The following is a 144179-nucleotide window of genomic DNA, read 5'->3' as shown; positions in this document are numbered from 1 at the left end:
AGGGCTATATTCCTGCATGAGAAAAACTACAGATTAACCAGGTGTTTGAATCTCAGATGTCTGCCTCCTTAACTCACCAGGGCAGTAATTTGTTTTTCCAATGATGATAGGGGAAGTTGTCTATAGATACATTAGACCGAGGTGACCTTATTTTTACTTTCTCTTGCCTCCTTGATGCACATTATAGGTTCAGTTTCTCTGCAGGCTCAGCCCTCTTTTAAAAATCACACGCGGCAAGCCCGCCAAAGGTAGATGGAGCCATGTGAGCGTGACTGATGGGAGGATAACCGGCCATAAGGGGCACACTCCGGCAAAAAACAAATTCCCCTATTCCACTATCATCTTATAGGAAAAACAATATAGAGGGCAGGGAAAATGTTAGTACTGACTCGCTCCAGTTGTCTCTGGTGAGGGAATGAGCGCAGTTTGCAGTGCTGAACCTCAGAGGAGCTGTCTCTGACCTGGGGCTCCACACAATGTGTTCATACTGTATAAGTGTCCGCGGCTCAGTTGTGTATGCAGTGTGTGGTAATGAGAACTCACAGGCGACACCAGTGAGGTTTGTGGGAGGCACAGAGTAAATGATAAACTGCAGAGAGCGGAACAGTACGGATAGAGGCAGATCAGAGGAAATGTATTTTAGCAGCGCAGGGCACCTTTTTTTTAAAAAAAAAAAAAAATTATTTTCAAAGTTCTGACATGCTCTTTCATGGTCTCGCTTTTTTGAGAGACACTCAAGACAAGTTGAGAAAAACATGAAGAAGACTGAAAACTACTGAAAGCTCACAATACGGAGAGAATCCTACATCTGTTATGAGGACATCTGTGCCCTCTCCCTCTGCCTGTCCACGTCCTAGTCGCTGCCTGAATGCAAATAACCAGACTTCTCCTCCCCCTGCAGACTGGCTGACTTAAGTGACTATAGACAACTTTTTTGTTTTAACTTATCTTTATGAAGTAAATGTTGACTGCACAATGTAATGACTATAGAATAATGACAGCATCATGGTTTAGATTAGTTCCCTGTAAACCCTGCTTTCACTATGCAATTCTGGCTGCCACCCAGTTTGAATTGTCGCACTAAGGTTCGATTTACAGTGGGAAGGAAATGCGCCTGCCGCTGCCACTACCCAGCAAAAGAAAAAGAGCCTCATAGACAGTGGAAGCAAAGAATGCTAACAGGGAGAGTGATAGAAGCCATAGTAAAACAAGAGTGAACCAGAGACAGGCATTACCCCATAGAGAAAGCCATGGTTGCACCTGGACAGAAATTTTGCCCTGGACTTACCCTCGTCTCTATTTTCACTGCGACTATGGCAAACAAACAAACAAACAGATGATTCACTGTCCAATTGACAATTTAAACAAATAACACGTTTGCAGGTGGTGACCTTTCCAAAATGAGCAGTGGTGAAACCTGCTGTTCTTCTTTGTGAAAATGGCACCAACATTAATACCACTTGGAAATGCTGCTGGGGTTGCCACCTTAAAGTGCATGTTTCCATTAGTATTTAATTGCAAAAACACCACAAAAGACAACTATACCCAAGATATAATTTGGGCCAATAATTTCCACAATATAGGATTTGTTTATTGTAATCTGCAGGGTCAGTCAGGCAAGAAAACAATCTGACCATCTTTTTATGGGTGTGAAGCTCCTCCGCTGAGGGTTTACTGTCACTATAGCATTAACAGCACTGTCAATTGTTAGCTATTTAAATTAATGGGAAATTTTACTGTGTACATCAAACATCATACTGTCACATAAATAAGACGATTGTACCCAGATCTATCTGCTCCTGCTACTGGGCGTTTTGCTTAAATTGACTATTTGGTTGGAAAATACATGAAATTACACTGTAAAGATTGGAGTTATGAATATATCCCAACTCACAATGCAGTTTATATCCTTGAAGCTCAATGCCCTTGCAGATGTAACGTGATTGCTTTTAACATGTTGAAGTACATGTGACTGAACTGAAGATTCGGTCAACATACACACATTTAGATTCCACCATCTGCCTGCTGCTGCTCATCACATCATAAGTAGCTCTATCAAGTATTTTTGCCACTTTATCTGCCTGCCTATGCGATGATTATACCCTGTCTCTGGAGTGCAAGTAGAACTGTGATTGAGTGAAACATAAGGAGCGATGCATACATCCAGGTTTAAAGTACAGATGCTGTATACTGTACCATCTCTACAGGCAGCTCTTTACAGTTTATTTCAACAAGTAATTTTGCTGGTTTATTATTTGATGAGAATCTCCAGACTAGATCCTATATGGAGGAAAAGCATTGTTCTATAATGACCAGAAGCACAAACTCAATCCTGGTACAAACTGGGGTTAGAAAAGGTTACAGGTAAACTTATGCCAGGAGAAAAGTGTTGTCTCCCACAAAGTACAGAATCTCCAGGAACAAACATGCATTACATAGCATGCCTCTGTATGTGTGTGTACATGTGCATATTCTATTTAAAGAAACAGCTATGCAATATTGATCCCCTGATACTGTAGTTTACCCTTATTCCATAAAGAGGTGAAAGGGGAAAACCATTGAAGGACGAAAGAAGCCATTATTACAAAGCAAAGGTTTAAATGAATGAGTATAAAAAGATCATGGGTCAAGGTTAATCGACCTTGTTACCATGTGCATCCTCTGGGATCAGCAGCTCAAGGCTAGAAGAAAAACACAACCTGCTGGCCCAAGGCTTGATTTTGTATGTGCACCTGAGCCAGAGGGAAGATAGATCATCAGGAGTGAGGGGAGGGGCCAAGGACAAAGCTGTTAAACGTTGATTCTTCTCCCAACATTTCTTCATAGTTGGGTTTTATAGTACATCAGGTTGTTATTGAGTGGTTCTAAATTGACTTGGTAATATTCTGAGAAACACGGGATGCCAGCAAAGAATTATAATAAAGGAAAGATAGAAGCGTGCTACAAAGACAAACAGGGGAGTACAGAAAAAGGGAAGGAAGGACAGGATATGTAATTAATTTGAATAGTTTGAAGCTGGGTGTGTGCAAAACTAATCTGAGATGCAGCATCTACAATAATCTCCTCTTTAATCCCCTCTTTTGTTTGAAGTTAGATTCATTTTGGTCAAAATGCTAAAACGATGACAAACTAATGAATGCAGGATTCAGCTAAATGGTATCAAACCAACAGATTTAACAGCACTGAGATGCTTACAGGTTTATTCATAACCTAAAAAAAAAATGTAGATCTGTTTTAAACAGTTTCAAGTTTACACACCTGTAGAAGAGCTGTTTATCCCTGTATGTGGCAAAGACAGAAGGCATTGTCATGCTTAAGTCATAACATGGGGAATATTCTCTATTCATTCCATGGCCATGGACAACTTTCAGGTCTAATTGGCCAGAGGGTGTATATCCTATTCAGATAACCACAGGGTTCTGTCATAGAGGTCTCATCACCATTCTATTAATATTTCATGTTTCTTTCATTTTACTTGACTGTTTATGAATATGTTGGCTATTGTGAGACCTGCAGCTGATTTTAGGGGACCGTCTCTTTAAAAATAAAAATGTCATTTTATCACATTCATGGAATTAAATGCGGTAGTAGTCTCCCAGAGGCTGCCTTTGATAAAATATTTACATTTTTTACTCCCTAGTAATTTCTTTCCTTGACTAAACCTTAGACCCCTTCTTACTTGCTTTTTTTTTTTTTTTTTTTTTTTTTTTTTTAATATGTTGATTGGCTGTGGATCACGGGCAAGTACAGATTATATTTGCACACTTAAAGAAAAATTATCCATGTCCAGCACAGATCACATTTCAGTCCATCAGCTGTATACAACACGACATAACCTCGAAGAAATTTATGTAACAAGGTCCCTTTTGAAATGCTAATGTACAACCAAGGGAAGTACAGAATTTTAATTAGATTGTCTTTGCATTGTAAGAGTTGCTTTTGTTGCTGCTACCAAGCACTGATAATTCATTAATTGCCCTTTTGGCTATAGCTGTGGCATTTAATTAGAAGTTATGTGGGAATGAAAAGACTTTATCAATTAATTCTCAGTTTGTTAAGTGGATACAAACATTAGCAGATGCTGATGAGGCTGACTCTTCATTCAAAATTCAAGAGGAAGGTTAAAGATACAGTAACAGCTGGTGATAAGACACTGCAATTGGTGTGAGTAAATGTTGGCAGCATATATGCACTTTTAAAGGTTTGTCTAGTTACTTTCTCTTATTTCTAGCACAACACACACACACACACACACAAAGAAATCCTCACTGGTAGGTTTCAGTGCAGTCAGTTCCAGTTTTTCTCGCTAAGATTTTAACATAGTCATTCTTCAGTTAATGGAGCAGAATGGGGTTTTATTTGTGATTCTCAAAGCATTGCAGGATCATATTGAAAAAGTCAAAAGCAACAGAGAAAATCAGGATGTTTCATAGAACTTGGTGTCAACACTCTTTTCTACTGAGTGTAAAAACTGTGAAAATTCTCCACAGTGAGTTTCTGTGGGCAAAGAGAAAGTGTACTGTGTATTTATTATTTGCATTTTCTACCCTCTAACTTAGATGCTGACCCAGGCAAAACATATTTTATTTACATCTCAAGCACTGAAATGTTTCATATCTATTGATGGCGCATAAATATTTATTTATTTTTCTTCGTGTGCATTTCTAGACTTTAATAGAGGTTTAACCTTTCCACCTGCCTGGCCATTTGTTAGACACCTAAGTATCCCTTACTGTTCTATGTGTGTGTGTGTGTGTGTGTGTGTGTGTGTGTGTGTGTGTCCAGCTGTGTGTGAATGTGAGTGTGTGGTCCTACCTATTGTAGCTGTCTGCACCAAGGAACCAGCTGTCACATCTGATCAGGAAGCATATCACTCATGTTTCCCAGATTTAATTAGCAAAGCCTGGGCAAAGCTGCCCTTGGGAAGCCAGTTTTCCTTTTTCTTAATTGGTGCATTAATTAGATCAGAAAAGCACATTGTGTTTGCCCACTTGAAAGCTTGACACTGTTGAAGCAACTTATGAATGTAGGTGTGTCTCTGCATGTAATAAGAAGGATAAGAGGAAAATAATTATAGCTTCAAGAGGGCGGGGGAGAGACAGGTTAGAGGGTGAAACCAAGGTCTAATCAACAGGTTCCAGACAAGCTACAGGTGACAGGTACAAATTATTGCACATGTCCTGCTCTGAGTCAGTTTCCTTTTATCTGCTGCGTGTCACCAAGCCATTACAAAGTCAAACCTGCCACACGTTATGGGTCTGTTGCCACTCAGTTGTTCAGCATTCACACATCTGCACGTTTGCCATATCTAATCATGCTCCAAAAACCCAAACAGAATATTGGAAAAGGGATTACACTCTGTGAACCCACAGAGATAACAGCTCATACTTTGCAGGGCCCCATCACATCCAGATGACAAAAGCTCACAAAGGTGCCAGGTGAAGCCCAGCTGGCTACACATGCACACGCTCACCTTGCACACACATATGCATTTGCCGGTGCCGTAAGATTTTTTTTCTTTAATACAACCAGATTATTTTTGTCCTCACTGTTGCAGGTTTTACCACGCAGGCTTGGGATTTTCCTTTCACCATGATGCAATTATAACCCTAAATGTGAATTAATGATATTGTAACAACAGTCATTCTCTCAGTTGACTCCAGTGCTGCATTTTCCATGTCATGGTTGTGCTTACTATGACTTTTTTTTTTCTGATTTTGTTTTTTAGTCTGACTTTCACTGTCTTTTAATCCTGCAGCAGATTGTTATTCCAGGGAATGCTCGTGTCCAGAAGAGTAGATGCTGCATCCTCAAGTGATAGAGGAGCTCTGACACAGCTTCAAGGTGGTGATGGCCACTGTGCTTGCATCTAGAAACATCACTGCCCTTGCTCTACTTGTTGAGAAGAAATAATCCTTTAATAGGAAATTATACTGTGTGTGTATATGTGTTTATATACACTAATAGGTCAAAAGTTTTAGAATATCCCCATTTTCCCAGTTTTTATTGAAATGTATGGAGTTCAAGTAAAAAACCTTAAATGGTACAAAGGTAAGTAGTAAACTACCTGAGGTAAAAGAACAACAAGAACAAAGTTTAGGTCATTAAACCTGAAAAATTATGTAAATTTTGATGATCAAGAAACAGGTCAACAAAGTAAATTAAGCCTTGAAAGTTGGCTTCACATGATGGAAGACCAGTGCGGTCTCCAGACTTAAACCCCACTGAGCTGATTTGGGATGAACTGGAGAAGGTGAAAGCAAAGTGGCCTTCAAGAGCAACACATTTGTAAGAACTTCTGCAACAGTGTTGAGATGAAATTTCCAAAACAATGTTCCATTTCCATTCTAGAAAGAATGTAATCAGTATTTTTGGCTGCTTTGGATGAGCCAATAAATTGATGATGAGTTTTAGGATTTAAGAGTCCATGACTCCCTTTTAAAAAATCTATTATTTATTTGTTGTGTGCTTTGATTTCAGAGTAACAACTAACAACAACTAAAACCTTTTAGCTGGTACTGTGTATGTATAGGTGCTTCAACACAACATCGTAGGAAGGTGTGAAAAGGATTTTTACTAATGTGCTCATATTTGTCATCTCTTTACTGTCTGTCCACTTTTGTTCAACTGACTTTATTCTAACGCCTCTTCCCTCCTTTTTCACCTCCCCAGTATTAAATATGAGTAAAATGGAGGCTTAAGACATGCCTCAGTGCTCTCACAGCCTTATCACTCATCCTGGAGCAAATTAAGCTCATTATAATCCATTAGTGAGCGTCTTATGGTTCCCTGTGGGCTGACAGAAAGCATCTCTCATCTCAAACCTCAGTGAGAGGCTGGTAGCCTTCAGAAATATCATAAAGTCTAATATTTTCTGATTTCAGCTGGGAGCAGCGTCATCAGACTGCACAAAGCATCTTCTATGGAATAGTTGGCTTAGATGGATGAGGAGTGTTACAAGCATATGGTTAAGTCTACTGTGTGGACATGCCACTCTGAGAAGCGAGAACTGGTAAGTTCAAAATTTGCCACCCAGTCAGTGTTTCAGCGTACATACATGCAGTGGATAAAACAATCCCCTCTCTGATGTGTTGTGGACCTACATGTAAAACATGAGCATTCAGCTGTCCTTCACACAGACTCTTATAATTGACTCAATTAGCAGTCCTCACTGTCCCAATTCTCAAGCCTGGGGACTGGAGGGAAATATGTTCAAGTTATTCCATCTAAACCTTTGCCCGCCTACAAAGGCAGACTGCCTGAAAACTGCCAAGAAATTAGTCCCAGTGCTGCGATCAAACTACAGCTCAGCTGGAGAGAATAAGTGGAGATCCAACAGTCTTGTCATGTTCTATTTTATACACCCCTACCCTCCCCTTCTCTCACTTCGATTTAAAGTGCACCATGCCTGTAGCTGTCTAATGCAATGCCTCATTATCAAGTGCACCCCCTTTTCTCCTTCACCACTGTCAGTGTATTCATCACACAGCAGGCCCTATCCCCCTGTTAACAGGCATGTACAACTGGAGAATTGAGGCTCAAACACCAAATTCCTGTTAAATAGCCTTGCACATATTATTGGAAAGCAGTGCTTTCAATGAGAAGGTAGACAAAACCTCAATACTAGTCACAAAAGGAAGCAGGTTGAATAGAAAAACTTCCATATAATAATAGTGTAAAATTCCAAGTCAAACCAAATATTTGAGAGGCACAATTACTGAGAGAAATTTAATTATCTATGATATTTGCACAGAGCACTTTAAACACACAGCAGGTATTTTTTTACTTTAGCTTAAAGGCAAGACAGTTAAACCTGCCTTGAAAAGTTATACTGAATAAAAAAAGAATGGAGGACTTTTGTCATATAATTCTCCAGCCTGAAAAATACTGAGTCTGCAGCAGTAAATACTGCTTTGAGTAAATCAAACCTCCCACTAACCTTCTTTATCTACATTAGTTGCCTGTTGTCAATGCATCAAGACATTTAGCTTTTAGAAATTACCTAAGTACCCATACCAGTTGCAATAAATGTCACCCATGGTAACAAATGTCAGTAAGTCAGCTTACAAAGTATAAAGTAGTAAACATATAATAAAGTTTGAATAAGGTTTAGTTGAGCTGTAGGACTGAGTATGTTTCATCACTCTTTCTATTCATTAAAAAAATCTACATGTTACATTAATGCCATTTAAATGTACACTGTTCCTCAGTGAGTCACTGTCTCTATTAATCATATAAGCATGTAGTTTCAAAAGCGTGGACCACGTTCTCTGGTGAACATATACATGGAGGAATAATAGTGTTAATTCAGCACCATGGATAGAGATACAAAGGAAGTCTGAGTTTGACTGTCTCAGCACCATGGAGAGAGACAGCGAGGGTTAATGTTTCAGCAGCACACACAAAGCTGAATAAGCAGAGTAGTCGCACAAAATGGAGTCGCTTAATACTTACAGTTGAAGTGGTCACAAAGTTACACAAGTTGCTGTGAATTTGATCTGATTCCTGACCAAATAGGATCAGGTGTATATGCCTATATGCCTTGAGTTCATGGAGAGGAGGACACAGCAGGAATGTTGTTTTTTCTCTGGAAAGGTTGTTCTATTTTTACACTGATGTAAAATTTACATTGTAAATAAAACACTTAATGCTGAATTGGCTTCAGTTTAACAATAGAGAATACTGTTCACTTATATATATATTCAAGATGTTCATCATTTATAGCCAATGTTGGAGTGCCCTGGACTCTCCTCCTTACATTCTGAGTTGCCACTCCTCTTCACTGAATTATACATTATACAACATGAACGTCACCACATCAACACATGAAAGATCAGATCTTAGCCATTAATTTCCTGCATCCTGCCATGCATTTTCATCATGTTTACAATAATAACTACTTGCTTAAAGTTAGCCCCATGTTAAAGTCTGACATTTTGTTTACAGCAGTGTCGCCTGATGTCCTCTTTTGCTTTCTGAGGACAAGAGTTGTAATTCCTACAGCCTCTAGAGAGCTTTGTCACTTGATACACATTGCTGAAATGACTGATTTTTTTTTAAATCACAGTGCTAGGTTTTGAAAAATCTAAATGATAGAACTCGATTTCTACTGAATTTGAATGCTTCTCTTTGTGTCTGATTTGTATTCAACTAAGCAATAATGTTTGTGTGGATTTAAAATGTCGAGAAAGATGCCAATCATGCCCGTTGATGCTTCAACAGGTGCTTTCTAATGACAGTGTTCATACACACAGAGCATTGTGAATCTGGTTATATAATGCAGTGTAAAAGTTGTAATAGAGGACTCATTAGCAGTTTACTTGTTTGAACAGGGAGTCGGGACTCAGTGTTGCAAAGAGGTCGTTTGTTCACAGATCAGTAGCGAAGGCTAAGCAGGAGGCAAAGGCAACCAGGCGCTCCTCCTTTCAATTTGTAAATGATGGGCTGTTGACTCAGTGAGGGAGTGAGTCAGTTAGTTAGTGGGGGTGTAATCTGTAGCTCCAGGCTAACCTTCAGAGCTCACTAAAACGTCAACTGTGACTTCTGATCATGTTTTTAAAAGGCTTAAACTACAACCAAATAAGCAGTCATATATGAGTAATTCTGCTCAAAGGCTTCAGCCTTTGCGTTCATTCACCTCAGTAAAAGACTTTTTGCTTATTCCACAGACTTTGTTCCATATTACCAAATTAATTGATTTAGTTGGTTTGACCTCACCTAAATGTCTCTGCATCCTAATCATTGTGAAAATTAATTGTAACCAGTCACTTTCAATCCACAGTGCCAGCAACACAAAAAGAAAAACACATTCAGCAAGTTACAGTTTATCTGAGGACTTTAACCTGGGTGTTATTGCTGACAGCAATGTAAGTTTTAATGCTAGATGTAGAAATGTAGCCGGGATAAGATCTTTTCACTTGAGAGAGTATCAAGATTTTAATCCTGTACTTTATGGCTTTCAAATATTATCATTTACTTTGATGAACTATGCAATGATTTTCACCGTGAACTGTTTGTTTATTTATTTGGATCCTGACAAGACGCTTTTCATAAACACTTCGCAGAGTGCTTTTTTATGATCATCTATAAACCATGAGATGCTTTTGTGGATGTGGAGCCCTACCAACAATAAGACAGAGCCGCAGTTTTATCTTCTTTACATTCAGTAAAATGTTCAAACTAAGGGTCATACAGAACACAGGAAACCTGATTCCACACATTGCTCTGTAAATCCTCTTTTGGTGAGTTGTATTATACATAAGCATATGTAAGAAAAACTATGCATCATCAAGCAGATTTGTGAGAGACACATTTAAGACAATGGTAGAGGAAAATGACAAAAACATATCGTGCTTCATTCATCTTTTTATGAATGGCATATTAAGCCTCTTTTTATGATCTTTTAATGTTGCTCCTTTCCAGAAATCAATAGTCCTTTTATGATTCATGTCTAGTCATATCAAAGAGCTGTATGGTCTGCACAGAAAGTCAATGTGTCTTGCATGGCTGGATTTGTAGCAATGCTCCTGAATGTGAATATGCTCAAATCAAAGGTTATAAACATGCATCACCACATGGCTCCTTATCTCTCAACAGGGAATAGCTTAAGCCTCAGATGAAACATTGCTCTTATGCATCAGGATCTGGGAGCAACATGATGTAAGTCCACAGTCACAGTCCTTTCGGAGTGTATGTCACTCATCTTGTTTTTATGGATGAATTTGGTAGTTTAAAGAACTTGGTTTATTTCTTATTCAGCCGTCTCAGTAATATGCCACTGGCAATGTTTTCAAAAAGTAATAAAGTCCCATATCACATTTTTGTACCAGTCTATGTGTAACTCATATTTAGTCGCTAGAATCACCCTGTCTTACCTACTTGTTTTTACTTTGAATAATAACTGCATTTATTATAGTGTGGTTTCAGACTTATATCCAGAATTAGTGCGTATAATTGAGTTAGCCTTTCTGGTTTTTTTTTTGGTTTTTTTTCTGGTGTGTCACATTCGACATCATTAAATGCTGGAAAAAAGGGTTGGTAACCAGCAACATGGAGTCCAGTGACTATGTTAGAGTGGTCATCTTTTACTGCAGTCAAACTCAGCAGCAACTGAACAATGTTCGAGTCCAGAGACGTGCCAACACCCATCGTAGTATCATACCAGACAAGGGGCAAAAATTAGTGAGTCCACCCTGGTGTCATGTTCCTATCAATGCCAACTGAAGCTGGAGCTGATAAATACCTGTGACTACTGCCAAGTCATTTAACCTGGGAATGAACGCACACTGTACCCTTTCCCTCTGATGACAAAAGCCAGATGTTAGTGGGTTTTTTGTCAAGTGTGAAAGGGGCTTTAGAGTTGCAATGTAAATCATGATCAAGAGATAGAGACACACAAAGGAGTGAGTGAGGGTGCACAAGCTGCCTCTATAATGATTATTATACTGTACACAATGACCCAGTAGTACTTTATGGCTCAGTTGCAAAGTTGATAACCAGCTGTGATTGATAGAGGTTCATTAAAAATGGAAACTTTGACACTCAAAGGAAAAATATTAGGGGTGGATGCACGTTCCACTATTGAGCTACATAATAGAGAGTACAGAATCCAGTGAATCCAATTGTCACAGTTTTATAAGGCTGCACCCCCATTTCTTTGCCTCCTGCAGGCCCCACCTCCAGCCGGGGTGCATAGCAAGCCCCCGTGACCTTAGCTGTGCATATGGGACACACAGACGCTTTATGGCCTGGCTGCTGGCAATAGAAACAAACAAGGTCCTTACCAGATGGTCGTTGGCCTGGTGCAGTGTTGGGAATACCTGGAAGGCCCTGGTTGCTCTCCTTTCTCATTGGCCTAGCCTGTGGTATCTGGAGTGATGAACAATGGTTTGCGCCAGTGGATCTGGTAGCTGGTCCTCCTCTACGAGCATTGAGGTATTGTAGAGGCAGCTTGGCAGCTGCAAGTCCATCAGCTGGCTCATGCTCCTTCACCCAGGTCCTCACCTCACTGGGAAGCACTCGCAGTAACTGCTCCAGGATAAACACCTCACCGATCTCCTCCTTGTTGTGCTACTCTGGTTGAATCCAGCGTCGGTAGAGGCCCTTAAGGCAGTGGTAGGTCTCAGTGGGCGTCTCACCAGGCGAGACAGTAGGTGCCCTCAACTGCTGCCGGTATGTCTCAGGGGAGATGTCGAACTTGGCCAGCAGTGCTGCTTTGAGATCTGTAAAGCAGTGGGCTCTCTCCTCATCTATTGCAGTGTAGGCCTCCAGTGCCTTCCCTGACAAGGGAACAAGTCTGCATGCCCACTCACTCTCCGGCCACTTCCATGTTTTTGCAATACGTTCAAAGCGCATTAAATAGTTCTCAACATCCTCACCCATTTGATATGGAGGGATTTTTGGTTCTGACATCATGGGCCTCAGGGGTCCTAGATTGGGCCTCTGTACTAGTCCTGACTGCTCAGGTGTGTCTGTGTCAGAGTCTACTGAATTAAGTAATGATGACTGTGGCACATTGATTTGGCAGGTCCAGTCTGGGACTACTTGCAGTCATTGTACTGGGAGTTGTAGCTGCAGCTGCTTGAGTTACCTGTGGTAGCTGGGCTGCTGGCTGGAGAGACACCCTCAGACTGCGAAGCTCCGCCAGGAGGCCCTCCTCCCTCCTCTGTTGCCCCGTCAAAAAGTCTCTCATCGGGGTTAGTAGCTCTCCCCCTGTTGCACCTGAAGGTGAGGGGCCAGGCCTAGGATCCTCTTCCTCCTCCGTTGATGAAAGTAAACTTTCCCACGCTGGGAACGGAGCCCTGTCCGCCTAGGGAGGCAAGTTATCTTCTTGCGACTAGCCATCCCACTTCTGACACCATCTGTCACAGGGTTTTTTCTTAAACCTCCAAAAAATCCAAAAATGGTGGAGGTAAGAGGAAAAATCCCAGGAAAAACGCACAGGCGTAGTCAGAAGATAATCTGGTGCGCTGATTTCTTTATTTGCTGGCCTCCCAAAGTGCAAACAGTGATAACTTTTTACAGTGCGAAAATTAGTGGAAACCAAACAAACAAACAATGCAAAAACTACAAGAAAAATTCAAGCTCAATAGAGTTGTTCAGTAACTCAGTAAACATGTGCCAGTAGTCGTTACCTCCTCTGCAACAAAACCAGGACTGCCTTCCCTGGGCCACAGCAGCCCCTTATAAAACCATAGCCCCTCCTTCCAGGCTCAAGAATTAATAGAAAAAATAAATTTCCTCACTAACAACGCCTCTAAAGGCTCCACAACACAAATATAAATTAAACAAAAATTAACTGTATTTTTATAAGTACATCCATAATGCATTGTCATAGATAAAATAAACGAAGACCAAAAATATATATTTCAAATTGGTCACATGACCCCGAAACCCCGCGAGAACATGGCATATAATAGCGGCAAATGCTATGCCCCCGTTTTGCCGCATCATGCTCCGCAACCGGAACGACTGATATGCGACCGGTGAGTAACATGTTTAAATGTATGCTTAAAGAGACATAGAACTACCAGGTGTGCACCCCTGGTCGCTCTACTTCAACAGGAATGGGAACATGACTGAATGATTGGAAAGTTTGTTAACTGGGGGAAACGGGATGGATCGGAAGTTTATGTGGGTGCGTGTATGTGTGTATGTATGCCAGTACGTGTGTGCGCTCCCCCCCCCGTCAGTGACAGAGCCGCTCCGTTACACCAATGTTTTTGGCCCATACTAGGTCAGGATATCTTGATCTCTCTTACTTTTTATGTTGACTTCTTTTCTTGATCTGTGTCTCACAAATACCCCAACTTTATGTTGTTGTTAATGCTAAATCGCTGGTGTGTCCTTTCACATACCCCTCCTCCAAGAAAAAGGATTTATTTCTGATGAATGACCTTAAGAAATAAACTGACATTTTATTTAAATTTGTCATCAGGGAGTCGCAATAGTAGGTCTTACTTATTGTGCACAGTTAAACTAGCTGTCAGCATGTTTTCTCATTTCCATCACAATTGTAAAACCATTTAAATGTTGCAACAAAATAAAACCCTTGGGAACATCTATTCCCATCCTGCTGTTATCTCTCCTTTTTGTTCATCTGCCAATGATTTAAAGGTCTTGATAATGACAGGTATGAACACCATTGCGGGGAGCAAAAACAATGGGGGCAGTTGACTGCGGGTTTTTAATTAGATTCCATTAGCTAAGTAATTGCATCAGGAATGCTCATAATGAACTCTAATTACTTGTGGAGGTCTAAATGAGAAAATCAGTGGCGGGCAGCGGTGGGTAGGGGAGAGTTCAGGCATGCCGCAGGTGACTCTCCTTGGGGAAATTCGCGTGACAAATGACTCAATGTTCATGTTCACTTATCCATACTCTAACAGGAGATGGTTCTGCAACCACTGTCTGACACCGTGCATTACTCTGCTGTTTTACTTGTTTACATTACCTTTCTTTTCTGCTGTTAGATGTCATTTGTTTGGAATAGTAATTCGCAGCATTCTACTGTTTGCTCCTTTCATATTTTGCCAATCATTTTATTCCTGCACTCTATTCCTATGTTTCTCTGTCTCTTTGCCTATATCCTGAGGCTAAATGCCCTACAGTGCTCCCTGGTCGGCCAGCTCCTTCCATCTCCTCAGGCTCAGTGTCTTTGTGTACTTTCAGTCTTGTTATGCTGTCAGAGCAGGAGATTAGTCATTCAATCAGGCTGAAGAGGAGTCGTTCTGCAGATAAGGTCCATGCTGAAGGAGCTCCTTCTCCACGCTGCTCCATATGTCGCCTGAGATTGGCTCCCTGCTTATCGACACAGGATATTTGCATCTTTCCCACCTATTTCTCCCCCTTTCTCTCTATCTTTTTTGCACTCTCCCTCAAACCCGCCCTATCTCTGAGTCTCTCTGTGAACTATCAGAATTACATACTTATTTTCTCCCCCTCTCCAACTGCTTCTCATTCTGCTCTCATCCAGCTATCTTGAACAAATGCCCCGTCAAACTCTGCTTTTATCTAGCATTAGAGGCTGGAGATATAAATGAATGTTCTCTTCTTTATTTGCTGCCAGTACAGTCAATTATATCTGTTTTATATTCACACATTCAAAAGACATAAGAGTAAAATTGTTGAGCCTGAAGCCATGTTTGGCCCCCCTCTGTGTATTATAGGCAGTCATTTTTGCCTAAGTGACTGCTCAGCATGCCTCAGTTATGCATGAGAGAATCGAGTGACAGATGCAAGTGACAGAAAATACATGTGCAGCTTGCAGGGAAACAAACATTTTTAATAGCTGAAAAGAGAAGGTTATCCTTTAAAGGTTTTGCTACAAAGACAGTTTTCGGCTTATTTTCTTCTCAAGTAAGGTCTGTCTGTCTATACACCTACTCAGGTGTTTGTGTGTGTGTCAGTATGCATGTCCTGTCAGCTTATTTGCACCAGAGTAAGCGGGCTAACTCTGCACTAACTGATTGAAGTTTACCCATAAAGTAACATCTGCTGACATGCCACCATCAGAGGGCCCTGATTGAGGTCGGAGCTTTCGAGCGATCTGTTTTAGATTTTTGCCATCATCCACACGCAGAATGACAGTTTTCATCAGCGTGGATGAGGCGACTAGCTCATATTGTTTGCTAATGAAAATAAAATTGGTGGATCTAGTAAGAGGAACATAAATTAGATGGTTTTATTGGTGATCATAAATAGCAGGTGATAGCAGACGTGCCTCTATCATCCCACACCGAATGAAGCCATCTTGCAAATGAAAGGCAGTGCAAGCCACAGCCAACAGTTATGTCTGTTCACATCTAATACTCACCCACTCAAGGACATTTATTAAGCTTATATTTTGAGAAAGCAAACATCACCTATAAATATAAAACAACAAATATAGGCTTTCCAGGGATTATATTTATTCTTCCAGCCATCCACAATGGACTACCTTAATATGTGTATCAAGAACCTGTGGGATGTACATGGCAAGTGGCCGAACTTCCTGGATTAGGATTGGTGTCAGGGCAAGCAAATGGCCCCCAAAGCGAGGCGCCTGCTGCCACTCTACACTTGGCTTTAGCCCTAAAATTCTCACTCCAGGGGCACAAGTGATCAGCATCACATGTGTGATCCTCATTCCTCCCTTTTCTTCTCTTCCACCTCCTGTTTCTTCTCCTTCTCATATTCCTCATAGACCTACTCCTTACGTTTTAGCCCTCCCCTCCTCCTTCCTGGGCTGTGTGGCATGAAATATGATCCGGTGTGCAGAGAAAGGCCCAAACAGCGCAATTTATCAGAGTTACAGGGGTAAGGCACAGAGAGTACAGCCTAAAGAGCCTCCTGAATAGACCTGACTCCTGTAGGTAATCAGTGGTAGCACCACATAATTTCTGTTTGTTATACTGCATCTCAAAATGACCCCTCCATTAGAGAGATGTGCAGGTGTATATATACATAAAAAAAAACTACAGTCACACAGGTACATTAATCCAAGCTCTGCCCATCTCTCTTTGTATTTACCATTCACTCCTGTCTTTGCCTGCCTCTTTTGCTCGCACACTCACTTCTTCTTCCTCTCCTCATCTCCCTGTGTTTCTTTGTTTACCTTCCCTGCCCTGCCTGGTCTATCTCCAGAACCCTCTCTGTTTTCCCTTCTGAGTCTCTATCCTCCTAATCTTTATTTTCCTGGCATCTGCTATCTGTGGCGAAAGTGCAAAAAACACAGAGACACCAGTGTGTCTAAATAAAACACAGGTATCCTAAAGACCAAGTGATTTACTGTAGACCCAGTGTGCTTTATTGCTTGTGTGCAAAATGTGCCCATATTCCCCCCACTCTCACCAAAATAAACCCCTGGAACTTAACACAGTGAGACCAAAGTGGCCTTGTTAACTCTTTTTCAGCTCCTTAGCATACCCTCTCTGTGCCTTGTATTAACATATTTGGATATTTGGATGCAGAGAAGCTGATAGTATTTGAATGGCTGAAGGACAAAGGTGTGAATACTGGAGAAAAAGAAAAAAATCCAACAAGACTAGCAATTTGAAGCCATGCTAGTGGATATGTGAGGCATTGGCATGTTAACATGCGCAAATGTTAACATGCTGATGATTAGCAGCATGTTAGCATTATGTTTACCAAGTTCATTGTCTTAATTTAATGTTAGCATGTTAGCATCACAGGGGTTATTAGAATGTATCCTGGGAAGATATAGGTACATGTCCCAAATTCAATCAATCCATCCAACAGCTATCAAGACCGCTCACACAAAACCATAAATCAACCAAATCAGCTTCATGGTGCCCCTTGAGTAGAACTCGGGGGATCACCAAAGTCTGTGTGCTTCATCTTCTGGGTACCATAGATATCTGTACAAAATTTCATGGAAATCCATCCAGTAGTTATTAAGTTATATACCACAATGGTGGACTATTGGCATTCTCAGAGTCATGCTGCTCATGAGGCTAATAGCAGACTTTGGAAAAAAAGGGCATTTTGTAATTAAATTGAGTTAAATATTAATATTAATAACTTGTTCTTTCCTTAAATAAAAATAAGTAATATTTCATAATGAGCTGTTTAAATCATTTAAAACTGGATTGTTTACAGTGTATATAAACTGTTTATATGTTTTATATTCATTAATATGATTAATTCATCTTGTTTTATAATTATAATTAATCTTTGCACAGGTGGTATTTAATACATGGATACTCAAGCAGAATGGCTCTGAATATATACTAATCTCCACTTCAGCATGTTTTAGTTGATGTTCAGACTGGCAGCCAACCATATCACATCCAGACAGAAAAAATCACTTTTAGTTTACATTATACAAATGTGTCCCAGCCTGGAGTCAGATTCTAACACTGTTGTCACATCTAGTATGTAGTTATCTGTGACAGCAGCATGAAACATGGCTGCATGTCTTGCTGATGTCGTCCGGTGCAATGAATATTTCTACAGGAAAAAAAGGCACCAAAGGCCACATCATGCATACATGTGCCTATGGTGTTACCACAGCAACAAATGCAGATGACATGGACATTGCCTTGACACACATTTCAGCTTGACTGCTTGCAAATTACAGTGTGGACAGTCAGTCCTAAAGGTCAAATTTGACAAACAAATTGGATTTGCCAGGAGCAAGTGGACGTAGTAATTTGTCTAATAGTCATGCCACCATGTAAGAGGAAAAGGGTGACAAGTGAGGTACTGTTAACTGTTATAAATATGCTATAAATGCTATAAATACTGTACCAGTTAGCATGTGTTTTTCAAGTGTTACAGCAAGTCTTTACCCCATAGAATCAACTTCCAGATACATATTTCCACATAGCCACACCACTTTGATGATATGACAATGTGTTATTTGTGCTATATCTGCACCAAGTTGTAATCCACATCAAGTATATATGCAGCGTGGCTGTAATGAAAACAAATTAGCTGGCAAAAGGAGTAGGTGATCTTGCATATCATTACCCATTTAACTTATTGGTACCTCTCTGTTAATTGTGTTGTATTTACCACAATGTGCCACTTATGTCTGACTAATCCTGTGGGCGCTCTCATCACAATCAGTGCTGACAATATTATATTCAAGAAAGTGAACATCAACTGGCTGTGCATTGCTTCAAACAGGTCAGCGAGAAACATTTCACATGTGAATCCTATCTTAACATATTCATCCATCAAAGTCATTTGGGAAAGGTGTGTGTGTGTGGCGGGGGGCAGAGGGGGGGCAATCACCAAAAGGGAACTTCTGTATGGATTTTGTGCTGTTGTGGAAGGAAACTGGCTAATGAATCTCAATGACTTGCAATTACAGCTGCTGTAGTTACATGCCAGAATCTGCCGAGCATGTCGGTGAGAGAAGCAGGCTGCTGTTACTGCAGAGGGACTCCTTCCCCAGGTGCTGTGCTGTGTTGAGAGGCTGTTATTGATTCCAGTGGAAACAGCTTCTTTATTAAAACCCACATCTCAGCCATCTGGTATAAGGATCCTAGAGGTGTCCATACAAACTATGTGAAAATTTAATCAGCAGTGTCTGTCTAAAGTGACTGCACTTACCCTCTGAATGTAGCGTGTATTATTTATTCATGCATACTCCACCACAGCCGTCCCGTTGACCTTTGAATTACTCGCCCTTTGATCACTTCATGTGAATATGTTCAGCGGACACAGGAAATATGATTCGGCATCACACAATACTGTTGACCTTATATAGCACTCAGTATACTGAGGTTGTTTACCAAAGCCATTCACTGCCTGAAGAAACAAATCTGACATCTTGCTTTCATTCAGTCAGTGCCTTTTTTTTGTTTCAGCACAGACATGCCTATATGGAATATATCATGGTCCAACAGAACTGTGATTTAAAGATCCTTGACCGTGTACACATTTTCATCTGATGACTCAGACGTACACTGTCCATCAGATGGGGGATAAATAAGGTTTGGAATTGTCATAACTGCAGTGAAGAGCACCTGGACTAACTACTTGGTGTGTCAGTGCTACAGCCAGCACATGCTCATACATCAAAACATGTCATCCTGTACTGATTTTCTGCTCATTTATGTCCACCATGTGTAAAGCCAAACCCGGCCAGTATCAGTAATGAGCCCAGAAACTGTCATTTGACCAACACTGTGGGTGATCCGACGTCACAAAATCACAAAAACCGCATTCAATCTTTAAGATGTATGTACTTATGATATGGTAGACACATTAACTACTCTGTTGCCATGGATACAAGTGAAGCTAAACTGTCTTTGCTTATAAAATAGCTGCAAGCTAAGCTGGGGGCCAAGCAAGAATGCTTCAACAATATCACAGCTAAATGAGGGTTCTGAATGCTTTAATGATTTTAATGTACTTAACTGATTGCATGATGAGCTTCATTAATTTAATTTAATTTCAGCTGGCATTGTTTAATTTCTCTTTGTCTTATTGTTTGGCTTTGTGGGGGTTTTTTCATCATTTTCTTTCCATACCACAATGAACAAGTGAGTTGATTCAAAACATCTGTTTAATTAAATTAAAGAATATCTTCCATATTTTCCATTAAATAATATAATTTATGAAAGCTGTTGAAATGAACGCAGGTAGAAAAAAGAAACAACAGATGTATCTATGCTTCTCATTTTTAAAAGAAAAAGACATTACTTTATCAGCAGTGGACTGTCTGGAAGAGACTGTACAGTTCAATCTTGACTGGGCATTGTGGGTAATGAAGTTTCATTATCACAGTACAACACTTGTTCAAGAGTCATTTGTTGGTAGATGGTGTTAAATGGCATTTAAAGGGAACAAATTAAGGTGTCTTTTTGAAATCTTGGTAATCAGAGGTTGTAGTGTTAGTTTACTCACCACAGCTGAAATATTGTGTGCATCAAGCACCAGTAGTAACATATACAGTATATACTTTCCAGAAAAAAACACACTTCAAATTAAGAATCTCCCTCTTATGGAAAAGTAAATCTATTGCTAAATCACAACATTAGTTTCTCTGACTAAAATATGTTTCCTGCCATGTACACTTGAAACAGCCGACATTCACACTTGGGATCAAGAATAAATTATCAACATTAGGTTTCAGAATACCAGAATAAAAATCAAACCAGTTAGAAAAAAACCTCTGAAAATTAGTTTGAACTTCATCTTGCCCCTATTTTCTAATGTATTTAAATAGTGACATTTATAGATGCAATCATGGTGCACAACATTAGACTCAAAATAGCAAATGTGAATGTGTAAAGTGGAATAAGTGACCATGACTTTTCTGTCATTGCCAGTTTGAACTACCCAGCTTAGAGGCAGAGAAGAACGGAGGGGTTTAGTGAAATGGAAATACAGAGAGAGTTAGTGAAATGACTGAAAAAGGTCAGAAGGAGAAGCAGAGGGAATGAGAACAAGAGTGAACGAGAGAGGGAAAAAAAAGAGCAAAGAAAAAAGATTCACCAGGATCTGCGCTGGCCCAGCAGCAGCTGTCACTAGACTTGCACCACTCCCCACAGTGCCACAACTGAGCCCAATGAGGAATAATGAGCTTTAGAAATCCACAAAGGTCACTCACTGCAAAGAGCTCCCCCCTTAGTCCAGCCCAATCAGAAATGCCACCACTAGAGCTCAAAAAGAAAATTCTATAGTTAGGAGATGGGGGTGAAAAAAAACTAAAGACGAAGAAAAGCAGAGCCAAGCACTCTAAAGAAGATCTTCACCTTTATCTGACAACCTGAGAGCAGAAGACCAGCAGGGGGCGGGGGTGGTGGTGGCGGGGGGTTACAGCGGGAGATGTGAGAATTGAAGAGGTAAGAAAGAAGGAAGGAGAGGAAATGGAAAGGAGGGAAGGAAAACATTAAGGATGGTATGACAAGATTGTGTGCTAAAAGGAAGGCAGAAATTGTTGAACTTAGACAGTATAAGGCTTTTGATAGTGGGGGAGAGAGGGAGATATGAGGATTGGAATCATTAGAGGGAGAGCGGGACAAGAGTGAAAATATGCTATAAAGCCTAACTGTGTGAAAGAGAGCAATATCAGCGAGGATACACAGAGCTTCTTTAATCCTGGGTAAGTGTCCTGTCCTTCCACTCCTCTACCTCCTCATAATAAGTGAGGATAGGGAGAATAAAAAAAGAGCGAGGAATGAATATATTATCTTTATCCTGCAATACATCATTCAGGAACATATGGCACTTAATTGTCTCACTTGAACTTTACAACAGTTGAACTATTCAACACTAATAATGCACTACATTTTGAGGCCCCAGTATGCAATTAATGTACATAGCTGTTTCTGCCCAACTGTGTGTCCACGTGTCCTGCATTCCAATTGCAGCTAATGTAGTAGAGTATACCAGGTCTGCATTTAAATACAGAATACCTGGGAGAATGCAGAATGTGTGGAAAACTGCACCCGTTCTCACATTTTGCATGTTAAGGCAAATTTTAAGATTTAAAGAGCTAGCTGCTACCAGAAATCCACATGGGAATCATTTTCAAAAATGAATAAAAAATTCAGGATAAAAGTCAAATTGCAAAAGATGTTCACATAACACGGCAGAAACTATCAATTCAGTTTGAAGAAGTAGTTTGACATGTTGAGAAATATGTTTATTTGCTTTCTTGCTGAGAGTTAGATAAATGATACTGTGTGCTAAATACTGTAGGAATCTAGAGCTATTGAGTGTTATATATATATATATATATATATATATATATATAAAACGCAATACTTTCCAAAGCTTTATAAGAATTATTGAAATTTGCTACTGGATACGTCAACTAAAGTATTATTGCTTAGGAGAAATCTGACGTGTTAATGTAAATTGGAAACTCGAAGCAAAGACCAGTGACAGCCCAGTGAGTAGCTGAAGCGTTTGTCCAGCAAAATATAGGAAGGGTTCATGTTGATGACTGAGTGAAGAAGAGGAATGTCAATTATCTATTGTACCGCGCACTTGAGATGTTTGTCTCAAGGTAAGTCATCCATGGCGCTGCCAAAGCACAGTGAGGGAAGCAAATATTGTGGATGGCTTTCCTCTATGCTCAGAGTCAGCAGCACTCCATACCAGCAGTTCCTTATACTTCTGATATAACTCATGTAGATTTGGAAGTTTTATATACAGTGTTATATACATATATATATGAACCAGATGAAATATAGACATGGTAGATGTAATCAAATGTATGCATGTAGTTTACACATGAAGACCTCCAAAGAAGGACTCTAAACAAACACAACAACTCCGAGGACCAATTGCTCATACAACTGCTCTGTATGTAAAATAGAAATAGTTATAGAATGGAAGGGTGAAGAAGAAATGTGCTATGTCTTCACATTTGACGTCAAGTATGACATCAGTATTGAATAAGTGTAAATTTCTCATCCTGTTTGCTGTGGATCTTTGACCTCCTGTGCTGAATAAATCTGCTTTACTCTCAAACTCTGATTCAACTTGATTCAAGTGCCTTTGCTCCTCTGCCTCCTCCCTGAGAGCACTGTACCTGGTTATCAGTTGACTCACTGTGTACGTAGTTAGGGTGAGAAGCAGCTTGGACTGTGCAGTGTACATTTTTTTCTTTCTTTCTTTCTTTTTTTATTATTGATCTGCTATACTAATAACTAAATAAATACATAAAACAGCTGTTATGCAGCATGTGCTGTATAGGTCCCTCGGTCAAAAGTGTCTGCACAAACTGTAAACAATGATGATTTGTTAAGCATTTTTCATTTGGCTGCTTAATGAGACACCTGTCTGGATTTGCACTTTTAAATTAATTAGCACACTTACCAGGAGGCCAAATTAAGTCTGCAAATTGTACTGTAACCAATAAAAGCTGACAAGATATTTAATGGATGTTTAGATCAGTACTGTTTAAATAATTCCTCACCCCTAAAACACAGTGGTGTCCCAGTACAAAACTTCAGTCTGTCTGTCAGATCTGTCTCAGCAGACATTTCAATGCCAAAGCAAACAATCCACAGACAGCATGGTATCAGGAGGGAGCTAACAGCATTCTAAGCATTTACAAGAGATATTCAGCATCTATATTCTTCTTTACTTGCTAATAAGCAGCAAATGGCTGGGTGCTCATACTAAAGATTCAGTATACATGTGCAGGGTAGAAACACTCTTGCCTCTCCCAAGTGAGGAGGACAGGATTGTTATCCTGATTTTTCCATATTGTAATTTTGACATTTTGGTCTACTCTATAAACACGTCATCTACTGTATTGCATACCTGTCTGTCCTGGAAGAGGGATGTCTCCTCTATTGCCTTTCATGAGATTTCTTCCCTTTTTCCCCCATTAAGGCTTTTTTTTTTTTCTTAAGGTTTTCCTGATCTGAATTGAGGGTGTAATGATAACTGAACAGATGCTGTGCAGTCACGATTGTGAAACCCCTTGAGGCTTCATTATACTATAAATAAAACTGACTTGATTTGCTTTGAGGACAGAGAATGAAAGGAACTCATGTCCAGTGAAGACATGGGAGTCACTGATGAACATAATGTCCACAACTTGTAACAGCAGCAGTGGTGGGTGAGGATGTTATTGCTGAAGAGTGCAAAAGTGTCTGACAAGCAACAGGCCCACCATTTATTTATATGGTACAATGCCAGGGGGAACCCCAATAGTTCCCTGTCTAACGCCTCCTAGTGTGGGCCCTGAATGCATTTTCCATCTCAGCATTTTGGAATCAAAGACTCCCAGTTGCATATATTTTATGATCTGAGAATGCAGTTGCTGGCACAAACATCTGTGACTTAGCTTTTTGATTAAACTGATTGACATTTACTTTAATCCCTTGCGCACTGAAAATATAATCAGTCAATCTCAGTTTTGCCAGGGTAACGCAGAGAATGTGTTTACCACAGCAATACTCAGATGGGTATAATACACACACACACACACACAAAAAAAGACATAATTTACATAAGAGGTTAAGGCCTGAATGAAAGAAAAGGTGAGGGTAAACAAGCTGATTAGTTAGAAAGGTGATGATGAAGTGAGAGGATGGAGAATACAGAGGGGTGGAATAATAATGAATTAGATGGCCGAGTATGTGGATGCACGCTGATATATGCTGAGGCATGTACTGTCCTCCAGTTGGGCTCAGGATGACTTTTTCCTATGGTACACTGCAGCATCCCTAATGATTCAAACTACAGAAGTGCTGAGATCATCACAAGTGTGCTTTTACACAACACACTCGTCCAAAGTTTTACACCAGTTAAAAACACCCACAACACCCACGACACCCACACACTACATGAGTCGACACAACACTGGACATACAGGTTTAAAAACAGATCCCCTTTGAGCTGGGCCGTGAAATGTCAGTATGAGAAATGAATAATCTTACAGCAAAAACCTAAAATGTTGTCTTTATTTTTAACTTGTACATCCTAAATAACTATACCTGTACCTCAGGTCTCTCCAAAGGCAGAAACAAGACAGTGACTCAAGCCTGTGAAGTTGCACCTGGCATTTCTATCTTCCTGGTAAAGCAGAGAAGTGCCAGGCTTTAATATTCTAACCTAACTTGCATGTCTTTGGACTGTGGAGAACCCACGCAGGAGAACATGCAAATTCAGAAAACACAGAAAACTCGAACATGGAACAATCTTGCCACACAATCTGCCACCCTTAACTGCCACTTATGCTCATTAAATTTAGATTTTTAAAATGTATTCAAATGGATTTTGTGTCTGTTGATAGTCATTTTTGAAACCTCAAACCTCATAGATGGATTCCATAATACTACAATGTACTCTTTTTGCTGACTGGTGTCCATACCTCACCTGAAACATGTTCCCTTTTGCCCCACAATAAATAAGGCTATTTATCTGTGAGTAGGTGTGTTTTGTTTGTTTGTTCAGACTGTGCACTAGATAGGCTGTTCTAAATTTGGAGTTGTGCAGACTGCTACTCTACTAGAATTTTTTACCTGCAAACAAGATGTTTATGACGAGTAGGCCTGCAGTGTAAAGTCATAAAAGATGGTACAATCAGCATAAACATTAACATTACTTTGCCATAAACAAACAAATACATAAATAAATATATAATAGTATAGGCCCCAATATTGATCCTTGAAGGACACCTCAACATTCTAGGGGACTTTTTTTTTTTTATGAAACTGCAAGAGATCTATATGGATGTTATGAGTCAGTTTTGGATCAAATCATTCTGCTCATTAAAATGTGTGAATATTTCTTTGTAAGAGTTGATAGTTGTGATAGTTTTTTCCCCAGTTTTTTTGTTGTTTTTTTTAGTGTATCTAACACAAACTACAGTTATGAGGTCAGAGGTAGATTAAAATGAAATCTGCTATTTTAGATGTAAATTTAGCAACATGTTTCATATTTGGTCCGACTGGATTAAAAATCAGCTGAGATAGATTTATTTCTTTTCAAACTGAGCTCCACAAGCTTGTCTGAGATGCTCGAGAAACCAGTTGAATTAAAGGTCACCCATAATAGTCAGCTCAGAGATTCATACATTTACCATAAAGTCCTAATCTCCTCCAGAGAATCATTAATTGCACAGTTGGAGAAGGGGTTAATACCAGTAGAAATGACATGCGCATTCCCCTCAGCACATACGTCCACAGCATATAGCCACATTCATTAGGCACTGAAGAAGAGTTAAGTAGACATGCAATAAAGCAGTTCTTTACATAAATCAATACCCTCCCTCTTTTACCTTTCCAGTCACATATAAACGAGATACATACAACAATAGTGGGCAGTGAACCAGATTTCTTGGAGGATTAACACATGCATCACAGAGTGCAGGGTGAAGCCACGTGCAGACATGTAACTGCATACAGTGCAAACTGAATAATAGAACTGGAATAACATTTTCTGCCAAGTGTTCACAGGGTCAAACTAAAACACAGAGAATGAATCAATTTTTGCTATGATTGTGTCATTTTTTCCACTGTGCCCTCAAAACTACTGTAAGAGTGACGCAATGAATTGTAAACTTTACATGTAGAGGCTTTATAGTGCTTGTTTCTGTCAGTTAATATGGGATAAAGACTGTGTTTGAGCAAGAGGATACATGGAAAGGTGGAAATATATGCAAATATATTCAAGTAAATGTTGAGAGCTGTTGCAGTAAGGACTGGTCAGAGAATTTTTTTTTTTTTTAATTTATTTTCAGTTAAATGCAAAGTGTGCCAGTTATTGCAAACACACAGTTACACATCTTGTACACACATGCACATTCCCTTTAACACACACATTAGTTCAACTGCAAAAGACAGGGCAGACACGTGTAGTGTGATTACACCGGCTTGCAGGAACATCTACATGAATTATCACCTTGAAGCTATTCATCACAGCCAGAGTACTTCCAAAATACACGGTATTTGTAGCACAACACACAGACATAGACACACTTGCATACTTACTGTAAATACACGTGCATACTCTTTCACTGAGCAGGGAGGGAAGGGAGAGGAGATTGGAGATGAGCCCAGACCAAACCCTGTCAGGTCAACCATGTAGCACAAAATTTCTACATTTGAGAAAAATGGGACAGTTATGTGAGGGAAAAGAGGAAAATTAGCGGGTGTACACCATAGCGCTTAGCCTCCGGAGTGATCACAGCCACCACACTGAGATAAGCCCCGGAGAGGTCAATAAGGAAAACCATTAGCTGAGAAATGGCCACCAGTGTAATGCCATTATAAACTAGGCCTATAGGAATCAGAGGGTGCATATCAACACATGAAAAGAAATAACAACAGCCTAGACATTAAAACTAATGCTTCCCAGTTATAATCCTGCACTTCTTACTTTGAAATGATCATTAAGTTGCACTACTCAGATGTAAATGGGACATTTCGGTCATTTCACCACTTTCATTTATGATTCTAAGCTCTAATCCTCTATACTTTTCAGGCTCAGAGCTCAGGCAGTCTCACTTATGGAAAGGTTGGCCATTTGGATAAGGCTGGTATCAGGCTAAAATAATTTTCTCCTCTTACTTTCTGTGTCTTTTCATCTCTGGCTTGTGTCATAATAACAGCAGGTGAGACACAGTGAAAAACAACACTGCCACAATATTCAGGGCACCTCTGTGGCCTTGTTTTCACATACACATTCACCCCCTCCAGTGATAGCCCTGATGTAGGATTAATGTTGTCATTTGCACCATTGTTCACACTCCCCTTGCTTCTTCTCCATCCGTATGTCCTGTCCCCTTGTGCTGCACTTTTCTTTGTAGCCTGTAGCCTTCCACTATCCCCACCTCCTCCTAGCCTCCTTCCTTTCCTCCCTCCACTGACTTTTAAATGAGCAGAGCACCCAATGGATATATCACTAACTCCATTAAGCAGACACTGTTAGCCTTAAGGTGCAGCCTGGTGTGTGCACACTGTATTTGTCTTTGCGTGTGTGTTTGTGTGCACACATGTGCGTGCATGCATGCCTGTGTATATGGATATACTGTATGTGCATATAGTGAGGGAAGGGGTGCAAAGGAGGAAAAAGGGCAAAGAGTTGCGTTAAGGAGTGTTCAATGGCGTGTGCGTGTATTAACTGCATGTGTGGGCAGGCTGCGGTCACGTACCATTGAGGTCAAATTTGCAAAGATTGAACATAAACACCCACGCTCCTCTTTTCCATTCATCTAAGGTGGAATAGCCATTAAATCAGTGATCTGTTCTACCTGCCTGCATGTGTGGTTGAACTTGTGTGTGGATATGTAGGAGCACAAACAAGAACCTCAAATAATGTAAATGATTACATGAAAGATGAGCACAACAAAAGAGGACCAGACAGAGGTAAGCTCACTTAAAAAAATGTGCAACACATGATTTATAGAACACCTCAAAACAGCCCAAGGGCCAACTGTGAGGCATGAATGAATCATGTTTATCTGTCATGATAGACGTACCTCATTAGTTATGGTTGTGTTACTGTATGATCATCAGTTTCATGTGTTTTTGCTTTTTCTCCTGGGAATTCCTGGTACACATTGTTAATATAAGCTTTACCAGTATGGATCTGCAGCAAAAATGTGAAAACTCCCACCAATCCCCCCTCTATTTCTCCATGCATCACAAATCAATTTTCCAGGTGTATCATGATGACTGACTCAGTTGCTTCCTTCCTCTGCGTGATGAAATTTACAGCTCTGAGTATATTTCATTCATTTACACCAACTGTGCTTGCAGTTGCCCCTCAACTCCCTGTGTCATCACACAGTACACTGTCAAGCCTCACATAACTACCTACCCTGACTCCCGACAGCACATTTTTTAAAATGTTGTGGCTAGTAGCAGCCAGGCAGAAATCAAGCGTGTGTCCATGTGTCTTAAAGTTTGCACTCATGACTCAGAGGAGAATTAGATGTAGACATAATTTTAAGAATTTTTAATGAGATAATTGAACTTTTTTGTGGAAAAATCATATGAGACGCAAATTATCATACCAAGCAGAGTATTTGTATATGACATACATAATGTCTGGAGGGGTTCTTTAAATTATGGAATAGCAAATAAATTACCCTATCTTCCACTTTTCCCCTTACCCCATCCTCTCCTCTGCTCCACTCTTCCCTTTTATCCCCTCCATGGTAGGCAACTTCCTAGGAAAGTAGTGCAGTGATAGTGAGGAAGGGGAGGAAATAATGATTATGGAAAATGAGCTTTGGGATGATGCATAAAAGTTATTTGTCTCCTTCTTCGCTTCCAAACCTGTGGGGCCCCACAGTCACTCACACAAAGGGGAGGGCAGAACATTGCTTCCACTTACAAACTAAGTCAAGCACAAAGCAGCTACGTCCAATTATGGGAGGCACAAATTAAAAGTGCAAATTGCAGTGTAAAAATCTCAGAGTCAAATTTAAATGTAAAACTTGAAGCCAGGGTACGTGAAGCATTCTAATGAAGCCATTGAAGGGGATTAATATGCTGGGTAATTGCCGGATCTCTTCTTTCTCTCTAAAGCCCTTTTTTAATCAACAGTCCACTAATTACTAAACCTAGGGATGTTATGAATAAAAAGCTGTTCGTTTCAAGAAGATGGGCGGACACAGAGATAAGAAAATATGGTCTTCCCTGCTATCAATTCTAAAAATGTGTGCTTTTGATATTACAATAACAGAAGGAATCGCTGGAGGATGTAGGAACAGGGGGAAGGCTGCAAATTCTAGGCCTCTGACAACAGCTTAACAACAGCTCAGACACAATAAATATCTACAATCCCTGGTTTGTTACAGGGCCTCTGTCCAGCTCTAGGCCCCCTAAATCTTTGAAAAGATTTCTCCCCCTAATGGCACCCCTGTGCAGGAGTGTCATATTACCATGTTTGCGGGTCTCATGAAACTTTGAAACAGTTTTGGAGAACAGTCTCTAAATTCGATCTGTTTATTCTGTTCAGTGTTCCCAATGCTGGAATGTCAAATTCATTTCACATCAGTGAGTTATACTGTGCAGCTACAGAGGCCTTGGCATTATTTCCCACTGACAATGCACTTCCAACTTTTCAATGGCCACAAAATGCTCCTGGTAAATCATTAGTGCAATTTGTTGTAGTGTTGAAAAAAGTCATGTTTACTGAAAAAAGTCAAAGGTGCAAAACTGTGAATCAAAACTTTAGAATTGAAATATGAGTCCCAGTGAGCACTGTTGTAAGAAACACAAAATTAGCAAGCTTAAAATTCTGCCCACTGCTCCATTAATTCCAAGGTTTACAGTCAGAGGTTTAAGCTTTATAGAGTTCAATAAATACGCTCAGCTGTAGATAAGCTCTGTTTGAGTCAGAAAGGAAGGTAAATATATAGGACCAGTGTACTTAAAATAAAAAATTAATCATATAGCCATTTTAACCTGTGCTTCAGGGTTTCTAGCAAGACGTTCCAACATTAATTTTCCAGTTTCATCTCAGTGCATTACACATGCATTACAAACTTGTCCTTTCCTTTCAGAACCTACTTCTCTCACCTGCCAATAAAATGTCTCAGGTGTATTTCCCACTCAGTCGCCTGTCTACATACCTGCTCCCCCATTAGGCAAGTTACTTGAAAAAATGTAAATAATACATAAGTAAATGGCTACTTTTGGGCAGCACGGTGGTGTAGTGGTTAGCTCTGTAGCCCCACAGCATGTTCTCCCTGTGCCTGCGTAGGTTCTCTCTGGGTAATCCAGCTTCATCCCACCATCCAAAAACATGCACATTAGGTTGACTGGTGACTCTAAATTGCCCGTCGGTGTGGATGTGAGTGTGATTGGTTATTTGTCTCTATGTGTTGGCCCTGTGATGGACTGGCGATCCATACAGGGTGTACCCCAACTCTCACCCAATGACAGCTGGGATAGGCTCCAGCCACCCCATGACCCTTAACGGATAAGTGGTATAGATAATGAATAAATGTCTGCTTTTAACAATGCCACATTACCTACACCTCACTAGAGGTGGAAATGACAAGTCACTTTGCTCACTTGAATTGTTTCATTTAGTTCAAAGAGTCAGTCACAACAAGCTTGTGCTCTTTTTCTATGTGATTATATCACCTGTCAATTGCCCCTCATTGCATGTATCAATAAGTGAACACATCACTGTTTTGTTGATTTTTACTGTCCTCAGTTCATTGGCACACTCACAGTTGTTGATTCACATCCTATTCAGTACAAAACTCGCCCTCACAAGGTCTGTTTGTCAGGTTAATAACAGTAGGCAACAGTAATCATGAAAGTTTCTCTGTCTTTTATGGTTTTTTAAATATGCTTTCAACAGCATTAAAAGTAGTGTATTGTGTGTCACAGCAGAGCTTAGGGTTAGGGCACCTGTGGTTTCAGTCACCAGTGATGGGAGCTCCACTACTAAGAGTTAGAGATTCAGTCACTGGTGATTCAGTGTAATCAGTTCAGTGTAAAGATCTGGTGTTAAAGATTTGTTTGTAAGTGTACTGACCATGCCTGTATGTCACAGATTCTGTATTATTTAATATCTATTGCGCCACCTACATAAGCTCTCTAGAGATGTCATAGTAAAGCTTCAGGATCAACACATCCTCTAACTCACAAAACCAGATGATTCTTGAGGGGTAACATTGGCAAACCAGCTAAGAATACAGAACATAGAAGGAGTTAAATGGAGTTCTTCTCTTTTGGCAGAAGTTAGCTGTCTTCCCACACCTCCAGCTCCTGCGTCAAGCTAACGCAGAGGGACTGAGCTGATATCAACCATTTATCATACTCCTGTTACGACAATGAAGAAGCAGACCCCTAAATTGTTTGTGTAATGGAACATCACTGCGATTATTACCTGTAATGTGGGTTATTTTCTAAATCTCAATTTGTAAGCCTCAATATACTGTATTTACTATACACTCCCTGGAGCAGGTTAACCCTTTTGTGGAACAGTCTCTGTTGCCTTGTTGCTTTACTTATCCTTGTTTTGTTATACTTGCATTGTGCTTGTGGCTCTTGCTGTATTTTTTGTACTCATGTGTTTGCCATAGTGTAGTGGTTTTGTGTGCCTGATCCAGCTGCCTGCACTTTACTAACTGTTGGTTTGATCTTTGACCAAGTAAAGAATGTTTTACTCTTCTACCTCTGTCATATGAATCAAATTTCCTGAGCTCTGACACCATGTCTTTTTCTGGTTTGTGTTAAAATGGCGATGTGAAATTTTGTAACTTCAATTGCTACAGAGCTTTTACTGCCACCACCACCGTTAACTGATCCCAGAGCTGCTCATCCCTGCACACCCAGAGGATCACCACCATCTTCACCAGTCAAATTCGAAAAGGAAATAAAACAAGTCATTTCAACACTGTAACATTCACACTGCTGCTACATTTCCTTAAATAGTGGTGACAGAAATGTCATCAAGTTACTGTTATTATGGTTCATTTTTAGCATTTTATAGCATTGCCCACACTTGTTTACTTGGCTTGCAGCTGGTCCTCTTTCACATTCACATCATATGGGAAGAAGCGGAGACTTCTCATTGCGACAGCTTGAAAGCGTTTCTGTGTTTCACTCATTTGAACACCCACATTAAAAATCATTTTTATGTATGAATTTTATGTATTAAAATCAAATCTAAATAAAGTAGACATCTTTTGATTATTTGGCTGAGAGTGAACATGACAGATGATTTTGGCTTTGCTCTGACTGCCAACATTTTTTTGATTCCCTGTTCTCCTGGTAACAGACATCCATTATTCTTGATGCCAAACAACATTATTCTCACAAGTAATATCCATTTGCCCGTTAGCTATAGCTTTAGTTACTAACTTAAGTTGTGTTTTTATGTGTACAGGCAGTGCAGTGTATTGAAGTTGTGGCTTAATGGATAATCAGCAAGTTAGATGCAATGGGACTCTAGACTCTCTCTTTAGCTCATTAAAGTATCACATTTTCTCATAGTAGTACACCCATGGCCATCATGAGTTTAGCGTATAAATATTTCATAACATTTTATTTAATTCAACATTTACTCCAGTGACTTACTGTTGCACTTGATAAAGTTGGGTGGCTCATTAGAGACATTAGATTTAAGAAAGGATGATCACATTCAATGCGACAGAGGCTGGAATATCCTGACTTCAAGGGTGAATCAAGTTTCCAAAATGTTGGATCCTACAATTCCCAAAAATTTCTTTCTATTCTCTCTCTGCCTGGTAAAGGCCTGCATCATTCAAAATCTATGCAGCAAGTTGGTTTTTTCACTTTTTTCACTTTCACTTTGCATTCCTGTATTAATTATGAAAAAAGACAGCTAACTACATCCAATTAATTCACTCTAATACATACAGGGTTTGCTGCCTGAAGTTGAATCTAGAGGAAAATCCAGTGATAAATTCAACTGACAATTGGCAGGATTTTTTGGTCAAGTAAGACATGTTAATTAACTTGAACACACACTAGATAAAAATTAAACATAAAAAGTCTGTATTTCATATTCTAATAAAATGTGTTGTAAAACTAAAAATAACAATCTTTTTTCATAGTTTACCCTGTGTTCAGTAGGAACATTTTAAACATCACACGGTATAAACAGGGTTGTTACACATGAATGTAATACAGTTTTGTCAGGCTAGAGAGGACTTTCACAAAGGAATGTGATGGCAGGAAATTTTTGTGACGACGTGGCGGTTGTGCAGCGCTCATTAGTTTGTCAGATAACGCGTTCCCTATGGGGATATGGCAGCCGCTTCCTGCATTGCTAAGTGAAGCGCTGACAGCTGTGACATCAAATCACTGTTTGAAAGCGTAACTCATCCCTACGACATTGTGTCATCATAAAAAGGAGGCCATACCTGCTAGTGCTCGGTGCAACAAGCTTCACATCATGACAGCCAGCTGCACCAATCTGCTGCATGAAAGAGGTAAGTGGCAGGGTGGGGGCTAAAGGATCTGTGGCGTTGAGAGAGAGAGGGGGGGAGACGGGAATGACAGGTAAGACACACAGGGAATAGGAGTAGGGAATGTGGGAGGGCAGAGTGGAGTTTGAAGTATTACATGGAACTGGGGGAGCAAGACATGAGGGGGAAGCAAAGAAAAACAAAGAAAGACAGAAAAGAGCAGTGGCAGAAACAGGGGGGGTTAAAGCAGAGAATACAGATGGATGAGAAGAAATCTCGTCTGGAGTTTGAACAGCCTGACGGTAATCTTGTTTAAACAAACTCCATTTGAAATAAATATTCTGTCCATATTCACTTTCAGGTGCTAACACTCTGTCCGATCACAGGATTAGGCAGGGATTCAAAAGGAGCTGGTTGGGCTCTAGTGAACGCAGATCACAGCCAAATCTCACCCAAACCAGCCAGATGGCTGCCAATGCATTTTGTTTCCTTAGATTCTTAAATCAGAGATGTATCAGAGACGTTGTGCTGGCTACCTTTTTGGTACCGAGACGGAGGTAACTGAGTGTTTTCTGAAGCAAAACTACAAATTCCTAGCTGATACAACTGTAACACTGATTCAGAAAAAGTGCAACCAAATGTGTATGAGGTGTACTTCTCTGCAGTTATTTCCTACAGCTTATATTTGACGTGATTTTCTAAAGAAGTAGTTTGTATGAAGTTAGCGAGTGATTTTGGCAAGCTGAGTCTCACGGCCTGAGTGTGTGGTCTATCTTTGCTCCCCACATCTCAGGAAAGCGTGTGGTTGACTCGTCTGAATGGTTACAAAACAGCAGGGGGTCCCAGGCAATAGTATGCCTTTGGGTGCTTTGCAGACTCTCCCCCTAGTTTCAGTAGGTTCCATGCTGAGCTCATTCAGTCAGTTCAAATACTGGCCACAGTTGTGAAGAGCTGTGAAGTCAGGAATTGCACTTCCTCTCCGTCTTGTCAGATGTGTCACAAGTAAAGTCAAAAACATTATTCTGAATTTGCAGCATTATCCTCATTCGAAGAAAATGGGGAAAGTGGAACAGCAAGTCTCTGCTGTATAAATATTTTCCCACATCTCCCCTCCCTTAAAATGTTACCTGAGTCAGTGCATCCAGTGCTTTATTTGCATATTGTTTGAACACATTGTTGTCCCATGCAACAGTTGTGTTCTCACACCCTAAACATGGCATACAGGTGGTGTAATAATGAACCTGCTTGATGAATAAAAGTCTGTTTGCAGAGGCATTAGATTCCTCATAATAATGGCTGATCCACATCCAGCCGAACAGATTTGAAGCCAGGCCTGCTCTCATCCAAAGCCAGCAGAGGATTTCACTGCAAATTGATGTGGTCCCTTTTACAATGTCCCTGCCTGAGTACTGATAGAGCCCCAATAAATCAACACAATCACAAGGAGATATGGGAAAGACTTTGCAGTAAATCCCACTGGGAACATAAATGTACAGCATCTAAATGTGTCTGTCTACACTACCTGTCTCTGAATGTTTCATGCTGTCTGTCTTATGATTGCTTTTTGTTGTTGTTGTTGTTGTTCTTTCATATCTTCTTGTTGATTTCCAGCACTCCCATGTCAACATTGATCCTATCATTATTTTAATTGCACCAGTGCTGAGTTGTGCTGTCACTTTAAATGTTCTCTAGCTTTCTGGATGATCGTGCCAAAATTGTAATGGAATTCAGCAACAATAGAATGAAAGTCTTTCATAGAAAAGGGATTAGAGTCCACAGTATTACACATCATTGGTTGTGGCTCTCCACAGCCACCTGTTGCACTTTTCAGTTGGTGTGGTGCACAGACTTATAGAGGAAACACACTAATGGCCAATCTGACTTCACTGCAGAGTATCATTATTTTTAAACTTACACAAGAAAATGATTTTGAACAAAACTGTGCCCAACAACTGATTAGTTAGACAGACCAGGAGCCAATCATCAATGTGGAGACAAACAATACAGCCATGGTTTGCACTGTATTTCTCAACAAAGCTACAAAATGTAATTGTGGAGGCTTGCACTGGTGCTCAGGAGTGCATCAGCTGGCACAAAAGACATGCAACGGCCTCAGACTCAGGCTTCTCGGGGCGGCCAACTAATATGTACTCTGGTGTATGCCAGAGAGTAGTGAATATTCTGTACTCTAAATCAAGCCTGCTACTGTTAATGGTCACAGTAATCAAAAGTATAGTGGAAGATATGTTCTTCATCCACCTTGTATTTATAGAATAGATTGCACACCCTCTATCACATTATATGATCTTTATTTCAGGTTTATGATGCAGCAGTATGGTGTGCATAGTCTTAATTAGATTAGAATCAGAGGTGAGACAATTAGTCAACCAATCAATCATCAGAAAACCAGTCCCCAGCTCTTAATTGTCATTGTCACTTTCAAAAGCAAAGATGTCAAAACATTCTCTGACTCCGGCCCCTATACATTTTTAGTAAACCATACTGTCTAATTAGTTACCATCTGTGCTGTATATATAATTTTAACAGGGAAAGATCATCTTTTCTGCTGCTTTGAAGTTTATATCAATGACTATGTTGACTTACAATTACTTGTCATAGATATGCCACCTTGAATTTATCGCTGAGTGAAATCAAACACTGAAGGATGGGTTACACAGGGACCCCAAGCAGTCAGTAAGAATTACAGGGACACAGACTATTCATGACGGCTAAGCCTAGAGCAGATCTAGCTGAAATAGCAGTGCAGTTCTTTCACTCCTCTATTTTTATAAATAAATTGTCCCCTTTAGGTCAAGGAACTCCCGCGGGCAACATCCCTTTATGGAGATGACCTGTGCCTGCTGAAATATTCCAGACAGTTTTAGCACCTCTAGTCTTCACTGTGAATCACCACAGTCAGCATTTACCAGAATGTCCTGCTGTGGGGGCCAACTGCCAAATGCATTTATCACCATATCGATGATATTCTGTGTTTCTATAAGTGGTGGATGAAGGTGCTTTGGTACCCACTACCTCAGTGCCCAGAGGTGTAACTACCTCACCACTGCATTATTTAAAGATGTTATGGAATGTGTTTTTCCCATCAAATGAGATTATTTTACCCAAGTCTGCTTTACATCTAAAGCTAATGGAGGTGCGGTGCTTGTGTTGACCAGCAGGTGGAGAAGTTTTAGGGACTTCCAGCCCACACCCCCGTCCCTCCTCTGTCTGTCTCATGCTACCCCTGATGAGAGGAGTTCCTGCACAAACTTCATTCCACTCCACATAGTGAGAACATATGTTGGAGACTTAACAGAGGCAGAACAGAGTGAGGGGAGAAATAAAGCTCTCAGACTGGACTTATTTTCTTTTGTTGGATTACTTCTCTCAAGTCAGGGTCTTCATGTGTTCGCATCTCCTTATCAAAGTCTGTGAGAGTGAGAGTTTCTGTGTGAAGTGTAAATGTGATTGTAACTGCTTGTAGAAATGGAGACATCCTTTGCTGTGAGCTCTCTTCTCCCGGCCCTTCTACTCTGTCTTCATCTACACTGCCACCTCCTTGTTTGGGCCGCAATGGACTCCTGCTATGATGATGAGGGTGTCCCCAGCCGTTGCATGCCCAAGTTTGAAAACATCGCCTTCAATCGCACTGTGGAGGTATCAAACGTGTGTGGCTCTCCACCAGAGGATTACTGCATGCAGACCGGCTCAACGCGCTCCTGCCACATCTGTAAAGCGTCAGACCCGGACCTGAGCCACAATGCAAGCCTCCTGACAGATTTTCCACAGGAATGAGGAGCCCACGTGGTGGCAGAGCCAGTCTATGTACTATGGTATCCAGCACCCCAATTCTGTCAACATCACCCTCCACCTGGGTAAGAGCGCAGCAGAATATCCTTAGTTTAGTCTGACCCCAGAATTCTTCAGTTTGACCCTCCTCAACTTGCAGTGTAGTTTGTAGTCAGTGATTTCAGTCAATATGTGTGTGCTCAGGGTTTAGTTATGGTTTCTGTTCTTATAATGTTGCATATAATGTCAGAGGAACACATGTTAATTTTTCACACCATTTGAATTTGAATTTGAAAGTATCACCAGTTCATCACTTTTTTCTTTTTTCTGTTTTGTGTACTGCAAGACCTTTGATGGGGGAAACCTTTAATACAAAACAGATGTCTTTAACAACACATGATTTGCGTTATTCAGTCTCAGCTCTGAGCTCTCTTCATAAAAAAATATTTGGCCCAGACATGCCTTATATGTGAGTGCATAGCCACAAGGGTATGTCTGAGAATTTCGATGGATTTAAAGTTGATGAGGGAGCATCTAACATGCCCAGATAGCAACTGAGTGATGGCGCACGTTTGTCTTCATTCAGCCCACATACCACTGCAGAGCATGTTGGTGACGAACCCATCCAAATCTGGCTGCCATAATACAGTCACAACTCAAGCTGATGAGGCTTTTTTAAGGTATGATTTGGGCCAGAGCTTGACTAGAATGCAGTCACGACATGCAGCCTTCATAGAAACCTGTCTCCAGCATGATTGGTGCCAGGCCATGGCCACAAATCAACCTTTATGTAACCATTTTAGCTTAAAATCAACATTTAACATTATTATATCACATTACAAATTCAGCATTGATCTTTGGCTTCAAGCAATCTTTGCTCTCATGTCAACAATCATAAGGTTTTACTACTGCAAATATACTGTACAACTGACTGTAAATGAAACAGAAGCCACTAAATATTTTTAGAGAAATTCCAGGTAGTAAGCAGCTGACAACCTGCAGAGAGGTCCCAACTTTGACAGGAATAAGTTGATGATGAGGAAAGGAGGTCCAACTGAATTTAGTTTGACATTTACATAAAACGCATTTGGAATTCAAAAGATACACTTACTTTTCAGGGTGGTAAATTTCATTAACCCCCTCAGCCAGAGTCATTTTTGCATAGCCAGGAACTTGGTCAGCAGGTCTACTGTCACTTAAAATTCTGTTCATTTTCCCTTCACTTCGGTGAAAGTTTTCATAGAACTTTTAGAGAGAAATCCCTCAGAAATGCACCTCAAACTAAAATTAGCTTTTGGAGTTTTTGAAATGTAGTCAGACACCTGTAGTTATTACACTTACTGTCAAAGTCAATTGAAACCAAAGAAATACAGCTACATTTTCTGAAAGAACAGAAATAACACTTGAAAAGCTTGGCTAGGTATCACTTTTATGCAGGTAAAACATTTGTTTCTGCTATCCCATATTAATAGTGAAGATAGGTTTAGGTTTGATTTGTGCTGGGAATTGAACCGGAGTCCCCTCAGTTCAAAGCAAACATGTAACCATACACCACCTATACCACAACTCTGGTAAAACAATTTTTACGGATTTCCTCCTTGACACACTCTTTTCCTTTGAGAAAATGCATTCGACTCACTTTTTGTGCTCTGCACCCATATTTGCATTTGAAGACATTCCTCATTTTACAAAATTTTATGAGACCAGCTTGAGCCATTAGCATCATTATCCCATTACCATGCTGTGGAAAACTGCTGAAATAAGTAACAGAGCACATTTGTCACTTTAACTGAATTAAATTGTGGCGATTAATGTTACAAAAAATTAATACAAATCTTTCTATGAAATTACCTTTCCCACTTCCATTTATTTGCTGAGCTGTGTTTTGGTGTGTATGTTCTGATGTGTCTCTCTGTGTGTGTTTCTAACAGGCATAAACTAAATTTAATTAATATTTTTTTGTAAAGGGTGCATTTAATGAATTGAATGCATTCTCTGTTTGAACACAGAGGCTGAAAACAGCTACTCCCTTGCTGTTTATTCTGTCTTTTACTTTTATCCACAGTACTCTTCTCTGGCTCTGCAAATGACAAATAGCATAATGTCTAAATACTGAACACAACACCAAATCAAGACAAGTCGGCAGTGACTTTTCTGTATTCTGTATTGTACCAGAGGCAAATTGCTACCAATCCAGCAAGCCCACAACAAATTAACCCTCACAGCCCACAATTACTGCTCTGTCTAATCTTAAAGAAATTTTAAGAGATATGCTTATAGGCTTTCTTGACAACATTCAAATGAGATGATCTTTGTGGATGATAAATTGACCTCTGTCTGTTTTGAAAATGAATATGTATCCAGTGATTGAGAGACTCACAGTATGAAAGTCAGCTTCCATAGAGTTGACACTTTCTAGAGTAGAGGTAATCCATCATAGTGAGCATTATTAATTCCTTCATTTTCTCAAAGATATGTTACTGTGTGGTGATATAGTTGAAAGTTGGTCGATATATAAATTGCTGAAGTGGTCTGTTCATTTGATGGTGGAAAATGAAATAGCGAAACAAACAGCACAGGATATTTTTGACTGACGAGTCAAATTTGCCCATAGGTTTTAATGTGAAGGAAAGTCTGCTAGCCTGAGGTAGTATGGTGATTGGTCAGGTCCAACCCTCCCCTGCTTTGTACAGGATAGGTGGATTAAAAATGGTTTGATACACTGATAACTCGGTAGAAACCTCGGAGCGACATTTGGGCTTAAATGGTAGAATTCCAAAGGGTTTTAAAATTGGTGTTAGGGATTACCTTGCACCGGCAATAACTATTTTTGGCCACTTGGGGACAGCGGTAAACCCAACACTGACGTATTACCGCCTTGTAAAAAACATGTAGTAAACTGGTTAGCTAGCAGTTGCGTATTTACCATAGACTGTAGTCTATGTATTTACACTTAAAGCAGACAGACATGAAACAACATCACCGTTCATTTGGAGTGAAGTTTGTGGCCACCTGGAGGATGTAAGTCCATCTCTGTTTGTCCCCACCAGCTCCTGAGGAAAATATTCGACCGTTAGCCGGCTAAATGCTAATGCTGTGGAGATGGTGAACCAAAACGGTAAAACTGAAAGGTGAAAACGAAAACAATGAGCATAAAGATTATATAAAGCTGAGTGGGGCAGAGGGAAACTTCAGGTCAGGCTGGTAATTAGTTGTGGGTTTTTCACTATAAGTAATTTGAGCCAGTGTTACCATGAAATTATTGAATATAGCCATTTGAACTGGCGTAGAATCACAGTAATGTTGGGACGATAACAAAAATAATGCTCGAAGTAATAGTTATTACCCTCACACAAAGTGCAGTAGAAAGAAAAAAATAATCATACAGGTATTATCATCAAATTTAAAATAAACTTTTGAAACAGCACCAAGTCTCCAGGTGCACCTGTGCAGATTTTCAGGTTACTTGGCAGGTAACACCAGCCACAGTCCCTCTGTCAGTCTGTGCTCTTTAAGTGTCTTTAGTCTCTTCATGTAATCCTAGACTGCCTCCATAATGTTGAGATCAGGGCTCTGTGTGGGCCAGACCACCTGTTGCAGGACTCCTTGTTCTTCTTGTCACTGAAGATAGCTCTTTATGACTCTAGCTGTATGTTTGGGATCATTGTCATGCTGCAGAATGAATCTCGTATCGCTACCATATCGATATCTAAAGTGCCTCAAACCTTTGCTCACTGTTGTATGTGTGTATATATACACACATACAACAATATGTCATGTATATGTGTGTTTTTACTCCCAGCAACCAGTCAGGGAAGGCAGTCCCTGCTCAAGACCAGAAATATTCTTGACAGGTCAGATCTCCTTCCTCCTCCTTTGTAGGGGTAGAGTGGGTGCTCCCTATCAAAAAGCCCAGCTTCAAAGGAACAAGAGGCAGGGACAAAATGATGACAGAAGTTGAAAATGTCAGTGCTCTGACCGTAGACGAAGTGTTGTATCACGTGCTCTGAAAGCAGGAAGTGTCTCTGTTAAATGTAGAACATTGATTTTCGATAGCAAGCAGATGTCTGGCTGTGTTTGGAGGCTTTGTTGTTTATAATCTCCGGCTAGTTCTTTTCCTGGAGAAAGGTGCCAATACTGCTGCCGCTGCAGAGGTATGTTTTGTGTTGTCTGGAAGGTTTGTTATTCTTCAAACAAACCCACACACTGACAAGTCTGTCTCATTCAGGCGAAACTGACCTTTGCTCCTTTTCTGCATTACTCCCAAACATGTGTTTTTCTATACCTGGTGCCTTTGGATTATTCTACTCCGTATTTTTAAAGGAAGGATGATTGTGTTTTCATAACACACAGTTTTATGAAACTGAATACCCTTTAATCTTGTATGTGTGGCATCCTTATGGTCCATATGAAAGCTCTGTGATCCATCTGTGTTGCTGGTGGGGGGTGCCATCGACATTACTGTTTTCTTTTGCCTCTCCAAACAAAGCAAGCTCTCTCTGAAGGGAATACAGGCAAATACTGGGATGATAAACACAGCAGTAGGACGCAGGGACACATATTGCAGCCAGGTCAGAGTGGGTCTGTGGAAGACTAGAAAGAAGAGGGGGGGAGTCGGGCTGCTTCAAGGGGAGTAAACAAAACATAATGAGGAAGAAAGGGGGTGGGTGGTTTGCTGGTGAGGAATTGGGGTCAGGTTTTTCCCACAAAGACTTGAGTGAGAAACACGCACTCACGCACACACAAATTCAAACAGCACTCACTGATGTCTACAGCTGGTTCTCATTCCGTGCAGTCAAAGAAAAGCAACATCCTGTCTCCGATGTAAAACAATGATAAAAGTCTGCCGCAGTTGGCATGACGCTCTCGCAGTCAGATTATTGGTCTGCGTATGAGACACAGTTCTCTGTGTGAGACAATTCTCTGTAAGAGACTGAGAATTCATTTTTAAACTTTGAGACCTAGGAAGATTAGAGGCGATAAATCCACTCATCTGTGTATTTGCTGATCACAAAAATCTCAGCTTGAAGTAAACAGCTTGTAAATATTGAGTCTACACCACTTGTGGTGAGTTTGGTCTAAGCCCGTCTCAGTCTGAGCAGACAAAAGCAGCTGCGTTAAAGTTGACATGGAATCAGAGCAGGTCGTGTACAGCTCCCAGCCCTTACTTTTGAAGCAGCCTATGTCCAAACAGTCCTTTTTATTGCTGTGTCTGCTTTACTGGGTTTCCAAACTCATCTTAATTTTCAGTGCTCAAAGAACTGATGCTTTGTGAAGAAAGAGAGACTTCTGCTTCAAACCGAGATGTCCAAAAACTGTGAAAATAAATGTGTGAATTCTATCTCAGGGCGAGTTTCCCTTTTAGGGTAGTTTTGTCATATGTTACTGTGCTTTGTTAAAAATCTAATAGCTAAAACCCCCTTCTGCTGCGCCCATATAAACGATGCACTCCTGAAAGAGAATGAATCACGAATCATTAAACATTATGCATGAAAACATACAAATATCCTTTGCAATTAGTCTGCAGTTCATCACAGGGGATATCCAACAAATGTTTCATCTTCTGCCTCTTTTATGTTTTTTGCCTCCGTCTCAGCAGGGCTGAGCTCACCTCACGCAGGGAGTAAATGAAAGCTAAATGATCTTAGGGCTCCTAAAGTAAGGATACCATTAGAGTTTTCTGCAGAGACAAGAGACAGAAATGCCTGTTTCTGACTTGGCAGAGGAAAGCAACAGATGTCATTATGGCTGTACCAGAGGATGGCATCCCTCTATGAATGTGCGAGTGGCTGAGGCTTAGTATCTAATGATGTAGAAAAAAATCCCCAAGAGTGCAAAGAAGAAGCCTGTTAAGAGAGTTTCTACATGTTACTTCTGATTCTGGTCTTAATATGACTTCAGTTTGTGTCTGCTCAGTTAATCCCTCTTCAAATCGCACAGCATTTGGCTGATTCTGATTCTGTGCGTTCACACTCAGGGACTATGACTCCACAAGTGTCTCTGATATGGCTCCATGATTATTGTTTGAAATGTCCACAGTGAGTAAACAATGGGATGAGATGACACCACTCAATCATAAAGATGCATTGAGTCTCTATTTGCCTTGAGATTAAGGAAGAAGATGTCCACTCTCCTACAAAACCAAATAAGGACCCTCTGGTTTTCAACACAGGATGTGTGAAGAAAAATCACCCCCTAATTCACGCCATCTGAGTGTACAGTTTGCAAAAAAAGTGTGCAGTACATTTCCTCTTATTAAGTTAATCATTTTCCCTGGGCAATAATGTTTCCAACTAAACTGCAACAACTATGTTTTGTATGAAATGTAATTGTGACGGGATTACGTTTTCTATTACCATAATGAGGATATATTCTTTGACATTCTATGACATATTTGGCTGTTAATAAACGTAATGCTTCATTCATTCAAAAAAATGTTGTTTTTGAACATAATCCAACCAGTGATTATGTTTCCTGCAAAATGTATTTTCAGTTGCAGTTTAGTTTTATAGAAACCTAAATTCTAGGAGACAGGGTCGACCTGGGAGACTCATGCCTCAGCTTATTATGCACCTTCAGAAAGTACTTTACAGACATTTCTTCTGTTACAGTGCAACACCAATTACAGTGCAACTTATTCTGATCTGCTAAATCCCCCAACACCAGCCCAAATGGAAATCCGGGTATATCTCCTCATTTGCTCCGGATCCTCCAGATGCACAGATTGTACACCCATTTTCCTTTTTCACAGATTGAAGTCAAATCACTGTTTTAGGGGGAAAACAAATCTGTGCAAAGTCTCCTCTTCCTCTCGCTTTCTCCCTGTGGCCCCAAAATGGCTGATGTACCACTAAAACCTCACCTTAGATAGAGAGTATCCTTCTGCCAAGGACATGTTTAATTCTATACCATGCTCAGCCCCCTCTTGGTACTCATTAGTGTTTTGCATGTTCGATTGATCTTTTTTCTGTTCGATCAGGTTGGCTGCATTCTTATCACACCTCAAATGTTGCATCAGACTGTGTTTTAACCAGTGATTAGACAATACAGGAACTTTTCCCTTCTGTGATTTTGCACTCATTGCCCTATTTTATCCTAGAGTCAATAGTCCCTTTGACCTATGTTTCACTTCTGAGGTCCATTATGATCTGGATAATAAGAAAATAATCCCTTGTATTCTTCTTCTCCTGCAGGAATGACATTCATTTACCCTGCATAGAGGCACAGGAAATTAAGCCTGTCCCCCATTGTTTTCCTTATTTCTATAATGCAATTATGTCAGTTTTTTTTCCCTTTGCTCCTGGGTCCTAAACTCTCACCCCACAGTATTTGTCTCTTACATAAGCAGCCCTGATCTAACTGTAGACTACAATAGATGTAGTTCCAACAGTAATTCTTTCTTTCAGTGATTCCATTCAAAGCTAATCATGTCTGTATTCCACAGGGAAAGCCTTTGAGATAACCTATGTGAGATTGAAATTCTACACCAGTCGGCCCGAGAGCTTTGCCGTCTACAAGCGCACAGAGGAAGACGGGCCCTGGCTGCCTTACCAATATTACAGCGCGTCATGTAGGAAGACCTATGGGAAGGATGCTAAGGGCTACCTTCGGCCTGGAGACGATGAGAGGACTGCCTTGTGTACGGATGAGTTCAGTGACATCTCCCCCCTCAGTGGAGGAAATGTAGCTTTCTCCACCCTGGAGGGACGGCCCAGTGCATACAACTTTGACCAAAGCCTAGTGTTACAGGTGAGACCACATTTTGCTTCGTATTTTATATAAGTATAAATCTGTATAATATAAAATCCCCACATATCTTGGTTAATGTGGGTGTTATTTACTCCACTTTCACCAATGATTCAGTGATTTTGTATAAAAAACAAATTAAAAAGCTGTTGCACACTCTGCTAATACGTTGAAATTGACAAACAAAAATGACAAAACCAATTAAGAAATATTAAATGAAAAATTGTTTCATGTATGCTAAATATGAAAACATTCAACTGTTTGCTTCTTTTTAATGTGTTACATTTCAAACTCTTGATGATAATCCACAAAGGATGTTGGATCTTCTAAGTGTTAGCAGGATATAATATTTTTTTTTCCCAACAACTTGTGGAAAATTAATGTGTGTCAGTTTAACAATGTGCACAACTTCCAAATAAGTATTTTTTTTTTTAACCTGTAGACACAAGGGCTGATCTAATCACATACATAGCACATTGTAATTAAGTTTAGAACTGCTTGAGGTGTTGCTCCCAGTCAACACCTCAAGCGTGGATCATCAAACCACCTCCACTCCCCAGCCTTTTTACACAAACAAACATACTGTAGCGATAAAGATATATATGCATGCCTTAAAGCCTTTTTCAAAGCAGCTGAAGGGAATCTAATGTTATGTTTAGCTCTGATTAACTTTGATGAAGCCTTGAGAAGGCTGTGCTGAATTAATGGCAGCCTCTTGAGGGCGAATCTTGGAGTGGGATGGGCAGAGTAAAGCATGGCTAAAAATGAGTAAATAAGGCACTTAATACAGCCACTCCTTTTCCTTTGACAGGGCTGTAAGTATGCATGCGTGCATCTGTCCATGCATGTGCTCTGCATTGCTATTCAAGTTGAAAAACTTTTAGAGACTTCTCTCATTATTATTTACCGGGCATCTTTACTGTTGTGTATGCATATACAGTATCTACCATAAGGGGGAGTTATATACATCATGTAACAGTATCTCCAGGTCTCAGTATTGCTCACATCAGCCTGTAATGGATCAAAATATACAGCAAATGGAACCATGTCACAGCAAATTATGTAAGTTAACCTGTTAGAGCATTGATCCCACAGGAACATCTACTGAAGAAAGATATATCCACAGGATGTGGATAACATCCTGGCCTCCCACTGCCCATGTGTTTTCATCCTGCATTTTTATTCTCTCCACTGTCCCTTACACTTTCAGCATGTCGCTATTTTTATTCCCTGTCTCTACAACAACAACAAAACAAACAGAAATTCCTGCCCTGTAGTGGACATACATCTTCAGCAGGAATCTCTCTTTATTTCAGAGGGAGGCTTACACTGGGATGATCAGTCCACTGTCATGCCCTTCTCCTGCCATGAGTAAAATGCTCTTAAGGACAATGTTAATGATCACATGTTCTTCTGTCTGACCTTTCTCCTAAAATATAGCGTAGAAATAGATCTTGAGATGCAAGACTACCGCCTCTGTAAGGGAAGCTGTCCTCCTCCACATCATTAAATAAGAAGAGTAAGGGTGTCTTTTAGAGGATATGTGGAGGATATGCAGTGCAACCCTGCATAACCATAACCCGCTCCCTTCTGTATGAAAGAAACCATCCTCCAAAACTTAATAACCTAAGAATGAGGGAATTTTTAGAGAATATTCAGTGCTCAGACTGCCAGTTTATTTGCTGTTTGGTGTGGATGACTGTTATAAATCAATTTAAAGACGATTTAGCTATAGTAAACCCAAATCCCAATATTTCTTCCCAGCTCTCCCTTTTTGTGTTTTGAAACTCGTCTCTGAAATATGTTGTGTTTCAAATCTCTGAGTATGGCATTCAGTGAAAAACTGCTGTAGCCTGACTCTAGCAGAGAAGTGGCTTTTTGTTGGCGATTGCTGGTGTATTTGGATGATGTTTGATTCATTCCCCTAATCAAACTATATTTAATTTGTAGATAAAAGCGGTTTCATAAAGGTTAGATTTAGAATAAAACTGTGAAATTATGAATAAGCACATCAGCTGATTCTATAAATGATGATGAGGATTTATTGTGACATTATCATTGTTTTATTTGCACTTTTAAACCTCCCTAAGATATCATTTTAAAAGGAAAACAGTGTAATGCAGCTGACAAGCCCTTAGGGCAACATATGGTATCTGTGTCTGTGCAAATACCTTAACCCCAACCCCCCATCCCACCCTAACACACACATGCTTTCAGTGCCGGATGCTGTCTCCTCATAAAACCGCCCCTCTCATCAACCACAGCATGTTGGATGTGTGACATCTCTGCAATCTCCTACAGAGTAGAAATTGGCAGCCTTCCTTAAGAGCGATCCCATTTTAAACTGGGAAAAAGATGGAGAAAAGACAGAACTGGTGAAGCCACATCAGCTCTCAAGCATATGCTAAGCTGCACTGAGCAGCAGGATAAAGACATTTTCTCCTCATCTCTGCTGTGTGAGCTCCCCATGCATCTGCAGGGAGTGAAAATAGAAATAAAATGCACTATTGGATTAGCTTTAGTGTTGCTATGGGTTGGGCACATTGTGTGGCAGGCTACTGTCAGTAAGACATACAGCTGCATGAAAGAGGAATCTTCATGCGGAACTGGATTTGGCTCCTGAGCTTCAAGTCCAGTGATTCTACTCCATCTATCTTGCAAGGACAAAAAAGAAAGGGGGGTGATATAGATAGATATATATGTAGATATTTCTGTGGTTTAGCAATAGCACACTCAAAGAAGACCTCTCTTGAAGTTTCCACAAGCACAAGGATCTTCTCTCTCTACCCAATTATTCCCTGATTCATCCTTTTTTTTCCTGCTCAGTGTGTATTACTTTGCTTCACCTCCTGTGCTGGTAGTTCTACATTTTTTGCATGAGAGCAGTTTTAAAGTGCTTACAAGAAAAGGTAGCTGCAGCTCAGTTTTCTAGTTCAGAGATTATTAAACTGTCTTTTTCTGATTAATCCCTTCACACTAGCCTTCTACCACTGTGCTATTTTGGCCTCTCTATCAATCTGTTATATAATTGTGGACTCTGGCAGGCTGGGACAATAGCAAGCTAAAGTCTAGGTTTGTAGGACATATAGGATTGAGCCTGGTCTGCTGAAATTTTGTGAAGTGAGCATTATGTTTTGTAGTCTGAAATACATGCTCCGTGCATGAAGAGAGAGAGAAATACTATTTCTCACCATGAAAGGATTACGTGGGATTAAGGAATTAAGGGACTAAGGATTATGTGAAGGAGGCAATGCAAGAAACAGGTAGTCTAAGAGTCGACAATAGCGTGACATGACAAAGGGCATTGTGGTCAGGGTGGTGGACACTTGCCTTAATCTCTGATGACCCAGGTTCATTTAGAAGTCATGTTAGCAAACATAATTTATTTTTTTTCATCAGAAAACGTTCAGTTGTTTGTTTATTTTGTCACCTTTCCTCGGGAAAAACGTTCAGTTTGTGCTGGTATCACATAATTCAGTGGAGGTGGCATGTAATTCTTGTATGTCCACAACAGATTGAATCATCCCGTTACATGTGTATACTGGAAGGTGTAAAACAAGAGAAGGCGTTTGTGGTTTTAGGCATCTTGGGCAGCGAGTTGCATAGTCTCAGCAAGAGGTAAAATGAGGTTCAATCCCTTTGTATGGTGCAGTGGTTTTTTTTTTTAATCTGCCTTGTAACATGTTATCACACCTTGGGTGTGACATGTAATTATGCCAAAAAAGGTATAATTAAAACACCTTGTTGAATATACTTGCATATATCTTTACATAATTATTCAGTAGTATTTCATGCTTGTCAGTTGGTTCAGGCTGAAATATTTTAGATTGCCATAAAACTTTGTGCAGACATTTGTGGTTCCCAGAGGATGTATCTGTGGAAAGGAAAAGGAAAAAAAACATTTTCCCCATGATGCCGTACTATTTGTATTGCTTTAAGAATGTGATCTTAGCACCAGTAATACTGCATTGGCATGGTCTCATTTGTTTTTCATTGGTCTCAATTATATTAATCCCCTGACCTGTCTTCCAGTGCCACATTGAGGCACGTATTTGTGAGTTTTAGCACCATTATCAGGACAAAATTTACATCCAAATACCAAACCTTTGACTTTTACTCTTGTTTATGCTTTCTCCACAGTTTTGACTGGACAGTTTGATTCACGATTAAACTTGTACACCTACTGTTCAATATTTGCAGTAGCATATATTTATAAAATTTAAAAAAAAAAGGATAATTTTGTATTCTGCAACACAAATTCAAAGCTGCATCACACAAATTAAAATACTGTTCATTAAGCCTTTGTTTAGTCTCACTGAGATTAAGATGTCTTTTGCAATACAGACCTGAGTATTGCACTCATGACATAGACCATAGCGTCTTCAGATTAGGGTTTCCAGTGGCTCTAAATCCACTGTATCATCTCTTCTTGTTTTTTACACTTACACTTCAGTCTAGTTATCTAGGAGAGTTTGATTCTCAGGTGCATCTGCTGTCTGTTCCTCAGTCAACATACTGTATCTGTAATCAATCCTGCTGTTTGGTGTATGAGGAACCACTGTGACCGGCTGGATGGGAAAATCAATCAATTATTACAGTGGTGAGTGTGTGGGAAAAGCTCAACAGTATTCAGTCTGTAAAAACATAAGTAGGTTTGTATACATACAATCAGTCCTAGCTTATTCTATTCTACTGTAGTCATTTCTATTGTATAGGTGTTGCTTCCCTCTCCTGTATAGACATACTATATTATCTATCCAGCACAGCAAATCTTTCCTGAGATAAAAAGTAAACCATGATTACTTAAAATATTGTCACATAAAATGTTATCATGTTAAATAATTAGATCTATATCAAACTCACTCAGCATATGAGATTGCATATTATTATGAAAACAAACAAAAAATAATAATTTGGACTGAAGTAAAGGTTAACATTAATGTTACTGAATATAGTGTTGGCTGTTGTGGAATGCACATTGTTATTGATTAATTTAAACTCTTATGGAAACTTAGGTTTGTAAAGGAAAAATACATTTTGCACAAAACAACACCAATTAGCTGTGAGGTGAGTTATTATATAATGCAATCACATCTTTATTTATTCTGTTAAATAGTTGCTATTTCTGCTTTCATTTCAACAACTAAATTTTAATTGTAATTAATTTGTAAAAATGCACAGGCTGAGTCTTTTACTTAGTCAGTTGATAAATGGAGGGTTTTTTATTTACCAGTCACAATTTTGAAAACCAATACCCTTAAATAATAATAATGTCTCATTAACCTGTAGATGTTTTTATTTTCATACTGAGACAGTGTAAAGACATAAAGTCTTTGTATGAGTGGATGACTGGCCTTAGTTACATTAAAATCTGACTACTAATGGTGTTGCTGGCTGTATTTCAGTATGCTTTGGATGACATTGACCCACTGATTATAAAGCTGTGGGGGATCAATATAAGCCAAGAATACATAGATTGAGTGGCAAATCTCTCAAAAGACCTGCCAAACACCCTCTCTCCTTCACTCCACCACTCCCTCTTAAACAACAAGATGAGAAGACCCATAATTGACTGTGATCTGTTCTCCCATTAGAATAAAAGGCAGATCAATTGCACCATTTCTTTCATTAAATCTCTCATCCCCCCTCTATTTTAAGGGTGATGGGACAGATGGGTATAGTGAGCACAGACAAAAACACATCAGCCATCCTCTTTGATGCAAACAGAGCGGGTGGAATGCAAAAGAATAATCTTTTCCACACAGTGAATCATAAAAATAAAGATGAGACATACTCTTCTTTTAATGGTGACATACTAGTTCCCGCCTGAGCTACAAATACTAGAAAAACGAGAAGAAGACAGGCAACTCAATACAGAGGGGCGGGGGATGAGAGCAGCACTCAAAAATATCATTCCCACAACAGCGCTATTTATTGAATATAAGATGAAGGGCATGAAAAGGAGGGAGGAGAGGGCATCAGGGAGGGAAGTACACGCAAGCTATTTGTTTTAGACAATAAATACAAACCCTTAGACAAATCCAAAAATATTTTTCGTCCTGTACTGTAAATAATGAATAGTTTACTTTATTTTGCCAGGATAATCCTCTCAATGTCAGTACTCATATTATGCCTATATTCGAAATAAACACAGATGGCACAGTCTGTACAAGTGTACTTGTGTCTAGATTCAGTTTCTATCTGAAAGCCTGTAGACTAATTTGTTCTCTTGTAGACCTGTCCAACCTGTTCCCACCTCTTCAGAACCCTTTTTGTTAGTCTTGTGTGGCTATTAAGTGTAGACCTGTCAGGAATGGGGGTGGAGATGTGATGTACAGATCTATAAAGACCACTGTCAATATACTGTAGTTACTTTAATTCATTCCACTGTGCTGTCAGTACCAGCTATTTGCAATGCTTTGTCAGTCTTTATGTGGTTTTTCAGAGCGTGGCCTGCCGTGAGACAAGCAGCTCTGTTGATCACTCATTGAACCTGGTCTAATTCTGTTCTGTCATATGGCAGTAGTGTTGAGAGTCAGGCTGTTCCACAGTAACAGTCCTTTTTCAGTCACACTTGAGTGACTTTGCTCTGCTTATTGCATCAAAACCAACAATTAGTGTTTTGATGACCTTGGTCTTATCTGGCTTCCACTGTAGGCAAAGATCAGACGTACTGTAAGTATGTAAACAGGAGGCTCGTAGATATCAATCCCGTGGCTACTTGTCAAGACGTTTCTGGTCCTTCAAAGTTTTTAAAAAGCCCAAGGAGTATAGTGTCTGGTTTTTGAGGGGTTAGGAATTTAAACCTACATTTGCCTGTCATTTTCACTAGTAGTAAAGAACTATATTGTCAGCATACATATGGATTCTGCACTTGTCAGCTGTGTTGGAAGGTTAAATAGTATATATGTAAAACAGTAAGGGTTTGGACACACTACCCTGTGGCATGTTGTAACTGCCATGGCGCAAGACTGGACAGGGCAAATTGAAAGTGAACATGTGGAGCTCTTCCCTGTAGATAGGATTCAAACCATGTCATTGTAAGACACAGTCAAAGCTGAGCTTTTGTTGGTCCCTAATAATACAAAAGTGATTTCCTGTCTCTTTAAAGCTGATTCAGTATTTTAAACCACTTAAACATCTAATGTCCCTGCTGTGAAATGTAGTTTGTTTATCATGACACAAGCATCACGACACTCTAATCATGTCTCAGTCTCAGTAGAGTTTTGTGAATCCTGTTATGTTAGTTCACGTATCAAGTGCAGATTTGTTGTCATCTCCAGATGAGTCTTGCAATTTTGCTAAATAGCACTTTGGCAGCTATCACACTCCCTGAAGAAGTCCTTCATTTTCACATACCTCGCAATTAAGCCACACCATGTCTGTATGAATATGATGATATTGCCATATGCAGGTGATATTGGCTGACTGGAAGGTTTTTGTGTGGCTATAATAAATAGAGTATAAGTGTCACGTTTTTGGCACCTTCTACTTACAGTGAGCCAAATGCAGTGACCTCACTTTGTCGCTGTTATGAGTTAACCTGTCAGTATGTTTTTATGTCAGAACATTTTAATCGGTGGCACTTTACATGACCATAGACTAGGATGCTTTTGCATCAGCATTAATGAATAGTCTTGATGTGTATGTACACACGCAATACGTGCAAAAAAGCCACTTTACTTCAGTGACAGATAATACTGTGGACAGAGCATTTAAGGATTTTTTATTCCTAGAATTCACATTCACTGGCTTTTTCTTGCAGGATGGTAAAGATTGAACATTTGTGTCAGGGGTTAAAACCCTACTCTTTACACACAGATTGTCAACAGAGCATAAAATGATCCCTGTTCCTCTCTGTGGCATGTCAGCGTGCCATTTCCTCCGCATACAGTATGGCTCATACGGAGCTATGCATATTTCATGAGGCTTAAAACAGGAATTGCATCCTGCCTGTTTTATTAGCATTTTAATCCCTTTGCAGATTTGCCGCTTGTGCCTCAGTGTGAGGAGCGCGTAGTTTCAATATAGAGACTTCACACGCTTCATCTGCTGCTTTTAAAATATATCTCCTTGTCATTTTGAGAGGTCAAAGAAAAATTACATTGAAAAAAAAAAGACAACTGCTGACACTTAAATGTGCAGGTGTTTTTGTCTCTCATGTATGTCATCTGCATATATATAGTGCTCTGTGTTATACTAGTGATCTAGTGCATTGTGTTTCCATTGCCGAATAATTTTGATTTGGAATAAACAACAGTCACCTTGTAACGCTGCATTTAGATGTTTCCTCTGAAGTAATGGCTTACTTCAAAGGGGGTTCTGTTGTCAAGTTTGTAAAGCTCTTCTTTTTTTCAATAATCAGGCAGAAGATGAAAGCTGCTGTATGAATTCAAATTTAATTTGTTCACTCATCCATTAAAACGGTTTGTCTGTCTCCCCTGCCACCAGTCCATCCTCTCACCCTCTCTTTTTTTCTCTGTCGCTCTCTCTCTCTCTCACCCTCTCTCCAGAAATCTGTGTGGCAAATTGGAGCTCCAGCGTTGAATGACAATGAGTAAAAGGGGAAAAATACATATTGAGGGCACAGTGAACTTAAGCAATTATATTAAAAAGTTATTAACTTTGGAATGAGGGACACAGCTCTCTTTCCCATCACTGCCTACAGCCAGAGGCTTCAGAGTTCAGGGAAACACACTGAGACAGAGAGGGGAGGAGAGGGGAGACGGGAAGGAGACAGACAGTGGGAAGGAGACAAGAGAGATTTTAGAGGTGAGGGTGAAGGTTACAAGCCCTTTAACAGAGATGTCCTCTACAATAATGTTGGATAATGTTGAAAACTTTGCAGTGTGTGACCTGATGTATGTCTATGTACGCATGAATCTGCTCATTTGATCATTAGGCCGTTATTGTCTTAGGCAAAGGACTGGCTCATTGCCACTCTCAACGCCTCTGCCTATCCCTAAGTCAGCATCATTGTAGCATTGTGAGCCCAAATTCCAAGGGAGTAAGAATCAAAGTTAATTAAGCTTTTGCTGTGGTTTGCACAAATAATAAGTAATGGGCTGACTACTAATTAACCCTAAGAAACTGCTTCCTTTCAGTGCAGTAAGTGATATTTGGAACTATGTCTGCTTTTCCTTACACAATTAGCACTGTTCCACCAAGCATAACTAATAACTCCCCCCGTATGATAATGGTCTTGTAGTCTATGATAAATGGAAGAGAGTATTTGCTTTTTATGGTGTGTAAGAATTTTGAATGAAATGCTAACAATGCATTTAAAACATTTTATCATCTATGTGTGTGTTAAAGCATGAGCTTTGGAAACAATGATGTTGGAAACAATAGTAATGCACTACCAGTGTCCAGAATGTCCCCTCATTAGTAGAGATGTGAATCTCATGCATTTTAACTGCAATGATCATCAGTTTGAGCTAATTCATGTATTTAATAATTTAACAAAAGGACAGGTCATGTCTTTAATGTCCCTCTCTTGTTATATGTTGGAAAAATTTAATTTCAGTTGAGGTTTGATCACATAAGAAAAAGAAAAGTTTTTAGAAAAGTTTGTTTGGCTCAGATTTTTTTTTTCTGTCATTGTTTTTATATATTTTAAGGTCTTTCTCTAAGCACAGGACATACTAGTAACAGATTCAGATTTTCATTCAAAATACAGAGTAATGTGTCAATAGTAGATCATATCTATTTTAATAAATTCTACCTCATGAAGTCATACACATAGTGACACAATTCTGTTGTTCTGTGCAATGATTTTTTTTTAGTCTTTCTGCTGTCAGAACCAGAAGGGCGCATTTGTGAATGTGAATGCTTTGCACAAAGCAATCATGTTTTATTGGCAAATAGAACTTTTTTCCTTTTTTGGCAGCCATAATGTTTGTTGGCTTTCGGCATATTTGGCTTTCTTCCTCATGTCTTCCTTCACTGGTTATGTCCACTCATATTTTTCTAACCACTAGCATGGCTCAAGAGACAGTAATGTCAGTTGATCAAACCACCATTTTTGTTCGGACTGAAATATTTTATAACATTTGGAATGAAATATCATAAAATTTGTGCAGACATTCATGGTTCCCAGGGGATTAATCCTACTGATTTGGTGATCCCTGACTTTTCCTCTGGTGCGACCAGCAGGTCGAAATTTAAGTTCTTCCAGTACTTTTATTTAGTTTATTTATGTAAAAGTTAGCATTTTTCTCAAAGCACTACTGTGTCATGTGAGAGCATTGTCTGACACAGAGGCACTAGCATGGCTGTATCACTGAAAAGAAGTGATTCTAGCATTGACTGTGTCTTGTCATCAAGCAACACATTGCAGACAAGTTACTCTACCCATATAGATTGATCTTAAAATTTATCACAATATATAACTGCAAGTTTGAAGACTGTCCTAATAATGACTGAAGCCTAAAGTAACCAGTGGGCTCACTAGTTAAACTTTGAGAGTATGAAATAGAATAACAATTTACTATGCAAACATGTTTTATCTGGTTGGTGTTTATGGATGGATGAAACCTTTTCAGGTGATTGAAAAGATTTGTTGTGTTTCCAGTCTTTGTTGGTGCAGATCGTCTTAATCTGGGCTTCAAATGTTAGTGCTTCACTTTCACTTTCGTGTCTCTTGCCAGCTCTACTCATGTTTCTTACTTGTCCGTAGCTTGCTTCACCATCAGTAGGTCCAACGATGCTTTGTGACAGGAAATGGGTGTGTACTTTGATGTACGAGCCAAAAACTGCTGCCTGACTGGCGTTTGGCGCGTTAGTGCCTGGCGTGTGATAGGTTGTTACAATTAAATGCCCAAATCGTATAAAAATGCCCTATGCTCATCATCTTAATCAATATAAATTTTATCGTGATCCCAGATCAAGATTGTTTTATCACCCAGCCCTACTTTTGCCACAGTGGTTTAGTCTGTAGTCAGCTAGTCTTAGCTAGGGCACACTCAAGCTTAGGTTTAAGATAGAAATCTTTTACTCACTGTAGGAAAAAAATCAACATGCTGTAGATTGGGTGCTGTACAACGGAAAGGGCAGATATAATGACCTCTGCCCCTTTGCTTTCCACAGTGTTGCTTCTCTGTCAGACTGCTACCTGTTTCCTCTTCTGTAATTCCTTCACTGATTGAACACCTCTCTTATTGTTCAAGGGGCATGCACTACGATTATGAGGACATTATGAAGGACATTATTCTAATTTCACTATTTCAGAAGAGCATTTTCTGAGATAACACAGCACTAGATGTAGAAGTGCCGCATGGATGACAAGGCAGAAAAAGATGTGCAATCAAAGAGAAAATGGATGTGAAGACACTTAATGAGCATGTTGCACAAGATGAGAATCATTTCTTATCCCCTGTGCATTCTCTTGCTTTGGTCTGACCATGTTTCTCTACTGGAATTTATTTTTTCTTACCTTACTGCTTCTCATTTTACCTTAATTTGTTACCAGCTATGTTCCTCATCCCAAACTTTACAGCCCCTCTCATAAACTGTGGATGAAAATTTTGTCATGTCCAGGTAGTGTAACACAAAATGAAGAATGAGCATCTGTTTTCCCTGGCAACTGCAGTGCGTCAGGGTCATTCACTGTTGTCCAAACCCCATTAGCCAGTAGAGTCATGTCAAGCAGGGGCAAAGTCGATAAGCAAGTGCGGGAACAATAGCGCGGCAGCCAACTGCACTCAATTCTGGAACACTGTAGTTACGGTTACTACAAAATAGCAGCTCTATAGCCTTCAGTGGGCTGCCAAGGCACAGAACTGTCTGGAAATCCTGAAGTGCACTCCAGCCGGAGGGAGAGTGTAGAGTTAAAGCTGGCACAGGGAAAGGAAAATAAAGAGGCAAGGTATAAGGTAAAGTGAGAGGGCTTTTCAGGTAAGAATACTAAAGGTGGGATGAGTTACACCTGCAGAACAGACAGTTTTGCTGGAATAGGGCCACCGGTTGGCCTAGTTAGACTGAAAAAAAAATCATCTTCTCTCCTCACAAAGACCTGTTAATTAGAGATTTTTACACACAGTGCAACTGACTGCTCATTGCTGACTCCACTCTGAAAAGTCTTTTAAGACTACTGACAAAGCTAACCCACAGGTGGCACCGAAGTCCAGTAGTCATGCTGATGCCATCCATCTAAGGGTTAAGCCAATCAAGAACACGTGTAGCGTATTCACACCAGATGTTTCAGTAAGGGGCTGTGACCTCTTGATGCCCCAGCAGAATGCCTCTTGGAACTGCAGGCACAGACCACGCAGGTGGTCTGAATCCCAAGACCCTCTCCTTTGAAACAGGGGGATGGCGGTCGTGCTGACAGATCAAAAAAGCCCCTAAGAACCACATCTTTTAAAGACAATTTAGTTCTAAACTTTTACTGGAGTGCTGCTCAGGCTATTCTAAGCTGAGCGAGATCATGTTAGGTACCTATAAAGAGAGCCTCAGAGGATTCAGTAGTTGTGTCATTGTTATATTTCTTGCTGCTAACCAATTAAGCCATTTTCCTCACTTGCTGAACAAAGAGTGGAACTGTATTCATTTACATGGTAACTATTATTAAGCTAAAGAATGAAAATGTCATTACATTTGCTCAATGCACGTTAGGCATTGTATGATATATGGCACTCTACCTTAAAGAATGGTACCTTTTATTTTTATGGTTTGTAGTCAATGAACTCCAAATCCTATAAATCCATAATTTTTTGACTAATTTAATAACTTCTAGAGATGTATAATCCAATAAAATGCCTCAGGTGTTGTCATTACATGGTAATGAAGTTGTTAGCAGCTGTTTTGGAAATCTTCTGCATTGTTCTTCTGTGCTCTGACACAAGAGCACAAGCAACCTTGCTAAGCCTTTTTATTCATGTTTGTCTTTCTTTGACTCTTTCTCACAGCAGTCTTATTTGTTTATTGCATGGAATCGGATAAAGCAATAAGCAAGCATATAGCAAACTAGCAGCTAATGTTGGAGTATCCCTAAATGCGCTGTTTAATTTTCAAAATGGTCCCTGCTTTCAGCTACATTTTCACATTAACAGCATTATTTTTTACAAAATATAAATAGATTTATTCACTGTGATGAAACAAAACTAAGGTTTAGCAGCTCTATCAGGTGGTACTCTTGGAGCTAAAAGCTAACATACTGATGTTAAAAGGGGTATTTGTAAGTTTTCTTTGCTACTAAATGTGGTTTCTTGCTGGGAGCGAGAGATGGTGATGGTCATATGCCAGTGTTTACAATACAAGAGGATGCTCTAAGGACTCACTGGACATTACAGTGAGATGCTGTTGGAAAGTGACGAGACGGGCAAAACTTACAAATAGCCCCTTTAACCAGATATAATATTTACCATGTTCACCATCTCACTTTAGCATGTCAGCATGGTAACATTTGCTAATTAGCACTAAACACAAAGCATCAAACATCAGACAAACCAAAATATTGGCGTCAGCGGATCACCTAAGTTATTGCTATTTAACCTTATGGTTCATGAATGTGTGTATTAAATGTCATGGTAATCCATCCAACAGTTGTTAAGACATATCAGTCAAACCTAGAGAAAAAGTCAGAGGATCACCACAGTTGTTCTGGGCATCATGGATGACTGTACCAAATGTCATGACAATTCATCCAGAGGCTCACCAAAAGCAAAAAATGTCAACATGCTGGTGCTGCTACAGGTAAAGTCAGGGGATCAGTAGGATTCATCCTCAAGGGAGCATGAATTCCATTACCATGATGTTAACATGGCAAAGATATGGTGTGGCATAGATGTTACTCAAAATTACTGCAAAATAACAAAGTAAATTATATATGATTTGTTCACAGAATTGTACTTATATTTTGAGAGGCTAAAATAGACAAAAGCCAGTTCTACCCAATACGTGTTATCTGATGGGCTTTAGCACTACAAAGAACAACTATAGATTCCAAGAAAAACATGAATGAATGAACTCATCACATGTTTTTAGTCTGAAGCCCATCCGCTCCGATCTCCTTCTCTCCATTGCCACACTTCAAAGACACCTCAGGGGAGAAGCTTCAAAACGTACAGCATTACAAGCTTTTTCAGGACTGCCACAGAGTCCCAAACCAGCCAAGAAACAGACAGAAAGTTTCTCTCCAGCTATTTGTTTTAAAGTTGGTTCACAGGTAAGAGATTCCTCATGTCATTTGTTCTCCCTTTACCTGGCCTCACTTTTATCTTCTACCCACTACTGCACTTCCCGTTTGCTTTTCCTCTGTTTGTGTTATCCCTCTTCACTTTCCTCTTCCACTCTTCATCCTGTCTTTACCTTTGCAGTGGGCTCAAACAGAGGAGCTTAAATCATATCAGGGATGGGAGCTTTGCCAAGCGCCATCCATTATACTGGAGTAGTGGTGCAGTGTTGTCTCTTTTCTCATGTTTTTTTCATATTTTGGCTTTTGTCTCCATTAATCCCCTTCCTTCTTCACCCCTGTTTCTGACGTTAACTCAATTTCCTACACCATACTCATTATCTCCCCATTACATCTGCTCTCTCTCCTGCTGTTACACCATCACCCCGGTCTCCTTTCCTTGATCCACCAACTCTCCGTTCCAACTTTTTCTTCTCTTCGCCCTGTCAGTTTTCACTGTCTTACAAATCCTTGCTCCTCTGGTCTCTCTCAACTAAAGCCCAGCTTCTGTTCTTCTCGTTCTTCCTGTCTGCTTCCTTGTGTCTCCAAGACTGGCAGCAGCCAACACATTGCCCCCCTCTGGTTTGCTCTCATTCCAATTTTTTAAAGTGGGTGACATCAAAAGGTGTTTTCTAACATCCCTCTCACCCTGTTGGTCCTTTCTTCTTCCCAACCTTTTTTCTTTTCCAGGAATGGGTGACAGCCACTGACCTGCTCATCTCTTTGGACAGGCTTAACACCTTTGGAGACGAGTTCTTCAAGGACACTAAAGTGTTGCGCTCGTACTTCTATGCCATCTCTGATTTCTCTGTGGGTGGCAGGTAAGGGACACCTAAAAATGTGCCCTCCAGGGCAGTTTCACGCTGCACAGCCTACAGCTTGTCTGAAATGTTAAAATGAGCCACTTTAGTCACCATTACTTTTTCAGTCTTTAAACAATACCACAGTGTTTTTCAGATACAGTACAAACATTTTGTGTTTGCGGTGAACGTTTTGCAGATTGTGTTTGTTCAAAATAAAACGTCCTTGTTATGTCAATTAAAATATTTTCAGGTGTGACCTTCCCTTCAACACATATTCGACTTTGTAAATTTGCTGTATAAATACATAATCTTTAGAAGGACAGTTGTCCTTTTGCAAAACTGATGAAAAAACACTTTGCTCTGTCAGGTTGCCATCAGCAAGGATAAACCAAGATAGTCTTTCATCCTCCTTCCACTTCTTTTGGTTTATAACTCACAGTAATGAGAGAGGACGTGGCGCCAAGGATCAGGCTGAACCATGGTGCTACAGATAGAAGTGGACAATTAAGTAGCTGAGATGAAGCCTTCATAGGGAATCTAAACTTGATCTGACACCTGTCATAAACAGTTAGGATCACTGAAGCAGCATGACAAATTACCCATCAATGTCACAACACCTGGGGAAGAGACCCACATGACAACATGTTAGCTTTGTACCAGTGCTTTCTGTACAAGTACACATGCCTTTTCACCTTAGTGCTACACCTCACCAGTTCAACCTGTCCTAGTTACAGATGCTGTGAGCGAATCGTGATTTTGTTCAGAATATCAGTGCAACCATAACCCAAAGTGCACTTCTTTGAAAATGCATGTGCTGGAATTGTGGTGGCATGTATTCAAAAAATTTTGTTTATGCATCATTTCATTCTGGTCTAACATGAGGACTCAACATATTACACATCACTTTTTGTATTCCACATATACTGCCTGTACAGTTCAGGTCAACTCCCTCATAACGTACTCAGTTGTAATTATCACTGAGCAGCTCAAGTCTGTTCTAGCGGAGAGATCTGATTGACTGTTGATTCGGAGCTTCTAGGTTGTTGTCGTCTCGACGACAACAGAAATAACTGGGTCTGAGCCTCAGGCAAGCATACGTCTGGATCCGGGACAGCTGGCTAAATTTGACAGAGCCTGCCACTCAGCGTCCCTGTCCCCTATCACAGCCACTTGACAGCACCAGCGACACTGCCAGGAAACAGCACACACACACAAAGTGAGGCATGGTTGCCACAGTGCTTCTTAGGAAAAGATAGGCTTTCCACATGCAGAGGGAAAGGAGATTAGCAGATATTAACAATCTTGTTGTGAAAATGGACTTATATGGATTATATGGATGAATATTGTCTCATCTACTTTTGTATTTGAAAGTTTTTTGTTTTAAAATGTTAATTAATTTGAAGATGATGCACATAAACAAATATTTATTATATAAGTAAATATGGGGATGTGTAGTTTTGATACACATGCACATATTAATACTCAAAGTGATACTGTGCATGCTTGTTGTTTCTTGTAGTCTGGGACAGTGTCAGTGTATTAGCACTGACTGCACATATGAATAGTGTAGTTGTGGAAGGGGAATGAAAAACCCACCTCATCTCAGGCTGTGTTTATGCCCATGAAAGATAATAGGAAGTGACAACTCCTTACGGTGGAAATACCTTCTCACTTTACCCTCTCCTCTGCCTTCTACTCCATTCACTGTGCATAAGTATGTCTGCAGATGAGTCAGCGAGGAGAAACACAGAGAGAGAGTGTGAATGTACATATAGGGGAAGTTGTACTTGCAGCCTTTACATAACTATCTGTCTACATTTCCCTCAGATGCAAGTGTAATGGTCATGCCAGCGAGTGCGTTGAGGGGGAACGTGGCCTGGTCTGTTCCTGCCAACATCACACAGTGGGAGCTGACTGCCAGAGATGTCACCCATTTTACCAGGACAGACCCTGGGCCAGGGCCACTGGGGACTCTGCCAACGAGTGTCTGAGTGAGTAACCTGCTTCAGGGGCCACTGTCACAAACCCATCGGGCGCAGCCTTCTGCAAAATCCACAGAGCAGTGTTGAATTCAAGTGACAAGCTCAGGCCGTCAAAGGTCCCAAAAAATCCATCAGTGTACCACCTTTCATCAAGTCTCCAGTATGTTGTAAAATTTAGATTTTTTCACATACAGTGTTTTAGATTTGCTGCATGAGTGAGTAGGTACTATATTACATCACTTTGGAAAAAATCAGTATGGCAGTCAACTGTTTATAGAAACTGAACTTTATTGTTTCTCATTATACTGGCATTTAATTATGTTGAACTCAGCTTCACACAGCATTAACTATTTGTCTCCCACCGCATGTTAGTTATCACTTTTTAGTCACAAACAAGCAGTAATGAAATTATTTTGTGGCTGCATTGCAGCACGTAATTATTTAAATAAGCCTGCACTGTAAAGGTTTGAATGTGCTCACAAGTGCTGGTAAAACCAGCTCGCTGTAAGATCTGTTTATATTTAGATCTGCTCTTATGCACATGTTTGTAGACTTCCCCCTTACGCTACTTCTGTGTGTATTAACATGAATTAACATGAGCATTATCAGGTTTGGCTCGCCACATCATGAACTTTACTGAATGCTGTCGAGGATGAATTGTAATTGGCTGAGGGATAAAAACCATAAAGGAGAGTGGCTCGCAAATTGTTTTTTTTTTTTTTTTTTTTTTTTTCTTGCTGAATTCTATTAAGCAGCAAGCTTGTTTTAATTACTCTTACTCTTGGTTCCAAGCAGATGGCGTCTTAAATAGAGTACGGCACCCAACTTAATCAATGTAGTATATTAATAAATAAACATACGCCATATAAAAGAGACACTGAATGTGGAAGCGTAAAAATGAATGCACAGTGTAATTGCACATCTCTGTCTGGTACAAAACTCATTTTGCCTCTGTTTGCCACACCAACCTTTTACATTTCCATGTCGGGCGCCAGAACAGCCATCGTAATATTCTCTCTGTGTTTGGGAAGAACATTTTGACAAAGACATAATTTTATTTGCTGATGATTACAATCAGCAAATCAGCATCAGGGAAATTAAATACATTAAATACAGCGACTGGTGAAATATAAACTAAATCTTGTATGTGTATAAATATGTAGACCTTATAAACAGTTCAGTGGAGTTATTTTTGGGTTTTAAAATAGTTTTACTACACAGTCTATGTCCACATAAACAGTAATGTGTCATCAGTTATGGTTGGTCATTCAACACAAAGGTTAGAAAGGTGATCACTTCTACCCTAACCTGGGGGTTAGAATCTCACAGAGAATTCACATTATTTATATGTTTTAATAGAGTTTTAAAAATCTGTTTACATAAAGGGCTTAGAGGATAACTACTTTATTAGTACCACCTTAACTACACAGAAAATTATTATAGGATCTATGTACTTCTTTCATATCTTGTTTCCACTTTTAAAATCGAGTATTCTGCTGCTGCTGTTGTTGTTGTACCAGAAGAACTGCACACCGAGTGCACACACTGTTATTTTGTTGCTGCCTCGATGTGAAACAATGTCAAGATGGTCCCACCTCTCTACTTGCTAGTTATGGGAGAGATGTCTTCATACTAACGAATACAGGCTGAGCTGTCAGAGGTCTAAGGTTTGAAATATTTGTGGGCTTGAAGGGCCTGAGACACTTAGTTATACCAGAAATCAAAGTTGGGGAAGCAGCAGCAGCACCAGTGTGAGACTACTTTGGCTGCATGTAATTTTAGACCACGCTGAAATAAGGTAAAATGGATAAGATGGATTTTCAGAGGTGCTTAGTTTGCTGTTTACATAGCCTGTAGCATATCTACCTGTCACTTCATATTGTACTGTAGCACCTGATTGCGTTTTGTTATGAATCCGGCTTGACCTGGAAAAATCCTGGAACCATAAAAAATAAACACAGCCAGGCAGGTCATATACCTTGTGTATTTAATTATTCTCTCTGCAACCTACTGCCTGAGGAAATTTTGTAATTAGAATAAAGAGCGTAGCTTACTGCTGTAGTTTTACCTGCTATGATAACCTGTCTTGTTTTGTGTATGCTAGTACCCTCTATAGATTTGTGATGATCACACAGTTAGACCATTGCTAATGCCTTTTCATCTGAAAGTATCTTACAACACTGTGCTACAAGTCGGTGGAAGGTTCTAAATTCTTAAAAATAAACAAAAAATGCATTGAAATACTATACACAGGCCTTTGCTTGACTTGCTGCAATTCAGCTATTTTAAGTCTTTCATTCCAGCTATGTGGTTAAACTTAATTTTCCAATCATGCCTCCATTCACTATGGAGATTTTCAGTTGTATCAAATAATATGCATTTGTTAAGTCATATATTTAACTTGATAAGATTCTTTAAGTACTGGCCACATGTTAGCAAAAAGGTAATACTGTTTTGTTGTTGTTGTTGTTGTTGTTGTTGCTGTTGTTTTTTTTAGATGAGTAGTTTCCCAGTGATTTCAAATATCAAATGGTGTGAGATTAGGGCTTGTGTAGCAAGTATCTAGTTATTTAATAAAAACTATTAACACTATTATAACAGTATTAGTAACACAGTTTTGAAGGAAAAAATGTAGAAACACAATATTACTAGTGCCATTTAGAGACCTGAGACTTGCATATTGACATGCAATTAGCTGAGGAAAAGTGAGATTTCAGTCATGACTTGACTTTAAAATGAGAAAGCTCCCACACAGCATCATTTACTGCTGTTTATTTAAGATGTTGTTCAACCTTACTGTCTATATTTGGACAAGGCTTAAAGGAGTTAAAAAACATATTTGAAAGGAGATGGGGTGGTGCTGTAGGGTTTGTAGACTTACTTTCATCCTTTTGTCTTTACTATAATGTTCAAAAGACCTATTTTTTTGGTGTGTATGAGCAAATGTTTTTAGTGAAGCATTCCACACATTTGCTCTCTCCCTTTCTTCCTTTTTCTCCATCGCTTGACACTACTTAGCCTGATGAAAAACCTTAGGGTTCAGCTTTGGCTGCTGTACTTGCTATAAATGGAATATGGTATGACTGATTATCCTGTCATTGATTTTCACTGACCTGATATTAACATAATCCTAAGGAAAAAAGGTTGTCATCGTCATTGTGGTTCGTTGCCTCATGCTTTCTCTTATCTATACTTTTCTTTTTTTACTGACATCTTTATTATACGTTACCTACAAGTAGGAGACATATATCAGTTATTCCCCTCCACCTTTAGTGTCACTTCAGCTTCAGGCACCCCACATCACAATCCTGTGCATGACTGTCATGTTTTAAATGAAAACTACCAGGTGCTGACTGAGTTTTATATTTAGCATACAGTGAAAATGGTATCAGTGTTCTCATCTAACTCCCTGCAAGAAAGCGAATAAGCATATTTCTCAAAATGCTTTCCCCTTAAGAAAGAGGCATGTAAAAGCTAATTTGCATTTTTTGTACATCTTAAAACGTGTGAAAATATAAAAGAAGACCACTGACAAATAATCAGAATTGCAATCCATGTATTAAAGAATGTAATATATGAGTTCTAATTATTATGATATTCTAAACCTTTTACTCTAGCACAGTGCAGCAGCAACAACACAATAACAACAGAACCTGACAGATATTATAGTTATGTATATGTTGCTCTCATGCAAATAAGAGGTAGCGTCCAATTCACAAACACTTTGCAACATCGACTCCAATTATTGTGGCACAAAAGAGACAATTTGAAAGGTGCGGGTAAGACAAAATGCATGCAGTGCAATTATGTTGGCTATTCATGATGACTGCTATCACCGCTGATAGAAGCTGACAATTTCCAACAAATCTGGCAAAAATGTCAAGTGTCTCTTTCAAGCAAATAATCCTTTAGCAGGGGGAATAAACTATAACAGACTCATGACCTTTGAAGGGTTACAAAACCATGAAACCAAACAGTAAGGAATTAATTAAGATAAAACCTGAACTTTACAATGTGGATACCCAGTTATTAAACTGCTTAATTTCTACATTGGCGTCTTTTGCCTCTTTAACTCTTCAACTGTAAATCCTTCTGGCACTGCATGCAGTAAATCTTAACTGTGAGCATTTGAAACTTCCTACTCAAATTTCTAGTTTTCGCTTTCACATAATTAACTTGCAGCATCACATTACATATCATCAGCCAAAATCCAATTGTAGTACGCTGTTAAAATGGGTTTTTATCTCAGTCAGTGCGGTATGTGTTTGGATATTTATAACTGTAGGCAGCTGATATGAATCAAGCATCAAATTTCTCAAAGCTTCTGCAATTCATGACAACATACACCGATCAGCCACAACATTAAAACCACTGGCAGATGAATTGAATAACATTAATCATCTTGTTACAATGCAGTGTTCTGCTGGGAAACCTTGGGTCCTGCCATTCATCTGGATTCATCGTGGGGAAACATTGATTTGTTGTCGATGATGTCTGTTCCAGTCTTTTGCTTGTACCATACAGAGCGAGTTCAGCGATAAAGATTAATTGATTCTTAAAAACAGATGTCGACTGTGTTTACCGTATCGACTAATCGATTATTTGTGCCCATCCCTAGTGATTATTACAGCTATAAGTGTTGCTGTGTGATAGCAGGCGCAGGTGGTAAATGGGGACCTTTTATGTTAGTTTACATGAGTAATCCAGTGTCTGAGTGTTTTTATTTGTAATTTCACCATCAGCCGAGTTTGTTTGTCTAGACTTGATGTTAGACTGCTGTTTTTTTTCTTTGTGGTCTTAAAATAGCTGTGGAAATATATGCAAAGGGTTGTGAAAGAGATTGCTATTTGTGTGTGTGTCTGAGTGTATATGCGTTTGTGATGGGATGTCATTCTCATCAAGACTCCTCTTCTGAGACTGATATCGCAGGTTGCTACAGGTCTTCATGATTTCCATTGTTTGTTTGATGTTGTCATCGGCTTAGCCTGAGGCTACTAGGTAGACACTTTAAATCCTTTCTTGCTACTGTTTTAAGGTTGAAGGCTGCAGTTGTAGCTGGGAGACTGTGATCATTTTCTTGAATATCAATAGTACCGTTCATAATACTGTAGATAAATCAGATACTTGTCATCTAAGCCTCCTGGCAGTACTCCTACTAAGAAATATGATAGACATGGATACTGTTTAATCTCCTCTTGTGCTTGTTTGTGTGTTTGTTTGTTTGTTTCATTTTGTTTCTTAGTGTTTGCCGTGTGGGCTCATATTCTAGCTAGTAGGACAAAACAAAAAACATATAATCTAGTGAACCCATGCACTTCAGCACAAAACAGACAGTAGGTTAAAGGAATTGTTTTAGTAGCTGGTGGATAGAAAACTGCCACAATCTCATGATAACGTATACATGGACATTTTGTAAACTAGTTAAAAGTTGGTTGTGTGTGACACTCATCAGTGAATTGCCAAAACCTTTTTGCAACATGCCACACTTTCGCATACACCTGTCAGCTCTAACTAGTTAACATGGCACATGAAATTCAAGTGAGTAATGTCAGCTAATTCAGACTACACAAAATTAGCTCTGGAAGTAGTGAGTAAAGACCTGTGAGTGTGTCAAACCATCAACAGGAAGCACAGGTTGTTAATGTAAAAAAAAAAAAACAGTAATGTTAGCAATTGGCATTAGTAAAATTCCTGCTGTTTGCCTGCTGCACAAGTTAATAGCACAGGACCTGCCTCATTATGAATATTACATTAATGTCAGCATGTTCAAAAATCTCACTGTTTACTCATAAAATATACCAGTCACTTGATGCCAGGTGTTTCATCTTACTACAAAACCTTATGTCAGGCAAATGTTCACTCATAAGAAACTGGCAGTACAGTTTATCAGCCACAGAGGATGATGAGACTCTGCATGCTTCTTTTTTCCCGTCTCTTTGAGAAAGTATAAGGCTTACAATGTGAGGCATTTTTGCTTTTGAGCAATCAGTCTGCAGCTCTATCAGCTGTCACCAAGTCACACAGTGAAACTCTAAACCCGGGTGGACCTGATCACCAAAGCATTGATTACAGAGCCTGACAGATGTTGTTTGCAATATTCATTATACAGCCACAGTAACAGTAACACCATTAGCGGTCTTACCTTAAAACAGGTTTCGTGCCAGATCATTCACCGCCTCACTGCTCTGACAATACTGCTAATTGCTAATAGCTAATTCAGCAATCTTTGAATATTGAACATTCTCCTCATGTTGTTCTCCTCCTCGTAAGCTTTTTTTCTGTTTTATACCCTCAGCATGCACTCCCTTGATGATGAAGTATATACAATATGTACTATACTGATCATCTGTTACCACATTGCATCCACCTAAGTATGTGCAGAATGATATGGATCTAAAATCTGCTATGTCCCTCCCACAATGCAAACTGACACCTGTCAGCATCCTTTCACTTGATTTCCTTCTGACTCCTTTCCACCTCAGCTGTCGCATGATTGAGTCCAAATGATCTGCATTACATATGGTCTCCATGTAGCTCTCACTTAGCAACCTGGAGGCCACAAGAAATCAGAACAGAATGTGCATGGTGCAGTTTGCTGCTCATTAACCCATTCATCAAAGGTACCAGCAACCCTATGATTTATGACAAACTACTGTACAAACTTTGCCACAGCTGCCCTATTATATTTATTTATGAGGCCATTTAATATATTTTTGAAACTTGAAGTAGCTAATTGTGACTGGGAATGGTCTCTGTAATGTGTAGCTACAACTGCAAGGAAAGTAGATGAATGTGAGAAAGTGTACAGAAGCATAAAAAAATTCTTGTATGTATACAACATGTATATTCTTTAAATATACTGTAAAAACTCATCCTGTAATGGACTTTATTTAGTCTAGTCAGATTAAAACATGAGCATTGTGACTGTAAATGATGGGTGTACCCCACCTCTTGCACAGTGACAGCTGGGATAGGTTCCAGCCCCCCCACGACCCTTAATGGATAAGCGGTATAGATAATGGATGGATGGATGAATGTCCTGCTAAGCATTCATCAAATGCATCATGCATTAAAGACAGTGCTTCCTTATTAGCATACCTCCCATCATACATTGTATTTGGATTATGACATGACACGCCCCAGTACTGTATATATCACTATAGACTCTGTCTATACACATTCGTTTGGCATGAGTGGAGAGACAATAGCAAGAATCATCTTAAACACTCCTCTGGTGTTGTAAACAATATTGATGGACAATTGAGCTGATCTTTTTTGCAAATCCTGCGTTTTTGCCTCTCACCAGAAATCACATCTTAACCTAAAATGCTGAGGTAGGTAGAGGTCTGATTTGTCTATAACACCACACTAAAGGTCATATAGATATATCTGCAGCAGGCCCCTCACAGAGTGGTTTCTTATCACTGCTGATGTTCTACTCTCTTGGCTAGTCCGACATCTCATTTGTCCGACAAATTAGATGTAAAAATGAGAAATCTTTGTGCCTGCAGGGATTGTTTTCCCAGTCTGCAATGTGTTCTGCAACAGCACTAAGAAACTATTCATATAAAGCGTACAAGACAATAGGATGGTGGATTGCATCACCTTGGAAGTGCAGTGGCAGCCCCCATTTGGCCTCACAAAACCATACTTTGCCACTAGAAGACAACTAATGCAGAGTTCACTGAATTTGTTTGCATAATTCAATCTGGAAAACTTAGTGTTGCCTTTTTTTTTTTCTAAATTCTAACAGGTTTCATTGACCGCTAAACTTGCATGAGACTATGCTCTTTGCTGTCACCAACAACTAAATAGATAATAATAACTTTCAGTCAGTACTTTTTATTCATTATTATATTATTTTAAAAATGAAATCCATTCATTGAGTTCCATTTTTGTTATTATTTCGTTGTTATTTCATCTCATTTCCATAGCATGTTCTTAAAAACATGTATGATATTTTGTCATACAAGAAAGTAAGAATGTAGTAATTTGCGTGTTTTTGCATCACAGTAGGTTTTTTCCCCTCCTAGAGCAAACGCTATCTTTGATCAAACACCAAAAAGGTTGATACCACAAAGAAGTTTGAAATCAGCCTTGATATTACAACATATCTATGACTTTATTTATCTTTGATTTTAATGATTTTCCTTGGTATTACTATAGCCTGCAGCTATAAAAGTATATCTTGGGCTCTAAGGGGCTGTGTGCTGTTAAAAGCACTGGAGATAAAAGAGGAACATGGTTTTCACTGTGTGTCCAGGCTAATCTCTGCAAAACAAAGCCCCAAGGAGCAATATGAGGGCAATGTCCACGCCTAAATGGGCATGATATGCAAATGAAAAAGTCCTTGGGAGCCCCTCAGCAGGAGTTTGAAGTGCTGCCGGACCAGCCTCTCAAGAGAGGTTAGTGCCACCGGCTCATAGTCTGTCACTTTTTCTGCAGGAAGTCTTTCTGTAGTGGAGACATTCGCTTAGAATAAGGTTGATCAGAATGCATAGTGAAGGTTGATTTGAATAGTTCAAAATAGGGGGTGACCTTGGTCTTTAGTTTCTTGACATACTGTACTGATCATGGTTACCGAAAAAACTCGCAACTGTGTGTCAGCACAGGGGCCCCGCAGGGTACAGTACTGTCCCCCTTCCTCTTCACCCTGTACACATCAGACACAACACAGACAGTTGCCATCTCCAGAAGTTCTCTGACAATACAGCCATTGTTGAGTGTGTCTCTCAGGGGAACAATCTGGAGTACAGGGAGGTCATCACTAACTTTGTCGTCTGGTGTGGTAAGAACAATCTGCACATCATCCCCAGCAAGACGAAGAAGGTGGTGATAGACTCCACCAGGAAGTCACTTCTCACTGCACCGGTCAACATCCAGGGTTTGGACATTGAGATCGTGGAGGGGTACAAATAACTGGGTGTTTACCTCAACAATAAACTGGACTGGTCTCACAACACCAGCGCCCTGTACAAGAAGGGCCAGAATCGTCTCCACCTGCTGAGAAGACTGAGGTCCTTCGGAGTGCACAGGTCACTGCTAAGGACTTTCTATGACTCTATGCTGGCCTCTGCCATCTTATATGCAGTGGTCTGCTGGAGCTGTGGATGCTCAGAGAGAGACAGGAAGAGACTGAATAAGCTTGTCAGACGTGCCGGCTCTGTCCTGGACTGCTCTTTGGACTCCATTAAGGAGGCGGGTGAGAGGAGGATGTTGGCCAAGCTGACATCCATCATGGACGACCCCTCCCAACCCCTGCATGAGACTTTGGGAGACCTCAGTAGCTCCTTCAGTAACAGACTGCTGCATCTGTGGTGCAAGAAGATGTGCTACCGCAGGTCATTTATTCCAACAACCATTAGACTGTACAACACCAGTCTGACCCAACAATAAACCTGCACTCTGGACTCCACTTTCTGGTCACTTTATTTGCACATACTTTTTCATCTACCTCACTGATTATAACCATTTTCCTATGTTACAAACTACACATTTATGTTTATTACAGAATTTTTTAATGCTGATTGCTGCACTTTAATTTTTTTAGCCTTCTGTGCCTTTTTTATATTATATTTTTACCTTTTCTTTTTTCTTTTTCTTATCTTACGTGTATGACACAGGATAATTAATTTGTGACCACTTGTACCAGACTGCTGTGACAGGATTCTAATGTAATGCCTGCATTATGCTCTGTGGCAGCATTATTTTGAGAGGAGGAACTGCCACCTTGTTGTACAGCATGCTAGTCTTGGGAATGTAGTTGGAGTGGATAGAGGGTGTTCAAGGTTAAAGACTTGAACCCTTCAGAAGACCTGGGTTTGCATGTTGAGTCCTGCCTGTGGTTAGGTTAGGCAACATACGCCCTTTGGTTGTGGGTAGGGAAAGACTGTGGTTTCGGTTAAATGTTGATGAAGTAAACACATTCTGTCTTATGCCTTAAGTCACTTTTGACTTTTTCAATATTTAATCAAGACCACCATTTTTTTTAACCTTAGTCAAGTGTTGTGTGTGCCTATAACCATAAAAACCTTCACAATGTTTTAGTTGCTACAAGCAGATACTATGTTGCTTGCATAGAAATCACCCTCACACCATACCTGGCCTTGTGTAAAGATATGCATCTTTACTTTTTCACTTTTTCATACATACTTACATATGGTTGAGAAAGCTGCAGTTCACTGCCAATGCTCCCTATTGGTGTTGTACTCTAAATTATCCCTATTGTAATCCTGTAGATTTCTACACTAAAGGTCATCCAAAAATGTATGAGGCATAGTGTTTGAGGGGGTGTCTTCATCAGTCACAGGAAAAAGTCCTTTGTGCACTATTGTACTGAGTGTGGAGCCTCCTTACTTGCATAGTGCCTCCATAGTGACAGTAATGCACAGGCTGTCTGGTCCCCAGGACAGGATGGAAAACAGCATGTGGAGGAGGTGTTCGTGGGCGGCCAGACCTATAAATGTGGTCAAAATGGCCAAACACACGCCATGCAAAGCTGTGAGGTAGTCTTTGTGTTAAACCAGTTGAACAGCTTTAAATGATTTGCTCTGTCTGACTTCCCTTACTGTATGTGTGCACTGCTCGTGGCAATCATCATCCCACATACATATACCACCTTTAAACTGTTCCGCTACACTTATTATCCACCCCTTTACATAGATGGAAAATAAGCTGCAGCACTGTAACATGTTTATGATGTGTTTAATGGTTTGATGTATTTTCATTCAAGACAGGAGGTTGGCACAGCCAGCATGGCATCAACATCAAAGGCTGGTAATGTACATCACAAAATGTAAAAAATACACATATAGGCAGATATTAAAAATAAATATTAAACATTTGTTTCATTAGAGTGATCCATTTTTATTGCAGACAACCAAATCAAATAACTAAATGAAATAGTGCGAATAAAAGTCTAATAAAAATCAGTTACTGAAGCAGGAGCAGCAAGTAATTAAAACATTAGCAAATATACATTTGAACTTACTGAGAGGGATCAGAAACCAGATGTTCACTTTGCTCTGAAGCTCATTTCAGGATGATGAACCATAATTACACAAACTCATTTTCTTCACTTCAGATTACACATTAAGTCACTTTTGACATAATCTATTGATATACCTGAAGTTACATGAGTAAACATAATTTTGAGATAATTGCTAACTTTCTGAGGATGGCCTTAGACTATCATATGTTCCCCCCGAATAACAGTATGCATCATGGATTACATCACATTTCATGAGATGAACATGAATTTGTACCACCAAAGGAAATGCCACAGAGGCTCAGGCTGTTGTTGACATTACTGCCACCTGGCTAACAGCTTAGCCTGACCAACAGAGGCAGCACAACTAGCTGGCGTGATAAAGACAGAGTGAATGGGAGCTGAAAAGTAGAGCCGGTTGGTCGCATTCGTGTTCTAGTTGCCCGCCAGTGCCAATCAGAGTCATGCTGTAGCGCCTTTCTATGTGGAGTGTCAGTTTTTGTCAGGTTCTGTTGCCCCGCAGGCAGAGGGACTGCAGATGTGATAACAAGGGACTCAGCATTTGTCAAATGATGCATGTTGTGTTCAAAAGGCTTCTACTACCAGTGCAAAGGCTGGTTCCTGCAGGGTCTTCTCATTTCATCCATCCAACCCTACACTTTCAGGATGGATGCTTAAAGCTCCACCAATCAATATTTTCACATTAACAATGGGTCAGATTCCCATGTGTGATGTAGAAAGGAGTCACCCATAGTCAAGAACCCAAAGAGAATTTTCACACAATTCAGCAGTTTTCTTCAGCTCTACTGCATCTTTCAGCTCATTGTCTGAGTTTTAGGGCCTACAACTTTATTCTTGTTGTTCATGTCAGACGCCATGCAGCCGTTCTCAGTGAAAAGGCTGTGATAAACCTACTCTAACAGGTTACTTGGAAAACAACAAACAAATAACTAATTACATATCACCCATAAAAAAGTAAGTCCATTTCTTTACTTTACACAACAGCAAAAATCATTTGTTACATTATTTTTTAGATTAAATGTGCCAAATTTCTTACCAGATGTACAAATAAAAAAATGAGACATTGTGTTTAATAAGCTACCAGCCTAGCACTTCATGAAGTAATTCTGTTATTAAAAGTCTGTTACTGGGATTAGCTGTTGTAGTATGATTTCAAATCTTTATCTGATATGATAGTTGTTACTCAAAATAACTTATCACATTATTGTAACACACTGTAAGGCATAACGGTGCTGCCCAGCACCTAACAACAGACAGAAAACATTAGTCTGAATGGATTGCATTTATATAGCTGCATCTACATAGCACACTCAACGTGCTGTACACTCCACATGTCACATTCACACACACATTCTTACCTAATAGGACAGCCATCATGGGCAATAGGAGTTTATCTTGTCCAAGAACACTTCAACATGTGGACTGGAGTAGCCGGGGGTCAAACCACTGACCTTCTGGTTAGTGAATGACCTGCTCTACCTCCTGCCCCAAACTAGCTGGAGAACATAGTGGAGCATAAAAGCAGAGCTTATAAATGGTAATGCTGCTTTATGTGTCATGGATGTGTAAATACTTACTTGTTTGTTAACATGTTAGAACTTTATGACTTTATGAGGTGATAATATGTTGATGGTGTGTTTTTAGCTTTGTTCTTAGCTGTGTCGAAGTAGCAAAAGGATTAATTACTGAAGGTTTAAGCACTAATGATGATCAAATTGTTACTTTTAAAAATGTTAAGGTTTATTACAAATGGCAGGCTTTTCTAAGACTGTGTGAACCCTTATTGACTGATTAGAATTTATGCAAAAATTAATTAAAGTCAAGTGAAATGTAGAGCACTGTATTATATCTCTTTCAAGTTTTTCACCGCCAATCCAAATTACATACGTTAAATTTCAAAGCAACCAGTGATATTTTTTTATCTTTTAACTAAGATGAACCCTGCTTAGACTCCTTATTAACAGGAAGGAATAATCATATAGTTATTGCCAGCACAACAGACAGCTTGATTCATAATAAAATGGGCAATTTCACCTAAATCCTCCCTCTGGGTAACTGGTAAACTAAGGAGGGATTTGATGTAAGGGGTATGAGAGCTGTGATGGTGTGTTATCAGCTGAGTAATTTGCTCTTGTATAAACATGAATTACTGTTATCTAAGTGCCCCCTGACAGCCGATTGGCTCCTCATTAGGCCTGTGTGAAATGAGATTAGCAACGAGCCTCTAAATTATGATCCAATCCCAGAACACATAATCTCTCACACATATACCCTCCCTCTGTCTCTTCCCTTTGTCTATTTCTGTCCTCTCTCTCTTTGCCTCCTCTGCCTCCTTCTTCCCCTGTGGCTGCTCTTTCCTCGTTCTTTACGTCTCTCCTCACTTGACCTCTTGCTCTTTCTCTTTCATGCTTTTCTCTTTCTCCATCGCTCGCAGAGTGCAACTGCAGTGGGAGATCAGACGAGTGCGTGTTCAACATGGAGCAGTACCGCAGCACCGGCAGTGGGGGGCGCTGTGTGAGCTGCAGAGACAACACTGATGGGCCCCACTGTGAGCGCTGCAGAGAGAACCATTACAGGAAATCTCCAGAAGAGCCCTGCCTCCCCTGCAACTGCAATATCAATGGTAAACCACAGATACAAAGCCCTTAATTGTTTTGATAATAACTTAAGAACCCTAATTATAATCCACGCCAACATCATTACTCACTACTTTTGTTTTCCCTGGTATGAGCAAATTTAATTATGGTTAAATTGGAATGCTGTATTGGCACAATAAGGTACCATATGTAAGATTTAGCTACAGACAGAAGGGACTCAAAGGATTAATTGTTGCAAATTTTATGGCCAAATGTTTTTAAATCATTAATAACACTGCATTAATATTTAGTCTCACTCATCGACTAGTCAACTGCCAAACCTTTCCTATGAGTAGGCTATGAGTAGTGAGTACTTTTCTGATTCATAATTTATACAATCTTGTTCCTCTCATGTCTTGCACATCTCATCAGATTTATCCTCGCCTTAGCTTCCCAAACGACCATTAAAGAAATCCATGACTTTACTCGGCCCTGCTGTTGTAAATCGATCCAGTTGACTCACTGAACGTTATCAGCGAAGAGACTCAGCGCTCATTAAACACGGTCTAATTTTAGGGTGAAGGGACATTAAATGTTTGGGCTCCTAATTACAACATCCTCGGGGTAAAGAGAGCGAACCAGAGGGAGAAATGAACAAATACATCAGCTTTCTTTTCCTCCTGCGTTTCCTAAATAGTGTGAGGTGATTGCATAGAGCTGTTGGAGTCCATTATATTGATCAAAGGTTATAGCAGACTCCATCAGGCCTCCCTTTTCTCTCTCATGTCCACAATGCCCCGGCTGGTCTTTTTTCTCCATTAACTAAAGCTACAGTATGTCAGCTACAGTGTGGTTGCTAGGTTATATCCAGATCTCCCAAGCTCATCTCAGGGGTGTTTCAACAGGAATCCAATATCAGCTATGGCAAATTATTAATGATGTATTGATCCATTTCATGCAATTTACCAATCACCTTTATGGATTCTGAAGTTTTTTATTTTCTTGAAAATAGTGCTCTTCCTTCCCTTTTTTTTCCCCCTCCTCTATGTGTAACCTTTACATTCTCTTTTCTTTTTTCTCTTCTTGTCCAATCCATCTGCTGTCCCTTTCAGGCTCGGTGAGTCTGCAGTGTGATGTTGAAGGAAGGTGTGCATGTCGAGTTGGCGTGACCGGGGAGAAGTGCGACACATGTCTCGCCGGCTTTCACTCGCTTGGCCCCGGTGGCTGCAGGTGAGTAACACACGTAGTCATGAACACAGATGCACTGACATTTGACACACGTGACACACAAAAACAAAGCAGATACTGAAAAGATAATGGATGTAAAAATGAACTACTGAGAGAGAACGGGTTAAGAAGATCAGCTCAGCAGACAGACAATGTTTAATAAATCTTCCCTGTTTTGCAGTAACCATCTAACTTCCCCAAGCCTGAATTTATCAAACTACAAAGCAGCTGTAAACAAGAGGATTCTCATTTCTCTATGTGACACCACTGTGAATTAGTGGCCCTCTTATCAGCGAGTAACAGTATGTGCCAAATACGGTATCAAGCCACTAACAACCGTTCTGACAACCCACATCACTGTAATTTTCCACATGGAAAAATGAGCTGGGTGTACATTTTTATCAATTTAATCAAGATTTCAATAACATTTCAATCTAACTAGAACAGGATATTTTTTTCTTTCCTTATAATTTCTAGAATTCCTATTTGTCAGTCTCCTCTGCCTTACCACTACATTAATGTATTTGTGTGGATTACATAAAGCAAACTATAAAATTATTATATTTTAAGTCTACAAGTATATGTTTTAAATGTTCAGGGTAATCCACAAGGTTGATCGTAGTTGTTTTTGTGAAGCACACATTTACTACCCACCATTGACCATGGATCAGTGACTATGTGTTAAGTAATAACCCACAGAGAATTATCAACTGACTCTGCCATTCCCCTCAGCTCCACAGAGCTATTCCATGTCTTTCAGCTCATTGTTTTGGTTTTATGGCTCGCAGCTTTATTGTACTGGTTCAGTCCTGCTGACTCTCATTACATCCAACCAACAGCAGGCAGACTGATAAAGTTAGCCTGTAGCTAGTGAACATTATGGAGCATTAAAGAGCCAGACACTGGCCTCAAAATGGAGCTAAAAGGAGATTGGACTTGCGTTCATAGAGTCACATAAAACTCCAAATGAATGCTAATGTTCAACATTTCCTGGATTCTGTGAATAGGTTTATGATTACTAGCAAGTTTGCTATATCAACTTTATAAGGTGATGTGTGTTTCCACTGCCCCTAAGTGGCCAAAATATGTCAGAACTTACAAGCTTTAAGAAATAATTCTATAATCCAAATATCCAGTTTCATGGTGACCCACCTTTTGTTTGGACAACATGTCAAATCTTGCCTCAAAGCCATATCTTTTGCAATACAAATTGTTTTTTGCATCAAACCAATTTTCTGTTTACTTGTGTTTTGTATTGTAGAGGTTTGGCCTCAATTTACTGCATATTTTCATCACCACATTAGTTTAAATGTAGTAAAACAAAGACTGTTATCAAATAACCTCATCTCCAACTTTTGCCATGGAGTCCCTCCTGCTGCACATGGTCAGTGTTTTGGTCAGTTACCCAGCTGTCCTGACCAACAGGAGAGCAAGATCAGGTGTTTGAAGATCCCTTAGAGCCGAGCCAGAGACCATGCAGTCACTTCCATCTGTTACCATGGTGACCGGATCCAGCCCCGCTGCCTTCAGACACAGCTGTAGCTGCACTCAACCCCAAGGAGAAACTTAGAATCAAAAACTTCTGTTTCCCTCCGCAGATAATTGAACACTTAATGCTTCATGTCTAAAGTTTGAGTAGTTTTGCATAGACAAAAGATTCCAACATTAATCGGGTTTCACTGACCGAAGTCCCTTTTCACTGTCACCATCTATTTATTATCTGTAGATCATTCATAATTCGATTTAGTATACTAATACTTTCTTCACTTCATTGTATTATTTAGCATGTTATCAGAAGATGCTTCCATTTATTTAAAGAGGTATTGTTTTGTGCTTTTTCCAGAGACTGTCAGATTGATAGCTGATTACAATTGTTCTCCATTAATGGAGTTAGCGCCCTGAATAAGAACATAATTAATTTGTATATTCAAATATTGTTTTTCTATATTTGTTCTTAGCTCTTATTTTGATCATTTCATTATGCTACAAGAATAAGCTCAGTGGGTTAAATTGGTTTTAAGATAGGCAGAGTTGCTTTCATTTCCTAAGATGTAAGAGTGATTTACCTTTGAGGCTTTGCACACTCACATACTTAATCTGGGTTTTTTTTCAGCATCTTTTGTTACCACTTGCAGATGCACTGACCTGCTGCATATATTTTGATGATGAAAAGCAAATTCTAACTTTCTCTGACCGGAGAGCTCTCCCATTTAGTATGTGTGCCAACGAGCCTGCATTTAAATGTATATTATATTGCGTATGTGTGCGTGTGAGAAGTATGTTGTAGTATTTATATTCATAAGAAGTCCATCCTAGCTCTCCCTGACCTCCCTCTACCTGCCGAGGGAATGCTAAGTCGTGATAGTGCTGGATCGCATATCAATGACTGGTGTTAGTATTTTTTCTACTGCTGCCTAACTGTGGATACTGTGACAACAGGTAGTGGACTGACTGTTAAACAGACAAATAGAGTTTTTGCTTTGACAAACAATGTAGATGAAAGGTTTTGACATTTATTCCTGTGACTTTAAAGCTGCCCTAATAAATATTTGTGCATGTATAATGGATCTAATGACTAGATGTAATGTGAAAGGTCACTAGAGATGAGCCTACAGACAGTTAGCAGACTCTACAGTCACCCTCAGCTCTGTGGAGGTTTTTAGCATCTCTCTGCTTATTGTTTTAATTTTACAGCCACTAACGTTGCTGTAGGTTCACTCTCATCAATTTTTCCATCACAGCCTTTTTTCAGCTCTACAAAATATTGTACACTTCCTGACTAGCATAAAACAGACGCACAAAGTTAATGACTACCTTGTGAACATAGTGGAACACTTAGAAGCTATAGAAGATACAACCTTAAGCCAGATGTTTTTTTAGTTTTGTTTTTTTCAGGAGCTGGTGGAGATCAAGCTAGACTTACATTAGCCAGGTAGCCAAGAGTACAACTTAAAATTAATGGTAATGTTGCTCCATATCTGATGGATATGTAGGCAACTGTTAGTTATCAGTTTATAGGGTGAGGATATGTCAGTGTTGTGTTTACACCTCATTTCCTGCTGCCCAAAAATGGGCAAAAACATCAAATAAGGAAGTTCAAGAGGAAGGCATCTTTGTAAGATCATTCTTTTAGCTCATGAAACTCATTTCCTTTTTTTGAATATCACAACTTCTGAGAATAACAAATTTAGAAATCAAAATGTAACATTGTGGAATTTTGGATTTGACCTTTAGCTTCCTAAGAATTATTCTTACAACAAAACACATGTATGCATGCATACATGCATGCACACGCATGCACACACACACCCCTCTCTCATTCATGCAGCAAAATCAGGCTGTTGAGCTGAGGTGTGAATTACTCAGACCACTGGAGCAGAAACGAGCAGAGACGGCTCGCCTTGGGATAATTGAATTATTTGTAATAGCACCTCATTAAAAGAATAGCTTCTGTGTTAGAGTTTCAAACAAAAGTAATCAATCAATGGAGGTGATCAAACACATTTTGACATAATCCAAGACACTGCTGATCCATACACCTACTCACTGGCTTTTATCAAGGTTGTTTGCACAGCCTTTAAATTTTGTATGATGGATTGTGTGCTATCAAGCAGCTCAGTGTTGATCATTTGTAGCAAGAGCACTTGTGTTCTTTACCATCACTTGCCATGATGGTAAAAACACACTGACAGGGTTGGGTGGTTATTAGAGCGACACAGATTCAAGCCTCAAGATAAGTATCCACGTTGTTGAAGTGTCCTTGAGCAAGACACCCCACTGGTTGCAGAGTTGATGTTGTGTAGCTGACCATCTGTGATCTGGAGGTGGAGGCAAGCCCAGAGAGAATATATCCTTACGGAGATGAGCAAAGTTTTCACATTAAATTGCCCTTGTCTTTAACATCCTTGGATTTTCTCTGTCAACAACACATTTTCTCCCTCATGCATGTGTGCTAAGTGGATTTAAGTCTTTCATCTTCACATCACATCTGATTTGTAGGCTGTGTGAGTGTGACCCCAGCGGGAGTGTGGACTACTGCTCTCCTCTGGATGGACATTGTTACTGCAAGCCAAACGTGGAGGGACAGAGCTGTGACAGGTGTGTTATAAGCTTGTTTCATGCGTCACATGTGCGCACATAACCCGTGGTTACCTAGGCAACTGTTTGAGTCCTGTACAATAGAACAACTGATGTCGCTACCTACCACTGACTTTTCCATTTATGTCTAGAATATAGTGTTTTCATCATCTGTGATGTTTAAAATCTTTATTTTAAGAATGATACAATTACATTAACACACCTAGATTCAATAGCAATGTAAAATATATTTGTTGTGAATTATAGATTAAGTATTTTCTCACCCAACAGTGAGGTCAGCACATCCCACAGATACAGCACCCTTATAAAAAGAAAAGGGTTGGAAATAATTTGTTTAAAAATTGTTCTTATTTTTGGGGCTATTCATTTTGACTCCTTGGACAGTGAATATTACTGTTACAATATGTCAATAATCAAGTCTCTGCTTCTCCCTGTCTGTTTCTATCTTGTTCCTCTGGGATGCAGGATCAAACAGATAAACTCACTGTGACATTAGCAATACACACAGCCCCAGGTCTCCAACTATTGAATAATTCTGTGCTCCCTGTTTGTTGACTTTTTTGCTGATTTCACGGCTCGTTGAGCAGGCCCCTCTCCTGTGTAATGTGACTAGTGTAGTGGCTGATTTTTAGCAGTGTTCCTTTCCCACCCATATGCCAGCTAGTGTCTGTAGGTCACAGCTCAGGGTCTTTGCAGCTGAGCTCCATTTGGTCCCTCCTTCCTGAACACTGCAGTCTTGCAGCGGCCGGGCATCCCCGACTGTTGCAGTGAGAGCAACTTAAAGAGATTAGTAAGAATAACATAACAACTAGGATGTGGTAAATATCTGCAATGAAGTGTGCATGGAGCATCTGCATGTTAATAACTTTTCATGCATGAGGGGTGTGTGTGTGTGCCTACAGATGCAAGCCAGGCTTTTTCAACCTACAACATGTAAACCCAGCAGGCTGCCAAGCTTGTTTCTGCTTTGGCCACTCCCTGGCCTGTTCCTCGTCCAGTCACTATGCTGCTGTCAACATCACCTCTGACTTTATTGAAGGTATTGTCTCAGGCTCATCAGCCATTAATTTGTCCTGTTGTTAACAAGATACCAGGTTGAAATTAAAAGACCAGTAATCCTTAACTAACATTTATTTTGTTGTGCTTTTATTAAATAACCAAATAAAAAAATAAATCACAGACAATAAAACCAATTAAGAATAATTCGACATATCCCCAAGGAGAACACAAACTATCTTTAAACTCTCTTTCAACACTAGCATTTACCACATGATCATCTGTGATGCAGAGGAGAATTGCTGTGACGTATGTTTTGAAATGTCTTCTTTTACCTCCAGATCAGGATGACTGGTTGGGAGAGTTCTCTGGGGGGCAGGAGTACCCCCTGCTGTGGAAGGAAGGTGAAGTTTACCTGCTGCCTCTCACTGAGGAAGACATTGGCTTCTACAAAGCTCCTGGTGAGTCAGACAAGAAAATAACAGAGATTTGAATTCATCCGTGAGGACAGATCGTTACCTCAGGTAGGGTCAAATGGGTGGGTTACAGTCCCCAAGAGGATGTTTTAGTATTGTTGACAGTTGTGTTATTAGATAATAAATCCCCCAGTTGTTGCTCCTCTAGCAAGTATGTAAATGATATTAGTCTTAGTAGAGCTACTATAATACCCATAGCTTGTTCCTGTTGTTCCGTAGTGAGATTAATCAGGGTCTTTGGCAGTGGGTCATACGGCGGTTATTCTGACACCATTTCTTCCAATCCCTTATCAGCACCATTAGAAGATAAGGGAATAAGCTGGCCCAGCTACAGGACTTAGGGCCCATTTCTATCAGCCGCCCCAGCAGCAAAGGCCTGATGGAATTGGATGTCTTGGCCATGCTGGAGAAGCAACAAAGTGAAAATTGGCTTGGTTTTCTCCTTGTCTCCACTAAGTCGGTTCTAGGCATCAACTCACAGCCTCTCCAGCCACCATGCAGTCCGCAGCCAGTGGCAAAACAGGAGCAATCCCATTAACTCCGCATCCTGGAGGTTTAATGCCCAAAATGCTGCGATCACAGAGAACAACTCCATTTGGAGGCATCTTTTTTTAGAAAGATGAAATGCTCACAGCTGAAAGAGGATGTGACAAAGCCTGGTGGTCAGGCATAATTTGTAGAATGTCATTATTTATACACTGATACATCATGGATGTGCAACTTTGGCTGTTTTTGTGTGTGTTCGGGGTACACAAGATATGAGCATAAGTCCGTAATTAATGCTTGCACACTCTGCCAAATATATATGTGTAATTATAAATGTACATAGTTAACAGTGTTTTTTAAAGTTACTTTCTTCTTCACACACACTATAGTGACGTCTCTGTAGGCCACAACACACAGATTAGTGGCCCAACTGGCCGAGAGCAGCTTTGTGGCAGCCTGCTTATCTACTTCGCCCAGTGCTTGTTTATGTTGTTTCTCTGCATAATAAATGCACAAATCTATTGCCTTGCCATCCCTATTAATGATCTCATTTTCCCTTGCCTTTTTTTGTAGTGGTGCATGTGTACAGTTACTTTAAAGATTAGACCAGAGAGGCGGAGGCTTTGGAAGTGGCTCTGGAATTCTCTCCTCGAACCACCACTGTCTCTGCTCTTTTAACTTTTAATTTGTATTTGTGCTGAAATCCCTCCACTGTGTTCTTCAACAGAGTAAGAGATAATTCTGAGTGACAACTCCATGTCAAACATCATACAAACTGCAATTTCTGTGATTCCCATGAATGCATTCTCAGGCTTTAGCTGTCACATAGAGGACAGGATTCAGTCATCATTTCTGGGTTTTTTTTATTTTTATTGAAGTGGTAAAGCAAGAGAGAAGCATGGTTAGGGTCTGTGCAGCTCACCTGACTCCAGAAATATTAGCTGATATTTGGACGAGGACAAGACGTCACAGATTCTCTCTCAATAGTGTTTGACAAGGAGATGTTGGAGCAGACAGGGAGAGTGCCAGATAGCGTGAAAGAAAATGGGAGAGACAAAGAATTTCACTTGACTTCCCTGAATTCCCCTTGACAACCAGGCCAACATTGCGCTCACACCAGTCAGGACGTCAGAATTGCTCCTTCTTTTTCATCACATGAAAACATTTCATCTTTGTAAACATCTTAAATTGTCCTCCCCCCTATTTTCCCTTCACTACCAGTGTGTCAAGTAATAAATATATGTAGGTAGGAATGTGTGTGTGTGTGTGTGTGTATGTGTGTGTGTGTGTGTGTGTGTGTGTGTATGTGTGTATACACTTGGGAACACTCTTTCTCTTAAGCATGTGCATTGCCACTTATCCTCTTCCTGATCCTGGACATCTGCTTGACAGTTGACACAGGCGGAGTTCAAGTCCCTGTGGTGACTCAACAGACTGAACACTTGAGCGCAGCTGCCAGGAACTATCATAGACAAACATGAAGTACCTCCCTAAACAGTTGCTTTGACCTGCCTCCAACAACCGTGGTCACCACTTGAATCTGCTGGACAGTAACTGTGGCTCTCTTGGCTGGAGCGGCGTTTCATGCTGAAGGGGACATCATCTAACATAAGTCCTTACAGCCATCTGTTGAAAAGCTTGCTATGTTGATCCTTTTTCATATCTGCAGCACAGGCCAACCTGCTAAGCCTGAGGCAGCGGGGAGACTGAGAGAAAAGAGGAAAAAAGAAAAAAGGAGGGAAAGATAGACAGAATTTTAATGAAATAACCCTCTAGTAGAAGGCAAGAGAGCAGCATATGGCTGCTCTTGTGTTCAGCTGAGGAGTGGAAGAGAGAAAGAAGAGCAAAGATCCATGAGAGCAGCTCCAGGCTACCTGTCACTCTGATTCAAGCGGCAATTGCAGCTTCACACAACCTGAGCGCTACCTGTACCCAGGTCTGCATGTAATCCAGTCTGGAGACCTTGTCATCTGGAAGAATAAGCAAAACAGAAAGGAGATGCAGTAAAAGGAAATGAGAAAATTGAGTGGAGAGGTAGAAATAGGGTGAGAAGTGAGAGAATAAAAACAATGAATATGGAGTGCAAAGAAAGAGAAGCAGAAGCGAAGTCAACTAACTTGGAAAGCTGAAGAGTGCTTGAGCGGGAAAGAAAAGAGTTCAGTGTGCTTGAAGCAAGCTCAGGTGTACACTGTGTCGTCTGACTGCATTTTGAGATAAAAATGTTGATACCCATTCCAAATGGCCACACTCAGTGGCCTGTTGAAAAGCCTGCCATCACAGCCTCCTCTTGGCTGCATCTCACTGCCTCTCCAGTCTCTCTCCAAGAGCTCTCTGTCGTTGGCATGTTCTGTTGCCTTGACTCTTGACACAATGAATCATTTGGGGCAGTCTCTTAATTCTCATTCATTGTGTTGCACTTGGTTGCACAAAAGAGTTCGAGAAAGAAATTGAAACCACGACTACTTTCTCACCTCGACACACCTGAACCAGTCACTGTGTAGATCTGATTGTTAGTCTGTTTCAGAAAAGTCAACAACAGTTGTCCTGGCAATTCCAAAGGCGGAAAAGTGCAGGATGAGGGGATTTCAGATGCTGTCAGACAATCTGGCAAGCACTTTAATTAAAGCTGCTGGGGCCCTACGGCTGTTCAGACCAACATATAGCATTCTCATTCATTTCAGACCGAAGCATTGGCACAATGGAAGTGCCAAAGCTGAACACTCATGCAAAAATGCATGGCTCAACTTGTGACAATTCAATGCAACATTGCTCCACAGTTAACTATGATGGCCAATCAAGTACAATTGTTCATTCCTGCTAGATTACTTTATAACAGTGTTTTAAATGTCAAGACAGGCTTAAACAGTTGCAGCCATAATAACTTTCCAGAGTTATGTATCACTGAATTTGTACTCTCTGGATTTTTAACATGCACCTGTAGCAACACGTCCACACCAACAAAGCAACTTATATTTTAATGCAGTGCTATTTTTAGCCTAAACACCCACCAGTGAAAGAACAGTATGACTCCTTCATTTACATTGGTACTTCTTTGGTGTGGGTTGGATAAGAGCCCTCAGAGCAGAGTCCTCTGAGTTGATCTCTGCTCACACTTGACCCCGTGTTCACTCTGCTCCACACTCTGATTTGTCCCTCTGTTACTTCTCTAAAGAACAGCGATAAATCATCAATGTCGGTTGCATAGGTATATTGAATGTGCATGTGTGTCCGTCTCCATATGCATATGTGATGTTTATTTCTTTTGCAGTGACCTTGAATATAAATGAAACTTTCCTCCTTTCATGTAATCAGGTTTCGGGTCACGTACGTCAAGACTGCAGGCAGTGCAGTTTAGTGTTGGACTCAGTGCCCTGACGGTATTGGGCCAGTTTAAAAGTTTAAAGTTTGTCCATTCAGCCTTTGCCCTCAGACTGTCTGCATGGTGGTCGATGTTAGAGCCTCAGTGGGACTTGTGTTTGTGCGAGGCGGCAGTGATTTAATTGAAATGGAGTTGATTTAATTTGGTTGGAGCAAAGTCTAAACCCCCTGATTGATCGTGAGCTCCTCCGCCATTCCCCAAAAGTTATACGGGCATCTATCACTTGTTGTGATGGCGGCTTTATGTGTTCCTGGCAGAGTGTCAACAGCAGCACAGTCAGTGGACTTCACATCATTCTGACAGACTCATAGAAACAAAATGGAAATGGAGTGACACAGACTGAAGCTCTGGTTTATTTCCACTCTATGTTGACTCAAGTATACGCATCATTTACTTAGATTAACCGAGGGCTGCAACACTTATTTTTATTATCAGTTAATCTGTAGAATTTTTCAGTTCCCAAAGCCCAAGTTGACATCTTAAAATAGCTTGTTTTGTCTGATCAACAATCCGAAACACCAAACATATGCAGTGTACAATGATAAAGTGACAACAATCAACAAATTATATCGAAGAAGCTCAAATCAGAGAGTGACAGACATTTTGGGAAATGCAGTACTCAGTTATTACCACACCTGTGCTCATACGCTGAATATGAAACTACTATCAGGGGACGGTTGGCTTTGCTTAGCATTAAAACTCGAAAGCTCACTAATACAAATGTTAAATCCTGTTAGTTTATCTGTTCAAAAACCAAAGTGTAAAAACGATAAGTTGTAGGTTTGACTATTTCTTGGTTTGGCACAGGGACTTCCTGAAGTCTCCACTAGTTGCCTGTCACTATAATACCACAACCTGTTATTTTTTACACCTTCTTTTTCTAAGGATTAAACAAACAAGATATAAAATGCCAATTAGTAAGCTTTAGAGGTGCAGGTAGACAGATTTTTTTCCTTACCTAGAGCCAGACTGACCGTTTCTTCCAGTGTGTATGTAAGGTAAGCTAACCACCTCTTGGCTGTAGCTTCAAACTCTTGGCAAGAAAGCTAATGTTTTTACTGAATGAATTATATGAGTTGTCACTTGTTAAATTCATTGTAATATTCTGTTGATTGACTGATCAATGAATTGACAAATTACCGTAATTTCCGGACCATTGAGCGCGCCTGAATATAAGAATTAAACTTAAAAAGAAAGTAGAAAGAAAAAAAAGTACATATACAGGCTGCACTTGTCTATAAGCCGCAGGTGTCTAAATGTTTTTGCGGCATGAAGCTCGTTAGCCCGTAAAAATCTATAAATTAGCCGCATCATTGTTTAAGCCGCAAGTTTCAAAGCGTGTGAAAAAAGTAGCGGCTTATAGTCCGGAAATTACGGTATACAAGTAATACACAGGATTTTACAAAGAAAACATGAATCTCAGTGTTCTGAGAGGAGATAGAATACATTCTCATGTATGCACAGCTTGCACGCTATGGTATTTAGAGATTGAAACTTTTTAATTCTCTCCTATTTGTCATGTGAGATAAAATAATGAATATAAATCCATGGCAATATGCGGACAGCAGATCAGACTTACACATGAATAATCCCTTCATTGTTTTTTTATAGAGATTCATTACTCTGGAGAGGGGCCCGCCACTGCAGCCATTCTTGGATGGTCTATTAGGGTTGTGAGTAATTATTGCTTTGGTGGCTCTGTCTTCACAGAGAGAGAGAGAACACCCAGGATCCACGGTGACGCAAATCAGACCCCAGCAGAGTAATGGCCAGTGAGCTATACCTGAAACATAACCACTCACAAGCATAAGGGAGCACTTTAGGAGCGAATATTAGCTTAGTCACACAATAATATTACTGGGATCATTACCCACTCCTATCCAAGGGATGTGTGGTATGTATTTCCTATTAATCATTTCAAAAGTAATATCTGTTGACTTTTATTTTCTGTGAACATGGGTTTCTTACATTACTCATTATTACAGTGTGTCACTCCCCAAATAAAGGTAATTGCCTCTCCTCTGCTCCCAAAAAGTAGTGGCTCTACTGAGACAGTTCTCATTTATAAACGTAATGCAACAATGATCAGCTGCTGGCAGATGCTGTTCTGTTGAGTGCAGCTTGCGTAGTGTGTGTGTGTACCTGAGCGACTGGAGTGGAGAGGGCCAATTTTATGAAATGGCAAATATACAGCATCTTAGAGACAAAGGCACAGAGATGATGTCAAGAATATAACTGAATACATCAATGAAGAATTTACTTAAATAATACAAATGGAAGAATATATATATAAAGTTTTATATCTTTGACTTTTCATTCAGTATATTGAATAAATAAAAACATGAGATATTTATGCTTCTATTTATCTATTTGTCTTTGAATTGCTCACTCAGTGTTTCAGCTCATTGGTTTTTGTCCTTGAACACACTGAGCTTGAGCCTGTTTAGCTAGTTATGTACACTTACCTTTTTTATAAAACTATATCAGCCAGTGCATTTAATGTTAATCATCCTCTTCAGTCAGCATCTTTCAAATAAATAAATGTGAATGTAAATCTCATGTTATGATCTGCTGTGCTCCTGCAAGGACACTATGCAAACTCTTGTAACACTCATGTTAGCTGAAGCATTTTAGCTGGCAGCCTGATGCTAATATAGTTAGCACTATCCACAGACCCCAGTGTCTGCAGCTCTAATTGGAACTACTCTGAAACTGTGTCTATGAAAACAGCATGTTACAGCAAGTGAGAAAATATTTATTTGGAGTTTGTCAATTCAAACAGTCAGGAAATACTGACATTGTTTAGCTCCAGTCACCACATCTTGTTAAGTCATTTATGTATTTGGGTCTGAATTTGCCCTGATTGCAAATAGCAGCTTGTCAACCAGCAATGTGTATTGATTCATCATTTCATTTAAACCTCTCACCTTTTCTATATTGGTTGTTTTTCCACTGGTAAAGACGTTTAGATGTGAGAGGGCTCATTGAAAGCAATCCTGTCTAAGTGGTGATGGATTTAATGTAAACCCCTTTTCCTTCCGGAGTGGATTTTTTTTTTTTTTTCCCCTTATTTCTTGTCATCGATATGTATTGATTCTGAAAATACACTGAGATCTGTGACAGCTCATTTCACTTGAGAAAGTGTTTTGTCTTCACTGGTGATGATTGGTGGCCATTCAGCTGCTCCCTCTGCTCCTGATTGGCTGTAATTATCTATTTCTATTGATTCTGACGTCACATTGACATGAATGATGCCTTATTGGACAAAGAACAGAAAGTGCTATTGATTAGTCGTGTAATTGAAGCCTTTCCCCTTTCATCACTGCCTGTTTTTCATTTCCTACAAATACTGATCCCACAGTTGAATGATGAATATAAATAACTCCTCTCTTCATTCATGTATCCTCACATTGTAATTGAAACGGTTTTAAAGCTAAGAACATTGATGGAGGCAGGATATGTTGTTTCGTGTAGTAAAAGCTGCAACAGTTCGACTTGTCACTTCATATTAAAAAGAATAAAAAAACATCTCCCTTAACACCGGTGCTGAACAAAAAACAAGTGTCACTGCAGCTGGAAAAGTAGCTGAAAGATGCAGTAGGAATACTAATAACACACTATAATGCATAATAAACCAAATTAAGTCATTGTTAAAGCAAATAGCATTATTTATTGGACCATGAAATGCATGAAATGATGAAAGAAGAAAAAATAGCCCTCATTGAATTAATAATTGCATCGCTTTTTACTTTAAAACATAACAACCTATTACTTTAACTAATTGCTTTAACACATCACTGAGTACTACATTACCAACAGCAGCCAAACTCTATTCAGAGTGTCAGAAAGTGGCTGCTCTCAGAATTGTTGCAGGTCAAATAAAAACACAGTTTTGGCCGCAGATGTCACAGTGAGAGTGGACTGTAGATGTACAGAGGGGGCACGGCAGAGATGATAAAAGGGGGCTGTTGGCTGAGCAGATATTAGACGATCAGACAGTTGAATTGCTCTGGATGACTCCAGAGGCCCCTCGCAAGCAAAATCACCCACTCAAGCCTCCTCAGCCCTCCCAACCCCCCGACGAGCTCAGGATGTACTTCACACATCGATTAAGCTCAAAAACAAGGTGGCAACCAAGCATGCAACCTGTCAGTTTTGCCCTCTCACTCATCCTGAGCTGGCTGAGAATGACAGCGTAGTTGTTTTTTTGTTTTTGTTTTTTATAGAAATTTTTATGATTTGATTCATTTTTAGAGAATAACTGATGCTTTCTACAACGGCATGTGTTGTTTACATTTTTCATATTTCCATACTGAGGGAGGATGAGACTTCTGCCTACTTTTTATGTCATAAATACAACTTGTGTGTGTTTTTCCTTTGGCCAGTTTTCGGGGATGGTAGTGCAGTGGGTGGGTGGGGAGGGGGATGAGATCTTTGAAGTCCTGTTAATGTGCTGTAATGAGCCAGAGATGAGGGGGTGGGTAATTACACGTAGACCCCTGCAGTGCTCAATGTGAGCTCAAAAAGCCTGACCCCCCTGCCCCTATATATACACACACTAACACACACATAGAGAATGAAAAGAGAAAAGAGAAGGGAGAACATTCGGCTTCCACCATAACACTCTTGCATATATATGGTTCCATTTCTGTCTGCTACATAGATAATATAGAGATGTATCAGACCTCAGTAATAAAGCTGACTCCGCTCACCTCTCAACCATCTAACCTCTACCCTCCTTCTCCCTTCCCACCATTAGAGAAATTCCTGGGTCACCAAGCCTACAGCTACAGCCAGATCCTCTCCATCACCTTCACCTCTGAGACCTCCGAGCTGCTCCCCGACCACGTCACCTTGTTCCTCCATGGCTCTGGAATCACCCTGTCTGCTGACCTTTCGCCACAATCAGTGCATGACCATAACCCTGGCCTCACACCGCGGCACTCCTTCGTTGTCAGGTACAGGGATGTAGGCACAGGGCTGTCAGTTTGTGAGTCTGTGCACATGTGTTGTTGTTTTTTTGTTTTTTTTTTGTTTTTTTTTTCCAACATTGAACTTGAGTCCCTCTGGAAAACACCAAAGCGTTTGCCTGAATGTGTGCATAAGAATGGATGACGGGATGTTTGTTTTTCCGTGCGTCTATGAATCTCCCTGTTGGCTGACTTGTTCCTTGTTACAATATTTATAGAGTCCGCAGGGTACAGACTATCCAGGACACCCATGTACTGATTACAGCTCACCCACATTGACTGTGCTGTCATGGTCCCAGCTGAGTGTCGGGATATGAATGTAGTGATGAGCCAGTTCCCCCCTATGCACTGGCTGTCATGTAGATCTGGCAGGTACAGAGCAGCAGCATTACATTTCCATTTTTACATTTTACACATTTAGCAGATGGTCTCACCCACAGTGACATGAAATGTGTGCAGTAGTGGAAAGTCACCAAGAGTGCAAGAAAGTGATACTAAAGGGTAGCAAGAGTCAAATTTACACTAAACTGAAAAAACTCCATGTGACCTTAAAGTGATCATGGAATAGACGCAAAAAAGGACAACAGATTAAATACATATAAATTAGGACATATTCTCATGTGAAAGATCACATTGGTACATAAATACAGGGAAGTCTCTAGAATATACTGAGAGGAGAGAGGGGGATATGAGGTCATTCTTCAAAAGCTGAAGATCGTAAAAGTCTGCTGCTCTGACTGAAGTGGGGAGGTCACTCCACTATTAGTCTCCAGGAGGCAGAGGAGGGGGGTCCGGCTGGAAAGATGACCATGTTGTAGCGAGGAAAAGGAGAGCTAAGTGGATTATACCGACAGCATGCAGAGCACTAGATGGAGTGTGGGGTGGGTCCGTGGCCTGGAGGTACAGTAGGTGGGTAGTGGTCCCCTTGCAGCCTAATATGCCAGCACCAGGGCTTCATATTGGAGGCAAGCAGCTGCAGACAGCCAGCAGACAAAATGAAACATTATTGATTTTGATGAGAAAACTGGGCTGTTCAGGAGGCAAAGAAAAAGTCAAACATAAATAATGTTATACTAAAAGATATTCATATAAACATTTGGGATATAAACAAATATGAATGCACTCTTTTGAGTGTGAATTGGTAATGATATCTGAACAGATACAAACCGCATCCAAAATTTAATAACATGAGAATCATAAAATAATTTCACCATATTTGGTATGCAGATAGCTTGACTGGTTTGATATCGAAGCCTGCTGCCTCTGTGACTTGACAGACAGAAAACTGATAATATATAGCCTTTGCAATCACCAGATCTCAACCCACCTGCACACCTATGGGAGATTTTGGACTGACGTGTTAGACAACACTCTCCACCACCGTCATCGAAACACCAAATGAGGGACTGTATTTTGGATTCTATTTCAGTTCCAGAGACTTGTAGAATCAGCGCCCAGTGACTTCTAGTGACCCAATACCTTACTAAGACACTTTGTGTCATAAAACAATCTTCAACAATGTCTGGTGAGCTACCTGAGGAAATCAGGTCAGTAGAATCAGTGACTTTTAAATCACTTTTAAAAAAGTAGTATTACTATTAGTATTATCATTATAGGCGCAGCCCTTTCTAGTTGTCATAAAATATAGATTAGCTTTAGCTTTAGCTTTGCATCACATCCATACTACACGCACTGTATGAGGACAAAAATTGTTAAGGAGAAACTAAATGAGTGAATCTAGGAAGTTTTCATGTATATGTGCAGGATATGTCTAAATGATAATACTGCAGTTCATATTAAAAAGCTCAACAAACTGTAGAAGCAGTAAAGCCAAGTATAACTCTAGATGATGCAACATGAAACTGAATGTCCACATGTATGTAGAGAAGTGTGAAATCACAGTTCAGTCCTCATAATTAGAAGATTAGAAGTTATTTGAGACTTGTAGCATGCAGCGTGTGTGTGCATGTGCATGTGTGTGTGTGCTATTCAGGTTGTACAGAGCTCTGCAGAAATGTACCCTGCATGCATATGCCATGGGTAGCTGCAGCCCACATGCCAGGATTTGGCACTGTGATTTTCTAATTTAATGGCGAAGTTAAGTTTGAATTAAATATTTTGTTTTTTTCTATGACTCTCTGAGTTCAAACATCTTTGACCTTGTGCAGCACTTTGCTGTTAATAGCTGCAGTTTTAAATGTCTGAGTAGTTTTTACCTCACTCAGGTATAATGCACAGTGTAGCCTCCCACTCCTACATGTGGTGTAACAGCACGATTGTTCTGATTATAAACAGACCACATTCATACACCACCAGTGTTATATGTACAGAAAAACATACAGATTAATATAAACTCAGAGGGATTTCATATGAATGCATATTTTGGATTTTTTCACCAGTACCTTGTGATGAGGCCCAAGAAATCTTGATATTACTTAGACTTTAGATGTAGGTGTACTTTTATTATTATTCAAGGACAATGGCTCTGTATGCCGCAGCAATCAGAGGCTGGATATTGTGATAAACATAGCGGCAATCAAAATCAAGCTGCGACACAGTTCCTGTCGCACAGAGCTGATGTTGTTTACATTACTCGTGGCTGGCAGTCTGCTGTTTTTGTTTTCTTGGTTTCTACGGTTAGATTATATTAAGTTGTGCATGTGTCAGCTGTAATAGTTTGTTTGTGTTGTAGACAGTTGATTAGCATCTTTATTTGGAAACTGAGACGAAAGCGCTGATTGAGTAGTGTTGTGGCAACCTGCATTTTGTTTAAACTACGTCATGTCCCTGAGTTTATATGTCTATTTTTCTATTGTCTATTTGTCGATCCTCTCTTTTTTAGCCATGGTTGTAGTATAGTAACACAAGGAGTGAATTTCATACAATCATACAACCTCCTATTACTTTGGCTTAACTTTAAAATACATTTTTTTCAGATAACAAGGATCTTGCCTTCATTACTTCTACTGGAATCAGGTTAAGAGGGGTTTCTTCATGGCCTGTATGGACAGGAGGAACAAATACAGAGACCAATAACTAATTTAATACACATATGGGTATGTTTTTATTCTATTAAGGCAGACTTGGAAAAACTGTGAATGTATCCTGAGCTGTTGTGTCAAGCTCAGAGACACAATCAGCCCTTTCCTTCAGGTTGTCCTGAGTCTGCCTCACCAGCATACCAAAAAGCCAGACTGTGCTACAACATGTAGTTCCCTCCAAAGGGCACAGCCTACTCTGACCCCTTATGATCATTTTCTGTTCTTAGGCCAGTCCGGTTTGTTGTCGATATCGACCCTCAGCCATTTGTAGGATTTTGCCACCACCACTCTCTCTGCTGGAAATCCTCCACCAGCCCTTTCATCTCGCATTTAGACTTCCAGTGGTTCTCCTTGCACCACTTTGCTCTCTACCAAGACTCCCACAGGCATTTTTTCCTGTCTTGCCCTTCATGGTTAAGTGGTCAGTCTGGAGGCGGGGGTGAGTGGAGAGGCTGAAGAGGTGAACCCTGGGTATGACAGTCTGCGGGGAAGTGGTAGTGTTATCAGTCATATTGTTGTGGAGAGATCTCATTAGGCCCGTCAACCTGGGGGAGTGGGTGCAGTTGGCCTGGCCTCCACGTTAAAAAACAGGCTTAAGTCATTCATTCTATTTTTTTTCTCTTTCCCCACTTGGCCTTGCGTCTCGTAGCCAATAATCCTTCTCATCCCACTCAGCACCTCCTTCATACTGTTTTGTTGCAATTTGTCTTCAATCCTGCCCCTGTGTTTCTATATTTAATTCTCCTTTTCAGCACCCGCAGACCAACTTAACTTCCTCCCTGTAGCCAGCCCTGGAGGCCCCCTTCTTCCCTAAGAAGGGATTTAATTTTCTTTGTTTTCCAGGGTTTGTTTGAAGTGAATCAAAGAAAACAGCAAACTGTTCAAATGCAATTTAGGGGTCCACATGGAAAATGACATGTTATGCAGCTGGGAAGCCCTGCATTGTCCTCTCTGTGTGCCCCACTGAGTATGTTCCAGTCCATTAGCTCAAAACAGTCCTGTAAAGCCTTCCACATACTTCTGGGATCACACTCTTGCAGTTTGATAATAATGGGCGGCATTCGATAATAGCGCTGTTGGCTGCTGCTGAAAGGTAAATTTTGGGGAAGTTGAAGAAAAGGTAGGTTGCAGCATTGTGATTAAGTTGTAGTTTGCTAGGAGGGCAGCAGCACTAATACTGATGGGAGATGATTAAAGAATGAGGAAAGACCTGGCCAGAATTCTCATTGAGGAAAGGTCTGACTTGATGGATGTTGTACCTGCAGCATCGGGTCGTGATTGCAGTGAAGGCTTCGCGCAGCAGTTGGTTGTCTAGAATCATACTGCGATTGTTGGCAGTTTGGGCAGGAGTCAATATACTTTTGCTGTTGTCTGTGGTGGTGCAAAACAGAATTTGACAAAGGACAGGTCAGTTTTGTTGAAATTGTTTTTTTTTTTCTTGTGGTGGGTAAAAGCAGAGATTTCCACTTCCAACTGCAGCATCAGGTGAGGGGAAAGTGAGGCAGGGTGTGTTACTGGCAGGGCAATGGTAGTCACAATATAAACAAACAATATATCACTGAGACTCTGTTCATTAAGCTGATATGTTACATATTTATGAAGGTGTTTGCTGCATCTGAAGTCTCTGTATCCTTTTCAGTTTATTTTTTGTTAACATTTCTCCAATAGGAAAGACCAACAGGAATGGCCTAATGCAGTAGTTATTGCTTTAATTTAGGTTTTAGAGAAGGTTAGATACTGTTTCTTCATGAGCAACAGCGAACAAAGTTTTGTCATCATGCTGAGGTTGCTAGGTTTGGTGTCATTGGGCCTGTATTTAGAGACCAATCCAAAACCTGTGCTCGCTGATGGTAACTGGCAACCTTTGCTGCACAGAAGTACAGGGCAAATGATAACAGCACTGTCAAGCTTTATTTGTAAGTGGAAAGCTGTTATTTGGAAGTTGCCCAGCTACCCATACTGCGCTGACAATGATGGTGCGAAAGGTTCTCAAAAAGTGGCAGGAAAATGCTGTTTAAAAGACACTCTCTGCCTGAGCCATGAGTATCCCACAACACATTATGCGATTTGAGCAATCAGGCGATCCACTTTAACTCAGTCAGGAAATCTCAAACATCCGCATCTTATTAACCAAGTATTTCCATCTGGGTAGTCATCAGTTACTAATATGGCTTGAACTGTACCCAGGAGAAAGCTACTGCAGGTTAAAAAAATAATTGAAACCAAGCTCTTCCTCCACTGTTTTGCTCTTGCAAGCATCTTGGATTGTTGTTCTTTATGTAAATATGTTCACCATTAACCCAGTACATTGCTTAATAGTTATTAATCATGTGTTAAAGTTAAACATCACAATCCATACTGATCATAAAACATGTCACAGTTTTATGCTTGCATTGACACTTTGTTGTCGACTTGAAGCCGCCTTCACTGATGATAAATTCTCTTGGATACACTGTCCTGGTTCCTGTGAATCAGCCTCCAAGTTGAGCCTGGTTTTTGAGTCCAGAGGAGGACACCTTGCTCCATCAGAGGATCCAGGCCCTGAACTGGGACAGAAACTGGGGCACAGCTTGTGTTTTCTGTCCCTTCTAATACTTCCATGGCTCGCTCTGGTGTCTTCGTTCCAGTAATGAGTTTCCCCTTAGCAGCAAGAGCCCAGGCTGAAGGTGCTCTGTGGTTCCCTCACTGAAATGTGCTGCAGCTTGAGGGGACAGAAACTGTCATTAAGTGTTCCTCCCTGGAGAAGTTCTCCACAGATCTCATTACACTTCTCAGGTACATGCACAGATGCACCTCAGTACATGCTCTATGTCATTCCCTCATACTCCTTTTGTCTCTTGACATACACACATAAACGCACATACACACACATGCATGAATGCAGACATGGCAAGAATTTTTGCAAGTTTGAGCACACACACACAAACATGTGGCTGTCTGCGTAATTTGCAACAGTCAGGTGTATTAAAAATGTTTTAAAAAGGGGATAAATGTTTCATTAAGGCATTTGAAAGCCTAAATACACACACCATATCTGTCTTGACTGGCAGCATCTGCATTCATAGCTTTTAAATATGGTAACCTGTTAAGTGACTGTGTGTCCCCACCTGGCGCAAAGATCATTTCAAAATCAGATGAAGAAGAAATATATGATAGAGCTGGTATGCAAGCAGAGGGAATTGATGAGAGGAGAAGGTGAATGGCTTATATAAGGTAGCATCGACTCTGTGATGTTCCCTCTGTTCGCTCTCTGTTCCCTTGAAACCAGTAGGCGGGGAGGTTTTATTGCCTTGCTTGTAGCTGTATGTGTACGCCTGCAGCACGGAAGCATAATATTTATGCCACAAGGCACCCCTCAAATGCTCAGCCACTTTTTACAATTGACTGATAAACGTTCTACATACAGTGATTCACTGGTGATCAGCTGTTCAGCATTTTAGGGGCCAAAAGAAGTGTTTCAGGAAACCGCTCATATGAATTCCTTTAGAAGAAACAAGCCAATTTGCAGCAGTCAACAGAGCACTAGTATTAGTGAGGGCATGTGGTCCATCTGGCACTGAGCTCATTTCTGTCATGTTTTGAAAATTCACTGATTTTGATCATAGATCAGGGCCAACTAAATATATTGAACAGAAAACAGACTTTGCTGCCAAAATGGAAAAATAACATTTTCTGTAGGTGACTGAGCAAAGCAAGGAAAAACATGGAATTACTACGTGCTTGGGTAAACCTATGATTTATTTATTATATAGTAACCCTCACAGTCCCAGGACAAAAGCTCCATCCTCATGCTGCTTGCATTTACAATGCCCTTTTCAGGATAACCAGTGCTGTTGAAGAAATATTGAATGTAAAAGATTTATGGATTATATACTGTATATTTAGGTTTTAGACTTTTTCATATTAAAAAATTGTGAGAAAACTCAACAAATTATTCAGATCTAACCATTTCACTAATCTTTCTGACTTCATAACTGACTTTTGACTTGAACTGCCGTAACATCAGGAAGGGTGACAACCACACATGATAGCTAATTTAGCTCAGAAAGAGTATTTTTTAACTTTACAATCACCTACATGTTCACTTATCCTCCCAGTGCCTTATCATTTCTTTGTTTCTTTTTCTTCGTCCCTCACACGCTGTTTATGTCTTGCTCTCTTGCTCACCTTGTATCTTTATCTCTGTTCTCTCTCTAAGGATACTTGTATGTGTGTGTGTACGTGTGCATGTGTGTGTGTGTGTGTCCAGTATTCTTTTGGGTTTTTCTCTCCTGATGATCTCCACTCATCCTCTGCGGAACAGGCTTAATTACAGTGTGGCTCTCTGCGCTCTGCTTGGTGCTGATTAAAAGGGACATTGACGCTCCATAGGGAAAGCATGACTGGGAGTTTGTTCACTTTCATGCACACTCTGCTTATCGCTGTCTGACCAGCTCCATTACCATGGCTTTGAGGCCCAGTTTGTAATTGCCTCTCTTTATTACTGTGCCTACATGTCAGGCCAGGGAACAAGGACCCGCCGCATCAATGGAGAGTCTGTGCGGCAAGCCAGGAACACACACACACAGACATACGTGCACAGTGTAAATGTGAATGTAAAACAGAGGCCATGCACAAAATAAAGCATTCTAAAAATGAGTCAGTGTCATGCTGAGAACAATTGACCTAATAAAATAGAGGCCATTGAACACTCACACAAGAAAGGCCTGACTAAGGCTGATATGGTCAACAAAATAAAGGTTTTACACTATTCTTTTAAGGTCCTTGCCTCTAATTACAAGGTTCATATATTGTAATTGGATAACACTTTCAAAAAAAAGTGTCTTATGAATGTGGTTTCTAAGTTGTAACTGTGCAAGGAGAAAAGTCAAATGTTCATCTTCTGAGGACCTTGCATGTCTGTACAAACTTTGATGGCAATTTATCCCGTAGTAGCAGTTTGGATTAAAATGGTGGACCAAAATTCTTTTGTCCATGGAGCCACACAAGTGGTGTGGCTAAAAGTGATACATGGATGTCTTATAGATAGGTTACTGTGGACTTAAAAAGTTAAGAGGACCTGCCACAGTCTTTTAATTATTAGAAAGTGTTACCTGTAATTGTGTTTCCCACACCTGTACATGAAGGTTATATGAATATAATCCTTCATGCTGCTGCTCCTCATCCCTGGGACCTTGGGAAATTTTGTAACACAACATCACCTGTGTGGAGCTGACACAGCACCTGTCATCAAGATGGAAAGAAGAGCATGATACCTGGAGTAAAACAGGCAGATGTCGGCTGTACAGCCTGGCTTTGCAGAACATCCTTCACCAGATGGCAGAGCTCAGTGATCAAGACCCTGAATATGTGTTTAAGTCAGCACATTTTTTTTTTTTTTTCTTTGGACTGTATGTGTCTGCTGGTAGTGCTCTGGATAGCCTATCCTAAACAAAATCAAGCATGTGTGGCAGTGCATTTCGTAGCTGATTGTGGGGCATAATTAAATTGCTTTAAAAACCACCACCATTGTTCATAATGTTTAATTATAGTTTATTTGCATTTGAATGCGCTGCACAAACATACTGTAAATGATCTGTTTCTCTCTTCTCACTTCACAGGCTCCATGAAAATGAGATGAAATTCAAACCTTCATTGTCTGCCTTTGAGTTCCAGCATCTCCTTTACAACCTGACTGCTATCAGGATCAGCAACGCTGGAGGACACAACTGTGAGTGTGACTCTTTATTGCTATTAATGTATGTAACACAATTAGTTTGGGCTCTATTCTATTTGTTGTTATGAAGATGTTTGTCATTTAACCTGACTACCACATAATTTACTCCACTGACTGAGTTTACAGAAGTAACCAATACATTATTGTTGACTTTTTTATGCATTGTTACATTTTAGGACCATGATTCTGTGTACATGTATATCTGTGGGTGCATTTGGTAAAAAAAAAAAAAAAAAAAAATGTAATATTATTGCTGAATGCATGGCCATTTACCCATAATACCAGTAAAATTGCCACAGAAAAAATCCAAGACCTTCACATTTCTATCAATAAAAAATCTATTCACATCACACAGCAGCACAAATTGTTAAAGTTGCACTAAGCACACTTGCTAAAACAATGTCAGTGTTTGTATTCAGGGAATAGTTCAACTGTTCCAAATCTAGTTCAGCAGAAAACAGGACATTTATTCCCAGATGTTAGTAACTACTTCTTGAAATCCTTTTCTTATTTTTATCATGTTCCTCCTCCCTTTCTGTCTGATAGTCTGCATTGTAAAGTACAGGCTGGATCTGGAAGGCATTACTGCGGATTAGAGCGCCAAGTAGACAGAACAGCTGGCCAAAATCGCCAGCTCTCTCACACTTACTTACACCATTTTAATTAGTTGCAGGCAGTGCAGGCAATGTGACACACACTGTTGTGTAATTCCATGTGCATTTGCGCATGCAGCAAGGACTGGCACACAAGTTTGCCCAAGCACAGTCATGCATATTCCATCAAACTGTTTCCTGTAACCACCCACCCACATGAACGTGCAAACAAAGTCAAGCACACAGTTTACGCTGCATCTGTTGCACATCGTGGGGGAGAAACTCTTAGTGATTTGTGTAAGGTCTCAAACTCATTCTCAAACAGTGTTAGAAGTGCCTTATCGCTGCAGGCTGTGTGGCAAACTTTAATATCAGAATCCCATAAAGCTGTCCTCTCATCTTTCTCCTCTCTCCCTCTCACATTCTCCTCTACTCCTCAAATTTCTCTCTGCACCACAGAGAGTCTCTTATAACAGAAGTGTATTATTTTAATGACAGTATTGTCTTTAAAGGCAGGCTTTTGCAGAAGTCACAGTAAAAGCCTTTCATTTTCCCTGCTACAAAAATGGGGTTTTGAACAGAGACCGCAGCCGTATTGGAAACTGAAGAGAAATCGGTGGCTTAATGACTTAATGTGCAGGTACCTAAAGAGACTTAAATTGTCATAGTTGGCGGGACTGTGGCGAGCCATTCAAGGGAAATAAAATTTCAACTGGTCTGACAAGGTTTCTTGGAACAAGGATTGATGGAGAGAACTTGCACAGCATGACTTAAAATGAAATGTTTTTAATTAACCGAAATATGGGTTCAGTGTCTGAAAACTGTCTTAATTGCACATTTTCCCCCGTTGAATGGCCTAATAGAATTCAGGAGGTAGAGGAGAGTAAAGGGTAGAGGCTAAGGCGAGTCATGAAGAGGGAAGCGGACAGGCCTGCCTACTGATTATCCCTCAGAGGTGCAAATGAACTGGGTTTCATCACTGCTGAAGGAATGGCTGGATCAGGACTTGTTACAAGTCAAGGTCCATCCTCTCCTCTGGTTCTTCCACTTTCTCACCCCTTTTTCCTCATTATGCAGCCACTCATTCACACTTGGTTTATTTCTTATCCAACAAAGCTACATAGTCATACGTGCACAGTATATTTATCTATCTATCTATCTGTTTGTCTGTCTAACTGTCTGTCTATCTGTCAGTCTGTCCATCTTGCATGCTTTCAAGGACCGGGTAATTTTGTGTTCTGCAGCTGTGGTTTAGAGAGTAAAGGGTGAGAGGGATTCAGTTCAGGATGGCCTGCCCCTATCACTATTCATGAGAGAAGAGAGGGATCTTGAAACCCCACAGGAACTGCACGTCTGACATACCTCCACCTAGTCTCCTGTCTCCTTTTCTTCTTGTCTTGCTCTGCTGCAGTGATTTATTCATTTGCTATATCAAAGATTCCCTGGGTGACGAGTGTATGTGTGTGGGCGCATGTGTGCGCACGTGTGTGTGCAAGTGAGCATTAAGTGTGGCATTTACAGGCATGTGGGTGGATGAATTTGTTATTGTAGTGTGTGTGTGTGTGTGTGTGTGTGTGTGTGTGTGTGTGTGTGTGTGTGTGTGTGGTGTGTGCGTGTGCGTGTCAGACTGTAAACTGTAAACACAGGCCAGAACCTGTAATGAGACAGGGAAGGAGGGACGGCACTGCAACAAATGCTAATAACATACTGCTTAATGAGATACGGAGACCCACAAACAAGCACACAAACTTACACCTACACACACACCTACACGTACCCCTCATTTCAGAGAAAAGCATGTGCCCCAAACACTTCAACAGGCCACTGAGGCAACAATTATCTGTTTACTACTGACCTCTGTGAGTGTCAGTTTTATGACAAAGCACTCTTCCCTTCCTTCCTCTCCAGACACATCGCAGCTTGCGGGTGTAAGCCTGACCTCAGCTTTAATCTCCTCTGGTCCAGCCAGCCCTCCCTGCTCCATGGGTGGAATCTTGTTCCTGTCCCCAGGGTTTTGCAGGCCAGTTTTGTGAGCAGTGCGCCCCAGGGTTCACCCGGGAAGTCCCTGGCGGAGGGCCTCTCTCAACATGTGTGCCATGCAGCTGCCACCAACACGGAACCTGCCATCCAGAGACAGGTAATAAGTGAGACATTTACTGTATATTTGGCTTGTACACAACTGTATTCAAATAATAAATCTGCAAAATGTCAGGAAGGCATGATGACTTTGGTGCCACTTCACTGACAGCCAATCAGCAATGTTTCTGTTTCAGTGACTCCTGCTGAAGTGAACAGCCTGAGAAAGGCTGAAAAAGTAAATTCATAAATCAATTGCAATTGCAGAACATTTTATATTTAAAGGGGAACTTCACCAATTTTATAGTACATGCCAAAGTCAATTTGGCTGTCATGGGGATTGCTTCACAGCCTGTGAAGACAGCCGTATAATGTCTTCTAAGGCTTTGGAGGAGCTTTGTCAAGTTTAACAAAATATCACTGAAGTATCTCAGCTGAAACTTCAGAGTCCAAATACTTATATAAAGTTAAGTTTGAAAGATATTTCCCAATCAGGGAGGGTCTAATGCTGCATTCATGTCACAAACATTAGTGCAATTACCCGTTGTCAGCTTGTAAATAGCATTCATGTCAACATCCAAGTTGTAATTACAACTGACAGTTTATTAGCAGAAAGATTTTTCTGCTAACAATATGGTAGTGGCTGAAATCCAAACAAGTATGGATGTCTCACATCAGCCAAAGTCCACTGCTCAAGGTATTAAACCTCAGAATTAGTGGATTAATGGTCAGTGCACAACACTGCCAACTCTGTTGTTGAGCTCTCTAGTTAATGCTTGCAAGTCCAAACCACTGAAAATTTGCTCATCTCCACCCTTGATCTTCTATGACTTGAAAGCAGCATTATGGCTACTGATGACTATCAAGATGGTGTTATTTGGAAGTGTAGGATCCAGCATTTTTGGCGTTTGACGCATACTAGAAACTAAAAGTCAGGATACCACATTCACTGCTACATCAACTCCAACCATTGTTTTTGTAATTGATCCCTTGCATGTTCCCGGTTTTGTGGAGGTACAACACTAAAGCGCTTGAGTAATCTTTTAAAGGTTTTTGCTATCACTACATTAACCAACATTAGTACTGACAGCTGTTTACTTACCAAAAGCTTCAGCCATTGTTGTATTTACAAGACAAGAGATTAGAGAATGCCCCCTGGGCAACACTACATCTTCATCCTCTCATATTACTTCTCTTGGTACTAGCTGTGGCAACATGCTTTGCTTATTGTTAACAGAACAATTTAGAATAGCTTTTAGAATAGCACTACAGTATTGCAGAATATAAAACCGATCCAAGTCACTAGTTACGACAATGAAACCATTCATCTAAAGCATTCATCCAGTGTAACATGAGATGAGGGATCATCAGAAGTTGTTTAGACAATATTTTCTGTCACTGTGCCTCAGAGAGAGCAGAGGGAACAGAAAGAGATGCAGGCTGTTCGACTGAAGCATTTTTCTGTCTTTCCAGAACTGACATTCAGTCATCATCGCTTCAAGGGAACATAACTCAGTCATCCCTCAGGGGCATTGGCAAGCCATCACTCAAACTGAGAACTGGATGGCTGTACTAATACAGCAATATCCTCATCTCACACTGCTAATCTTTATAATAACAGCAAAACAAGAAGTGTGTATTTAATGCACCTGATGTATTTTATGGGAGATAATAACAGCAGCTGCCATACTCTTTCAGCATCCTATCCTAAACACAACATTCCATAAATGTCAGAAGTAAAACAGCAGCTGTTGGGTGTGTAAACAAGTCAACCTCTATGTGGATATTTATACGTGTGTCTGTGAGTGTGTTCTATACTATACTACTGTGTCTTTTCTCCTGAGTCTTTTTCCACATTATCTCCCTCTCGCAGCTTTAAACAAGTCTCTCCATCTCACCAAGAGCAGACAACTATCCCATCCAAGGCCCCACCCTCCATCTTTTATCTTTCCTCAATCTCTCTCTTCTTCTCTATCTCCCTCTCCTACCCTCCAACTTAAAGTCTCAGAGATCTGACCTAGTTAGGAGATGCCTGAAGCTTTGGCTGAGAGTGTGTGTTATGTTTGTGACTGTGTGTGTGTGGTGTGTGTGTGTGTGTGTGAGTCTGAGGTCCGGAAGCAAGTCTGGTATCACTGCCTGCCTGCCTCCCCCCTAATTAGACTTGTTAACCGCCTCTTGGCTAATGATGTCTAATTTGCTTGCAGATTTCCTGTGTCTCTTATGTCTCTTCTCAATCTGGATGTCTCTCTCTCTCTTGCTCACACACACACTTCTCTCTACCTCCTCTTGTTCACCAGATTCCCTAGTCAGCCTCTTGCTGTCTTCTGCTTCCTTCTTCCTCAGGATTGCACCTGCTCTCCCCAGTCACCTTGACTTTGTTTTTAGCGTCCTTGACTCCCTTCTGTGCAAACTCCTCTCAAGTTTCCATTCCCCAGATTCCTCCTGACTTTCACAGGTGTTTCTGCTTTGTATTAATACGGTATCCAACATCCATACAGTTGGGTCCATGCAATCTCTTCATGTGGTGTGTAATTTTATAAATGCTTTTATGTAGAACAGGATTTAGTGTCAACTGTGAATTCAACTTCTGAACAACAGATGTGAGCAGTGAGAGCTCAGTTTATTGTGTGTGTTCATTACAAAGATTGAAAGTGTCAGAAGATAGGGGAAAGTTTTCTGGGCAGTCTGAACACAAATGTGCTTGTGTTCTGAGCTGTTGGAAGGAAAACTCCATTATTGTTATTAAGTTATTATTGTATTAATGAACCTGTTTAACATCAAAGTAGCTTTGGTTTACACTCAGCAGGTTGAGCGTAGCAGCTTTTAGCATCTTAATAGTGTTTATACCTGACAAGTTCACACAGACTGTGAAGATTCTTTTTCAGTTTATACACACATGCGTGCTTTTCAGGATGTTTCCAAAATATTTATAGTGCCCTGCAAATGATGAATGAGTGTTAAGTATGAAACGCGATGTGTCCTCTGAGTCATGGATCAAAAATCCCTCGTTTACTGTTTCCTTTGGCATGAAGCTCTTGGGTTGAATAGCATTAGCTGACTATCAGGACATGAAGCTAGTTAAAATTAGCCATTATTTTCCAAATGGATGATGGCGTGTCATCTTCTGAAGGCCTTCTGGCTCATCTTTAATAAAAACGGAAGCAGGAAGTGCTCCATAAATCTATAAGTTCAGGTCAAGGGTAACTATCAAAGTAAGTCGATTAGAGACACCCTGTTCATCATTTGTCACCAGGAGGGCGGACCAACCTGCTGTTTCTCCTATCAGAATCTTAATTGCTGTATAATTACCTAACGACTTGTATCATCATGCAGGGTGTGCCCACAGACAGAACTGGGATGGAGTTTATTCACTGGCTGCCGAGGGAAGCTGCAGCCAATGGTGCTTCATAATCATGATTTATTAACACTCCCTGAGTCGTGTCGGTTCTATTTGCTGTAGCGCAACACAACAGATTGGAAATGTTAATATTTGTGGTGGAACGAGCAAATTGCGATTTCTGCCGAGTGCTAGTGCTGCGGGGCTGATGAAGTCAAACATATGTCCTTTAGGTCCAAAAAAATGTGTGTGAAGCACAAGTGTTTCCACAGTTTTCAACATAACTTTCATTTCAGTGTACAAGTGGACTGGATATGCATTCACACAGCAGGTACGCTGTGTTAATTGCATACACACCATCTATAACATTGTCCAGAGGCCATCATTAATAAGGAGAGGGAGGAGAGAGATGATTGTAATGTATAGATAAAATGGAGATACTCAATTTTCTCTGCAGCCCACACTGTAGGGGAGTGCTCATTAATCACCTAAACAAATGAAACACATGATACCCTCGACACTGTACTCTCTGCTAGATATTGAGAATCAGGGTGCTGTATTAAAGCTCCTCTGTTAGCCCTGCTTCCTAATAGACCTGTTAGTCCTCCATCTAGCACCACACTTATACTAACATCCTCAGAGAACAATGCCGTCTGGGGAAGGTTGCCAGTTCCACCTGATAGGGCACTCCTGAAAGTCAAATAGCTAGTCATAGGAAGTACTACTCTATCTGTGTGTGTGGATCTAGAGGGAGCATTCGTAAATCTGAGAAGTGTACTCAAGTGATTGCTGAAGGGGCTGCACATTTTTAACAGAAAGTCTGAAAGTCAGAGTTTCCAACCGGGGGGCATGGAGTTTACCGGGCTGAGACGGGATCTGGTGAAAAGACTTATGTTGTTTCTCTAGGCTAAATGTCAGGATATCTTGCATCTGCATTTGACCACTTTTTTGTAGCCATGCTAGCAGTGTGGCTTTAGGAACTGCAATGTTATTCTTTTGCTTGGTGCACTATAATTCCTTAGGACTTTAGCAATCCCCTTAATTCTCCTTTAGTGCAACGATGAGCTTAACATTTGTGATATTCAGTGAAACATCTATTTGAATCAATCAACTGTTAGATGAACTGCCATTAAATTTATACAGATATTCTTGTTCTCTACAGGAGGAGTTGTTACTACTTTGGTGATCCTTTAACTCTTCATCTAGCACCATCATCAGGTCTTGGCTTAATATGCAGTACTTGCAAAACTCATGACATTCTCATCAGCCTCAGCTGTACTTTGTTTGTAGTGCCAGTTATCAAATTTTAGCACGCTAACACATGAAAGTAAGATGGAAAACATTGCAGACATAACAGCATTTAGCTTGCAGCACTATTGTGCCCGGTTGTCTCATGGAACCGCTAGCATTGCAGTAGACATTTGTTCAGTCGGTCAGTATGTCTCCCAACTTCATGAAGTACTAAATTGCAGTGAACTATATAATACGCTAAGCTTTTTTTAAATCATACATCTCTAACTCCTTTTAACATTTAAGATCACCACATGATACAAAGATAGTACTTACTTTTGTTGTTTTCTAGAGGTTCGCTTTTTTATTGGCTGTTTTTGGGCAGGGAAAACGTCCTCATTTTCATTCATATTGGTGATGCACCAGGTTGGACGTGCTAAATTTTCCTTGTCTAAACTAATTTCATCAGGGGAAAAGTTGAAAGCTTTTCAAATCAGCAATCTCTGACAGTGTCGCTAGACACCAAGACAGGCAGACAGAGTGTGCACATAGTGTGTCTATCTCTCTGTTTATTTTTGTGTAAAATAAATGCGCTGGTTGTGAGGAGATAAGTAAAGCGTACTGAATAGGATCAGCAGAAGAAATTACATGGTAAGATTCATTGTAACTGACTACATCTGTCTTTTTTGCTCCTTCTCACTTCCTTTCCCCCCCACTGTCGCTCCTCATATCCCATCACACTGATACAGGCCAAGCATCTCAGGGCTTAGCCTGCAACAAACACAACCCACCAGAGAGATTAGAGGGTTGAATAAGCCAGCAGTAGAGCCAGCTTCACTCCCCATCAGTTTGTCTGCCTCAACTTTCTCCCATAGATTTTTCTAACTAATGACCTTAGAGAGCTGAAGATGGCATTTAAACAGGCATTTGGGAAATGCACGCCCTGGCTTCCTCTGTCTCATTCTAAAGCGGCCCTTTGTTGATAAACACTGAGTCACAGTATCCTCCATTTTACCCCAGCATTCTAATGAGTATTGTAATGAGCAGCATGTTTGGTCATTTCTTCATCTGTACCCTAATTGATGCAATGAGACAGGTACTCAGGGTGATGGCCTTTATTAGGCTGACTTCAATGTATTTTGCTGCAGGAGCCCCTGGTGGTCCGTTCCCCTTCACAGACCAAGAGCAAAAAAAGCCTCCATTTCTCGACCTCACCCACCAGACTGCAGTGGGCGTGACATTTAGCTATGCAAAACCACTGTGCATTATTCAAAAATTTGGCCCCGCACAAATGTCAAAGTGAGAAACAAGCATATGCTGTTACGAAACAGAACAAGGAACAGAGAGACCTTATTTATACTGGGATTTGTAGAGCAGATGCACATGCTGCATCCAGGTACTTGTGGTCAGCAGAATGCAGCTAACTATAGCTGGCCTTCTTCATAGCTGATCCGAAGTAAGCAGCAAAATATGTGGTTTAACTCAAAGTCTATATATTGACTGATTCCACTGTAGTCTGTCTGTGAATGTGGAGCCACAGACACAAAGATCACTTAAATCCACATCGATCTGCATCTTCAAATCATTAATGCTTTCAAGCACATCACATTATACTGTAAGTCTGTACAATAGTTTTAGAGCAGGAGATACACTGAAAAAAACTGGGATGTGTGGTTAAAGTGTTTTAACCTAATTTATATGTGATTTCTCATTAATAATGTGCCGTTGATGAGGAGAGGAAGAAATTGATCAAATGATTCCCTCAGTTTGGTTCATTGAAACAGAGAGCACAAGTGTCACATTTGAGTGTGTGTGGTGGGTGAAGTAAAAAAAATATTAAATTACAGTTTTGTGCTAAATTAGTGCTAATTATATTGTATTATATTGTATTATAGTGCTATAGTCAGTGCTTATGGTCAAAGAAAATGAGGAAAGGGAGTGAGACAGAGACTCTGTGCAATAGTTGTATCTTATGAATAGGCTGAAGGTTTAGATCCTTTGGCGCTTACAGTCGTACTGATACTGATTTAGCAGAGTGCTACAGCCATGCAGCTCTGTGAGGATGTATTTAGGCACACTTGGTTTGAGCTAACATGCCAACATGCTCACAGTGACAATGTCAACATGTTGCTGTTTAGCAGGTATAATATTTACAATGTTCGCAATCTTAGTTAAGCATTTTAGCATGAACATGAATGTCTGTACCAAGTTTCATGGCAATACGTTTAATAGCTGTCAAAATATTTCACTCAAAAACACAAATTCAACCTCAGGGGATCACAAAAATCATTAGGATACATCATCTGGGAACTATGAATGTTTTTATGCCAATCCATCCGGTAGATGTTGAGTTATTTCACAGGATACGTCACAAATTTGACTTGTTATTGGCAGTAAATGAACAGTCAGCCCCTCACCAGTCAGTAGGCCTCATCTATCGTGACATTGCCATCTGCTAGCTTTCCAGAAAAAAATGTTTTTGTCTCCTCCTCAAGTCATGTCACATTCGTCACAAGTGCAATTAAAAGTTTCAGGCTAGGTGTCACCCTAGTTGTTAAATGAACTAAACAAAGGTGCAAAATATTCAAACACAATCAATCTATGATAATTAAGAAGCAGCTTGCTGTATCAGTTTCAACTGCACTGACATTTGATCACAGTAAAATACACAGTAAATGATTTATCGAACTCTTCTGTAGCATCTAGGTGACCCAGAACTTTGGTGAGACAACATGAGCTACAGCCAGTGCTGTTAGAGTTCCCATCCTTGATGCCCGAGGGCCTTGGCCATAACAATTTGGCTGACAGCCTCTATACACAACACAGGAATTGATGCATTTATTTTCCACAGTCACAGTATGACAAAACATATTTTCCCAGTCATCCATATTGTGCACATTATGTACGGGGGTGGACAGAATATATACAGCCCCTCCTCTTTTCCTTCAACATCCTCCCTCTCTCTTTCTCTATGCAGCAGTCCACTCATTCAGACCCCACTGACAAGCCACATCTGCAGCAGCCGACGCTGGCAGCATATCTATGTTAAATTAGAGAGTAACATCACCATCAAACAGTCCTGCAGCAGATTTACCCCAACTTCTACCCTCGAGGCCTCCGAGCCGCAGAAAAAAAATTCTGTCTCTGTCTCTCCCTCTCTGTCTTGTTTCCCTCTCTCCTTCATTAAAACAGGGTGTTCACATGCATTAGTAAATAGATTTCCTTGGCCTGAAGCTTTTTAAAGTTCCAGTGGGCTAAGGAGACAAGCCTCTTGGAAAATAGGGAGGTCTTGAAAAGCTCATGTTTTTGACATCACTTCCTTGTTGTAATTTTGCTTATATTACGCAGAAAAGTTCAGGTCTAGTGTAGAATTGCTGTGGCAAAAAGCAAAAACAGTCACGTAATTGATGCAGTCGCATGCTGCTTTGAACTCATGTGACTTTATTTTACTTGTATTTCTGGGCTTAGACATCATCAAAGACCCCACATGTTACCCTTCTGCTTCAGAAAGACCTCCCAAGATGGTGCAGAATGACATGCTTTAGAAACTCAATTTGGTCAGTAAATAAATCAGGGCAAGAATGTAAAAAAAAAAAAAAGAGAAGGCAGGCATTCTCTGATCTTCTCCCTAAACAAAAACATACTTATTTAAAATCCATTTCTCCTTGGGTTTTCATTCCCACTTTTCTCTCCCCATCTGGTGTTAAAGCTATTACAGGCTTCTGCAAACAATGATAACCACTATCTTTGGAAGAGCTGCTCATCGCACTTTGTTTGAGAGGAACACTGAATGATGCAGTATAAACACATTGAATAATAAAGAAATGTGGAAAAAGGTTGAATGCAAAATCACCTGTCTTTTATTCTTTCTTCAGTGCCTGTCCGCGCCTCTGCGGCTATCGAAGAGTGATGTATTCCAATGTATTCCTATTCTCCACAAGTGGCTACCTTAATGAAGTGCATTAGTTCTGAACTTGTGTGTATTTCTGCAGAGAGAATACAATGAGGAGCACGGTAGAGGGATGAGGTAGATGTGGAATGAGTGCCAGGAGAAAGGAGCTCTTTGGAGTGTGATGTGTATATGATAGAGGGCTCCTCTTAAAAAAAAAAAAAAACAAACTCTGACTGCTTGTTTCCCATACAGAAATATTGCTTTGCCATCACAGAACAGACAAGCAGGGTTCAGACAGAGAGCAGCGAGCTGAAGTGCAGAGCTCCATGGCTGAAGGAGGAGGAGTACGAGAGAGCGAGAGCAGAATGGTGGGATTGTGTGGATTTGTCAAAGGACTCAAAGTCTGCAACTCCTCCGGGAGCATCACAAAAAAAGAGAAAAGAAATCCCCAATTCATTAAGGCTGAATGAACAGTCATTGATTCATTGATAAAATTATTTCCCACGCGGATGTTATGAAGTAATGATGATTAGCATGACGGCGAGAGATATCATGGGAAGAGAGAGATCCCGCCATTCAGCAGCGGTTTGTGATGCATGCCGTTAGCTTTTCCGAGGAGCCGATGGAATGATAATAGTGTCAAGGAGGCCCTCAGCGGCTCTACCGCCTCATATCACGCTCAGTCATCTTCACACTCACTAAAGTCAGCACATTTCTGCTGCCATTAAATTTACTATGGCTCATTGGGGATTGACACTGCACACCATCAGTGTCATTGTAATGCCTTGTGAAATTCAAGAAAGATTCACTTCTTTATGCTAGGAACAATCATTATTACTAAATACTCTGTTTAAATGACTGGCATTACATGCTTGGAAGTCATGCATTATTCACCTCACCTCACAGAAGAACTAATGATTTTTACCCAGAATCATCAGGCAATGGGATAATTGTTCCCCCTAATGGCTATGTGATCAATTTATCTTTGCAGCCGTTATTCTATCTCATATACTTGACTTGCAGGTCTGAAGTTAACAGGGCTTTATTTAGTAATGGGCGACATTGGTTGCAGTGACCCCATAACTGCAGGCGAGAATTTCTTTTCTTTTTTTTCTCCAATATTCAGTGGTGTGAGCTGATTTAAAAATGCAAAGCGAAGAGCCTCTTCACTGAATCACACCGTAGGCTACGAGGGAGTGATGGGAAATTTTAATGAGGACTCTGTAAAATCGTATGCCTGCGGATTATTTGCTATGCATCGAGATCTTATTGGTGTTCTCTAGAAAATCAGCGCAATTATTGTTATCAACCCATGCTGAAGCCATTGGAGAAACTTTGAATTATTTTTTTTTTTTTAACTGATTCAAATTAGTGTAAGTTCTCTGATACCCAGGCGCTTCAGTGAATACTAAAAGCAAAAACATCATGCAGTGCAGCACAAATGCTAAATATCATCTTGCAGTTACACGCCACAGCTATTATTTTGTTACAGATTAAAATGCATAAACAGTGATTAAGATTTAATGAATATCTGCTCATTGTGATCTTATACTTTGTAAGCATCTGAGCACTGGCTTTTTTTTTTTTTCTTTGTGATTTTCCAAGAATGTTAACACTTATTACTTTGTAGTGCTCTGTAAGCTTTAGTCAGCCAGTTATTAAATTAGAGTGCCACATTATATTATGTCAAATTTTCACTGTTTCATTTCAGAGGTTGCTGTTGCACAAATTCAGCAAGAACAGAGGAGGTTTTTTGTGGGTGCATGTGGGTCTAGCATCTCAGCTTGTGACGTTAGAGCCACAGCAGGTCGTCAAGCTTCAGCAGTAGACAAGGTTGTTTTACTCTTAAATCTTTTTGCTGTTTTACAGTCGTGAGTGAGACATTATGTCAGCTTCTTCACTTCTGTGGGTGTTTTGTCTGATTATCATGTTGTATCATTCAGCACCGCCTGTAGCTTACTGAATTTGAAATGTAGCATACTGAGGACTGAAAATCTGCTCAATAAACTGAGCCAAATTCAACAGGGATTTGGTTTATATACGTGTATATCAACACGTGTTGCACGTGAACAAATCCCTTAAAGTGGTTTAAAGCTGCGAGTTGTTTTTCTAAGGCTTTTCGAAAACAACAGTTTCTTTTGAGAACATCATAGAATTGGTAATCTCTACCACTTGGTGGGGGAATTGCTTTACTTCTTGAAGGTCTTTCGGACTGCATTTGGCTCTTATGTTTCCCAAAGCAATTATAGTCAGGGTGAATTTAGTTGTCTTCTGCTCTCCGTGGTGGGCTGTGGGGAGTGTTTTCTTACTGGGTTGGGCTATGTGGTGGAGTATTTGTGTGGAGGGGCTGCAGTTTAATGGTCAGAGACACAGCGCACTCTACTGGAGATGAGGAAAACACCACCCACTGCAGTGTATTTGTATCAGAACAGTATGAAAAAAACAATGACGTGTATAAACAGGTGTGTGGCAGGAGCAAGTAATCGTTGCAGTTCCTCTCTGTTTCAGGTGTGTGTGAGTGCTCAGACTTCACCACTGGGCTGACCTGTGAGCACTGCCTGGATGGTTACTATGGCAATGCCTTGATTGGCACACCTGGTGATTGCCAGCCTTGCCCTTGCCCGGGCCGTACCAGCTGTGCCCAAATTGCAGAGACAGGACAGGTGGTCTGTACGAACTGCCCTCCGGGACAGACAGGTGAGACAAACCACTGACAATGTAAAATTATTTTTATGGCACCACACAGTAAATGGTGAGCTGTATGTCAAGAACAAAATGATAAGACACAAGAGAGCTTGATGCTGAAAAGACTGTGGCTTAGGGACCGTCATTCTACAATGCCACCTTATGAGTTCTTAATTTAATTATAACAGGCTGTGAGGTGACATGAGACTGATCTCCAACAGTGTTCTAACGCAAGTCATCTATCTATCTAACTCCTGCTCATTTCTCTCACCTTTCCCCTTGCAAAAGGGACACGCTGTCAGATGTGCGAGGATGGTTACTATGGTGATCCTCTGGGACAATCAGGGTCAGTTCGACCGTGTGCGAGATGCGACTGCAATGGCAACGTGGACTTCAACGCAGTGGGAATATGCAACCGTGTCACCGGGCGATGTCTTAAATGTCTGGGAAACACAGAGGGCGACCACTGCCAGCGCTGTCAGCAGGGTTTCTACGGTGACGCCCTGAACCAGACAGCAAGCCAGAAGTGCAAGCGTGAGTAACTGAGGAGGGGCTTGGAACTTTGCAACATTGGTCAAGTTATTTAATCTTATGTTTGAAAATTTATTTAGAGAAATGGGAGAAAGAAGAGCTTTTATTTCTGTAAAACAATGTTGAAGGTTCCCTCCGCTGTGTGTTTTGTTTTTTGTAATTTGGATGTTTGACCTTCAGTGTGCAGAATGATGCACTGTTATATACAAAGTTTGACACTAGAAGGCTGTTTTCACAGTCATCTGCTGAAAAGAAAAAATAGTTTCTCTGTGCTAAAGATTTCCATATATCAGACACAAATTATTAAAAGTAGAGTATTTTATATATCTCACATGTAAATAAAGGGGATAAACATGATGACATGTCATCAGAAATCCTGTCAGGATTCACATTATTCTGTTTACTGCAGAGTAGGTAGAGTCAAGTGAAGAAAATTCAGGACAAATTCCAATGAGGACTGCATGGCCTTGGGTTCAGCTTTTAAAGGAGAGCAGTGCATTCAGATGGACTCGACTAATCAATTCAAGGGTTCAGATTCGACAGGTGTAGCACTCTTGAGTCACGAAAGGCAAAAGCTGAAAATGGGTCGAGCAAATGGCTGTGACTCAGAAAGATACCGACAAAGAATAAAAAGGAAGGCGAGAGTCACTGGGTTGGGAGAAGTAAAAAAGGGTCTAAGTGAATGAAAATCAAACGAAGTTATAAAAGGCAGATAGAGACCCAAAGAGTAATAGCAGTGACATGTTCATCCTTTGATTTTCTTATACTTCTTTAGTTCTACTTGTGAGCACCAGGTTGTACTTCTTTATGGAACAATGTCAAGAAGGAATCCCTGAGTCTCCCTGGTACTGTCTGTCATTTCCTCTGTTTTTCCCTCAAGCACTCTGGAATCAAATCAATAAAAAGTCCTCTAGGCTGAGGCGATTCCTTGAGCAAAATTTCAGATATGACCATGTTAATCATGAAATTGTTTTATTTGCTTTCTCTAGCCTGCAGCTGTAATCCTGCTGGAACATTTGGGCATGTCAATGAATGCCACCCCCAGACAGGAAATTGCCAGTGCCTCAGTCATGTGACTGGACGGGATTGCAGTTATTGTGAAGTTGGCTTCTTCAACCTCCAGCCAGGTGTAGGATGTGAAAGGTAAACAGAGGTGCAATTGAAGGTGGATCTGTATGAAAAGATATAATAACTGGGATCACATACTGAATCTATTATTAAGAAATTATTTTCCTGCCCTCCTTATAGGTGCAAGTGTAATCCAATAGGCTCATCGTCCATCGCGTGTCATCCAATCACAGGGCAGTGTGTGTGTCGTGCAGGAGTGGAGGGGAGACTGTGTGATTTTTGTCGTGTGGGCTTCTTTGGATTCTCATCACAAGGTTGCAGAGGTACAGGACTTTACTTCAGGCATCACTGTGTACCATCCCCTAATCCTCTAATAGAGATCGCACCCTTTAAATGTTTATATCTGCACCTCCACTGTTCTCCCATCTCCTTATGGTCCCGGCCTGCTGTCCTTTGTCCTCTCCCAGCCTGTAACTGTGACCCGATGGGCTCCGTGTCCATGCAGTGTCACAGTAATGGTACCTGCCACTGTCGTCAGGGCTTCGTGGGTTACAAATGTGACAAATGTGAGTTGAACTATTTCCACGACAGAGCCACACACCAGTGTGAGGAATGCCCAGTTTGCTATGGCCTTGTCAAGAAACAGGTGAGTTTATAGGTGATTATCTTTTTTTTTATGTGTGTTTATGTGAGGCCACTATTCTTAGACTTAGACTTAGACTTAGACGGACTTTATTGATCCTTTGGATGACTCCCTCGATTCAGGGGTGTCAAAATCAGGAATTTTGAAATTCAGCACATAGTGACTGTAAACCTACTACATTTATTTTTTGGGACCACAACACTGACATATTACAACGTTTTATGATAATATGGCAAACTACTTTACCAGTTGCTAATGTTAGCAAGCCAGCTAAGACGACACCATGTATAAATACAACTCTGGAGTTACCAGGAATTTCTCCCTCTTTTGGTAGAGGCTAATACTTTATTAATATTTTACGCATTTGAAGTCATGTTTCTGTCCACCTGATAAATTTAAGTCCAGTATTGACTCTCCTTTCAGCCCTGTTTTGGTCGCTGCTAGCTCCTGACTGAACTATCTAGCTAGCTGCTAAATGTTTCCAACTTGTTCATCAGCTTGTTGCTAACTTCGTCTTCTGGTTTGGTGTTGAGCAGGCAGTGTGTAGTGGGGTTTTTCTTTTAGAACCAATGGTGATTCTACTACAAGTGACCCCACATATAAGTATTCATGTTAATGTAATACAAAATTGTTAATGTACAATCTTGGTTGTATCTTTGAGGACTGCAGCTAAAAAAATGGTTCATTGATTATTCTTCATGTAGTCCATACATTTTCTAAGATCAAATCAAAGGTTCAAAAAAAAAGCAGCAAATCTAACATTTTGTAGTATAAGTGAGTGTTTGGTATTTTTTCTTAATAAATGACACAATATATTGATAAGCAGAATTGTTCATTAATTTTTTGTTGATCAATTAATCAATTCATTATTCTCAGCCCTGTTTTTTTAAAACTTGTTACATCTTCCTACACAAAGGCATAAGAAACCACAGTCAGATAAGTATTGTGTAAAGTGCTACAATTCCCTCTGACATTTAATGGGGGGAAAAGATGTGGCATTTTACAAAATACTATATTCAAGTTAAGCGTCAGTGTAAATAATGTGAGTACATGACTCAAGTAAATGTGCTTGATGCGCCTGCTTTGAACCTTTATTCTCTCCATCTTTCTCCATGTTTCTCCTATATTCCTCTTTAGTTGTATTAATGTTGCTATTCTGCACATATTGTTGCAGTGTTCATATAAATGTTTTGCAAATCTGCATCAAGTATGGATTGTGTCTTGGCTCTTGGTGTTATGAGGTGCAATTTGTTCTTGAAATAGCACATTCCCCCAGCACATCCTGCCTTTGTAGACCCTCATGACAGCCATATGGCTCCTTTGTATTTGTGGATTGCAAGTAAACAGTGGATGTGCAGCGAAACAGAAAGAGACTTTTGCCCTAATGATCTCCTGTGCAGCTTCTTTCTGTCCCTTTAGATTTGTTACAACCCACGTCCGTTTGCTAAGGTACCGCGTCCCTGCATTCACCTTCTGAGGCCAATCCAATACCGTCGTCATGTTCAGTCTTATCTCTGTACATATTCTTGTTCCGGGTAAAGTGGCTGTGTGTTCTCTCTGGACCAACTTGTACCTGTGTGAATGCATGCTGTGATTTCCACAGTGTTAGCAATTCAGTGAACATCCCAAGCCTTGTCTGCTCTGAACACCTGCAATTACTCTCACTGTCCTCAGTCTCCCCCCAAGCTCTCCCTTTCTGCCTCTCCCACACTCTGTCTTTCTGCTCACATTTTCCTCTGGCTTACGCATAGGAAGGAAAAAGACTAACAAGCACAAAAAGGAGAAGGTTGAGAAAGACAGAGATGGGTGATCGATGATCAAGAAAGACATTAAAAAGAAACTGGAAAGCAGCGGAATAAAGAATGGGATAAAGTAATGAAGAAGATACATGGTGCTTGTTCACAGGAAAGGGTGAATCGCTGCAGAGATGCACAGTACTTTTTATAGATCATATTGTACCTGGTATCTAAATGACCGGAACTGGAGATGCAAGTTCATTAACACCTTGTTTGCTAACTAATAAGATCAACAATCACATATGTTTCTGCTAAGGGAAATCGCACTCAACAAACAAACACATCTGTAACACATGCACTCTGCCTTCTGGTTTAAAAAAGATGCGTGATCACAGGCTCCTTTTATAGCTCAGGACCATTTAAGCGCCAGGGTCAACAAATTGGTGCCAATCACAGCACCTTCATTCCATTTTGAGACCCGGACTTCCATTCTCTAAGAAGTCTAATCTAGTTATCTCCTGAAATGCCTTCCTCATTCTGTGCAGAGAACAGCGTGAGTGGATGCGGATATGAAAACCGTATCCTATCCTTATCCTGTTGTTGCTATTCATTTATTCATTGCTTTTGTTGAAATACTACATTTTGATGTTATGGTATACCAAGAATCAGAGTCCTATCTCAATCCCTATGTCTGAATAAATAAATACAGATCTGGATGGATAGATTTTTTTTCCCTCTTTTTTTGGGGGGTTGTTTGTTGTTGTGGCCCTGTGTTGTTTTCTTTTTTGGTCTCACAAAAATCTGTATTCTCATTGACACCGTCAGTGATAAATCTTGGTGCTATTACAGGCAGAAAAGCTGAGGAGTCGCCTGCAGGATTTGGAGAAGCTGCTGGCTCACTTTGATTGCCGAGGTAGATTTGGGAAGCAGCACCACCTGCTGAAGTATCACATGGCCAGGCTTTATGAGCATGAGCACCAGAGGGAGGATACTCTACCCAATGCTCTGGAGGATTTTCTGGCCTTCCAAGGTAACAGCAGCCAGAAGCCAAGATAATTCCACTTGGCCTGTCACTCCTTTTAATGTTTCCTATGTGGTCATGATGTCTGAAGAGGCGCTTGGCAGCCATTTACTTTGTGAGACACGTAGCTCTTTCATGTGCCATTGTGACTATTGTGTCACATCTTTGGCTGTGAGATGATAACATGCCATATCAGCACATATAAGACCAGCAAGCATGGCCAAGAAATTTGACATGAAACTGCCCCCGGCGTTCTGCAAATGGGCTATTGCTCTGTCTGTGTCTCCTCAGTGTGACGCTGTACCACATACAACACAACAAAGCGATTAAATCAGGAAGCAGGCAACAATACAAAACCTCTCCCAATTACTTTTAACACAATGCTGATATATCGTCATTATCTTTGGAGGGGAAAGGGCTTACAGGCTCAGCTGCACAGGCCAAATGGAGACAAATCATAACAATATAGAACAAGGCGCCGTGTGACCAACTTAATCCCTATTTATATGACAGGCAGCGCATCTCTAATCCCTGGTTTATTATGATTATAGTTGCAATCACGATAGCTGTTGTCTAACAATACCCCACATGCTTGCACACACATACACACTCACACCAGCCATGCTCTTTAAGACACTGGGTGGTCCAATAATGATTTTAATGAGTATGTGGGAGCGACAGGCTCACTGTGTGGACGCACAGAGGCAAAACACCACACACTGAGGCACACACACTCATTATCTGTCATTTTATAAGACACAAAGACAAAGAGACAAGCCAAGTGTGTAACAAAAAGAAACAACTATCCAGATATGTTGTAGTAATTGTACTCAGCTCCAAACTGGCTATGCAGCTATTTAGACTCAAAATACAACAGAATACAAAGTGAGACTGTGACAAAAGTGGATGCATTTGGTGTTGGTTTTTCTGACTACAAACAGACTGGTTAAAGGATAAGAGTCTGCATTCATACAGTAACTGAGATAAATGTGTTAAAATGCAGGTTACTAGCTACAGAGAGTTGGAAGAATGGTATTCTTGGTAAAATAATCCATGAAGGTCTTAATGTGGCTTTATTTGCTTTGTGCTCTTTGTTCTTTCAGAGGCACGGGAGGCCTTCATAAAACAATTTTCCTTGCTGGAAGCTTCTACAGGCACACTCTTAGCACAACTGCATGGTATTACATCTGCTTTGAACTGCAGCATCAGCATGACAGAGGAAGAGGGGAAGGAGAGGGGGCAGAATGAAGGGAGCAGGGGTGTGTGTCAAACCTTCATAGACACTGTGTTCATGATCAGAGCATCTCAAAGACAACTAAAGCAGGCAACACTGGACCTGGATAACATGGTAGGCGAATCAAACATACTTCATCCTCAACTCTGTGTTAATTGTTCACATAGTTAGCATATCTTTTAGGTATTTCATTTCATAGAATGCTCTGTATATCTGTAATGTAATCATTCCCCATTCCTTGTAATTTGGAAGCTGCAGTTTACTCCTCATGGTGTAGCTCCTTTGTATAGATCCACAAAGTTCCCCCAAAGCAAAACAATATTTCATATCCAACCTCACACCACCACCACCCTCCTTCTGAGTGGCAAACTCAAACCAACGTTTGATGGACGCTAAAATTAACAACTTGTTCTTCACCCACCGCAAGGCTTTTCACTGTCTCTCCTCGACGCTTGCAGAAATCTATTATGGAAACTCCTGCCATGTTATTTAGGTTCGGGGGAGATGAGAGAACTTGTTTTGCCAGCATATAGCTCTCTATTTCCAATTGTGTGTCTGTGTGTATGTGCAGAAATACCACTGTAACCCTTATCACTCGGGTAAGCCTGAAGCTGCAGCAGTTTAATTCCATATTAATAAGCAACGCAGCCCCCCAAAATGAAGAAAAAATGCCACTGTGTAAATTGTTGATTTAGTTTTCCCATTTTTATTTGCATTTCCTCAAATTAAATGTCACTCTGGGAAGGATTCTGCACTCGACTGTATACACATTACATTTATCAGGACAAAACTTCAGGGGATTTATTTTGAGGGAGGTTTTTCCATATGCCCCTGCTTTGAAAGTTTTTGATTACATATATTTAAGTGGAGAGGCTCATTAGTTGAGTTTTATTGTTTGTGAGCAAACCCCAGACCCATAACTGCTTTTGAGCAGTTTTCATATGGATTCTGAATTCTCTGTGCAGCAAACAGCCTTAACCCTAGAACACTAACATTCACTCTTGTAACTCTAACGTCAGGTATATTTTACCCAATCTAACATACCCGAAAAAAATATTTCTCATCATTTCTCATCAAAATATATTAATGTACAACAATACATGGCAGACTGAAGTATTCTTCTTTCATTTCCATCTATACAACGTCTCACAAAATGAAGAAAAAAGTATCATGGGGGGACCCTATAAAAAGGCTCTTAAACTAGTGAAAAATTAAGCAGTCGTTAACAAGAAGTTCCTAAAAAAAAAAAAAACAATGGAGCTGGGAACTTGTTCTTCGGTCAAACCATGTGAGCCTTGTCCTGTGAAGTTACAGGCTCCCTGCATCACTGATAACTCTGGGTGAGATAAACAAAAAAAAATCATTTTTTGAGAGGGGGGGAATGACCAGCTGACTATAATTTTTTTTTTTACCATATGAATTCCCTTGGAAATTATCACTAAGTGATAGCTAGCTGTCAGCTGTTGCAAGTTATGTTGGTATAATTACAATTTCACCTGTAGCTAGCTATATAACTCATCTAGTATCAAAGAAGAAATCTGTATAGCTAATTATTGCCAACATTAACAAACGAACAAACACGTGCCTGTAGAAAAAAACAGGAATGGGAGAAACGTGCCTACCTTCAACAACATCAGTGAGCACCCTGAAGCTACCCAAGGACCCATGCAACTCAGACAGCAGCAACATAATAAAAATCATGTGACCACAATCGCATGGGTGAAAATCACCCGATGATAGTGTTCTAGGGTTAAGTCTTAAAAACAAACAAAAAAAACTCTTAATTATTAGTTGGAGATTTTAGTTCATATGATTTAATTTAAAAAAAAAGCCACAACAGTTAGATACTCTTAAAGGCCAGACCTTTATGTGTTTCATTTCTGAGACCTGCTCAGTATGTTATTTTCCCTCTATTCCTTTTTCATAGATCATTCCTTTTGAGATGGTGTCAGGCCCTAACAAATGGAACATTATGGTCAATGACTCCCAGGTTCTAATGAAAAGGTAAGTTTGGTCAATGGGCTTTTAGTGGTCAATTTTAAGCAAAGACTACTGTAGTATCTGTGGAGCTTCATCTGTCGTGCCCCCCTTCCTTTAGCTTGTCACTTACATTGTGGTTAGGCCGCTGTGAATCGATGCCCCCGGATGCTCCAAGTATGCGGCGCTATTATGTGGTAGTTACAGAAATCTGGACTGGAGAGCCAGCGAGGGCAAGTCATTGATGCTGAAATCCATTTCTTCTCTCCTTAGGCAGTTGTAATGGTCTGCTATTCTATGTTCCTCACTTTCTCCCCTTTTCCCTCCTCCTTTCACTTTGTCTCCCTCCTTCCCTCCCTTATAGCCACAGAGAAACAGCAGACCACATTGAGGCCGTAGCCAGCAGGGCGGTAAGAGCCTCAAAGCAGACCTTCAGTTTCCTGATGGATCTACTGCTGGACAACTCCACAGAGGAGTACATCAGGAACCTAACGGAGCAGTGAGCACAAAAAAAAAAAAAAAAAACGAACCCAAACACACACCCACGCAGACAAGCACAGGCAGAAAGAATGTCTCCCATTCTCATAAAGTATCCTTTATTGCAAAATCCCAACAAGCTGCATGACTCCCTGGATTATTGTGCTTCTGCAGTATACTTCTAACAAAGTGCACCTATCCCTGTATTACAGCTCAAGGTTCTCTTCTTCAGAGCAGCCTTTTAAAGCACATTGGAGTTTAGGAGTAAGACATTTAGCCACAGGGGGACGGCTTCTCTCCACTGTAAGCCTATTGCTGTCTCGGATTTGCCGCACGCTCGCTGCATCTCCTAGCGTGTGATTGCTCTGAGGATTATCCTGAATGCTAGACAGAATGATGCAAAAAGCCCTCCGGTGGCCATGATGAGAGCAAGAAGCGAGGAACTCAAAATTGATTACCCCCTTCTAACAGTAGTCAGCTTGGTTCAGGACAGTTCTGTTAATCTTTGGAGCGCCGCCGTATGCTGACAGTGTGTGCCTGTATGTGTTTGTGTCATTTTATAGGATGTGATTTGAGCACTTAACGCACAGATGGGCAGCATAAAATTGCATTTCCCACACATATTTCCCCATGTGGTGGTACTTAAGCAGATCAAATCAGATCATTTTCCAGACAGGACAGCTATCCGATCAGAAAAATGACGACAGTATTCAAGAAGTCCCTGACATATTACCAGCCTTCAGTAGGCTTCAGTAGTTTATATCAGAAACTCTTATTTGTTTAAACATTTAAAACAACAGACTTTTACTTTCCACTACAATCAGCCTCTACCTTTATTTTCAGCAAAAGCTGAAATATCATGACATTATATCACCACAAATGTGTGTGACTTTAATGCAGTTCAATGGTCAAAATTAATTACTGTAGTACTGTTCTTTTGAGGTACTTGTACTTTACTTGAGTGTTTACAATTTCCGCAACTTTATACATCTGCATCACTACATTAAGAGGGAGTTATTGTACTTTATCTCCACTAAATTCAAGTTTGAACATATGTAGATATGATTTGTGGTAGTTAAAAAACAATTCTGAAAATCTGTGAACAAATGATATCAATGGTGAGGATTGACAGATCCAATACAAAGCAGAAAACTGTTCACTATATGACACCTGCCCTCTGATTGGACTCAGCAACACAGTTTGCATCCTTTTCCTACATGAAGTCAACTTGATTGATTTTAACCAGATGGGCTGTCATTATCTAACCTTAACCAAGTAGTTTTAGTTGCCTTAACCAGATCTTTACCATATGGGTTCTTTTGAAAGCCACTCACAGGCGTCCTGTTTGTTATTTATGTATTTGCCTTTTTGCACTAGCCAAGTTTCAAACACAGAAAATACTTCAAAGCACAATAATGCAGCATTCCAGTATTCTACCAAACATGTTAAATTAATTATTGTGAAAATCAATTATTTGTAGTGGCCCAAGAGAACTGCATGTGCTTGTTGTGCATACAGGATTTGAAAAAAAAAAACAAAAAAAACAATCTGGAGTGGCACATATTGTGATTTTTGTGGATTTCCTCTGTTGAGGTATAACAGATTGGATGTCATTACAGCTGTGGAGGTGGTAAAAAAAAATGGCACTTGAACAATGTGCCTAACACCTTTCATAAAAGGTGTTAGGCACATTGTCACCATGTCTTTATTCCTCTTTACTCACTTATAACAAGCTGAATTGTTTTGTTCCCAGATTTATGTTGACTTCAATATGGCACATTGTGATCCTTTCTAAACTTGTCAAACCTAAGATATGAAATTGAATGTGCAAAACGATACAGAATATATGTGAGACTCTAATGATTCTGTAGCACAGTATCTATTTTCATCATCTGAACAGTAATAAATCAGATGAAGAGAGGACATCCTGATATTAATACAAACATTATTTATGAAAACTGTCTGCTACATTACTATATATTTTACTACATTTTCACTGCTTTCCTTCTCTTCCTCTTTCATCATAGAATAACACAAATGCAGCAGCAGAAGGAGAATCTGACAGCACAGGTGAATGATACTGTAGCCAAACAGCTGGCCCTGGAGGAGGAAGCTGCTGGTTTAAACCTTGCCCTGGGTAACATCACATCATCCTTACATCAGCTGGCTCTGACAGATGCCAGCCCATCACCGGAGCCCGACCAAACCCACCTCAACCAAACACATCCAAGCAACCGTACTACGGAGGTCAGTTTGGAAAGCACCTGCAGGGTACAAATGGGATTTGAAGCATTATTATGTTACATTATAGACCAATGAGTGAATCATTTAGTCTAATTAAAGCTGGTATAATAGCTGCACAATTTATATAAGAAACCCTTTCGGGTCTTTTAACTGGGCTTATATAGTGATACAAGCATCTCTCGTTTTTGAAGAGTGGGCAGTTAACTCCACTTCATTTTTTTTCTTGATTTAACATTTGGCAAACATGCCTTCAGTGGGGGACACTGAGTAGGCACAGGAGAGAAGATTCTGGCAGGATCAGCTTCTCATGGGGGTACATGTTGTTCCAGAGGAGGGCGATTAACCACTGCAGCATTTCTGAGCAGGCAAAACACTGAAATGACACAGAAACAGGCTAATGTGCCCACTGTAAAGGTTTTTGCAGAAGCGATAGAGAAAGCAAAATGAGGCTGTTTTAACCAAAGCATTGAATTTGTGTATTCCTGCTTGTTCCTGTTTAGTGGGGTGAGGATCTGCTTAAACAAACAAAAGAGCTGGACCGACACATTCAGACCAGAGATGATCGCATCAGTAAGATCAGAGATGGGATGGAGCCTCTAAAGCAGACTGTCAATAAGAAGATGGAGGTGGTGGATGACATCAGTGAGGTGACTTCAAATTATGCAGAAAGCAGTGTTGTGTCTAGATTGTTAGATTGTTATTAGTATGAATTTTCCATTTTAAAGCTTAATGTGGAAATAATATAAAGGTTTTTATTACTGGATGGATTGCTTTGAAAATTTGTTCAAGCATTCATGGTCCCCAGAGGAGGAACCTGACTACTGACTTGGTGAGGTCTCTGACATTATGTCAATTATCACCAGCAGGTTGACGTTTTTTTTTTTACTTATAATATGTCTTGAGAGTATTGGACAGATTACCATGCCATTTGGTACAGACGTTGACTTGTTCCCTTCAGGATAAATTGTAATAAGTTTGGTGACAAATAAGGCTTGACAGAAATCTGCCAAACTAATGACATTCCCATCAGCCTCAGCTGTACTTTATTTTCATTGCTAATAATCAAATATTAGCACGCTAACACACCAAACTAAGGTAATGAATATAATAAACATTATACCTGTTATACGTCGGCATTAACATTGTTAGCACGCTGACATTAGCATTTAGCTCAAAGCAGTGCTTTTGCCCAAGTACAGCTTTACAGGGCCATTAGCATGCATGTAGCATTTCAGTTGACTCTGCTGTCCTCCTCTCCTTCCAGTTAATAATACATTAAAGATTTGGAACCTGTTTTTGCAAGCTTTGAATAAACCTGACTCTGCTGAGGTCATGTTTCATCCTCTGTGTCTCTTTCTAAAGCTTCAAGCTCACGCTCAAGGGGCAAAGGTCGTGGCCTTGTCGTCAGTGGTGGCGGGGAAAGAGGTGGAATCAGAAGCCATTGCCCTTCACCGAGAACTAGAGAGTGAGTCTCTATCTAGCTTGTTTCTCACTGCCTGTCTAGCATTGTTTTTGTTGAACGTCCAACTGAATTATTCTACTCAAATTGAAATGTCAAGTACTGAGACTGAAAACAAACAGTGCTACAGACTCAAGTATCACTATAATAAATATGTCATCACCATTGTGAAGTTTTGACCTACTTGTCATGTATTGAATGCAAGCAGCAGCTTATGTGGAAAACGTAATGGAGTGGAATGTTATGAGAATTTTTTCTCAGCATGACTTCATGAATGAAATGTTGACTGTTTATGAAACATGAGGAGAATCTGAAGTAGTTTTGTCTGCTTGCACATTCATCGAAACAGTGAAGCAGATAGTAAAGCAGAATAAGCAGATGTTCGATAATGAAAATATTTATTACAGTCCCCATGAAATTCAGCAAGTAGACTTAACAGTGATCTATCAGAGGCTAACTTTTTAAAATTCAGTACAACCTTGGATCTTATTTCGACTGCCTGCTTTTCGCCGGAACTAAACTCAGACATGGTGAGGGAGTGGCCCCGTCGACAGGCCCAGACCAAGGCTGCAATGAAGAAGGAGAGACCCCTGGAGGAAAAGGTCCTGACTGATGTCAGAAAAAGAGTCTCACAGATTGAGAAGATGCTAAAACCAGCGCTGGAAAACTCCAGCCTCTCCAGCAACATCACGAAGAAGGTGGAACTTACAGCACGTGCTGTTGCAAAGGTATTAGTGTTTGTTTTATTAGCCGTGCTAGTGGATTGCCTTTGAGCATGGAATTGCCACTAAGTAAGTCAGTAAGACTGAAATATCTTACTATCTTACTGGATGGATTGCAGTTAAATTTCATTCATTCATGGTCCCCAGAGGAAGAATCCTTGGGACTTTAGTGATAGACTGACTTTACTACTAGCACCACTGCACTGTGAGGTTTACATTTAGTTTTTTTTTTTTTTTGGCAAGCTGTTTTGACAGTTATTGGATTTTGTACAAATGTTTATGGTCCCTAGAGGTTGAATCTTAATGACTATTAGTGATATTTTGATGCAACATCAGTCGCAGGTCAAATTTCCATTTGTCCAGTGAAATATTACCTTTGGATCACATTCCTGTCCCCTCAGGATGAACTGTTTGAACTGAATTTTGTTAATTCCTCACCTTTACATCTAGCGCCATCCTCAGGTCAAGCATGTCCAGTGATCTGGTTTACAACTAAATACCTTCAAACAAATGACGTTGCCAGCAGCCTCAGTTGTACTTAGCAAATGTTAATAGACAAATGTTAGCATGCTGCCATGCTAAACTAGGATGGTGAACATGGTAAACATTATACCTCCTAAACATCCACATGTTGTCTGTGTCGTTGTCATATGTTGACATTAGCACTGTGCCTGTGCAGCCTCATAGGACTGCTAGCATCATAGCAGACTCTTCATCTTGTTCTGTAAATAATCAGTATATCTTCAGTAATCTGTTGCCTTCTATTTTTCTTCCTTTCTTTGTGTGCAGGAATCCAAGGCCATTCTGTCCCAGGCCAAGCATACCAGGACTGCATCTGCTCACCTTAGCTCCCACATAGACTCTGCTTTACAGCAGCTGGCTGAACAGGAAATGCTAACTGACACAGCAAACTCCCAAATCACCTCAGAGGTACACATTTGAAAGGCAGAATCTATGAATATTGATCTGTGCTTCCTGTGTGCAGTTTAAAAGGCAGTTTTCAGAGTTTGTCTTCTCATTCCCAGCCTGAGGTGTCCCTGACCAACATAAAAGAAGACATGGAAGCAGCCAAGCTCCAGTTAGAAGCCTATTCTGCCACACTAACTGACCTAATCAGTAAAATTGGTAAGTCACTCTCTTAAAGATGATTTTCACTGTGGCTACTTTTTAGTCTTCTGCATCTATAAAAACTTATAAATCTTCATTATACCTTAAATGTCAGATCACTAAAGAGCTCTGTGGTTTTTAATGGCTCATTTAACACGGAAATATTTCCCACATTTTTATCCCCATGGTAAAGCAAGAATAACTGCTCTCCACAGATCCCAGCAGCATTGTTCTTGTGGGTAAATTTCAGTGTATGAAAATGATTCAGCTGTGTATTTCTCGCCTATTAATATCTGACCTACACATCAGCATTCGAATGATGTACAACTTGTAGAATTAACTAGAAAGGCAGGGATCTGACACTTTGTGGTCAATATGTTAACATGCCTGAGAGGATAATGACCAAATCACTGTAATTAGGTCATCATGCAGGCTGATTCACAGTTTCAATCACCGGAGTGAGGCTGTTATTTACAAACTGCAATCGGAAAAACAGAAACTTGTGAAGCCCCTGTCTTTTCTCTCTCCATCTGTCCTCTCTCCCTCTCTCTCCGCACGCGTGGACCAGATGGGAACGTGCCGCTGGAGCGCTTTGACCGGATCTTGAACGAGACCGCACGGCGTCTAAGCATGCTTCGCGGGAGTGTGGAGAGCCCGACGCTGGGCTCCAAGATTCAGAGGCTTCAGTCAGCTGCTAAGGAGCAACAGAGCCAGCTGTCCCTCATTGAACAGGACCTACAGGAGATCAGGGAGGAGAGAGACAGTCTCAGGGACATTACCTTAAACTTGCCTCAGTCCTGCCCACAGGCCGCAGGAACAGGCAAGGGCTAGTACTGTAAATGACAAGGATTTAGTCATTGATAAGACAGCTGAACATCAGAGAAGTCTAGGAAAATTTTGTTAATAAAAGGGTCTGTGGTCATTTTTATTCAGCTTCAAAAACGTCAATGATATCCTTTTATATTCTTCCTTCTTTTGCCCAAAGGTACAATTTACCACCACAGTACATTGACACACACATTTCCACCAAAAGCCACAGACTTCTACACTGTCTCCCATGATTTATGCCTAGTCTTCCTTCTTCTTTTCTTCTTTTTTTTTTTTGTTTCAATTTTTTCTCCCACCCTCTTTTCACCAACAACAAACTTTAATTTCACCATGAATAATAACTAGCCGTTCTGAACTGCTGGAGTGTACTGTCAAGTTTAAAATAATGCTGATTTTCTTTTGTGAGGGTAAAAGGTGTGTCTGAGTGCTCCTCCGGACTGACACATTCATTTACACTTGAGCTCTTTTTCATCAGCCTGGCTTAATTAACAATTAGTCCTTGTGGCCTCAGTGGGGTTCAGGTCAGGCTTCAACAGCACACAACCTGCGGTCAGGATTCTTACAGTTCCTACCTCTCTGTTTTTATATTTCCTCCATTTTTCTGTCTCTGTCATTATCAAATGCCCAACCGTCCCTTGTCTAGGGATCAAGGTTAGTCACACTGTCTGGCTCCAGGTCACCAAAATGTAAACGCTAATGATCAGTGTACTGCAGATATTTTAATGACATGACCTGTGAAGTGATGATACACCAAATCTTGTAAGAGAGACATTTTTCTGTTCTTACGAATGCTGAATAACTGATCAGGGATCAGTTACACATCTATACATACTTATAGTAATTATAACCATATTTGAAGGATGTGGCCACATAGAGCACACATAGAAACCATTACACAATAAAGTATACTTGAATCCCAAGTAAACCAAATGTAATTTTAGGGGGCACTATTATACAGCAGTGTAATTTACTCACAGCTGATAAAAAGCATAAAAATGTAGATGGTGGTTCAAGGAAGGATCAGAAAACAAAAACAATAAAATAACTATTCAGTCCTTGGAAAACATGCTTGTTTGTGAATTTTTCAAAATAGAATTTGGCAGTGTTACATCAGTTTGAATTTACATCTATTAGCACACATCTTCATCATCTCCTTTTAGCATAAAATGGCAAAGTAAATGAATCTCTTGTTTGCTGCCAAAATAGTACACTGTTACATATACAACAATATCTTTGGAAGTTTTTTTTTTTTTTTATCAGACATATACCACTTTCACGTCTGTAAGCTAAATGTAAAGCTACAGCCAGGAGACTGTCAGATTAGCTTATCTTAACTTAGCATAAATACTAGAAAAAAGGGGAAAAAGCTTGCTGCTGCGTAAAAAACTTTTTGATTAACATTACAAACAAACAAGAAATAATGTCAATTTGTGAGCTCTAGAAGTACTGGTAGGTGAATTGTTTTACCTTTGTTAAAAGTTAAGTTAAAAGACAAAAATGAGAGTGTTATTGATCATCTCATCTAATTCTTGGCAAGAAAGCAAATGTCCCAAAATGTCAAACTATTCCTCTAAGTCCACTGAGCAGTTCAATCATCATGAAGTCAATATGCTCTTTCAGTTATGTGCTGGCTTTGTAGTTGCGTAAATTGCAATAGTACAAATATAAGTACTTTAAACAAAACAAAATGCTGTGCCAGATATTGGCTCACCCTCTGATTGTCAAACTTTGCTCAAATTAAATATTTTAGAACTTTTGTAGTTCTTTTTAGCTTTTGAAACACCAACAATGAAATGTGCACCTTCTGTACATATGATTTAATGTCGATGCACTGAATGTTGTGCAAGGTCAAAGAAACAGACGTGCCTCTGTTGAACCTTCCAACTAGATAATCAGTTTTGTCATTTGATTTCAGCAAACTACAAACATAGATGTCCAATAGATGAATATTCCAATTTTGATGGAATGGAAGAGAACATTCATGCAAATCCATCATGTGGGATAAATGCAGCTCGAAGTTTTAGGGAATTAAGAGTAGTAATTTTCAGTCAGTTTAGTGGCTAAGTGGAGATGAGTGTCATTACCATATGAAAATGAAATCAAAATTCATGACTGTTGAGAGCGATAGAGAATAGCACAGAGTCCTTAAAGTCATTGCTTTATTACAATATTCATGCTTCATATTGTAGAGAATATTGCAACATCATTTCTGAGTGGGCAAAATAATAGCTGTGCTCAGGTGAGTTGTAATTCAGCTTATTTCTGAATCCATATCAAACAATCAGATAATATATGAAGTAGTATATTTTTCATATCAGATCTGATATTGCATAGATTTTTTGATAGTATCTTGACCACAGGTACCGGTGCAGCAAAGGCACAGAGGTGGCCTCAGAAGCAGTTCACGGCAGGAGTAATAATCTAGTCATCATCTGCTCTCATCCGCATTAAAAGCAGCTGGGGGCGCCTCATTACAATGTTCTCTGCATGTAGTAATGTGCACCAGCAGTTTCATGTTGGCCAACAATGGGCATTTACGGAGGATGGGTGTCATTTTCCCCGCAACTCAGACATCAGTGTTCCTCTGTTACAACTGAGTGGACACACTGCCCATTGGACTGCCATTGATCTTAGGTCTCGAATTGCAGAATCGGTGTTCAGCAACAGTTTCACCAAAAGCAATTGTGATCCCAGACATTTTGAACGCATAGAAATAATTTTAGAAAACACATTCAGGACAGCCTTACCAAGCTGTTCTGTTGCATGGTTATAGCTCTCCAACTTGAATCATGAGTTAAACAATAAGCAATCACACTTTTCTATTCTCACTTTTTATGGCAGATGTTAGTTGCAGTTCTTTATAAACGTGTTAAAATGGGCAGGAGGGGGGGGGTTATAAAACATGCCATAGAATTCTCTGAAGCAAATGTGTTTGTCACAGAGAATCACACCGACTCAACAAGAGACTTTGGTGTTGTTAACTGAAAGTTCATGAACAAAGAGGAAAATTCACTTCTGATCTCACTCACTCCCCCCCCACCCCCCGTTACTGAAGAGCCAACCCAACCCTTCCTCCACCTGTAACGTGTTTTAAACCTCATCTTTCACTTTTCTTCACAGTTTCCTTCTGTAGCAGACATTAGCATTTTTATTGTGGTGTCAGTGCTGAGGATTGGGATTCCTAAATTCTGAAAATAATTTTAATGATGGAAGCATTTTAGGCAGTGGAGACATTGACAGTGTGTTTAGTCGAATGTCAGTGTGCTTTAAAACAAAATAAAATGTATGTTGAAATAAGTTGAATTGAAAATGATTTAAGTTTTATAATGGGTAGCTCTTTACAAAATGAACTGTATAGCTTTACATATATGTGAAAAATATAGGTATAATATCCTTAGTACAGTATAATATAATACGGTGTAGCTGTGTAATATCTAGTAATTATACTATGATTTTGCAGCTGAAGTCCCATCCCCTGACTGCTGCTAGGCCTGTTAAGCTTCCTGTTTTTGCACGGTGCATTTGAAAATGTTGACAGATTTCCCTGAAATCCTTGAAACAATGAGTCCTTGACTTCAGACAGGGGTAGACAAGAGTAGGTTTTCTAACTTGCAACCACTGAGTTTGCCAGCTGAGACTGTTGCTGGTAGATTTTTATCAGTTCTAGCTATGAGTAGGTAAGAAAGCCACTGACCTTTTAAAAGTTTCCACATTACTTGAGCCCTTGAGTTGATAATCCCAGGGAAAAAGTCACTATCCTCAGAGGTTGATTATCTCTGTAAAGATATGATGATTACATACATAGCAGCCAATTTATTTCCAGTATGCTTCACTTAGATTACAAATGAAAAAGCTTATGGAGACTAACTTGGTGAATGTGGTGTATGTGTATTGTATGTTTATTTGTTTGCTTTTTACATATCCTATAGTAACACATGCTAACATTCACAACTTAACCACACTGTTTAATCCACTGCTTTTTTGGTTTTGTCAAGACTAAAACAACAGACTCTCCAAATTCTTTTAGTACAGAGCATCACTACTTACTGCTACTTAGTGCAGGCTCTCAGCACGCTTAGAAATCCACACTTTGTTGCCTTTTCTTCAATTGCAAAACTACAATTGAACAGTTGCTATTCAGGGAGGAGTTTAAGGGCCAATTAAGATACTGCATTAAAATGCATTACTAAAAATGCAACTACTACTTTTCTTGGATAAGCACTACATCAGTCAAAGCTTCCTCCATTTGCACAAATACAAGTCTAAATCTTAGAAGTCTACTTCTTCCATGAAAAGTTTCTCCCACAGAGAAAACCCATGTTCATATAAGGAAATTGCCATAAGCGGAAAAGTAATTCGCTCTGAGTAGATAATGTTAAATCGGCAGGAGAGCGTGTATTACATTTTATTAGTGAGTTATTCTGATCTGAGAACTGTTGCCCAATATAGGAGTTGGTTCTCTGATAATAAGCCAAGAGCTAAAAACTGTCAGTGCCGGCTACTTGACATTTACCTTCACATTCACCTCTTTGTTCGTCAAGATGCATGCTGGTCATATGTTGGATGTCATTCAGACAGCAACCATGTGCTGAGGATAGATTACCAGAATAAAGAACACTCTACCTTATTAATTCCTCTCCAAGAAAAGCACATCAGTGTCAAATTAGCTGCTTTAAAATCCACAAAAAGCTGCTAAATCCACACACACCCGAAAAATAGCACATAATGCAGATGCCTGACTTGGTCTGAGCAGGCAACACAAGTGCAAATCCTCAACATCAAAGATAGCTCTGACACACCCCCAACTGTGTCTCTCGTCCCACTTCACAGCCATCAGCCATCATCAAATGAGTTGGGGAAGGGAAACTAAATATGTTTGCGCCCACCCGAAATATCCCCGCTTTTTCTCCTCAAATCCCACCATGCCTTGTGTACTGTGAAACAGAATCCAAGAGCTGCTGTGTTCCTCATCCCCTTTTATTTGCTTTGGTAACACAGGGGGCTGGGAATGTGTGAATGCTGTAAGTATGGTGTGTGGATTAAACAGGGCTCATAACAAGGGGAAAAATAAATGTCAGATGACTCATAAATATGTCAGAGACCACAGGTTCAAAACACCCTGCATGAATAACTGCACAGGCATTATTTATACTCCATCTAGGACTCACCCTTTGAAATCATGTAAACATATGCAAATAAATGCTTTTCAGTTGTCATCAATCTATTGTAATTGTATATTAATACATACATATAATTAAAAAATTGTGTTAGGTATATTTCTGATCCTTACGGCACGTTTTCCCACTCATGACACTGTTTTGTCATATACTAAAAATACTACAATATGGCCCAGTTTCCATTAGGCTGCACCGCATCTGTACTCAACACATGCTACAGTAAATCACCTACATTATTATCATCTGCTGCACAAAATCTGTGCCAAATGTTGCTGTACTTGTGCCGTTTGAACCGAGGCAAAGTGACTCAGAAACAGGTTGTTAAAAAATGGCTGTTAAGAATTACTAGAAATGGAACAATTCAGTGTCTTCAAGTCGTCCCGTTGTTTTAAAGGAGAAGCCAGACTGTGGCGTGACAAGACTGAAAATAGACTTGTTTCCAGCATTGCAACAAGTGGAATCATCTAACTTAAAACTATAAAGAAAAAGGTTTTTGCATGATGAAATGATTGTAACCTCATTTACAATCACACCTCATGCCTCAAGTCCTGTTGCATTCCTCACTGAAGGGGAACATACTGCGGGTTCTGTTGGGAAATGTCGAGCTTTAACGGAGCCCAAATTAACAATGAAAGCTGTGGTTTTGTTGAAAGCTGGTGTGCGTCTTCAACCAAGTGAACAGGATAAAAAGAACTGGCAGATGAAAAGAGGATTTATATCAGAGTATTACAGACAAACAGATTTTTGTGTGTGGTAAACAAGTTACATATGGTGCCAAATTAATTCCACAGGGGAGTCTATAAAACAGAAACTACCCAAAGTACATGTTGATGGCTGATGAAGCTGACCAATTTGACTTACAGTGAACAAACTATGACAGACTTTATTAAATTGGATTGGCAATCATGTTACCCTACAGTTGCCCATTTACATATCCAGTAAACACATTACTATTCATGTGGGTATGTCTTCCTGACCACCTGGTAATAGTCCAGTATTTACTCTCCTTTTAGCTAGGTTTTGGTCTCCTCCATCTCCTGAAGGAAATATCTGGTTCACCAGTTGCTAAATCTCAAGTATGTTCACCAGCTACTCACTAACTTTAATCAAACTTTATTTTTATAGCACCTTTCATCCAGGTTAATGCAATTCAAAGTGCTTTAAAGATGACTGGCAAGTTGATAAAGAGAGTAAAGTAAAAGTAATTTGAGACTGATGCATGCAAGAAAAAAAGATCAACTATAATAAATGTAAATGAATAATGTGTCTCTCTGGTGCCAGGGTTATTTAATTCATTCATATGAACAGTTCAGCTTTAAGATCAGCTTTTCAAAACAAACTAAAAACACTAAAAGTGTTTTTTTATTATAGTTATTACTAAGTATTCATTTTTAAAAAGAGCCAGAGTATTCATATATAAAAGAGGCAGTCTTCAAAACACAAAAGTGGGGATGATTATGCACTTACAAGGCAATTACATGAACTTCTCTCTGCCTGTTCAAACCTGAGACCATTTTTATGACCCAAGATTCCCTTAGAGAGCTGCCAAGTTGTTGTGTGAATCTGTTTCTGACACTTGTGTTATTCTTAGCAAGAGCTCATTTGGAGAATAGATAGGGTCTTAAATATTGTTTGAGGGAAAAAGGCTCAGGCTGACTGATGTGTAATAATTACCTTGTAATGCAGGCAGGTAGATGATAAGACAACAGTATATATTCTCTTCTTGCTGTTATCATATATTTTCTCATTTGTTTTTTTTATCAATTTAAATGGAATTCAATTTTAGCTTTGCAGAGTTACTTCCCCAAATGTAAGGGATATTCGTGATTGTCACAAAAAAAAGGATTTTTTCTCTCTCTCTCTCTCTTGTAAAGGCAGTCATGCAAATATAATTGTACTTGGGAGAAATTCACTTGCGTGAGAATGACTTGAATTTTGGGAAATCTCAGAGGTGGCACAGCTTTTTTTAGTCTCTGCTGAAGTTTCTGTGCTCTAAAATTCATTTAATGGTGTATTGGAAGCAAGACACTATGTTTAATATTGATATTAAAGATGATTCATAGTTGTAGGCTAATTACAATAACATGTAATTTTTATTCATGTGTAATACACATTTTAGGTTCGAAGGTACCAGATGCTAGTCTGACGCTAATTATAAATGTTGTCTACAGGTATGAATACCCTGATATTACAGATTCTGACTGTTGTGAGCTGTTTCTTCCTATTCTCACTAGGTCCTGTTACAAAACATTATCATTACCTCTGCCACCGAGATTATGTTTTCACCTGTGTCTGTTTGTTTGTTTGTCAGCAGGTTTGCACAAAAAGCACTGAACCCTTTTGCACTAAACTTGGTGGAGGGACAGGGAATGGACCGGGGAAGAACCCATTGCATATTGATTGGAACCCAGGAATTTTTTCAAGTGGGAATTTTTCTACATTTTCATCAGTTTTTTCAGGAAATAATATATATAATCATTTATGTTATCAGTATACTTCGGTTTCTCTTTATTTTTCTATCATAAGAGTTAGACAGACATTGTTTGGCCTTGGTATGGAAGAGGTAATGTGCTCCGCTGTGTTGCAGTCCAGTGTTTTGTTTTAAATCATTAATTGTGGTGATTACTTAGTCAATGAATTTATCAGTCAGGTTATACAAACAACAGAACGCAAGTTTTTTAAAGTAGATTTACGAGTGTTACAATTAATAATGATCTGTTAAAGGGTCACAATCAGTGTCGTGATGACTCATGATTGAAAACAGGTTCACATTGTTAAACCCTTTAAATAGTGAGTGACTGGGCACTGTCAAATAATGAAGGAAGGGTAAAACTGTTCTGCATTAGCTGACACCTTGTGTGTGTTCATAATTAAAATTAGATGTTTGCTATTTACGTTAAAGAGGAATGCTAGTTTGACAGAGTGTCATTTGTTTTTAACCTAGGTCATTTTGTTGAACCATCTGGTTTGATAAAGCATGTGTTTTTTCCTTATCCATCCATCCATCCATTAGCTATACAGCAGATCCTTTCAGTGTTGCCAACCTGGACCTGGACCCACTTTGACGTGAGGTGACTACACTGTTATTTCCTTGTGTTTTGTGTCAATAAAACTCCACTTTCTTGCTTAGAGAGCTGTACAGTCTTGAGTCTCTCCTTCAGTTATGATATAGTTTCATAAGATATCCTTGATGTTTTTATTGCCACTGACAACATGTAGCCTGGAGGTTTGATTTAACTGCAGGAGCGACAAAGCTGACAAAAAAAACAAATTTTTGTGTAAAGAAAGTTGCGACAGAAAATTAGACTTTAGCTGTGTGTCAGTAAATGATAAGTAAGTAATGTTAATGTTTTTGGAGAATTGAACCCAGTGGGAGGATATAAAATATGAACTCTGTCCTAAAATGAGGTTGTGTGCTGCTCCACAGGACACGGACAAAGAGGAATGACAAAAGTTCCAAGTTCTAACAGAAAATGATTTGTCTTCTAAATAGGAGGCTAAGCACTATGACACATGCTTGTGGCACTGCATGAGAAAGGTGTTGCCATGTGTCAAAAGTGGCCAAACACAATAAAATGGCACAATTAAGAAAATCCTCAGACATCAGCAAATCACCAGACACCCTGTGGAGAGAAAATGACTCAGTACTGTGCTTCAGGTAAGTGCTGTTTATGTTATATGGCATTCATTGCCACCAGGGGAACTTGTGTAGCCTCTATAACACTTAAAGAAAAATAGCCCACGCAGAGCCATGAAGGCCTGAGCCTTAAAAAGACAAAAACCCAACTTCATTATTTGTTTTACACAACTAATGTTTGTTTGTTTGTAGTAGTGCTTCGTTGTGAGAGAGGGTTTTTTGCGTGCTGTCCTCTTTATTTAATTCTGAAAATACTGTATACTGCAAAAACACAGAGCACAATTATCATTTACAATACAGTAGGGATAAACAGAAATAATCTTCCATCAGCTCAGTGTATGTTATTCATGAGGCTGTAATGAACTTTAATCATTAAAATGTAGCTGTGTAGCTGTGCACGCAGGATGTTGCTTTGAGTTATAAGTTGAGATTTTCTTCAGCTCAGCAAGGTGTTATATGTGATATGGTGGCACTTTAAAATAAATCAGTTGTTCAAAGTTGTTGAATTTGCTTCTTACCACCTTCCAAGTCAAATAACTAATGCAATGTAGTCCAAACCCCAGAAAGACAAAGTAAGCAATTAGCTGGCGAACGTAGCTTAAGTGATGCTATACACCACTAACTCCCTAATGAGTTAATGGAAATCAACAAAGTAAGGTCATAGCAAGAGTAGATATTGAACTAGATTTTTGACTCCAAATGAATACCAATGTTGTGTCATATCTACTTACATATCAAGTCTTGACAGCTTCTTGGCAGTTGTTTCTTTTTGGCTGTTAGCATTAACAGTTGTTTACTTCAGACAAGACAAGAGGTTAGAGTACACTTTCTGGGCAGAGCCTGTTTTTTTGTCTTCTCATGTATGACTGAGGGCAGTCTGCACACTACAGTGACCCACTATCACAAAGTTGTATTGCAGGCAACAGGCCAGGATTTAGCTGGTTGACATGCAAACTTACGTAGAGGAAAAGAAGTGATAGAAATAGAAGCAAAACGAGAGTTAACATTGGATAACAAAACATTTGCAACATTTCTTCTAATCTGGTAAGTAAACAGCTATTCATGCCAAAGTTGGCTATGTAGCAATAGCAATAACTTGCATATAGCACCTTTAATGGCAGCTAATAGCAGATAAATTGAGCCAGTTTTCAAGTAAGTATTGTCCTCCACAAGGTCTACAGCCCTCTTCTACTCTACATGCAAAACAACAAATGTACTTAAAATACAGAAATTGAATTGTTTATATTATGTTTCATTATACAGTTGAAACAAAGCGGCAGAATGCTTTGACTTGGCCTTCCTCTCACCCACTCTGCTTTGCCCCGACACAGCACTCTCTTCAGGTGCTTGGGCATGGCAGGCAAATAAAGAAAAGATACACATGAGGTGAATAAAAAGGGTAATACCCACTTCAAACACCACTTCCCACTAATCCCTATATGCTCTCAACCTTCACACAGTGAAAGTATACCGCTGACACCTGGACGCTGACACTACCCACTCAACCAGGCTTTCCGGGACAGACTGAGGAGTAGCAATAGACTGGAAAGGGAGGAGATAATTCCCTCAGGAAAAGAAAAAGACAAGACCCTGCATCTGTCTGCACTTTTACGCAGCATATGTCATTTCCCACAGACACAAGTGCTTTATAAAACCAGTCTCCCATCCAATCAGATGCCATTGTTGCCTGCTGATCACCCGCTTTATGTTCTACAAAAAAATCCAACCTTGCTCATCTCCTGTTCCTGTGAGTGGTCCATTTAGACGCACAATCACATGGGAGATAACATGACAGTAATTAATAACTTTTCTCTGTTGTCAAGTGAATTCACTGAAATCCTCTAAATCATTTCTAATAATTTCATCAAATTAACAAAAAAATGCAGCCTTGTTTTGAACTTTTTTTTTTGGCCTTGTTTTATGAGCTGATCTGTGAACATGGAGGCATAGTGTGGAGACATGCACTTTTGTCTGTAGACTGCAGTACTGCTCGGAGAGAAACAAAGTCAAAAAAGTTAGAATGAGTGCAGAGATGTCACCACAGATGCATGGTACCACAGATATGCCCCATGTGCAGCTGATATCTGTGTCTCCTCAGTCCTGTGAGATACTCTACTGAATCCACTAACACTACCTCATGGATCACAAACCTTCCTCTGGTCTCTGCATGTGTCTCTGCATCTCTGCAAGAAAGATCCTTACTGGGTTGAAATAAGTGTTAATAAACTGTTTCGCTGCAAGCCTGTGGCAGTGTGCAGTGTTACTGTTCTCTTTTAAGTCTTTATCATCAAGTGAAATGGTTGAATAGATAGAGGACTGAGGATGTTTGACACTGTAGATCAGTGTCTTCCAGCTGACTTGTGTCTAAATAAGGATCTTGTGAAATAAATATTTTTGTCCACAAATATGCACTTGATAGCTGTGTACATATCACGCTAAAACACAGAGACTAAAGCTACATGTGCATGTAGAGCTGTTGGCCCTGGTACTGTTCTTCATTCTAACACACTGTTAAATGCATTGCTTTCACTTTTGCTCTTGTGTATTTGGTTTTGGAAAAATGTATAAAAAGGAAGTAAATAAATAATATCTCTCTGATAACTCTTTAAATGCAGTAAACATTACCTTGTCTCCATAGGTCTATTGTGCATCAGGCCTCTCAAGGGAGCATCCAGGTTCATTTTTCTTTCTGTTATGGGAACTTGTTTGACTGTAGAAGAACAAATTTCACTGAAGCTAAGATTTTCCATAAAAAAATGAATAGATACTGAGGCAGGAGAGCAACAGTGACGCTGGTGCTGGAGCTATTATTCATACTATGCATGATGTTGGTAAAATGCAAGTACAGTACCCTCCCAGAGTACACACATGTACACAGACATTTACACATACACAGTCTTAAGAAGAACTGCATTGAAAACAAGCCTTAGGGTTTTACTGTCATCACTGACTTTCATTTTTGCATCATTGTTATGTTTAGATTGTCGATAATTCATACAAGGACACAGAAGGTCAATTTGGTTGTTGTACTGATCTAGATTATGCCAGCCCACACCTGGATGGCATATTACAATGGTACCATTAACAAAGAGTGTATCAAGGTCACAAATTGGACAAATACTTTAATCTGAGCATGACTCACAATTAAGGACGAAAGGTAATACAGAAAAAATTTGTCTACAGTGGTGCAGGTTTAGCCGCTGTGTCTCATAAAGCTACAGGGGTCAGAGCACCATTCCCCAGCCTGGTTCTAAAAATGGGTCCCGATGTGTTTATTCTGGGCACGATTCTCTTTACTGACTCCTCATCTGATACCAGTTTGCCTCAGGTGTCCCTAACAGGAGCTCATGTTCCTGAAAACTTTGCTCCCAGGGTCACTGAGGCACACACACCCGCTCTGCCGCGATAAAGTTGCAATTCAAGAAGCAACTGAACAAAAAGGTGGTTTATTCACAAGCAATGGCAAGAGGGATCACAAGACTGACCTCAGCTAAGGTCATCGGCTCCAGTAATGCAGACTTTGTTTGGAACTATGGGGGTTCGCAGAGAGCAGAGGCACAAAACTCTCAGTTTACAGGTCAATCTTAAGTCTGACACTCACCTAGAGTCACAAGCTTTCGGGGGCGACCGAGATATTGCGCACACAAGCAGATAAAAGGACATTTTTTCAGGGGGTGGCTGATTTCACTCTGCTTGATAGGGTGAAGGCCTCAGTCGTATAAAAAGATACTGGGTCCAGCTGCAGCTTCATCGCACTGGTCCTTATTTATCAATATGTTCATAAAAGTGTCTGATGACCTAACAATTGCCTTGTATTTATCAAATATTTGGTTATTTTTCCATCATACATGTGTATAGAACACCCACAAAGACATTTCCCATCTGGGAGATCCTGTCAAAGAGGCAGAGAAATGAGTTCTCTGAGGCGAAGATAGAGACATAATAAACAATGTTGAACCAGAATAAACAATTATTATTTAGTAGCTGACATAATGGGGTTTTCAGGGCTGCCCTGCTTCTGCCATTATTGCTTTTACCTGGACAAACAGTAAGAAAATGGATGGATAGATCGATCTTTTGAAGAATTGTGAGGTAAAATGATAATGGCACATTTACGAGCTCAGTTTGATAAGTGGCACAAACAGAATTAGTAACATTATCATTATTTCATGCTGTTATCATAGCATAGTTATCATAAAGATGATGTTGATTAATATAGTTAATGCTAATAATAACTTTTAAGCAGTGCATCAGTCATTGTTTATAGTTAATGGCAATCTTATTAAAAAAATCATCAAGGTCTATTTGTTAATCCTGCTTTATTTTCTGACATTTAATTATTTCATGTATATTATCATTTAATTATCATTAACAAGATATTAAGTAAATGAGTCTAATTATCTGTTGGGAAATATAACCAGTCAGCTTGAATTGCTTTAGTTAACAAGTTGAGAGCCACACCTGAGGATCAAGAGATGTTTATAAGTACATCTAATTAAAGTAGAAACATGTGACCTACAGTCAAGTGTCCAAGTCTTGCTTCAAAACTCACAACACTTGAAGTACTTAACAATTATGCCGGGAAATAAATAGGTCTAAATGAAGTGAAATTAATCTTTTTAATACACAGGGTCATTAGGGGGGAGATTAAAAATCTGAAGTTTTTTTTTTTTTTCCTGCTGTTCAGGTTTATTTTACAATGTGATAGACTCAATGTGGATTTTTGTTTGTGATTTAGGCAAGAAGTTAGCTGCATTTTCTGACATTCATCTCTGTAAGCTCGGCAGCTCAGCATGAAACTTAGTGAACTAAGTCCCTTACTCTATCAAGTATATGCTTAGGAGACGATTAGCTGACTACTGCAGATTTAGCTGGCCCTTATACTCCTTATGATTAACTCTGGTTTTGTGATGCCAACATCACTGACTTTTATTTGAATGTTACCCTCCCTGGTAATTCAGCATCCAGCATACACATTAATCTACCAGGTTGATACCAAAGGACACCCATGATAGATAAGGGGATGAAGCTTGGGTGTGTCTTTTATATTAAAGTTAGTATTAACATTGTCTTCACGTTGAAATAGGTTTGACTTGCTTATCTGTATTCCTCTGTGTTATCATGATTTCTATTTTAATTCAGTGTTCAGATCTTTTAATATTTACAATAATTTTTGTGTCTGCTGTCCTTTGCCATCTGAATTTGAAATAAAAAATACTGCATGAAGTATAAACATGGTCCCACTTTCACAGAGGCAACAGCAGTGTGAATCAATGCTGCCCCCATGTGGTGTGTTTGACTATCACCACTGAAAAAAGAGAACAAGCATTGGCTTTGTTTCAAATTACTCCCATCTGCCAGTGGGTCACTGAGACCTGCACTCTTGGTTGCAGTGTTTTTCTCATGTATGCTCTAATGATGGTATAATTGCCAAAAACTTATTGACATATTCACAGTTTGCTTCAGTATTTTCTTTAATGTATAATGATGGTGCTTTAGTCTTATCTAAAGGTGTCCCAGGTGTCTTTGCTTTTTGTGTCTTGGACTCCTTTAAGGACATGCTGTGTAGCTTCCACTGTCCTGTTCTCACCCCCCACCCCACCACCACCCGCTGTTGTCTCACCTCATCATACCTTGGTGAAACCCACACTACCCTCTCTTTCCATTCACTACTCATTTTCTCCACCAGATTCCTTCCTCTCATGTTCTAGATCCTGATGAAACCTCTTCTCACCTCAGTTCCCCGCAGCCATTCATCCCTCTTTTCTGTCCACAGGAGAAGTTTGACAGCCTCCAAGGATGCAATTACCCTTTAACCTTTGACACAATTCACTTACAACCTCCTTTTTCATCCGGTAATTCTGAATTAACATCGCTTTCCGTAGCCTACAGTTTCCTAAAAACTCATTTCCACCATCATACCTGCCGCCTGCCCTCTTTACCTTCTCCCATCCAACCGGCTGTCTGTCTATTTGGAAGTCTGTTCATCCTAAACCTGTATGACATCAAACTGCAGGTCCCTTTTTTCACTTTTGACTTCTTTTCAAACATTTCAACGTACCACAACAAAACATTTTTCTCATTACTCCTCACACAAGTGCCTGTCGGACCTAATACGTCTGTTCCACTGAAACACCAGCCTCTCGCTGTCTCCTCACACTGCTGGAGCTCTTTCATTCTCCACGGCCCTCACCCTCAGTTACCTCCGACACAGTT

At 40.0% G+C, this 144179-nt stretch overlaps 1 protein-coding gene across 1 annotated transcript; it reads left to right on the top strand.

Moving 5' to 3' along the window:
- The first annotated feature begins 37071 nt into the window (after positions 1–37071).
- Positions 37072–134425, top strand: lamc3 (laminin, gamma 3). Its single transcript, XM_018662493.2, is given in 30 exon segments — positions 37072–37603; positions 37605–37698; positions 45057–45361; positions 60222–60352; positions 62162–62325; positions 75759–75947; positions 77013–77130; positions 81127–81225; positions 82128–82264; positions 82563–82682; positions 91322–91520; positions 100174–100283; positions 102791–102857; positions 102859–103019; positions 113926–114114; positions 114391–114636; positions 115623–115776; positions 115882–116024; positions 116169–116347; positions 118930–119110; positions 120205–120449; positions 122263–122339; positions 122677–122811; positions 124817–125036; positions 125534–125680; positions 126396–126498; positions 127018–127220; positions 128004–128144; positions 128240–128339; positions 128890–134425. Coding segments are annotated over 30 exon segments (4914 nt in total). The 5' UTR covers positions 37072–37309; the 3' UTR covers positions 129153–134425.
- Positions 134426–144179: the final 9754 nt, after the last annotated feature.

Source organism: Lates calcarifer, linkage group LG9 (assembly GCF_001640805.2).
Source record: "Lates calcarifer isolate ASB-BC8 linkage group LG9, TLL_Latcal_v3, whole genome shotgun sequence".
Taxonomy (NCBI): domain Eukaryota; kingdom Metazoa; phylum Chordata; class Actinopteri; family Centropomidae; genus Lates; species Lates calcarifer.
The sequence above is the reverse complement of the archived record's forward strand: the minus strand, read 5'-3'. Positions and strand labels throughout refer to the sequence as shown.